The 141,464-nt window shown below is 48.9% G+C and overlaps 4 protein-coding genes across 4 annotated transcripts in view; all 4 read right to left on the bottom strand.

The window, feature by feature from the left end:
• Positions 1–14,652: 14,652 nt before the first annotated feature.
• Positions 14,653–37,408, bottom strand: LOC309603549 (E3 ubiquitin-protein ligase RBBP6-like; the record flags this gene model as incomplete). Its single annotated transcript, XM_082338369.1, has 18 exons — positions 14,653–16,216; positions 17,304–19,037; positions 19,736–19,837; positions 20,198–20,560; positions 21,763–21,820; positions 21,914–21,992; positions 22,073–22,169; positions 23,896–24,161; positions 24,609–24,712; positions 26,057–26,229; positions 27,143–27,282; positions 28,066–28,162; positions 28,279–28,367; positions 30,705–30,749; positions 32,204–32,240; positions 32,905–32,943; positions 34,629–34,728; positions 37,243–37,408. The coding sequence occupies 18 exons, from the start codon at positions 37,406–37,408 to the stop codon at positions 14,653–14,655; spliced, it is 5,253 nt and encodes a 1,750-aa protein (XP_082194495.1).
• Positions 37,409–52,558: 15,150 nt separating this feature from the next.
• On the bottom strand, positions 52,559–75,307 carry LOC309603550 (E3 ubiquitin-protein ligase RBBP6-like; the record flags this gene model as incomplete). The annotated part of the gene is made up of 18 exons (XM_082338370.1): positions 52,559–54,122; positions 55,210–56,943; positions 57,642–57,743; positions 58,104–58,466; positions 59,669–59,726; positions 59,820–59,898; positions 59,979–60,075; positions 61,802–62,067; positions 62,515–62,618; positions 63,963–64,135; positions 65,049–65,188; positions 65,972–66,068; positions 66,185–66,273; positions 68,611–68,655; positions 70,104–70,140; positions 70,805–70,843; positions 72,529–72,628; positions 75,142–75,307. The coding sequence occupies 18 exons, from the start codon at positions 75,305–75,307 to the stop codon at positions 52,559–52,561; spliced, it is 5,253 nt and encodes a 1,750-aa protein (XP_082194496.1).
• Positions 75,308–89,823: 14,516 nt separating this feature from the next.
• Positions 89,824–112,575, bottom strand: LOC309603548 (E3 ubiquitin-protein ligase RBBP6-like; the record flags this gene model as incomplete). The annotated part of the gene is made up of 18 exons (XM_082338368.1): positions 89,824–91,381; positions 92,462–94,195; positions 94,894–94,995; positions 95,356–95,718; positions 96,930–96,987; positions 97,081–97,159; positions 97,240–97,336; positions 99,063–99,328; positions 99,776–99,879; positions 101,223–101,395; positions 102,307–102,446; positions 103,230–103,326; positions 103,443–103,531; positions 105,876–105,920; positions 107,369–107,405; positions 108,070–108,108; positions 109,794–109,893; positions 112,410–112,575. 18 exons carry the CDS (start codon positions 112,573–112,575, stop codon positions 89,824–89,826), a joined length of 5,247 nt encoding a protein of 1,748 aa, XP_082194494.1.
• A 28,845-nt stretch (positions 112,576–141,420) lies between these two features.
• Positions 141,421–141,464, bottom strand: part of LOC309603551 (olfactory receptor 14C36-like) — a gene marked incomplete at both ends in the record, with an annotated part of 960 nt that continues 916 nt past the window's right edge. Inside the window, one exon of the mRNA XM_082338371.1 lies at positions 141,421–141,464. This exon is cut by the window's right edge and continues 916 nt beyond it. Within this exon, the coding sequence (XP_082194497.1) occupies positions 141,421–141,464 (44 nt within the window).

Genomic DNA, 141,464 nt, shown 5'->3' on the forward strand with positions numbered 1-141,464 from the left:
TGTCCTGCCCCACTTTGGGCCTGCGGTGTCCCCCTGTCACCCCCTGGGCCTTCACCACCCAGCGTCACCTCCCGCCAGCCCCTGGCCTGTGGTGCCTCTCCCAACAGCCCTGGGCCTGCGGTGTCCCTCCTGTCACCCCCAGGCTGTCACCACCCGCTGTCCCCTCCTGTCAGCAGCCAGCCAGGGCAAGACAGCTGGGGGGAGATGCAGCGGCCTTTGCCGGCTGGCGCTCGGCTGCCCGCGCCGCAGGGCCAGCGAAGGGAGGGGACATCTCAGGGTGTCGGAGTGTATTTGGGTGCATTTATGGGAAGTTCAGTCAAAGAAGCCCACGACCATTTCTATTTCTTGCCATCAACCAAGGTACTTCCCCACTGTGGCACATCCACGGTTGCCTGAACTCTGGGGAGGAGGACTAAAAAGCAAAGAAGGAACCATGAGCGATAGGAGCTGTCCCAGGACAATATTTCTTGCTTTCTCAGTCCTCACCGCTGCTGCTGCAACAGCCCTAGCGCATGACATCATGCCTTGCCTTACCAGGTCTCGTTCTGCTGACTAATATGCTACAGCTTGCAGACGGTTCTGGCCCAACTGGCTATTCCTTTCTCTTCATGTAAATATAATATAAAAGACCTGTTAGAGTCTGGCGGGGCTAACGAGGGAGCTTCCACCACGGCTTGGTTTAGATCTCTAAATGCCTTTTGGTTTTCTGGAGTCAGGAAACCCTTTTGATTTCAGTGCTGTCCTCTATAGCCAAGGGATGCTTAGTTTTGCTACTTGTGTCTCTTTGTTTTTCCTGTCACTAGTGATTTGGAAGCCTAGGCTTTAATATGGTAGCCTTGCTTATAAGCCTGGGGTGGAATATGGATTATACGCATTCATTCCATAATTGGGCCATCGCCACACTCCAAACGACAGCAGCAGAGGCAAATAAGCCCGACTGTTGGATAGGCACTAAAAGCCTATCCTCTACCCCAAATCTACTCTCCTGGGTACCCGTCCCATTGAATTCTCAGTGGTACAAGGACAGGCCCCTACGTTACGAATTTTCACTGAAGAAAGGAAGCACAGCACCCTTCCGCCAAGAAGGGTTTGTCACCGGTCTGAAAGGAGACCCCTGGGTATGCTTGGAGAGCAAACCTATGGACAAGCTTACTCACTCTGTAGGGGCTGGGAACTGGGAATGCCAATAAGCCGTAAAATTCATAGAATGGAGGGACATGGACAATTCAGATCTTATGACCATACAGACAAAAAGGGGAGGCTTATGCCTGGACTGTTCCGTAGATCTGTTCCTAGGCCTAAAGGGAATTGGTATCACTCCACAAATCCTTCCAAAACCTTGTTGTATACCACATCCACCGAGCATGGGAGGCAGATTCTCCAGAAGCCCTTACATAAAACCTATTGCAATAAGCCTTCACGCTGCAGATTTCTTCCTGGATGGAGCTTATCAGGCCCTGCAGACTCCAAGACAATGTGGATATTTGCAGATAGATTAACTCGCTATTCTGCAGGAAGCCATAACCAGATTGAAGATAATCAATCACCATCGAGCTCCTGGGGGATATCAAGAACACTTGTCAGGCAGCAGCTGCATCCTCTTGCGCAGGCTTTGAACTAGCCCTGGCGAAAAAGCTGACCAGCAGACTGGGGTACGTAAGAAAAAGCTCCTATGTAAAGATGGCTTCGAAGGATGCGCAAGAGAGCTTGACTGGCAGTGACCTCGCCTATACAAGTGGGTCTATTGTTAGAAGAAACCAGACAGAAACCAGCTGAAAGCAGCAAAGTTGCAACAAAATATGCAAACTCAGCTAATAAATGTGCATTAAGCGAGCTTGCACGGGGTTTGTGCGTACAAATCCTCAAAAGTGAATGGTAACAGGCGATCTCACGGCCAAAGCCAACAGGTTTTTTAGACTGTAAAAAAGCACATGTGAGTAGCCTTAAGATTGCCTGTAAGGAATCAAGAATTGTACCACGGGGTCCTTCTCAGGCTCCCAGCCAAGAGGCACCTTTATGGCCGGCAATAAAAAGGGGTTTCAGCTAGAGTGCACCTCTGCTGCCTTCTTTCCTGTACCCATGCGAGAACTAGAAGAGAAGTGCAAGCAAATCCATTTCAGTAAAAGTTCAGGCCAACATTTAAACAGCCCAAACTCTCAGTACTTACACTGACCCTTACTTAGAGATTTATTTTATCTTCCTTTGGTATGGAACTAAGCACATTCCCTCCTACCCACAGTCTTTCCTCCAAGCCTCACAGCTCTCCTACATAAGAAACGTAAAGCTACATAAGCGACAAAAGACAAAAAACCTGCTTTGGTGAACACCAAAACACCCATGACTTGCTCAAACTCTTCATCGCCCCACCTGAGAGTCAAGGGACAGGATCTCCTAAAGGCTCTTTCGCAGGCACTGCCCTGAAACCCCCTCGCTGCTTCTCTGCTAGTGCACAGCGATCAGGAAGAGTTTCATTTTTAACTCTCTGTAGACAATTTCTGAAATTAGACAAGTAATTGTTAACGAGGATAAGCCCTTTGCCTTGCATCTGGCAACCAACGCGGATGCGGACCCAGCAGCACAGACCACTGCCACGCACAAACCACCACCCCACGCCCAGGGAAAGCACGACCCGTCAGAGGTGGTACCCGATCCCGCTCCTCACATCAGGTCTCTGTATGAGCAGGTTAGTTCTTTTAGTCAGACACAGAAATCAGAAGTGATTTCTCCTGCTGCTGCTGCCGAAGCAGACTTTTAAGTAGATATTGCCAAAGAATGCAAAAACAGCCACAAAAAGTTAAAGCAGGTACTTTCATCCTCACTAGATGCACACCATTGAAGTGTTGCTCACATTCTCTTCTCTAAAGGGTCCCCACTTCAGATGCATTTGAGTGACATTGCCATTGAGCATACTCCCCTACAAGACATTTCTCCGGACTGAAGGCTGGCAGCAGTGGACAAGGACAGTCCTTTGTGGTCACCTCACTCCGGCGTAGAAATACCTGAGACTTCCTTTAAGGACAGAAATCTGAAGAGCTACAAGCAGCTTTTTAAATCAAGCACGGCAAATAAAAAGCAAACAAACAAGCAATGACAGGTAAACGTCTGAGGCACTAAAGAGGAACAAAAGGTCTCCCGTTAAGCCCGCTGCCCCTCACAAAACAGACAAGAGGCTTAAAGAGATGCCCGCAAAGAAACCGCGGATGGAAGATAACCCTGATAACTCCAGTACAAGTGACCAACGTTGAAACAGGAGTGCTGACCCTTCTGCTCCTCCTACGAGCTCTTCACCAGCCACGTGAAGAGGCAAAACCAAGGTTGATCGACCCAGGTCTGACAAGAAATTGGCCCCCCCCAAATCCAAAATGATCAAGAAATCTATCTGAAATACAGATTCACATCCACTACCATGGATGATGAACCTCGTCCTAAGCACACGTTGTGCCTTCAGACAGGAGCTAAGGACTGCATGAAGTCACCGCCACGAGCAGATGTTCAAACCCAATGCCTCCAGAACACGCAGGCAAACACCCACCATTTTTTTCAGCAACGTTTCAAGTCACGCGATACTCAGTCCACGACTTTACAAAATGTCACAAAATGATAGCAGCCTCTCTGCAGTTTTCTTACTCAAAAGCAAAAACCAAAAAGCCACATACCCTCGGGGAAACCATTGTCCTTCCGTGTGGCTGGTGTCTTCCCATGGGTCATTTTTTCTTGCAGGTTGAATTTAGAGCTTCAATAGTATTTTTTTAAAAGCAAAATCAACAAGCAAACAAACAAAAAAACCGCTGGGCGATATTTTTCCTTCCAGCTGGGCTCTTCTCCCCCAGCCCTGGCCACCCTGCAAGGTGATGACTGTCACCAATATGAGGGCGCAGGACTGGGCCCAGGTCAGGGCTGTTGCAGGCAGCACGTGTCTTGCGGCTCCCGGGAATGCAGGTCCTGGGGAGTGCGCAAGAAATGGGGCAGCTGCCCATCACTCCTATTTTTGCTCTCTCCCCATGGCTCTCTCTCTGGCTCCCGCTCCCCCTTTTTTAATTTCTCCCTGTCTGTCTTTAGCCCGTCACCATTTTTTCCTTTCTCTTACTCCCTGTCTGTCTTGTCTAATTCCTCCCTCTCTCTCCTATAGCCTGCTGCTATTTTTTCCTTTCTCTACATCTCTCTCTCCCACTCCCTCTCCCTCTCTTCTTTCTGTCACCAGCTCCTGCTTCCTGCCCTTAATTGCTCCTCCCTGTCCTGCAGCCTGTGCCCTCTTTCCTGACTGCATCCCCTGCTCCACTGCCTCTGCTTCTCTCTGGCCTCCGTCCCGCTCCCCATCCCCTTTTGCTCTTCCTCCCTCTCCACCCTGGAGGCCATCGCTGTTCTCTCCTCCTCCGCCTCCTTCTCCCCATCCGCCTCCCTCTGTGTCTCGTCCCTCTGGATTGTGTCCCGCCCTCCCCTCGCTCTGTGTCCCACTCTCCGTCCCTGCCTCTCCCTTTCTCCCTCCCCTTCCTTTCCCCTCTCACCCTTTCCCCTCGCTCCCTCTCTCCCGCTCCCTCTCCCATTTCTCTCTCACTCCGCTCTCCTGCTGCCTTTCCTGTCCCTCTGCCCCCCTCTCCCGCTCCCTCACCCTGACTCTGTCTCTCTGTCCCTCTGTCCTCCTCCCTGCCCTTCTTCTTCTCTCCCTGGCCCTCTGTCCTGCTGCTTAGCGCTACTTTTCTTCCTGCACCCCACTCTCCCCTTCCCCTCCACCTCTTTCCCGCTCTATCCCTAGGCCAGCTCCTCACCAGGATTCTTCCTTCCTCTACTCCCTGCCCACCTCCCCCCGTTCTCGTCCCTCTGTCCGTCTCCCGTCCCTCTCCTGCCGCACCACCGCCCTGTCCCACCCCTCTCTCCCGCTCTGTCCCTCTCTCCTCCTCCTCCTCCCTCCTCCACCGGGGCTCCGGGGCCTGGGCCTGGGCCAGCGCAGCCCCGGGGAGGCGGCCATGGGGCTGCGGGGGGGTGAGGCCCAGCCGGGGCGGGGGACGGTGGCCGCGCAGGGTCAGGCAGCAGGAGGGGGCGCCCCGCGGCATGCCGGGAGCTGTAGTGCTGGGCACGGGGCTGCAGGGCGGCCATGTTGGTTCCCGGGGCATGCCGGGAGCTGTAGTGCTGGGCACGGGGCTGCCGGGCGGCCATGTTGGTTCCCGGGGCATGCCGGGAGCTGTAGTGCTGGGCATGGGGCTGCCGGGCGGCCATGTTGGTTCCCGGGGCATGCCGGGAGCTGTAGTGCTGGGCACGGGGCTGCAGGGCGGCCATGTTGGTTCCCGGGGCATGCCGGGAGCTGTAGTGCTGGGCACGGGGCTGCCGGGCGGCCATGTTGGTTCCCGGGGCATGCCGGGAGCTGTAGTGCTGGGCACGGGGCTGCCGGGCGGCCATGTCGCTCTTGCGAGGCGCCGACTCTGCTCCGGCTGCGGCCCAGCTGAGGTGAGGGCCGGGCCCTCTCGCACTGGCTCTGCCTCTGGCTCTCTGGCCTTGCTCTCCTGGCGACGTGGGCGACAAGGGGCAGGTGGACGCTTACTGGCCTTGGAGAGGGGCCGGTGCAGCTGGAGCTGAAGAGACCAGAAGAAGGTGAAGCAGCTGGAGGATGAAAGGAAGGGGATGCAGCCAGCTGCTGCCTCCAGCTGCAGCCAAGAGACAGCCAGCCTCTCCGGGTGAGGAGGGACCCCTCTGAGCAGGCCTCAGCAGACCACATTGCCCACGGGCACCGCAGGGCCTGTGGAAGTAAGGAAAATTGCAGCATGGCCCTGTAGTGTGTGCGTGTGCGTGTGCGTGTGCATGGCTGTGTACCTGGGAAGCCTCATGTTGTAAGAGCTGTAAGACACCCAGGCGTTCTCTTCCCTGGAGGACAGTCAAGTACCTGGAGCTAGAGAAGAGGAAGGGAGGCAAGGACAGACAGACAGAGAGAGAAGTGCCTGAACTCTCAAATTTGCCTGGCAGTGCAGAGAGCAGGAACTGCAGGGAGTCCTGGGCCCCTGGGGTCATGTCACCCCTCTTCTGCGTCCCGGTCCCTCCCTGCCCCCTCCCCTTTCCCTCGGTGTCATTTTTTTCGCTTCCCCCTGCCTCCCTTCATCTCTGTTATTGTGCTCTGCTCCCTGTCCCCCCATCTCTTCAAGTCTCTCTTTCTCTGCCATCCTCCTTCTCCCTTTACTTTCCTTGTCGCCCCTCTTTCCTTCTCCCCGAGCCTCTTTCTTTCGGTCTCTCTCTGTCCTGCAGGCCATCGCGGTTTTTCCCTTCTCCATCTCTTTGTCTTGATCTGCATCCCTCTCTTTTGCCCCATCATCTCTCTGGCCTGTTCCCTGTCTTTCGTCTCTTTCTGCCTGTAGCTTCTGCTCCCTGTCCTTGTCTTCCCCTCTCCCTCATTCCTTCTGCTTCTCTTTCTTTCTCTCTCTCTCTTGCTCTCTCCTGTTCACTGTCACTGTGTTTTTGCAGTCTGGATCCCACTGTCCCTCTCCTTCTTCCTGTTCATCTCCTCTCTCTGTCCCTCTCTGCTGCTCCCTGACCATCTCTCCCCACCACCCCCACCTCTCTGCAGGGCTCCTGATAACCTCCCTCTCTTTCTCCACCCCTCTGTGCTGCTCACCAGCCCTGGTTTTCTCTTTCTCTTTGCCGTTATTCTTGTCTGTCGCTCTGTCCTGCTCCCTGTCCCGTCATTTCTCACTACATCCCTCTGGCCTGCTCCCTGCCCCTGTCCCTGCCCCTGTTCTTTTCTACTTCCTCTCCGTCTTGCTGCCCACCCTAGGCTTTTTTTGCAATCTCTCTCCTGCCCCCAGCCCTTCTTTTTCTTTCTCTCTCCTGCTCCCTCTCCCTCTTTCTGCCTCCCTTCCTCTCTCCCTGCTGCTTCTTTCTCCATCTCTGTCAAGATCCCCGTCCCTTTTTTCCTCTTGCTGTCCTTCTGTCCTTTTCCTCTTGCTGCCTTTCTCTCTCTGTCCCGTTCCCTGTCCCCTCCTTTCTCACTGTATCCCCCTGTCCAGCTGGCTGCCCCTTCTGTCCACTTTCTCTCGCTCTGTTTTGTTCTCTCTCCATCTCTCTGTCCTGCTGCCCTTCGCAGGTGGTTTTTGCCTCCAGTGCTGCCCTGCCCCCTCTTCCTTTTCTCTTTCTCCGTCACTCTCTCCTGCTCCCTGTGTCTTTTTTTAAATTCTTCTCAGTCCTGCAGCCCGTCACTATTTTGTTCTTCTTCCATCCCTTTGTCCTGATCCCTGCCCCCATCCTTGTCTCTCCATCCCTTTGTTCTGCTGCCCATCTCTTTTCCCTCCTTGCTCCCTCTCTCTGTCCTGCTCCCTGCCCCTCTCATTCCCTCTCTGTTTCTCTGCCCTGCTCCCTGTCTCTCCCCCACCCTCTTTTTCTTTCCTGCTCCCTCTTCACTTTCTCTGCTCTGTCACTCTGTCCTGCTCCCTGTCGCTGTTATTTCTCACTCATCTTCCTCCTGCAGTCCAATGCTGGTTTTTTGGTCTTCATCTCTCTGTCCTGCTGCCCAACCCAGGCTTTTTTACCTCCATCTGTGCCCTGCTCTCTCTGTCTTATTTTTGCCTGTCTTTCCCTTTGTCCTGCCTCCCTCACCCTTTTTTCTCTCTCTGTATCGCCCTGTCCTTCTCCCTCTCCTTGTGTTTCTCTGACAATCTGTGTCCTGCTCCCTTTCCTTGTCTTTCTCTCTCTGTCCCATGTCCTTCTTCCCGTCTTTCTGTTCTCTCTATCCCTTTGTTCCTGCTGCTTCTTTCTCCACTTCTGTCACACTCCCTGACCTTTTTCTCCTCTCGCTCTCCCTCTGTCCTGCTTCCTATCCCCGTTTTTTCTGTCTTTAGTTCTCTGTCCTGCTGCCTGTCCCACTCTTTCTTGCTATCCACCCCTGTCCAGCTGGCTCTCCCTTTTATTTGTCCTCTCTTCCTCTTTCCTGCTTCTCAGCTCTCTTTTCCTCTTCTTCTAGCTCATTGCTGGTTTTTTTTCCCATTCTCGGTCTCTTCATCCAGATCTTACCCTCTCTTTATTTCTCAGTCTCTTTCTTCTGTTCCCTGTCCTCCTCCTTCTCCCTCCATCTCTACATCCTGCTCCCTGTCTTTCTTCATCCCCCCTTCTTTCTTCTCCTCCCTCCCGCCCGTCCCTCTGCCCTGCTCCTCAAGGCTCCTTTTTCTTCCTCCATGTCTCACCAGGGCTCCCCATCCCGATCTGTCTTCATTTCTCCACCTCTTTAGCATTTTCCCTGGGAGTTTCTTCCTCTCTCGGCTCCTCTGTCTTCTGTCTTGTTTGATTGGTCTCTTTCTAGTCCTCTGTCCTTTTCCCCATCAGCTTAAACTGAATGCGCAGGGGCGCCTGTGCTCTGCTGTTTCCTTTAGCATTGCCCTAGGGAAGATCGGTGGGTTTAGGGCTAGGGGTCATTTAGGAGCTGGTCTCCTTACGGAGACGGCAGAGCTGGGTTCTTCTCAGCGGCTGCTCTCTGCATCTTGTGGAAAGAGCAGGCTGTGGGCCTCATTTTGAAGGAAGGCTTCTTGTTCTGTGCTTATTGCTCCTCGGGAGGCTGCCCAAGAGCGGTGTTGGGGACTGGAGGGACAGATGGGACCTGCTGTGGTTCCTCGGAAATGTGAACTGAACCTGTCCTAATGTACTCGGATGAGAGCAGACTGACTTCATAGGGTTTTCTTCCCAGCTCCAGTTCCAGCCCACGTGCTCAGCACTAGTGACCAAGAGACCATGTGCTCTCTTCCAGACGGCCGTGGCTGCGGATTAGCTGAGAACATCACTACTTGGGTAACGGGGCGGTGGCCTGTGATAAGGGATATGCACTCGCATGATGGTGCTTTCATGAATGTCTTCTGATCTTGCCACTCCAAAGCCCTTCCTTTTCGTGGAGATTTTAGGAAGGCATTTCTTATTCTGGGGTTCAGACTGGAGTTGGACTTTATGTTGAACAGCCGATACAATGGACTGCATAAAAGGCGAATAAGAACCCCGCGCTTTTGTTGTTGTTTTCAAACACTGCCTGAACTTTGGTAAGCCAGAGTGGCTGAAAGTCTGTTTGTTGAGAGTAACGTATTCCCATAGCGTGCCCATCTCTGTGTGGTGAAGGTTTCCTACCTGCAGTGGGATTTTGCTGGGCTATGAGGCTGTGTTGGAGCAGCAGAGGTAAGAAGTGGTGTCTTTAAAGGTAATGAAGCTGTAGCAAAACTAGTGGGAAAAGCTAGTTTCTTGCTAGAACGCTGCCTGACAAAAATAGGAGCAAGTTAAGGCACTTGAAATTGGCTTTTTTATGCAGTCTTCGTACGGAGCTTTTGATCTTGATTGGTTTCTGGGAAGCAAGTGCTGAGTGCCTGTGCACTCCCATAAGCCATGTTGCCTCCCAAAATGGGTCCACCCTTCTCCACTCCTGCTCCTTCAACACTCGTGTAGAAGAGGGAAATGCAGCAGTGTGCAGGTTCAGTAATTCCCTGGCAACGGGTGCACGCTGGGAAGGCCTGGCGGAGGGCATGGCCCGACAGGGCTGTGAGGTTATAGAGCAGCAGCGTGGTGCGAGCGTGGGGGGCCGTGGTTCTCCCCTGCCTCCTCCTCCTCCTGGTGGCCCTGCAAGCCCAGAACACCCAGGCTGCTCACAGACGAGCGCAGGGAGCAGGTAGGCGGGCGGGGGCAGCACCCAGCCCCGAGCAGCGTGTCATGGCATCCACCGCACCTCAGCGGGGCGGCAGCGGGGCCAGGGCTGGGGCTGGCTGCAGGAGAGCAGCTGGGCTGGGCTGGGCCGGGCGAGCCAGGCAGGCACCATGGTGCGGGCAGGGGGCAGACGCCCTGCGGGGAGGCATAGAGGGGCTGCAGCTGCTTCGGGGGCATTTTCTGGGTGAGCAGGGGAGCTCAGAGCGGCGACATGGGGTAGGAAGCCCGACGCTGAGTCCCCGTGGGGCTCTCCCTGCTGCCTGGCCCCGTGCCACACTGCCCTGCCCCGGAGCAGCCTGTCCCCAGTGTGCACGTCGGGCCGGGGGTGGTGAGCGAGCAGCGCCGCAGGAGCCAGGCAGCAGCCCACGGCAGCATTTCTCCCCAGGCTGGTTGCAGCCGTGCCCAGGGCCATGACTCTGCTGCTGCCCAGCTGGATCCTGGCTTCCAGCCTCAGGGAGGTCCCGGAGCGGCACGCTCGGGAGGTGTCCGCTCGGGAAAACAGGAGCGTTTCTGCTCTCGCCCTGCTTCCCTTGAATGAACTGCAGGTCCCCAGCCCGCAGGAACACGCAGGGGTAGCGCTGGTGCAGCCTTTCCCAGGCTCTTGTCCACAAGCAGCACAGACAACCGCTTTTTCCTCCAGTTTCCTCCTTCCTCTGTGTGCATGGAAACTCCTCTGCTCTGTGCTTGATTCCAGGGGATGGCATTGGCAGTGCTCATCGAGCTTCTCAGCTGGGTCCTGGTTATGAGCCTTGGGGGGGTGGCAGAGGTAAGTTGTCCATGTCTGTCTGCTTGAGGGAACACTTCTGTTTGAATAGGTTATTCATGGGCAGCTTTACCTAAGATCCTCTTGAGGCCTTCCAGGAGCTGTTTGTGCCTTGGGGGCGTTGCACAGATGAGTCCTGAATATTTATTTCCCTGAAGAGCTGCTAGGTCTCGGCAAACAAGTCACCCGTGTTCCTTTTCAGCTGTGGAACCTACACCTCTGTCTGTGTCCCGTGTCATTACCTCACCCCCTTCCAGCCCCTGCAGGTGACTAAGGAAGCAGTAGATCACAACATGCAATGGAAACTCTCCTCACCTGTGTTCGATTACCTGTTTGGTTCCTGCAGTCCATGTTGATCACGACCCTTGGTGGAATCCTGTTCCTGGGCCTGGGGGGAATCCCAGAGGTAAGGATTCAGTCTTCCTTTGTTATTGGCGTTTTGTGTTTGTTAATCGTTGGTTTGTTATTTGTTAATATCTTGTCGTGATAGTTCAGCCTCCCAGTGGCCAGCAGGCTCTTCTCTACAAGAATTGTGAATGATCGTTTTTTCCTGTGGTGCTACCTGCTCCCACTTTTGCGTGGGCTTCCTTTTGTGTGTGTGAGAGGTCTCCTGGTAAGAGGGCCCTGAGAGGCCCTATGTTTGTCCGTCTGGTCCTTGCGGGGTGTCGCACGTGGCCTGGAGACAGTAGTTTGAAAGCCGCCGGGCCCCAGCCAAGAGGTCACCAGGCCCCTCTGCAGCTTTGGGAATCGCAGCCTGCGCCTGCGTCCCATGTTGTTGCCTGGCTCCCTTCCGGCCACTGCACGTCACCAAGGAAGAGGCAGATCACAACGTGCAACGGAAACATTTTTCATCTCAGCTTGATTACAGCTGTCCCTGTAGGCAGCGGCTACTTGAATTCCCGACTTGAGCCTGTCCGTGAGCCTCAGGGCGATCCCACAGGTGAGGCCCTTGAACGAATGAGCGTTTACATTTTAATTTTCTGTTCATGTGAAAATTAGCTTACTGCTTTCTTGGCTGCTGCTTGGGCATGCAGAAGAGCAGAGAGGGAATGGGTGCGGCTCAGTGATGTACCCCGGGGCGCTCTGCCTTGCAAAGCTGTCTTTGCCAGCTGCTCCGCCCCTGCACTGGTTCCAGTGCCCGCTGCAAAGCCAGCAGGTGCCTTGGGGTTGAGTTGAGAGCTGGCGTGAGCTCCAGGGAGTCCTTTCTCCGACAGCTCCATGCCTGGTTAGTGGCCACTGCAGGCACCCAGGAAATGTTTGCAAGATGCTCCCGAGTGGAAGGGAGAGAGGATTGCTCTCGAGTAGCCCTGTGTTTGAATTGCATTCACTGTCATTCCAATCTGAAGAAGTATATTGAAATATTTCAGGGGCGCTGCTCTGTCCTGTGCTCGTTTCCAGACGTGGCTGCAGGCAGTGGTTATCCAGCTTCCCGGCTGGGTGCCAGGGCTGACCCGCAGGCAGGTCGCGTGGGTACGTCGTGGCTTTTTACTGCCTTTGAGAGCTGCCAGCTGGAAGTCCAAAGTCAGCCAGGCGCCTCTGCAGGTGTGAGAATACAGAGCTGCGCGTGTGTGCCGTGTCATTCCGTGATCCCCTTGTATGTTCTGCTATTCAGTTATGACGGTACAGATCAGGGCATGTGATGGTAACTTCTCGTGGGTGTTTGGTTGTAGACATGGCCACAGGATGGGCTTTTCCAGCTCCTCGGATGGATCCAGGGCTGGATCCCAGCTGGCATCCCAAGGGTGAGTAGTCCGTCTTTATTGATTTTACCGAGTAAGCACTCCTTTTCAATAGTTTATTAATGTGAAATTGGCCTTCATACTTTCTGTTAACGTCCTCAAAGAGGAAAGCCTAAAGCTCACATAGGGAAGTATTCCCAAAAGATACCGGAAGGTGCAAAGGAAATCCTGAAAGACTTGGAGCAAGCAGCACCTGGTTGGTGTATTTCCCTCTGACCTTATGACTTGGGCAGCTGAGGTTTTAGATTCGTGTATGGACGTGCTGTAGCCTGCACAGCAGGAAGGGATCAATCAGAGCCTCACCGCAGTGACGCTCGATTTCACGCCTTGCGTGGGGTGGTGAGCCACAGAGATGGTCCAGCACAGCATCTGCTACCAGCTGTGGTTCAAGCTGAGTCCCAGGGGCAGCTGCTGCCCCCGTTGTACCATTACTGGTCAGAGCTGCTTTGTGCAGACGCTGGTATGCAGATGTCAGGAACCGGCGTGTGCTGAATTTGTGTTCAAGGCAGGCATGATGTCCCAAGAGATCTTGGCTGCCCTTTCCTCATGTTGGAAGTCAGGTGCAGATGCTGATTCTGCTTGTGATTGACTTTCAGCCTGCAGACTGATAGTGGTGGTAGGACGAGCGTGAGTGGTGGTGGTGCTCCTGGAGCGCGTGCGGGACTTGCGGAGGAGTGCATTGCTCATGAGCCGTGAGAGGGCCAGCACCCTGGCAGTCGCTGGAGGGGAGAGGGCCCTTGGGCAGCGGGGAGGATGGGTAGGCAGATTTGGGTGGCTGGGACCGTGTCGCGAATCCTGATTTAGGATCCTGCCAACTACGCCAGTTTGTCGCAAAAGAGTGATTTAGATCGCTTAAGGAATCACCATCAAAGGTAATAGCAAAAGTGGTTTTCATATGATGTTGTAAAACTTTGACTTAACAAAGTTCGATGGCGAGGTTCACTCTTAATTACTGCATGGAAGAATCCTACAAAGGAAAACTGAGTTACACTCGAGTTAGACTGATTCACAGAGAGACCGGGGACACAAAAGGGTAAGGAGGACCCTCCTGTAGAGTCACGAGGTTCAGAGTGGACCCCCTTGCTTTCTAAACTCCTTCCTCAGAGAGGAGACTAGGTGCAGATGGGTCCAAACCTAGTCTCAGACTTGGTCAACAGTTTGTGTCTAAAGGATTGTACATGCAAAGTTTATGTAATGTTTGATTAGCATCAATTCAGCCTGCAATTAAAGTTACCAAGACAAAATCAAAGTTACCGTACTACAAGGTTATGCACGATATCAGTCACTTACCAAAGATCTGTCGTTGGTAAAAGTGGTTGAGTCCCCACCCCTGGAGGTATTTAAAAGACGGGTAGATGTGGTGCTCAGGGCATGGTTTAGTGGTGGACTTGGCAGTGACAGGTTAATGGTTGGACTCGATGATCAGATTGAAACGAGAGGAGTTCACAGCCTGGCCATGGCTCAGGCCTTTCCCTCTTCCAGAGCCTGCCCCAAACCACGGGCAGTCTGGTCAAGGGGCTGAGCACACCCATCACGGACGGGCAGGATTTGCCTGGGCTGCAGGCCGCATCGATCCCCTTGCCAGGATCGGAGCAGCCCAGGCTTCACAGCCTGGTCCAGCCCCATTGCTCTCCTTGAGGTCTGCAGACTCTTGGTGACACCTCGGGGTCAGGGGTGGGTTGGAGCTGGACACGCAGCTTGAAGCTGGACCCCTAACTTGAAGGCACCCTTGAGTGGTTCATTCGGTTAATTCAGTCTTGGCTGGTTTAGCTCTCCGTTTCTGGTTGCATTTCAGAAAACTTGGCTGGGGTTTTCCTCTTGGAAGGAAAGTGTTTTGCATACAAATATGTAAATACCTTCCAATTCTTTTCCCCTTTGCTGGCTTTCTTCTCGGCAGCGCCTCCCCACATGGCATCCGTTCAGAAGACTGAAAGTCCTACCGCTCTTTGCAAAATTAAACCCGTGGACGTTATTTTTCATACATGTCAGCTACCAGCAAGCTTTTACTGGCGGCTTTTTTCTGTCACTAGGCTTTGCTCTGCTGATGTTCAGCTATCACTGAAAAGCTCATCACACCGGGTAGTTTACTGAAAACATTTTATTGTAATCAAGAAGTGACATAACAAGGCTGCAATGTGTTCTGCAAATCATTCTGCTGCTATTTTATAACAGATACCAGCTGCTTCTGCCAGGCAATTAAAAGAAAATTCAACTGTGAAAATTTTCAGGACAGAAAACTCCAGCCAGACTAATTAACGGTGGTTAAAAGTAAGAGGCCCCAGCAACGCCTTTCATGTTGCGTGGTCACAACTCACAATTCTGTACAAAATGTTCGCTTTTTAAAGCTCCGATGTAAAAATCAAACAATCCAGCGGCAATTTTTTAAGCGCAACACAGGGTCTTTCATGTCATCATTTGCAATGCTTGAACTCGTTCACATTTCAACAAAGTTTAATACAGATGACTTGGGAATTAAGTCTTTTTTCATTATCTGTCATTCTATGTAGGGACAGATTTCACTTTTTGGTCATCTTGCTCCTTGTCTTTGCTCTTCTTCCATTTGTTCTTCTTGTGCTTGTGTTTGTGGCTCTTTTCCAATTCCATTTCATTTCCAATGTGTTTCTTCTGCTGCTTCTGTTTCTTCTGCTTCTTGTCCTTCTTCTTCTTTTTTTTCTTGTTCTTTTTCTTGCTGTCTTGCCTCTCTCCTGAGCTGGCACTGCTCCTGTGGCCTCCAGTCTGACTCTCAGAAGGGCTTTGGCTACGGCTGCGCCTAACACTGGGACTGCTTTGCCTTTGACTTCGCCTTGCTTCAGGCCGGTCACCTGCAGCAGGTGCTGCTGTATCCTCTTTCACCTTATCAACAGCCTTTTCCTTTGGGTCGTCATGAGTTTTCCCTGCCGCTTCCTCACCTTTTGCAGATACCTTACTCTCACTTTCATTGCAGTCTGGTACAAATGCAGCCTCATCAGTGTCTCGCGTTCGATCAGAAGAGAGCGGCGAGGAGCTGCTTACCTGAGGCTTAGGCTGGGCAACACTTTTATTGTTTTGTCCAGTCACGTTCTCTTTCTCATGTTTTACATCTGGCGATTCCTCTCTCCAAGGTGCCTTATTACCACCTGGCTCTTTCTCTTCATTGCTCTTTACTTCTGGTACGTGCTTCTCTTTCTCTTCTCCTGCGTTTATATCTAGAGGTTTGGGTTCCTCCAATGTGCGCTTGGAATCGTGAGCAGCTTTGTGATCAGACTGCTGCCGCTCAGGCGGAGGGCTGCAGCTGCTCCTGTTGGCGTCTCCAGTGCACTTTTCGGACAGCTCTGCTCGTTCGTCTCTCGGCTTACTCTCCTGGACTGACGTAGATTCTCTGTTTTGAGAAGGGGACTCTCTTCCCCTTGCTAATTCACTCTTTTCATCTCTACGCTTGGAACTAGAATAATCTCTGTTGCCATCACGGTCAGAATTTTTGTCTTGCTTAGGAGTAAAGTCTTTAGCAGCGGATCCATGGCCAGTATCAGGCTTCTCTGAAAATCTGCGGTCTTTGGAAGATTGGGAAATACTTTTTCCATCTCCTTGCTCGGTTGCATGTTCTGAGGGGTCTTCTTCTTGCTGAACACTGCTCTTTCTCTTCTCAGAGGTGTCTTTGTCTGACAAAGAATGATCCCGGTCTTTGGTTTTTCCTTTTTCATTTGACATCGAACTTTTTGAACTTTTTGCGTCATGCTGGGAGCTTTCATAACTCACCTCTTTTGTAGTTTTCTGTCTTTCCTTCAAAGGCTCCGTCTCTTTCTCACTCTGTTTTACAGGGTTTGGTGGCTTAGCACTCGCATTTTGTATAACATTAGCAGGTTTTCCTACGGTTGCGGGCACCTGGGTAGATCGAATGTCTTCCTCTTCAGACTCAAAGTCATCCTTCTCCCACTTTGACTGAGGGACCTGGATCATAATAAGGATGTCTTTCTCAGGGGCTGTGATATCATTATTATACTCCTCCATGGTCTTAATGACAGTTTGTTTTGTGTCTGGCTTTTCTTCAGTCTTTCTAATGGGGCTTCCTCCAGTAGAACTAGTGCTAAGAGGGAAAAAGCTGACATTAATCATGGGTGAGATATACGCACCGCCATCTTTCGTAACAGTTTAGAAAACGGCTTGTGTTTCCATTCTAAATCTTGCGTATTTGTTCAAAAGATGTTCAATTAAGGGAACAGACGAGAGAAAGGATGAGTCCACTAGCTAAGACTACGAGCAATCAATTAATTTAGTACCTTCCTACTCTACATTTAATTAACAAAGACACGAGATTATCAGATTGGGGACTGTCTGACCTGGTAATTCCTTCATGTCCTGCTTCTACCAATGGTAGATAAATTAGCTATACATTCTTGTTTCGACATCTAAGCAAGCAATTAGGGAGAGGTATACACAACCACAGTTTTATTCTCATGTCCCAGTGTTCTTCTTCAGAAAAAATGTACGTTTTAAAAACTGTTTAGAATATCAAGACACTATCTTAAGTCTCCAGTGACGTCTTAAATGGTTTGAGTTTGCGCTGTCCGGCTTCTTTAGATGCTGAAATGTACGTAATAACAGCTTCACACTAGATTCACTCTTTCAAAGAAGTTGGCACTGAGCTGGAAGCAGTGTAGCTGTGTCAACACGGCACTGTGCTCAAAGCTCAAATCAGTACAAGATATTGGCAACCAAGCTGCTATTTCTGCAAGGTATCGTTTCATCTCATACTGACAAAAGTAGATCATTACAGCACCTTGCAATTTTTCAAAGGCAACATATTGCATGGTAGAGACATGTCTGTTATCCTTGCCTTTAGCAGTAAGCTGGATCTGAAGGAAAACCTCGAGGGGACTCCTCAGAGAGTCAACATATAATGAATAAGAAGGGGGGAAAAAAGTCCCAGAAGTAAGGGTGAAAGACGTCATCAATGAATTAACCTTATGAGCTGTCTGGGCAGTACAGACTGCTTGTTTTCTTTCACAAAATTTGATTCTGACCCAAGTACAGCTTAGCAGGAAAGATCACAGATTATTCACTCATTTAGCACAGATTTAGCTGTTCCTTTCATTAGTCACCATAAAGACTTTTACATTTGTTTGCAGGGGGGAGGGAGGAAAGAAAGAATAGGAAAAGAAAAGATGAGGTACCTGGTGCAATGTACCAGAGTTGCACTAGATCCATCAGCTGCCGTTCCTTTGCTTCTTACTTTTCCCTTTGCTTTTTCTTGCTTAACTTTGCTGCTGTTCGGCTCAGCTTTCTCACCAGGTTCTTCTGCAGGTAGCACATTTTCTCCACTCACAACCTTTTTGCCAGTTTCTTGGTTAAGTTTAATCTTTTTGGCGGGGTTGTTAAGAAAAGCAGGTTTATCCTCTTCTGGAGTTTGCTCTCCTTTTTCACCATCAGGCTCAGTCTTCCCCTTTGGTGGTCTTTTCGAGTCAGCAGCTTCTGGTTTAGAGGCCTTTAGGGAAGTCGCTTCATGTTCTTCAGCAACCTTTTCATCTACTTTTCGTTTTCTTTGTTCAGGTTTTGCATCAGAGGGGTTGCTTTTTTCAGCAGGTGTTTTTGACTTGCCCTCTTTGTTGGAGGGCTTCTCCGACTTGGTTTCTTTTCGATGGTCTTTCTTTGCCGTTTCCTCGTTGGCTGCTCTGGTTTCTGGGTGATCTTTTGTAACTTTGGGGTGAGCTTTCCGTGGGGAACCAAGAGCCTTCTCAGCCTTTTGAGAGGAAGAGGTTTTAACACTGTCTGTCTTTGGCAACTCTTCCTTCACTTTTTTCACAGCAGGTTCCATTCGAGGAGATTCTTCACGATCGCTGTCCACCTCCTCTTGGGAAGCTTTAGCTGGTTTTATTATGCTGTCGTTCTTAGGCAGAACAGCCGCTTCTGCTTTCCGCTTTGTCTTGTCAATTTTTGCTTTTGGCTTCTCCTTCTCTTTTTTCACCTTTGCAGATACTGGTTTGAAAGCAAGAGAATCTGCTTCCATAGGCTCATCTCTCACAGGGGTGGCATCGTCTCTTCTTGGGAGCATGAACAGAGAGTCCATTTTAACATCTGCTGCTGGAACTGGCTCTTTGGCTTTCCTCGCACCTTCTAACAACTCAGCTTTGGGAAAGCCTTCATTCTCATCCCCTTTTCTTCTCTTCTGGGGGTTTTTATCTTTATTTCCTTTGCCATCTCCCAGTGGATGTTCCACCTCCTTCTCTTTGGATTTTGTAGCATCTCGGATGTCATGGCTCTCTCTTCCAGAAGGTTTTTCAGGGTAATTTCCAGCTGTATTGCGATTTCTGTGGCTCTGCCCACCAGGATAATCCTCCCTACGTCCCCAAGCCTGTGGCAAATTCTCTCGTCTGGTCCCAGGCGGACCAAACCTATCTGGAGAAAAGTTGCCCCTGTTTACTGGAGGCGGAGGTTGAGGGCCAACAGCAAAGCTCTTGTGAAACTTTTTGTACCATTCTCTAGAGTTCCTTTCCCATTCTCTGTATCTTTCCTTTTCAAATGGATCTCTCAAGTCAACAGATCTGCCATAGCACGCTTTCATATCATGTGGAGGAACTTCTCTGTATCTGTTAAAATACTCCCTTCCTCCTTCCCCTCGAGGTACGGTCCGTGTAGTGGGAGAGTGGCCTCTAAACACTGGAGACCTTGATCGTGAACGGTATCTTCTTAGCCTTGAATGGTGATAACCCCGTGACCTTGACCTAGAACGATATTTATGACTCTTCCCTTTGCCTCTTCTTGAATACCGTGGGGATCGTGAGCAGGAACGAGAATGGGAACGACTAAAGGATCGAGAGTAGGAGCGAGAGCGGGAAGAACCTGATCTTGACTTGGAGTAGGTGTATGAACTTCTCGAGTAAGATGAAGCACTATAGGGAGACTTGGACCTTAAAAAAAACACAAAACACAAAAAAAGTGAAGTTAACTCAAAACAGTCGCTCTCCCCAGTTTTTTTCCTCCCACATTTGGTTTGGGTTTCTTTTCCTCTCCACAGGCTAATGCCAAAGCTTCTTTCAGCTGCTGACATACTGCTACTGCAAACTGAAGAACTTGATCGTATGTAAAAGTTTCTGCTTAGGAGACAGAACAGCTGCTGCATTGTTAGTGTACCAACATACAGGAAGGGGAAGCGTATTTCCACCCACTTCTATGACATTAACTACCATAGCTATTGATTGATCTAAGGCGGGGTATACTGGCCTCTACTGGTACATGAACGCACACATTTTTCACTACTCAACAACTACCTGCAGTGCAAATCATTTTTGTTGCAGTAAGATGCAAAAAGTGCAAGTCTTAATGGCTAGAGTGCAGTATCAAACACCAAGAAAACACGATTTAGCCTGAAGACGGCAAAGCTCCATTTTAAAATGCCAGCTGAGTCTCTTCATCTTCACTACTGGTTTGGCAATTTGTACAGGATGCAAAAGACTTGTACTGCAATCTTACACCCAGGACTATTTACTCCTGTCGCTGCTGATCCCTTGACTCATCCAATCCATCTGACGATGGAGAGGTGGAGGCGAACTCCTCCTGATTCTTCTAGACAACCCGCTTCTCCATTACGGACGTGTAAAGCAGTTACCTGGAAAACAAACGCCTACGCTCCTTTTGAATCTTTTTATATTCCATCGGTTCTTTACCAAAATCCTTTGTAAACTCATCACATTTGGACTTTTTCTTCTCCCTGTTAAAAGAAGTTTGACCTTTCTTACAAGGATAGTTTGACCTTTCTTACAAAAAGACATCAAGAAACAAACCCTGGCCGATAGGAGAAAATGTCTACGGCACGCAAATGCAAAAGGTGAACATCCTAGTTAAGCAAAGCCAGTTTAGAATGCCTAGAAGTTTCAGGGAAAGCTTTAGAATGACATTTGTCTGGGTTTACTTTTGCATGGTTTCACCTGCAATGAAAAAGAATATTGCAAAAACCACTAGGTCATCTTTGCTTATGTCAGACACACTTTAGTGTAACTGCAGTCCGATATACTATCGCAAGAGATACAAAAATGAAAACCAACGCAACTTCATTGAGCCAAATACTTACTCCTCTTTAGGTCTCTGTTGTTCTCTGTAAAACTCCTCCCTAGGTAAAGGAGGTGCTTGTGTCGTTGGGATGGTATTTGAAGGAGCCGTTGGTCCTGCTGTTGGTACCCAAGCTGGCGACCTGTTGGCAGGAGCTGGGGGATATCCTGGAGGGGGGGCAGTGCACCCAGCAGCTGGAGGCTGACCAGGGGGAAACTGAGGAGGCAACTGGGGCGGTGGTACCCGCGGTGGGAGAGGAAGGGCATGGGGTGGTGGAGGATGCAAGGGAGGTGGAGGCACAGGCACAAAGATGGCTATTGATGGTGGCAGTGCTGGGGCCTGAGTCCTTTGGGTACGTTCACTAGGCGGGCGTCCTCGATTTGAACTTCTAAAGAAACCCAAAAACATGTGTCACTGTTTGTTACACTCTGCCCCAATTTTAAAGAGGAAGGCGAAGGAAGCGGGAGCACGGTGGCGAGCACTTCTTGTTCTCAACTTAAGCATTTCTCTCCCTGCTGTCTGTTCATTAGAGACTGCCCTCATTTCTTGATCCTCAGACTCGCCTTCCACATCCCCAGCCCCAGCGGTTCCCTCAGTCTTCTCTCCTTATACTCAGCTTTGCGCCTGTGGATGGAGGCTGCCCGTGCTTGAAAGACACTCCCATCTCCCCTGTGCCAAGTGCCCACCGCTCCTCTGCCACTCCTTGATATGGTCAATACTTCACACTTCTGATCTTCAAAGCACTGCACAAATACTAACTCATCTTCTCTCAAACTTCTTTTAACTTCTTCCACATAAGCCTCCTATGTTGTTGCCTCATGAGGATGTGTTTGGCCTGGTTTTGTCCCCAAATTGTTATTTTCGGGCTTACTGAATTTGAGATTTTAGACAATCTGTGGGATGGATCCTGGGGTTTGTTTTTATTTATCTTTAGCATAGTATGAACACAATGCCCCCTTACAATCTATCTATAACAAATACGTACCAAAAGGAAGGACTAACTTGACACTGCAATAATAGAGAAAACAGACTCCTCTCTCTCTCTCCAACTGAGAGAAAGCAGCTTGGCTATTTCAGAGGACTGAATTGAAGACATTCAAAATTTTTATAAAATAACACAACACAGTGTTGACTATCCAATGCTTTGCTCAATCAGTATCAACTAAGTTGGTAAAAAAGAATGTTGGAGGCTGATTTCTATGGGGAAATCAATTTCTCCAGCCCTATTCAGCCAGTGATCAGAAGGGTGGCTTTCCACCTCACCCTTTAATGATATTTCATTTTTGTATGTAATTATGCTTTCTTCAAACAGTGTTCATTTTTCAGAGTCCTCTTCTCAATCATGTGCTGCAGTTTTCTTTTAAATACTCTTACTGCAAGCATAGATCCCCTTCGTTAAAGCCAATTCAAACGAAGCCATTTAAAAACGAATTACCACTTGTATTCTCCACAACTATCTGTGCACACTTATTTCATTCTAAATCAGCTTTAAGTTATTACATTATTATTTACTGTATAAGCTACGTGTTATGGTCTCGTTTAACAGGTTACAAGTAGGAATATATTGAATTTCTGTAGCATACTTACAGCTCCCAGCCTGGTCTGCCAGCTGCTGAGCGAACTGCGCTGGCTCTCCTGGGATGGCCTTTTGGCGTGGAGAGAGGAAAAAGAAAAAAATCCCATTCAGTTGATCTGAAGATAAGTTTTGAAAAGAACTTCTCAAGTTATAGTTGCTTACCAGTTGTGTGTATTGAGTGTCCTTGGGGGCCCAGAAGACTTGGTAACGCTGGTTGTCTTACTACAGGAACCCGACAGCCCTTGTGAATAAATGCAAACAGTTGGAAAAGAAGCTCTGCTAAAATACAAGCAGCACTGCATATGTTGAAATAAAATTTACCTTCTCTTCCACCAAACTGCCGATTGACTGAAAGGAAGATTTAGAAAGCCCAGCAGCACTCACCAGCGCAGCAGGAGGCAGAACAGTACCGGCATCACTACAAAAAAACCCAAATTTTTATTATTCAAACAGTGTTTTGAAGTGCTACTTGAAATACAAAGTCCCAAGTGAGAAAAGGCTGACTATAGTAAATGGGGAAAAAAATGAAAAAATAATCTTCTCCAGATGTACAAATGGGAAGTTGGCCGATTCCAAATGAAGCACTGACGAGAAGTCTGTTTGGACTAGTGGCATTTAACGAGAAATAGAACAGAATAGACTAGACTATTTCAGTTGGAAGGGACCCACAACGATCATCTGCTCTGACTGCCTGACCAATTCAGGGCTGACCAAGTTAAAGCATGGGATTAAGGGCACTGTCCAAATCCCTCTCCAACACTGACAGGCTTGGGGCATCGACCACCTCTCCAGGAAGCCCGTTCCAGGGTTTGAACAACCTCTCGGTAAAGAAATGCTTCCTCATGTCCAGTCTAAGCCTCCCCTGGCACAGCTTGGAACCATTCCCACGTGTCCTATCACTGCATCCCACCGAGAAGAGATCAGCACCTCCCTCTCCACGTCCCCTCCGCAGGAAGCTGCAGAGGGCAATGAGGTGGCCCCTCCGCCTCCTCTTCTCCAAACTGGACAAAGGCAGAGTCCTCAGCCGCTCCTCAGAGGACATTCCTCCCAGCCCTTTCACCAGCTCTGTTGCCCTCCTCTGGACGCACTCAAGGACCTTCACCTCCTTCTTCAATTGTGGGGCCCAGAACTGCACACCGTGTTCAAGGGGAGGCCGCAGCAACGCTGAATACAGCAGGATAATGACCTCTTTTCACTGGCTGCTTCCCCTGCCTTTGATGCATCCCAGGATGCAGTTTGCCCTCTTGGCTGCCAGGGCTCACCGGAAAAATATTTTAGTAAGCTGGCTGCACATAAAAGGATTGGAGTACGTATAGCCCAGACACTGACTCTCAGTTGTGGAAGATGCAAGAACTGAAATTCTCTTGGGAAACGTTTATGTGCTGGCTCAGTGGCTGCCTTAGAGGTTCTTTTGACTTGTGACCTTTGTAGTCAACGGTACAGCTGCGCCTGACAGTCTTCTGGACAGAGTGGCTCTTTGCATTCCAGGCATAAAATCGAAAGGACAGAAGCCCTCAACAACAGTACAGATTTTCCATGTATTTTCATACCGCTTCACTGGGTTGCCAACTAGGACTTTGTTGGTAAATGTTTGTAAAGACTTCAAATTTACAGTGTTTCAATGTTTATTATCCAAATCTGCGTGCGGCGCTGACTACACGGCATTACTGAGAATGACTCTGACTTATAATACTGATGATAGAAATACTGTAGAAAAAAGTGATGTGAAACACCTGGTCAGTTTTACCTCTCATTGGGCTTTTTCACTTTTCAGGAAACGATTATTTCCTCAGTACTAAAGAGAAATGAATGCACTCCAGAAGCTCTGACATAACCAAATGCTTACTTTAGGAATTGCTAGCCACTTAAACTCAAAGGGCTCCTGGGGGAAAAAAGTTCCTCTTTCAGGGTCAACGCGTACTGAATGACTTGTAAGAGAAGCAAACCAAAATACTTTGGAGAAAATTCTTGCATGAGGCACGCTTCCAAATTATTAAAGTGTCCTCATTCAAAGTAAAACCCAAACCCAGAACGGCCACAGTTCTCTGGAACTGTCACTAATGCTATAGAAATCGCTAGCTGAGAAGCTCAGGAGAAACAATCTAACTTCTTTTATATTCGTGTTGATCTACAGATTTCCTTACCAAAAAGGTCCACCTGGCTTTTCAGCAGGGGCCAACGATGACAGAGCAGCAACAGAAGAAGAAGCCAGACAAGCCAGTGGACTCATGAGTGGATCCCGCTGGCTGGAAATTGTTGGCCAGAGCAGAGGCTGCAGGTTGCGGGCTGTTGTTTGCCTCAGGAGTGGTGGTGGAGGTGGTGGCGGTGGCGGCTGCTGCTGCTGTTGCTGCTGAACCTGCTTATGGAGCCCTTTTGCGTAGCCAGTCCCATTTCTGAAGTTGTTCACAGCCTAGAGGCAGGAAAGCATTTACAAAAAGTTAATACGAAACTTCAGTAGACAGACGAAGAAAAGCCTGCACGGAGTAAAACTCCTTGTGTATCCTGTAAATGCTATCAGTCCTAAAATGAATCAACATACAGATGTATGGATACATCACACTGAACACTGATATTCATGACTTGCAACTCAGAGTAGCTGTATTTAAAGTACTCCAGCGTTAGCACTGAGTTTGAAAGTGAGACAAGCCTGTTAAACAAAAGGGTGACCTGAATTTGCCAGATTGTCTCTAAAGAGTTGTAAGCTTCTGTAACAACAGATAACGTATTTGAAAAGTAAATTGAGCCTTACTCCATTTAGCCTTGCTTAAGGAGAGGTAAATGAATATCTTCTTCCCTTTCAGCTTTTGAAAAATAGACTTTTCCTTGCCAACAGTTTACGTGAAAGTCATCGTGTTACCTGGCGTAGGGACTTGTTGGCGACTAAAGCGTCAGGAGAAACGTCTGTTTGATGACATGTGGGGCATCTGTGTTCCTCAGAGTCCAGTAACGCTGTTCTAATACCTGTGAATCATCAGAATCATCAAAACAGCTTTTAGCCAAACTAAGGAGTATTTTTGGGGTCTAATCAATTCTAAACACAAGTGTGTGGTTAATGGGTGAATATGGTCTTGAATTGAGAGCACGGAGCGATCAATGTTCAACAGTGTAAAAAATTTCCAGTCTGCAGCAAATAACTATACGGTTTGATATTGCACTCATGCAACACCTGAAGATGTAGAGGAGGCTGTGCCTTGATGTTCCGACTGATCTTCTTTCCGCTGGCTAGTACAGTGAGAAGTCACTAACCTCAAGGTTAATGAAGAAAACACATTTCAACACATTAGGAGGTTTGAGTTCTGAAGGTTTTAACCAACCCTCCGGTGGAGAAGAAGGCGGATTAAATGCCTGACTATCCGTTTGTTGCAGACCACACCAAATCACCAGAGCTGGCTATATAATTTTGTATGAGAGAAAGGGCTGTGGACAAATAAATGCAGTCACTATCTAATTCTGGAATCTCCTGCACAATTACGCACTCTTCTCATACTCGTCCTTCCGTATTGTGCTGGTCTGGGCGGGGACAGAGTTAATTTTCTTCATAGTAGCTAGTGGGGGGCTATGGTTTGGATTTGTGCTGGAAACAGGGTTGGTAACACGGGGATGGTTTCCTTATGGCTGAGCAGTGCTTACACAGAGTCAAGGCCTTTTCTGCTTCTCACACCGCCCCACCAGCAAGGAGGCCGGGGGGGCAGAAGAAGTGTGAAGGAGACACAGCCGGGACAGCTGACCCCAGCTGAGCCAAGGGCTATCCCACACCGTATGGCGTCATGCGCAGCATATAGAGCTGGGGGAAGAAGAAGGAAGGGGGGGATGTTGGGAGTGATGGCGTTTGTCTTCCCAGGTAACGGTTACGCGTGATGGAGCCCTGCTGTCCTGGGGATGGCTGAACTCCTCCCTGCCCATGGGAAGGACGGAATGAATTCCTTGTGTTGCTTTGCTTGTGCGCGCGGCTTTTGCTTCACCTGTTAAACTGTCTTTATCTCAACCCACCAGCTTTCTCGCTTTTACCCTTCCGATTCTCTCCCCATCCCACTGCGGGGGAGCGAGCGAGCGGCTGGGTGGTGCTTAGTTGCCGGCTGGAGTTAAACCACGACACGCGTGTAAAGAGATTTAACGAGATACATAAAAAGGGGAAAAAGCTTTCTGCCTTTTTTTTTTCCTTTCTACAAGGAGAGTCCTTTCCTAGTCAGGCTATACTTCAGTCTTAAATCGAACTGGTGACAAAGTAATGCCGTTATCTCCTATGTCTGCTTTCAGAAGATCAGTTTGATGTTTGGGATTAACAAACCTGGGAGTAACACTTACATTCGTCACAGTAACTGTTTCTACAGCAGGGAATAACCACGGCATCAGTCACTGTATCTTTACAAAGGAGACACAGCAGCTCCTCTGGAACGGGATCATGGGAGGAGGAGGGGGAGGACGGCTCCTCGGGTAAAAAGGGTGGCTTTTCCTTCTTGCCTCTGGCATAAGCTTCCCTGGAGGGGGGGGAGGGGAGGAAAAAGAAAAAAGTGAAAGACGAGGAAAGGAAAACTTTTCCAAGCGTAGGATTTTATCAAAGGAAGACAAGAGATGGAATTCTCCTCGCTCCACACTAGCCTTCGAAGACGCAGGCATCTCGTTTAAACTGCTTTTCTATAGCCACAAGACCAGAAGAGGGAGGGGGGAACAATTTTCCTTCTGCAGAACTCTCCCATTCATTGGATCAACTAAGAAATTGGCTCCAACTACAACAATAATGTTTTGACAGCTAGAAATTGGGTGCAAGGAATCCCACCTCTCCTTTGCCAGGGGGTAAAGGTAAATTGCAGGCTCAGGATGAAGTGAGTCTCCGAGTAATTCCATTTTATAAATAAGGGCAGTCTATGTTCCAGCTTCTACAAAAGGAGATCCACGACAGAAAAGCAGAAGTGCTACCAAGTGCATTTCGTAACAGCCCCTCTTGTCAGCCCACTGCTGGATTTTCTGAGTTTAGAGCAACAGGGAAACTTCAGCCTGTTTCACACGTGAGCTTGGATAAAAGTCAGAGGGGGAGGAAATCTCAGTCCAACGGCGATGGGTTACATTTTGCAAGAAGCCTTTGAAACATAAACCAGCAGCAAAACGAGCTTTCAGAGAGAACAACTCCCACTGTCAACACTACTGAAATATTTTGCAGAAATACAGATTCTTAGCACAGCACTAGTTTAACCAGCTTCCAGGGCCATGAGCAGTAGGGCCACCCTATTTTAATCTTAGAAAGTATCACAGATTTTAAGGTTCAGATACAACGACAATGCTTCCTCCCCTGCAATTACAGAGGCTGGCCGATTTGGTCGCCTGGCCACTCAGACATTTACGCACAGTTTCTCTCATTCGCTTTTGGGTCGGTCCAATGAATTCCCTACTTACGCATTAATAGCTGGTATGGCATACTTCCCAGTGTTGGTTAGCATAGCACCCTTTGTATTGGGATCTTTCACCTCTATCAGGAAACTCCGTGGAATTCCCGTGCTCCTTTTAATTCTGGGAACAGACTCAACATTTTTGCCCTGTTAAGAGAAGAAAGGCAAACATAGCTCATCTTAAGACCCACACTTAAAATGACATGCCCATGATTATTCTAAGCAGCAAAAGCCTTTAATCCTCTCCTTTTCCTTAACAGAAGGGTTGCTTGACTAAAATACTTATTTTCCTAAATGAATATAGCCAGGGTGTTCCAAGGCTTGAGCAGTGTTTTGAACGCCGTCGACACTCTTGGGCTTAACTTCAGGTTCCTTAAGGGTGAAATATCCCTTAGCCTGCCCTCCGCTCAGAAAAGACACCAACCCGCTCCTCCTCCAAAGCGCAATTCCCAGGGCAAGCTCAGTTCAGTGCTCTGAACCAGGCACTGAGGAACTGTATATGAAGGTTCAGTTCATACCTCACGCATATACAACGGTAAATGGCATGCATACTCACCCAGAGGCTTGTGTCATTAAAACAGGCAAATATTCAGCGGGTGGGGTCAACAGAAAGGAGCTTGGGTTTATACGAAATACTAAAAACTGTGAACTGTTGTTAAAAAGAGTTAAAACCAGAAACATTTCCAATGATATTGGAATATCTAAAAATATGCATGAAAGTTCACAGAGAAAGATCTATGGACATATTGAATGTCTATGACCTGGAAAAAATAAAAGTTTACATTTACAACTCCAGGTTTCCCTTGAATTTTGAAGGGCTTCACCCCCAGAGAAACAATTCCAAAGATGAGCAGTCATGTAGTTGTTAGGTAACTGCCAAGGTAAAAAAATGAACCCCCAAGTAACACCAGAAGTCCCCCTCAATCTTACCCCATTTGTTGGGCAGTTCTTTATATAGTGGCCAGGTTGTCCGCAACAGAAGCAGGTATATGATGGTGGAAGCAGACCCAAGGGTTTCTTCATGTAACTAAAAGGTTTTTGGGAAAAAGAAAAAGCTATGCGTGCGTCTCTCTTGTTAAAACAAACATCTCTACGATTTTTCCATCATCTTCAAAGAACAGATTGGACGTTATCAACACTTACTTGATTGGATGATACTCATGGCAGGACTGTGTCATCATAGCCTTGATTTTATCTTCTTCAGAAGCATTGGCCTCAGCCAGATTGGCAGTCTGTTCAACAGGCAATACACACATTAGAAACACATTTCAGCCCACACGGCCAAAGACACCACCACTCCCCCGATCCTGCAAAGAGCAGCACAACGCGGGCTGAGGTTGCATGAAAACAGCCGCTGACAGAAAACAGAGCCGTGCTGAAGATGCGCTGGGGAGTCCTTAGGCCACTGCAGGGGGTTTATGGGCCTGGGAACCTACTTGAAAAGAGCCTTCTTGGGCACTCCAAACCTTGGGCTCTCTTTGTACCTCACACAAAGACTCCTGTAACCAATCCAATGTGCTTCCAAGTGGACTGAAGCTCTGTGTAGGAAAAATTATACTATCCAGCACTTTTAAACGGATTTTTAAGCCCCAGACTATTTGAAGCAGAAGATAGCCCCTGGACATTTAATTGAAAAAGATGCAGGCAAGTACCATTATTTACATTTCGCAGCAGTAAAAGGACACACAAGAGTCGGGGAAGTGGGTCTTGCTGGCTGAAATTCAGCTTCAGACACAGAAGCATTAAAAGGAATCAAGCTTTTTATAATCCCTCAGCAAGACAAAAGATTCTTGTCAGTGGACCACGATGTGCTGTAGGCAGTCCCAGCTGCACGTTCCCCCCCGCTACCCTCTTCATATTCAGCGATTTAACTGCAGCAAGCAAAACCTGCCGGTTTTTCCAGTTTACTGTGTCCTTTTAACATACAAATCGTAATAGAAACCTTATCCAGAATTACTGAAGGTAGCTGATTTTTCTTTTAAGTCGTGTTTGTTCCAATGTTTTTATTACACACCAGCCCAGATACAAGCAGGGCCTGAGGGAGTGACTGTAAATGATCTGGACCTTCAGGCACTGATCATGCAGGTCAACCACTCCTGCTTTTGTTTTTAGATGCATTCACTCCCAAAAGCAACCAACCAGGTTCAACATTCTCTGAAATGGTTGTTTCATATACACAGTTTTTTCTCCACAGTCACATAATGCAGATCGACATCTATGAAATCATTAATGTTTATAGAAAACTTTACAGATACTTGACTCGTTTGTTTGAACCCAAACGGTTTACAAAACACACCCAAAACCCACAAAACCTTACTAGGAATAGACCAAAATTCAAACATAGCGTTTCATACATAGGAATAATAAAACAGAAACCTGCTAACACATTGCCTCCATGCTAAGCCAGTCTGCACTGAAGAGGTCAGAGCAAGTAACAGTTTTGAGCTGCTTTATGCTATGTTCCTGTATTTTTCTGAAATACTTAAATTTTCTCAAAAGCTTCAATGTGTGCCCTACTTGGACAGGTTTTCACATTTCAGAGTAAAACTTCACAGGAGTTTACAGAACCAAGGACACGTTCAGAGACAGCACCAATGGAGACCAATTTCTTTTGGTGGCTGCCTTCCAAACAAATTTATGTTTCCTTCCCCCCAGTGTACACAATTTAATTTCTGCAGGAAGAGAGGGAAGAAGTTACCCGTGGGGAGAGATTTCTCTTTCTCGGCAATGAACTCCAGCCTTTATTTTCAGAAGAAAGAACCAGCTCCTCTGCATTAAGCCCTGCCTTCTCTAATCTTTGTAACTTTGCAGACTAGGAATTCAGTTGGCTAGCACTACGCCTGTCACAAAGGGCCATCACTAGTGCTTTCCCCGACAAAGTGACACCTGGCTGAGCAAAACCAGCAAGCAGCTCCATAGCAAAACAGGGCATTACAACCGTTTCAGAAGGGCACATCTGCTAAAATGCCACACATGCGCATCGGCATGTTCCTCTCGACAGTTAGGTACACTGACACAATTTACACAGTCTGCATTCAAACAAATTAGATCGTGGTGTCCACTGTAGATACGCTACAATTGATGAAATTGTGCAGCATCCGCAGAATGCATCTAGAACTATAAGGACTAGAAATTCAAAAATAGCCATGCAATTGTCCGTGTTCCAGAAGCGCTTCTATTTTGGCTGTTGCAAACCCCCTTGAAATGGCCATAACTTACAGCCAATTAAATTCTTCTGTAAAAAGTGTGTTAGTTTCCAACGCAAAATTAACAAAACATAGGAAAAACGGTAAACGGCTTCCGAAGTGCTGCTGCTTTGTGTCTTGCAGATGAGTAATACTGCAACATTATGTTGAGGCTGAGTTCCCATACTGGTAACTCCTCTTTACAGGATAGTACCAAAATATACACACGTTTTAAAGTTAAAATAAAAACTTTAAATTGCTAAGAATTAAATTAAAGTTGTGTTCACATTACAACAGTCATCCAGCTACAGATCACGGTATAGGACTTAAAAATATGAAGCTAACACAGTTTTTTTAAAGTATTTGACAAGAATACGTACATACCTTAGCAAGCTGGCCCAGAGAAATAGATGCAGAAGAGTCATCAATCTGTTCACAAAAAATGAAACACAGATTCAAGTTCTACAATCAAAACACAGCAATAGTTAACCTCTGCTGTAGCCTGAGAGCCTGCGCTATGTCCTCTGAGTGTCACTCAAAGAGGCATTTCTAACCTAGTGCAATCTGTATCTGCTCAAAACAAAGTCCAAGCCTATGACAGCTTAAGAGTGCCTATGTGGTTCATGAGAAGAAACTAAAAGAACCAAACCCGCTTGCGATCAACTCACTGCTCCAGAATATCGCAGAGAAGGACCCCTGTCCAATGTTCACAACTGCTTAAAAGCTGAAAGGGTAAGGAAGCTGTCAATTTTCAGCTCAAAAGGACTTAAAAAAATACTTGAGTTTGTTTGAGAAGGAAGCATCACGACAGGAGACTTCTTTTCAGTGTAGTTTGTAAATTAAGCAGTTAACGTCTCATCATTTAGAAATGCACACGGTTTGGGTTTATGAACGCAGTACAGTTGCCCGTCAAAATAAAGCACAGGCGTATATGCCCTGAAACATGAACTCTGCCCCTCCTGTCCACCAGTTTAAGAATATTCACCGTCCCCCACCAAACCCAAATAAGAACACCAATCCATCACCAACACATCAGCCATACAAGTAACCACCACTTTGTCTAGACAAAAATCAACTGCTCAAATTATTGAAATAAAGGTGACCGAGAGTTTGGCCAAACTAAAAATTCAGCCAGGAAGGACCACAGTTGTGCCTGACGGTGCTAAAACAACGGCCATGACTCTCTGCATTTCTGCAGCCTCGAAGGACAAACACCAACTAGAGATCCTTGCTGTTACTGAAATAGTAATCGAAGTCAAAAAGGATCCACTTTCCTGCTTTGGGCGTAGTAACATTAGGGCAAGAGCGCAAATGTGGAAGTGGAGAATGATAGCTAACACAAGACAAGACAACGAAGAAATATTCAAAGTGTAAGCTTTTGTGCATGCTTTTTAAAAAACTCTTAACTCATTTCAATTTTGCTGCTTTACTCTTCAACAACAATTGGCAAGCTTTCCAGTGCTTTATTCCTGAAAGAAACAAAAAGCACACGACAAGCTGTACAAACATACATCTTGCCAGCTCTAGGCAGCCAGATGGAGAACACGGCACCACGTTCAGCTGTGCAAACCCTGAACCTACATGATCTAAAACCGATCACGCGTCCTCTGTACAACACAAAGTCATTCAGGACATGTTCTAGCAGACTCAGTACGAAATACAACGCATTACTGGGCACAAATACCAACGTTCACATCAGAGCTGTGCAAATAATGGCATTACTCAGTTTTTACTATGCCCAATCAAAGACATTGTATTTACAACCTATGCTATGTTGTACTGGAAAAGATATTAAGTTCATGTTTGGAAAACTACTACAAAGCTGCATTGTTTAGAATTAAGGGCAGTGTGTAGAAAAAAGTGTGAGATTGTGTTTTACATACTGCTCTTGATGTGCCACTCGCTGGCTCAGTTCGACTTCTTCTAGAAGAAGAAATAAAGGTGATCAGAACTTCAAATAAAGCACTTGTACCCAACGTAAAGTAGTGAAAACCGATTATAAAACCTGAATATCAAAACATTATGTCCCGATAGTCTCGTACATGTGGAAATTTATTCATATACACAAACTGTTCTCCCTTGGTACATGCAGTGCAACTAAAAAAAAATCCCCAAATCACGTTTCTACTTTGTCACAAATTACTCTAAGGCTTACAGCTATAGAACACAGCAGTGCAAGAGCAAGCCCTCAGGTATTTTGTCTCTGCTATGGAAATATCAAAAATACAAAGTCTGTACTACAGGTCTGTGTTCTTCCATAATCAGCCACCAAAACACGAAGGTCACTTTAGCCAATGTGGGTGCCCCCAGCGTTACAAATAGGCACCAGATACAGCACTTTAGTTTCTAAGAAAGAACAGGGACAGTCTAGACACTTTGAAGTGCAAGTGCACTTATGTTAAAAAAATCAGCCGTCGGACAAAGAAATACCAAACCCGTCAGCAGCAGAGTCTTTAGAACAGGGTTGCTTTGTGGAAGCCCAAGCCCTGTGCTCAGGTATCTGCCATATTTAGCTATGAAAGTGCCAAAATATTAAATGTGTTACGTATGCTATATTGACTCAAAATAGTAATAGAAAGGTCACCTGAAAGCAGTTCCTGGGGCTTTGTGCGATTTAGGAGTCCTGCGACAAAAGAGAAAGGTCTTGATTGCCAGAATTTGCATTAAGATAATCTTGACAATGTTACAATAGTTTAGGAAATATTTATTACATTTGAACACTCGCTGAGATTCCACACACTCATTGATCTGTACCTGCATGCTACTCATCATGGATCAGACATGCAACCGCTGATAGCGTTAGCAAACAATTCATACATCCTCCAAAGTGTGCCATGAGCAGAGGCAATTCAAAGGCTGCAGTGGAATTTAGGTACAAATAGAGAGAGTGCCATTCTTTCCTCATCCCCACATGCAGGCATTTATTTGGTCTTTGATGCTAGCAGCATCTCTCCTCTCCTTTCAGGGCAGCATTACAATACCAGGAGAGGGTGCCATCCAACCCGAAACGGAGGATGCATTGACAAGACGGCGCTAAGCATACGCGTTGAAATTAACCCCCAACACAAGGCCCTGTTTATAAGCACAACGCTGTGGCGTCCAGAATTACCAGGCAGCGCCTGAAAGCACTGTAACAACCACGGCAGTAATACGCCCAAAGTTTACATGCAGAGCCACATTAATTCAGGGGTTTTTGCTTGCAAAGGCTTCCTGGGTCCCAGGATGCTCCTGTACTGTTGGTTCAAGACACGCTGTAACTCATCAGTTTATTTACTGAGAACCAACATTAGAAAGACGTGGCAGAACCCCAAGCTAATAATATCAACTAATTGTGGTGGAGAGGTGTATCTTTAAGTAGGCTGGCAAACAGGACCCTCCAAACAATGCCAGTGGAGCTAATATAGAACTGGACTGCATGAATACATAAATGACAGCAATAATCCTGTAGTCGGGATTGCATTTGAAGGGCTGTCATTTTAATCAATATGCCCGGTTCTCTGTCCTCCGTGAATCTTAGGAATACAGAACTAAAACCTGGGGCACCGGTATCACCTCAGGGTAAAAACAGACTTAGAAGGATAACTAGTAACATTTGGTACCGTGCTAAACGGCTTACTGAGTTTCAAGTTTGGAAAGGATTAACCATTCCTTCATCGTACTTGCACAAAAGGCAATATACTTTAGGATATTGTTGTTTTTCTCTTGCCTGAAACGGACATTGTCTTTAGGAAACTACTAAGAATCACTTCTGAATGGAACTTCTTGTTTGCATGGTTCGCCAGCCGGCAACTCTTGGTCTGTCCTCTAGAGCTAGCGTGCAAAAGCCCCAGATTTGGGGGGTAAGAAGAGCTGCCATATCCCTCCCCCTCCCTCCCCCAAATGCAAGGAAGAGTCAAACCCCGAGAAGCAGACTCTTCGGAGATGGGAACAAATTACAAGTTTACACTACAATGCCTATCTGTCTGTACTATAAAAGCCATCAAAGCAAACACATATAATAAGGAATCTCTCCACGTAGAGGAAACAGGATCCACAACTTGGCTCTCAGAAGAATCAACCCCAAGAACAAACCCAATGAAACCATCTTAAAAGTTACCACTGTTGGAGGTTGAACCCCATGGCCCAGCAGGTCTGAAAAGGTAAGTCTGCTTTGGGACAGATACATTAAAATTTACCCCATTACAACAAAAACTAACAGCAGCTTTCACAAGAAAGATCCAATCGGAATGCCTCTGTAAACTAAGAGCAATAAAAAAGTTAACACACTGAAACCCCCAACAAAGAATGCAATGCTTTACGGATACTTACATCACGTAGGGTTTGCTGGCAGCTTTAACTCCTGCAACAGGGATTCTTCGAACGATGACCGAGGAGTTCTTAGGAATGAGGGCGTTATCATCGGTGTATTCTGCAAACAACACAAATACAGACAAAAACATTAGTCGCTTCCTAAGAATGTGTATTAATAGCTAATTACACAGCACTTCAGAGAACCCCCTCACAGATGTCAAAGCAAAATTTGATGTGTAACATCACGCTTTTATCATCTCAACACACTAACAGTACAGTTCAAGAAATCTTCAGGTCTGATAATCAAACACAAGCAGCACCATCTTGTTCTTTTTTTTAAAATAGTTGGAATGCCAACAGCAAAATGGTCCCAAGGGTCACTAAAGGAGGCTCTGCTAATGCATGAGGTTCTTTCCTGACCTAGCTGAAGTGGCTTTTGCTGCTGTTGGGCTCCAAACCCAGGAGGTCTTTGAAGAAAAACAAACAGCAGCAAAGTCTCACCTGCATAAACCAGATTCTGAAGCCTGACCAGCTTGCCCTGCAGCAAAACAGGCACTGCGCTAAAGCCTGGAAACTCTGCGCCATTGCTTCAGTAGCCGTTCACTAAAAACGCTTCAGCTACGCTGCTGGTGCTCAGGACGGACAGAACACGGAAGAGAGCCTGCCCTCGCTGCCTGTTTCTTGGAGCTTCATCCATCAACAGCCACACTTCTCAGCTGCTCGTTACACTGAAATGGAAACGGGGCTGGCAGTTCTAGAATTTGGATCACAGAAATGTTGGGCGGTTTTTGAGCTTGCTTTCACAAGCAGGGCAGAATGGGCTCCAACGCGGTATCTCCCCTCTTCAGCTGCTCATCTCGTTTGAACGAACCAAAGGAACGTGAATACTTTCCATTCACTTTTTGCAGAGCAGAGAGACTCAAAGGAAATTCCTTAGGAAGGCAGCCTCGGAAAGCCTCTCGAAAACAGCGTGTGCCTGAAGCTACCCATGCTCTGCCTTGGCTCACACCATGTCAGTCTGCTGAAGAGGAGGAAAGCCGCCTGACCTTTACACAAGGCCCCAACAAAAAACCACCTGCCTGAGACACTTGGACTGAGACAGCTTAAAATGCAAAGATCTCTCCATGAGAATGGTTTTGATATTGCACTTCCACAAGCTGGATATGACTAAATATGTTAAAGCACTCTCAGCAGCCATTCCCTGTAATCTGCCTACAGTTTTCAATATCAAAAGCCCTTACCTTCACAGACTAAATCAGAACGATGGTCTGAAAACCAAAGATGCTGCATACCCAGCCAAGCTCTGTCAGGGTGGTTTTGCTCAGTGATCACATACAAAATAGCAATATTTCACAATTTACGCTCCATTTTTCAGTGTCTTAGTCCTAGAAAGGACTACCATTGACAAAACCAGAAGCTTTTCCAGAAGGCCCATATCCTGAAACCAACCCCTAGAGCTCTTCTCAAAAGGAAAATCTAACCATTGCACAGCCCCCTGTCAAGAAAGGCCTGCCCTGGGACGTTTTGATGGAGCAGGAGCTCCGACAGTACTGAGGCCCAGACAAAGAACGGGGAGCTCATGCCAGCTGCACTTCTCGAAGCCCCAAGCTTCAAGGTTTTGAGCTGCTGAACGAAGCCGTGCAGAATATTCTTCCTGCTCCAGATCACAAACCACCGGATTTCGATTTCAGAGATACGCGATAAGCAACAGTGGCTCCACAAAAAGGCAGGGGTTTGCTACGCCTGTGCCCAACTGAGGATTGCGGGGGTTCTGCAGAAGATTGCAAGCGGCAGCACCTCTCCTAGAAAGAGACTGTATATATGAGGACAGCAACCAATGCTTTGATTCACAAATCATGCAAGCCTGCAGCGGTCAATTTGAACACGCACAGCGGGTGTACGACGCAGAAAGAGGAATAAGACCTCTTTTAGTGTCTTGTGACAATTCATTGACCGTTAGAGGAGAAGCATTGACATCTGCCTTCTGAAGCGACTATCCTTGCATGTATCTGGAGAGAGACAGGTACGTGCTTGTTTTCAATCCACTTGTTAAGTGCACGCTGAAGAGAGCTCCAGCCATCTAATGACAGACTGCTATAAAAATGAATTCACCTTCCAAGTCAATCAGTCCACATTTAAATGGATCACCTGAGGAGTGACAATAGCTTGGTGAAGTAACGGCTTTATTTGTGTAGGACACTCATCATGGCCCATATTGGTATTTGGTGCTTGAAGGATCCTACTGGCTCAGCCAGCAGTCAGAGAATTTGTGGAAGAGTGTTTGCATACAGCAGAGGACATTGCTGAGCTCGTTGTGGGAAGGGACCTGGGGCCAGTTGGCTTTCATACATTTATTTTTCCTTTGCCTCAATTAATTGAATGCATTTTGGTGAGGAAATGTTGTTAAAGGTGAAGTCAAACCATGTAGACTAAAAAGTTAATTATTTTTTTTTTTTTTTAATCGGAAAGGACTAAAGCTAAAAAACGTGTCTAAAACACAGCCCTGAAGGTAGCTGTCAGGACAGCGACGACAAAACAACAGCTCTGTCGGGCCCCCAGCACAAGTCACAGCTACCGACTGTGGCCGAATCCCGTTATCGCGTCCCACCCCGTGCCCACCACCCCCACCCACCTTCTTGGGTCTGGGCGTTGGAGATCTGCAGGTCACAGTTGGCCGCCTTCAGCTTCTCGCGGCCCATGATCTGGCGCTTCAGGTCGCACAGGGAGATGTGGAGCCCATTGAAGGTGACTGTATCGTAGTTCAGCTTGGAAAAGAACTTATAGTGGATGCACGACATGGTCGGTGCCTGCTCCGCGACGACGTCTACCGCAGCAGACGGCGTCGCAGCCTCCGCGCCAGGACAGGGCCTGCGGCAGCTCGGGGAAGGGCCCACGGAGGGGGCCAGGCAAGCAGCACGGGCTGGGCTCAAGGCCGCTCAGAGGCCACAGCGCTCCACCACGGCCAGGCCCCCTGGCCTCAGGCAGACTCGGCTGATGGAGGCCGAGTGGTGGACTCCATCCCGGCGGTGCTGCAAGGCCCCGGCCCTCGCCCCTGCAACGCCCCTGCCCACAGCCCTCAGCGATGGAGCTGGGCCGCGGCGGCAGCTCCTGCCCGCTCCTCCTCGCAGTCCAAGCGGGCGAGTGGACGACGGGGAGAGGCCCCCACGGCCCCGGCTCAGCCTCCGCTCCCTCTCCGCACGCAGCGCACCTCGGCCCAACCGCTCACTATGGCAACTCGGGTGCCCCTGCCCCAACGTTCCGCCGAGGGGTTTCCCGGCCAACAACCGCAGGGGCTGCCGTCAGCGTGTCACCGCGCACACATAATGGCGCACGCACAACGGCACACCGCACCCACCGCCCTGCGCCTCACGTGGCCGCTGGTGTCCCTGCTGTCCCCCCAGCCTGTCACCGCCCGCTGTCCTGCCCCACTTTGGGCCTGCGGTGTCCCCCTGTCACCCCCTGGGCCTTCACCACCCAGCGTCACCTCCCGCCAGCCCCTGGCCTGTGGTGCCTCTCCCAACAGCCCTGGGCCTGCGGTGTCCCTCCTGTCACCCCCAGGCTGTCACCACCCGCTGTCCCCTCCTGTCAGCAGCCAGCCAGGGCAAGACAGCCGGGGGGAGATGCAGCGGCCTTTGCCGGCTGGCGCTCGGCTGCCCGCGCCGCAGGGCCAGTGAAGGGAGGGGACATCTCAGGGTGTCGGAGTGTATTTGGGTGCATTTATGGGAAGTTCAGTCAAAGAAGCCCACGACCATTTCTATTTCTTGCCATCAACCAAGGTACTTCCCCACTGTGGCACATCCACGGTTGCCTGAACTCTGGGGAGGAGGACTAAAAAGCAAAGAAGGAACCATGAGCGATAGGAGCTGCCCCAGGACAATATTTCTTGCTTTCTCAGTCCTCACCGCTGCTGCTGCAACAGCCCTAGCGCATGACATCATGCCTTGCCTTACCAGGTCTCGTTCTGCTGACTAATATGCTACAGCTTGCAGACGGTTCTGGCCCAACTGGCTATTCCTTTCTCTTCATGTAAATATAATATAAAAGACCTGTTAGAGTCTGGCGGGGCTAACGAGGGAGCTTCCACCACGGCTTGGTTTAGATCTCTAAATGCCTTTTGGTTTTCTGGAGTCAGGAAACCCTTTTGATTTCAGTGCTGTCCTCTATAGCCAAGGGATGCTTAGTTTTGCTACTTGTGTCTCTTTGTTTTTCCTGTCACTAGTGATTTGGAAGCCTAGGCTTTAATATGGTAGCCTTGCTTATAAGCCTGGGGTGGAATATGGATTATACGCATTCATTCCATAATTGGGCCATCGCCACACTCCAAACGACAGCAGCAGAGGCAAATAAGCCCGACTGTTGGATAGGCACTAAAAGCCTATCCTCTACCCCAAATCTACTCTCCTGGGTACCCGTCCCATTGAATTCTCAGTGGTACAAGGACAGGCCCCTACGTTACGAATTTTCACTGAAGAAAGGAAGCACAGCACCCTTCCGCCAAGAAGGGTTTGTCACCGGTCTGAAAGGAGACCCCTGGGTATGCTTGGAGAGCAAACCTATGGACAAGCTTACTCACTCTGTAGGGGCTGGGAACTGGGAATGCCAATAAGCCGTAAAATTCATAGAATGGAGGGACATGGACAATTCAGATCTTATGACCATACAGACAAAAAGGGGAGGCTTATGCCTGGACTGTTCCGTAGATCTGTTCCTAGGCCTAAAGGGAATTGGTATCACTCCACAAATCCTTCCAAAACCTTGTTGTATACCACATCCACCGAGCATGGGAGGCAGATTCTCCAGAAGCCCTTACATAAAACCTATTGCAATAAGCCTTCACGCTGCAGATTTCTTCCTGGATGGAGCTTATCAGGCCCTGCAGACTCCAAGACAATGTGGATATTTGCAGATAGATTAACTCGCTATTCTGCAGGAAGCCATAACCAGATTGAAGATAATCAATCACCATCGAGCTCCTGGGGGATATCAAGAACACTTGTCAGGCAGCAGCTGCATCCTCTTGCGCAGGCTTTGAACTAGCCCTGGCGAAAAAGCTGACCAGCAGACTGGGGTACGTAAGAAAAAGCTCCTATGTAAAGATGGCTTCGAAGGATGCGCAAGAGAGCTTGACTGGCAGTGACCTCGCCTATACAAGTGGGTCTATTGTTAGAAGAAACCAGACAGAAACCAGCTGAAAGCAGCAAAGTTGCAACAAAATATGCAAACTCAGCTAATAAATGTGCATTAAGCGAGCTTGCACGGGGTTTGTGCGTACAAATCCTCAAAAGTGAATGGTAACAGGCGATCTCACGGCCAAAGCCAACAGGTTTTTTAGACTGTAAAAAAGCACATGTGAGTAGCCTTAAGATTGCCTGTAAGGAATCAAGAATTGTACCACGGGGTCCTTCTCAGGCTCCCAGCCAAGAGGCACCTTTATGGCCGGCAATAAAAAGGGGTTTCAGCTAGAGTGCACCTCTGCTGCCTTCTTTCCTGTACCCATGCGAGAACTAGAAGAGAAGTGCAAGCAAATCCATTTCAGTAAAAGTTCAGGCCAACATTTAAACAGCCCAAACTCTCAGTACTTACACTGACCCTTACTTAGAGATTTATTTTATCTTCCTTTGGTATGGAACTAAGCACATTCCCTCCTACCCACAGTCTTTCCTCCAAGCCTCACAGCTCTCCTACATAAGAAACGTAAAGCTACATAAGCGACAAAAGACAAAAAACCTGCTTTGGTGAACACCAAAACACCCATGACTTGCTCAAACTCTTCATCGCCCCACCTGAGAGTCAAGGGACAGGATCTCCTAAAGGCTCTTTCGCAGGCACTGCCCTGAAACCCCCTCGCTGCTTCTCTGCTAGTGCACAGCGATCAGGAAGAGTTTCATTTTTAACTCTCTGTAGACAATTTCTGAAATTAGACAAGTAATTGTTAACGAGGATAAGCCCTTTGCCTTGCATCTGGCAACCAACGCGGATGCGGACCCAGCAGCACAGACCACTGCCACGCACAAACCACCACCCCACGCCCAGGGAAAGCACGACCCGTCAGAGGTGGTACCCGATCCCGCTCCTCACATCAGGTCTCTGTATGAGCAGGTTAGTTCTTTTAGTCAGACACAGAAATCAGAAGTGATTTCTCCTGCTGCTGCTGCCGAAGCAGACTTTTAAGTAGATATTGCCAAAGAATGCAAAAACAGCCACAAAAAGTTAAAGCAGGTACTTTCATCCTCACTAGATGCACACCATTGAAGTGTTGCTCACATTCTCTTCTCTAAAGGGTCCCCACTTCAGATGCATTTGAGTGACATTGCCATTGAGCATACTCCCCTACAAGACATTTCTCCGGACTGAAGGCTGGCAGCAGTGGACAAGGACAGTCCTTTGTGGTCACCTCACTCCGGCGTAGAAATACCTGAGACTTCCTTTAAGGACAGAAATCTGAAGAGCTACAAGCAGCTTTTTAAATCAAGCACGGCAAATAAAAAGCAAACAAACAAGCAATGACAGGTAAACGTCTGAGGCACTAAAGAGGAACAAAAGGTCTCCCGTTAAGCCCGCTGCCCCTCACAAAACAGACAAGAGGCTTAAAGAGATGCCCGCAAAGAAACCGCGGATGGAAGATAACCCTGATAACTCCAGTACAAGTGACCAACGTTGAAACAGGAGTGCTGACCCTTCTGCTCCTCCTACGAGCTCTTCACCAGCCACGTGAAGAGGCAAAACCAAGGTTGATCGACCCAGGTCTGACAAGAAATTGGCCCCCCCCAAATCCAAAATGATCAAGAAATCTATCTGAAATACAGATTCACATCCACTACCATGGATGATGAACCTCGTCCTAAGCACACGTTGTGCCTTCAGACAGGAGCTAAGGACTGCATGAAGTCACCGCCACGAGCAGATGTTCAAACCCAATGCCTCCAGAACACGCAGGCAAACACCCACCATTTTTTTCAGCAACGTTTCAAGTCACGCGATACTCAGTCCACGACTTTACAAAATGTCACAAAATGATAGCAGCCTCTCTGCAGTTTTCTTACTCAAAAGCAAAAACCAAAAAGCCACATACCCTCGGGGAAACCATTGTCCTTCCGTGTGGCTGGTGTCTTCCCATGGGTCATTTTTTCTTGCAGGTTGAATTTAGAGCTTCAATAGTATTTTTTTAAAAGCAAAATCAACAAGCAAACAAACAAAAAAACCGCTGGGCGATATTTTTCCTTCCAGCTGGGCTCTTCTCCCCCAGCCCTGGCCACCCTGCAAGGTGATGACTGTCACCAATATGAGGGCGCAGGACTGGGCCCAGGTCAGGGCTGTTGCAGGCAGCACGTGTCTTGCGGCTCCCGGGAATGCAGGTCCTGGGGAGTGCGCAAGAAATGGGGCAGCTGCCCATCACTCCTATTTTTGCTCTCTCCCCATGGCTCTCTCTCTGGCTCCCGCTCCCCCTTTTTTAATTTCTCCCTGTCTGTCTTTAGCCCGTCACCATTTTTTCCTTTCTCTTACTCCCTGTCTGTCTTGTCTAATTCCTCCCTCTCTCTCCTATAGCCTGCTGCTATTTTTTCCTTTCTCTACATCTCTCTCTCCCACTCCCTCTCCCTCTCTTCTTTCTGTCACCAGCTCCTGCTTCCTGCCCTTAATTGCTCCTCCCTGTCCTGCAGCCTGTGCCCTCTTTCCTGACTGCATCCCCTGCTCCACTGCCTCTGCTTCTCTCTGGCCTCCGTCCCGCTCCCCATCCCCTTTTGCTCTTCCTCCCTCTCCACCCTGGAGGCCATCGCTGTTCTCTCCTCCTCCGCCTCCTTCTCCCCATCCGCCTCCCTCTGTGTCTCGTCCCTCTGGATTGTGTCCCGCCCTCCCCTCGCTCTGTGTCCCACTCTCCGTCCCTGCCTCTCCCTTTCTCCCTCCCCTTCCTTTCCCCTCTCACCCTTTCCCCTCGCTCCCTCTCTCCCGCTCCCTCTCCCATTTCTCTCTCACTCCGCTCTCCTGCTGCCTTTCCTGTCCCTCTGCCCCCCTCTCCCGCTCCCTCACCCTGACTCTGTCTCTCTGTCCCTCTGTCCTCCTCCCTGCCCTGCTGCTTCTCTCCCTGGCCCTCTGTCCTGCTGCTTAGCGCTACTTTTCTTCCTGCACCCCACTCTCCCCTTCCCCTCCACCTCTTTCCCGCTCTATCCCTAGGCCAGCTCCTCACCAGGATTCTTCCTTCCTCTACTCCCTGCCCACCTCCCCCCGTTCTCGTCCCTCTGTCCGTCTCCCGTCCCTCTCCTGCCGCACCACCGCCCTGTCCCACCCCTCTCTCCCGCTCTGTCCCTCTCTCCTCCTCCTCCTCCCTCCTCCACCGGGGCTCCGGGGCCTGGGCCTGGGCCAGCGCAGCCCCGGGGAGGCGGCCATGGGGCTGCGGGGGGGTGAGGCCCAGCCGGGGCGGGGGACGGTGGCCGCGCAGGGTCAGGCAGCAGGAGGGGGCGCCCCGCGGCATGCCGGGAGCTGTAGTGCTGGGCACGGGGCTGCAGGGCGGCCATGTTGGTTCCCGGGGCATGCCGGGAGCTGTAGTGCTGGGCACGGGGCTGCCGGGTGGCCATGTTGGTTCCCGGGGCATGCCGGGAGCTGTAGTGCTGGGCACGGGGCTGCCGGGCGGCCATGTTGGTTCCCGGGGCATGCCGGGAGCTGTAGTGCTGGGCACGGGGCTGCCGGGCGGCCATGTCGCTCTTGCGAGGCGCCGACTCTGCTCCGGCTGCGGCCCAGCTGAGGTGAGGGCCGGGCCCTCTCGCACTGGCTCTGCCTCTGGCTCTCTGGCCTTGCTCTCCTGGCGACGTGGGCGACAAGGGGCAGGTGGACGCTTACTGGCCTTGGAGAGGGGCCGGTGCAGCTGGAGCTGAAGAGACCAGAAGAAGGTGAAGCAGCTGGAGGATGAAAGGAAGGGGATGCAGCCAGCTGCTGCCTCCAGCTGCAGCCAAGAGACAGCCAGCCTCTCCGGGTGAGGAGGGACCCCTCTGAGCAGGCCTCAGCAGACCACATTGCCCACGGGCACCGCAGGGCCTGTGGAAGTAAGGAAAATTGCAGCATGGCCCTGTAGTGTGTGCGTGTGCGTGTGCGTGTGCATGGCTGTGTACCTGGGAAGCCTCATGTTGTAAGAGCTGTAAGACACCCAGGCGTTCTCTTCCCTGGAGGACAGTCAAGTACCTGGAGCTAGAGAAGAGGAAGGGAGGCAAGGACAGACAGACAGAGAGAGAAGTGCCTGAACTCTCAAATTTGCCTGGCAGTGCAGAGAGCAGGAACTGCAGGGAGTCCTGGGCCCCTGGGGTCATGTCACCCCTCTTCTGCGTCCCGGTCCCTCCCTGCCCCCTCCCCTTTCCCTCGGTGTCATTTTTTTCGCTTCCCCCTGCCTCCCTTCATCTCTGTTATTGTGCTCTGCTCCCTGTCCCCCCATCTCTTCAAGTCTCTCTTTCTCTGCCATCCTCCTTCTCCCTTTACTTTCCTTGTCGCCCCTCTTTCCTTCTCCCCGAGCCTCTTTCTTTCGGTCTCTCTCTGTCCTGCAGGCCATCGCGGTTTTTCCCTTCTCCATCTCTTTGTCTTGATCTGCATCCCTCTCTTTTGCCCCATCATCTCTCTGGCCTGTTCCCTGTCTTTCGTCTCTTTCTGCCTGTAGCTTCTGCTCCCTGTCCTTGTCTTCCCCTCTCCCTCATTCCTTCTGCTTCTCTTTCTTTCTCTCTCTCTCTTGCTCTCTCCTGTTCACTGTCACTGTGTTTTTGCAGTCTGGATCCCACTGTCCCTCTCCTTCTTCCTGTTCATCTCCTCTCTCTGTCCCTCTCTGCTGCTCCCTGACCATCTCTCCCCACCACCCCCACCTCTCTGCAGGGCTCCTGATAACCTCCCTCTCTTTCTCCACCCCTCTGTGCTGCTCACCAGCCCTGGTTTTCTCTTTCTCTTTGCCGTTATTCTTGTCTGTCGCTCTGTCCTGCTCCCTGTCCCGTCATTTCTCACTACATCCCTCTGGCCTGCTCCCTGCCCCTGTCCCTGCCCCTGTTCTTTTCTACTTCCTCTCCGTCTTGCTGCCCACCCTAGGCTTTTTTTGCAATCTCTCTCCTGCCCCCAGCCCTTCTTTTTCTTTCTCTCTCCTGCTCCCTCTCCCTCTTTCTGCCTCCCTTCCTCTCTCCCTGCTGCTTCTTTCTCCATCTCTGTCAAGATCCCCGTCCCTTTTTTCCTCTTGCTGTCCTTCTGTCCTTTTCCTCTTGCTGCCTTTCTCTCTCTGTCCCGTTCCCTGTCCCCTCCTTTCTCACTGTATCCCCCTGTCCAGCTGGCTGCCCCTTCTGTCCACTTTCTCTCGCTCTGTTTTGTTCTCTCTCCATCTCTCTGTCCTGCTGCCCTTCGCAGGTGGTTTTTGCCTCCAGTGCTGCCCTGCCCCCTCTTCCTTTTCTCTTTCTCCGTCACTGTCTCCTGCTCCCTGTGTCTTTTTTTAAATTCTTCTCAGTCCTGCAGCCCGTCACTATTTTGTTCTTCTTCCATCCCTTTGTCCTGATCCCTGCCCCCATCCTTGTCTCTCCATCCCTTTGTTCTGCTGCCCATCTCTTTTCCCTCCTTGCTCCCTCTCTCTGTCCTGCTCCCTGCCCCTCTCATTCCCTCTCTGTTTCTCTGCCCTGCTCCCTGTCTCTCCCCCACCCTCTTTTTCTTTCCTGCTCCCTCTTCACTTTCTCTGCTCTGTCACTCTGTCCTGCTCCCTGTCGCTGTTATTTCTCACTCATCTTCCTCCTGCAGTCCAATGCTGGTTTTTTGGTCTTCATCTCTCTGTCCTGCTGCCCAACCCAGGCTTTTTTACCTCCATCTGTGCCCTGCTCTCTCTGTCTTATTTTTGCCTGTCTTTCCCTTTGTCCTGCCTCCCTCACCCTTTTTTCTCTCTCTGTATCGCCCTGTCCTTCTCCCTCTCCTTGTGTTTCTCTGACAATCTGTGTCCTGCTCCCTTTCCTTGTCTTTCTCTCTCTGTCCCATGTCCTTCTTCCCGTCTTTCTGTTCTCTCTATCCCTTTGTTCCTGCTGCTTCTTTCTCCACTTCTGTCACACTCCCTGACCTTTTTCTCCTCTCGCTCTCCCTCTGTCCTGCTTCCTATCCCCGTTTTTTCTGTCTTTAGTTCTCTGTCCTGCTGCCTGTCCCACTCTTTCTTGCTATCCACCCCTGTCCAGCTGGCTCTCCCTTTTATTTGTCCTCTCTTCCTCTTTCCTGCTTCTCAGCTCTCTTTTCCTCTTCTTCTAGCTCATTGCTGGTTTTTTTTCCCATTCTCGGTCTCTTCATCCAGATCTTACCCTCTCTTTATTTCTCAGTCTCTTTCTTCTGTTCCCTGTCCTCCTCCTTCTCCCTCCATCTCTACATCCTGCTCCCTGTCTTTCTTCATCCCCCCTTCTTTCTTCTCCTCCCTCCCGCCCGTCCCTCTGCCCTGCTCCTCAAGGCTCCTTTTTCTTCCTCCATGTCTCACCAGGGCTCCCCATCCCGATCTGTCTTCATTTCTCCACCTCTTTAGCATTTTCCCTGGGAGTTTCTTCCTCTCTCGGCTCCTCTGTCTTCTGTCTTGTTTGATTGGTCTCTTTCTAGTCCTCTGTCCTTTTCCCCATCAGCTTAAACTGAATGCGCAGGGGCGCCTGTGCTCTGCTGTTTCCTTTAGCATTGCCCTAGGGAAGATCGGTGGGTTTAGGGCTAGGGGTCATTTAGGAGCTGGTCTCCTTACGGAGACGGCAGAGCTGGGTTCTTCTCAGCGGCTGCTCTCTGCATCTTGTGGAAAGAGCAGGCTGTGGGCCTCATTTTGAAGGAAGGCTTCTTGTTCTGTGCTTATTGCTCCTCGGGAGGCTGCCCAAGAGCGGTGTTGGGGACTGGAGGGACAGATGGGACCTGCTGTGGTTCCTCGGAAATGTGAACTGAACCTGTCCTAATGTACTCGGATGAGAGCAGACTGACTTCATAGGGTTTTCTTCCCAGCTCCAGTTCCAGCCCACGTGCTCAGCACTAGTGACCAAGAGACCATGTGCTCTCTTCCAGACGGCCGTGGCTGCGGATTAGCTGAGAACATCACTACTTGGGTAACGGGGCGGTGGCCTGTGATAAGGGATATGCACTCGCATGATGGTGCTTTCATGAATGTCTTCTGATCTTGCCACTCCAAAGCCCTTCCTTTTCGTGGAGATTTTAGGAAGGCATTTCTTATTCTGGGGTTCAGACTGGAGTTGGACTTTATGTTGAACAGCCGATACAATGGACTGCATAAAAGGCGAATAAGAACCCCGCGCTTTTGTTGTTGTTTTCAAACACTGCCTGAACTTTGGTAAGCCAGAGTGGCTGAAAGTCTGTTTGTTGAGAGTAACGTATTCCCATAGCGTGCCCATCTCTGTGTGGTGAAGGTTTCCTACCTGCAGTGGGATTTTGCTGGGCTATGAGGCTGTGTTGGAGCAGCAGAGGTAAGAAGTGGTGTCTTTAAAGGTAATGAAGCTGTAGCAAAACTAGTGGGAAAAGCTAGTTTCTTGCTAGAACGCTGCCTGACAAAAATAGGAGCAAGTTAAGGCACTTGAAATTGGCTTTTTTATGCAGTCTTCGTACGGAGCTTTTGATCTTGATTGGTTTCTGGGAAGCAAGTGCTGAGTGCCTGTGCACTCCCATAAGCCATGTTGCCTCCCAAAATGGGTCCACCCTTCTCCACTCCTGCTCCTTCAACACTCGTGTAGAAGAGGGAAATGCAGCAGTGTGCAGGTTCAGTAATTCCCTGGCAACGGGTGCACGCTGGGAAGGCCTGGCGGAGGGCATGGCCCGACAGGGCTGTGAGGTTATAGAGCAGCAGCGTGGTGCGAGCGTGGGGGGCCGTGGTTCTCCCCTGCCTCCTCCTCCTCCTGGTGGCCCTGCAAGCCCAGAACACCCAGGCTGCTCACAGACGAGCGCAGGGAGCAGGTAGGCGGGCGGGGGCAGCACCCAGCCCCGAGCAGCGTGTCATGGCATCCACCGCACCTCAGCGGGGCGGCAGCGGGGCCAGGGCTGGGGCTGGCTGCAGGAGAGCAGCTGGGCTGGGCTGGGCCGGGCGAGCCAGGCAGGCACCATGGTGCGGGCAGGGGGCAGACGCCCTGCGGGGAGGCATAGAGGGGCTGCAGCTGCTTCGGGGGCATTTTCTGGGTGAGCAGGGGAGCTCAGAGCGGCGACATGGGGTAGGAAGCCCGACGCTGAGTCCCCGTGGGGCTCTCCCTGCTGCCTGGCCCCGTGCCACACTGCCCTGCCCCGGAGCAGCCTGTCCCCAGTGTGCACGTCGGGCCGGGGGTGGTGAGCGAGCAGCGCCGCAGGAGCCAGGCAGCAGCCCACGGCAGCATTTCTCCCCAGGCTGGTTGCAGCCGTGCCCAGGGCCATGACTCTGCTGCTGCCCAGCTGGATCCTGGCTTCCAGCCTCAGGGAGGTCCCGGAGCGGCACGCTCGGGAGGTGTCCGCTCGGGAAAACAGGAGCGTTTCTGCTCTCGCCCTGCTTCCCTTGAATGAACTGCAGGTCCCCAGCCCGCAGGAACACGCAGGGGTAGCGCTGGTGCAGCCTTTCCCAGGCTCTTGTCCACAAGCAGCACAGACAACCGCTTTTTCCTCCAGTTTCCTCCTTCCTCTGTGTGCATGGAAACTCCTCTGCTCTGTGCTTGATTCCAGGGGATGGCATTGGCAGTGCTCATCGAGCTTCTCAGCTGGGTCCTGGTTATGAGCCTTGGGGGGGTGGCAGAGGTAAGTTGTCCATGTCTGTCTGCTTGAGGGAACACTTCTGTTTGAATAGGTTATTCATGGGCAGCTTTACCTAAGATCCTCTTGAGGCCTTCCAGGAGCTGTTTGTGCCTTGGGGGCGTTGCACAGATGAGTCCTGAATATTTATTTCCCTGAAGAGCTGCTAGGTCTCGGCAAACAAGTCACCCGTGTTCCTTTTCAGCTGTGGAACCTACACCTCTGTCTGTGTCCCGTGTCATTACCTCACCCCCTTCCAGCCCCTGCAGGTGACTAAGGAAGCAGTAGATCACAACATGCAATGGAAACTCTCCTCACCTGTGTTCGATTACCTGTTTGGTTCCTGCAGTCCATGTTGATCACGACCCTTGGTGGAATCCTGTTCCTGGGCCTGGGGGGAATCCCAGAGGTAAGGATTCAGTCTTCCTTTGTTATTGGCGTTTTGTGTTTGTTAATCGTTGGTTTGTTATTTGTTAATATCTTGTCGTGATAGTTCAGCCTCCCAGTGGCCAGCAGGCTCTTCTCTACAAGAATTGTGAATGATCGTTTTTTCCTGTGGTGCTACCTGCTCCCACTTTTGCGTGGGCTTCCTTTTGTGTGTGTGAGAGGTCTCCTGGTAAGAGGGCCCTGAGAGGCCCTATGTTTGTCCATCTGGTCCTTGCGGGGTGTCGCACGTGGCCTGGAGACAGTAGTTTGAAAGCCGCCGGGCCCCAGCCAAGAGGTCACCAGGCCCCTCTGCAGCTTTGGGAATCGCAGCCTGCGCCTGCGTCCCATGTTGTTGCCTGGCTCCCTTCCGGCCACTGCACGTCACCAAGGAAGAGGCAGATCACAACGTGCAACGGAAACATTTTTCATCTCAGCTTGATTACAGCTGTCCCTGTAGGCAGCGGCTACTTGAATTCCCGACTTGAGCCTGTCCGTGAGCCTCAGGGCGATCCCACAGGTGAGGCCCTTGAACGAATGAGCGTTTACATTTTAATTTTCTGTTCATGTGAAAATTAGCTTACTGCTTTCTTGGCTGCTGCTTGGGCATGCAGAAGAGCAGAGAGGGAATGGGTGCGGCTCAGTGATGTACCCCGGGGCGCTCTGCCTTGCAAAGCTGTCTTTGCCAGCTGCTCCGCCCCTGCACTGGTTCCAGTGCCCGCTGCAAAGCCAGCAGGTGCCTTGGGGTTGAGTTGAGAGCTGGCGTGAGCTCCAGGGAGTCCTTTCTCCGACAGCTCCATGCCTGGTTAGTGGCCACTGCAGGCACCCAGGAAATGTTTGCAAGATGCTCCCGAGTGGAAGGGAGAGAGGATTGCTCTCGAGTAGCCCTGTGTTTGAATTGCATTCACTGTCATTCCAATCTGAAGAAGTATATTGAAATATTTCAGGGGCGCTGCTCTGTCCTGTGCTCGTTTCCAGACGTGGCTGCAGGCAGTGGTTATCCAGCTTCCCGGCTGGGTGCCAGGGCTGACCCGCAGGCAGGTCGCGTGGGTACGTCGTGGCTTTTTACTGCCTTTGAGAGCTGCCAGCTGGAAGTCCAAAGTCAGCCAGGCGCCTCTGCAGGTGTGAGAATACAGAGCTGCGCGTGTGTGCCGTGTCATTCCGTGATCCCCTTGTATGTTCTGCTATTCAGTTATGACGGTACAGATCAGGGCATGTGATGGTAACTTCTCGTGGGTGTTTGGTTGTAGACATGGCCACAGGATGGGCTTTTCCAGCTCCTCGGATGGATCCAGGGCTGGATCCCAGCTGGCATCCCAAGGGTGAGTAGTCCGTCTTTATTGATTTTACCGAGTAAGCACTCCTTTTCAATAGTTTATTAATGTGAAATTGGCCTTCATACTTTCTGTTAACGTCCTCAAAGAGGAAAGCCTAAAGCTCAAATAGGGAAGTATTCCCAAAAGATACCGGAAGGTGCAAAGGAAATCCTGAAAGACTTGGAGCAAGCAGCACCTGGTTGGTGTATTTCCCTCTGACCTTATGACTTGGGCAGCTGAGGTTTTAGATTCGTGTATGGACGTGCTGTAGCCTGCACAGCAGGAAGGGATCAATCAGAGCCTCACCGCAGTGACGCTCGATTTCACGCCTTGCGTGGGGTGGTGAGCCACAGAGATGGTCCAGCACAGCATCTGCTACCAGCTGTGGTTCAAGCTGAGTCCCAGGGGCAGCTGCTGCCCCCGTTGTACCATTACTGGTCAGAGCTGCTTTGTGCAGACGCTGGTATGCAGGTGTCAGGAACCGGCATGTGCTGAATTTGTGTTCAAGGCAGGCATGATGTCCCAAGAGATCTTGGCTGCCCTTTCCTCATGTTGGAAGTCAGGTGCAGATGCTGATTCTGCTTGTGATTGACTTTCAGCCTGCAGACTGATAGTGGTGGTAGGACGAGCGTGAGTGGTGGTGGTGCTCCTGGAGCGCGTGCGGGACTTGCGGAGGAGCGCATTGCTCATGAGCCGTGAGAGGGCCAGCACCCTGGCAGTCGCTGGAGGGGAGAGGGCCCTTGGGCAGCGGGGAGGATGGGTAGGCAGATTTGGGTGGCTGGGACCGTGTCGCGAATCCTGATTTAGGATCCTGCCAACTACGCCAGTTTGTCGCAAAAGAGTGATTTAGATCGCTTAAGGAATCACCATCAAAGGTAATAGCAAAAGTGGTTTTCATATGATGTTGTAAAACTTTGACTTAACAAAGTTCGATGGCGAGGTTCACTCTTAATTACTGCATGGAAGAATCCTACAAAGGAAAACTGAGTTACACTCGAGTTAGACTGATTCACAGAGAGACCGGGGACACAAAAGGGTAAGGAGGACCCTCCCGTAGAGTCACGAGGTTCAGAGTGGACCCCCTTGCTTTCTAAACTCCTTCCTCAGAGAGGAGACTAGGTGCAGATGGGTCCAAACCTAGTCTCAGACTTGGTCAACAGTTTGTGTCTAAAGGATTGTACATGCCAAGTTTATGTAATGTTTGATTAGCATCAATTCAGCCTGCAATTAAAGTTACCAAGACAAAATCAAAGTTACCGTACTACAAGGTTATGCACGATATCAGTCACTTACCAAAGATCTGTCGTTGGTAAAAGTGGTTGAGTCCCCACCCCTGGAGGTATTTAAAAGACGGGTAGATGTGGTGCTCAGGGCATGGTTTAGTGGTGGACTTGGCAGTGACAGGTTAATGGTTGGACTCGATGATCAGATTGAAACGAGAGGAGTTCACAGCCTGGCCATGGCTCAGGCCTTTCCCTCTTCCAGAGCCTGCCCCAAACCACGGGCAGTCTGGTCAAGGGGCTGAGCACACCCATCACGGACGGGCAGGATTTGCCTGGGCTGCAGGCCGCATCGATCCCCTTGCCAGGATCGGAGCAGCCCAGGCTTCACAGCCTGGTCCAGCCCCGTTGCTCTCCTTGAGGTCTGCAGACTCTTGGTGACACCTCGGGGTCAGGGGTGGGTTGGAGCTGGACACGCAGCTTGAAGCTGGACCCCTAACTTGAAGGCACCCTTGAGTGGTTCATTCGGTTAATTCAGTCTTGGCTGGTTTAGCTCTCCGTTTCTGGTTGCATTTCAGAAAACTTGGCTGGGGTTTTCCTCTTGGAAGGAAAGTGTTTTGCATACAAATATGTAAATACCTTCCAATTCTTTTCCCCTTTGCTGGCTTTCTTCTCGGCAGCGCCTCCCCACATGGCATCCGTTCAGAAGACTGAAAGTCCTACCGCTCTTTGCAAAATTAAACCCGTGGACGTTATTTTTCATACATGTCAGCTACCAGCAAGCTTTTACTGGCGGCTTTTTTCTGTCACTAGGCTTTGCTCTGCTGATGTTCAGCTATCACTGAAAAGCTCATCACACCGGGTAGTTTACTGAAAACATTTTATTGTAATCAAGAAGTGACATAACAAGGCTGCAATGTGTTCTGCAAATCATTCTGCTGCTATTTTATAACTGATACCAGCTGCTTCTGCCAGGCAATTAAAAGAAAATTCAACTGTGAAAATTTTCAGGACAGAAAACTCCAGCCAGACTAATTAACGGTGGTTAAAAGTAAGAGGCCCCAGCAACGCCTTTCATGTTGCGTGGTCACAACTCACAATTCTGTACAAAATGTTCGCTTTTTAAAGCTCCGATGTAAAAATCAAACAATCCAGCGGCAATTTTTTAAGCGCAACACAGGGTCTTTCATGTCATCATTTGCAATGCTTGAACTCGTTCACATTTCAACAAAGTTTAATACAGATGACTTGGGAATTAAGTCTTTTTTCATTATCTGTCATTCTATGTAGGGACAGATTTCACTTTTTGGTCATCTTGCTCCTTGTCTTTGCTCTTCTTCCATTTGTTCTTCTTGTGCTTGTGTTTGTGGCTCTTTTCCAATTCCATTTCATTTCCAATGTGTTTCTTCTGCTGCTTCTGTTTCTTCTGCTTCTTGTCCTTCTTCTTCTTTTTTTTCTTGTTCTTTTTCTTGCTGTCTTGCCTCTCTCCTGAGCTGGCACTGCTCCTGTGGCCTCCAGTCTGACTCTCAGAAGGGCTTTGGCTACGGCTGCGCCTAACACTGGGACTGCTTTGCCTTTGACTTCGCCTTGCTTCAGGCCGGTCACCTGCAGCAGGTGCTGCTGTATCCTCTTTCACCTTATCAACAGCCTTTTCCTTTGGGTCGTCATGAGTTTTCCCTGCCGCTTCCTCACCTTTTGCAGATACCTTACTCTCACTTTCATTGCAGTCTGGTACAAATGCAGCCTCATCAGTGTCTCGCGTTCGATCAGAAGAGAGCGGCGAGGAGCTGCTTACCTGAGGCTTAGGCTGGGCAACACTTTTATTGTTTTGTCCAGTCACGTTCTCTTTCTCATGTTTTACATCTGGCGATTCCTCTCTCCAAGGTGCCTTATTACCACCTGGCTCTTTCTCTTCATTGCTCTTTACTTCTGGTACGTGCTTCTCTTTCTCTTCTCCTGCGTTTATATCTAGAGGTTTGGGTTCCTCCAATGTGCGCTTGGAATCGTGAGCAGCTTTGTGATCAGACTGCTGCCGCTCAGGCGGAGGGCTGCAGCTGCTCCTGTTGGCGTCTCCAGTGCACTTTTCGGACAGCTCTGCTCGTTCGTCTCTCGGCTTACTCTCCTGGACTGACGTAGATTCTCTGTTTTGAGAAGGGGACTCTCTTCCCCTTGCTAATTCACTCTTTTCATCTCTACGCTTGGAACTAGAATAATCTCTGTTGCCATCACGGTCAGAATTTTTGTCTTGCTTAGGAGTAAAGTCTTTAGCAGCGGATCCATGGCCAGTATCAGGCTTCTCTGAAAATCTGCGGTCTTTGGAAGATTGGGAAATACTTTTTCCATCTCCTTGCTCGGTTGCATGTTCTGAGGGGTCTTCTTCTTGCTGAACACTGCTCTTTCTCTTCTCAGAGGTGTCTTTGTCTGACAAAGAATGATCCCGGTCTTTGGTTTTTCCTTTTTCATTTGACATCGAACTTTTTGAACTTTTTGCGTCATGCTGGGAGCTTTCATAACTCACCTCTTTTGTAGTTTTCTGTCTTTCCTTCAAAGGCTCCGTCTCTTTCTCACTCTGTTTTACAGGGTTTGGTGGCTTAGCACTCGCATTTTGTATAACATTAGCAGGTTTTCCTACGGTTGCGGGCACCTGGGTAGATCGAATGTCTTCCTCTTCAGACTCAAAGTCATCCTTCTCCCACTTTGACTGAGGGACCTGGATCATAATAAGGATGTCTTTCTCAGGGGCTGTGATATCATTATTATACTCCTCCATGGTCTTAATGACAGTTTGTTTTGTGTCTGGCTTTTCTTCAGTCTTTCTAATGGGGCTTCCTCCAGTAGAACTAGTGCTAAGAGGGAAAAAGCTGACATTAATCATGGGTGAGATATACGCACCGCCATCTTTCGTAACAGTTTAGAAAACGGCTTGTGTTTCCATTCTAAATCTTGCGTATTTGTTCAAAAGATGTTCAATTAAGGGAACAGACGAGAGAAAGGATGAGTCCACTAGCTAAGACTACGAGCAATCAATTAATTTAGTACCTTCCTACTCTACATTTAATTAACAAAGACACGAGATTATCAGATTGGGGACTGTCTGACCTGGTAATTCCTTCATGTCCTGCTTCTACCAATGGTAGATAAATTAGCTATACATTCTTGTTTCGACATCTAAGCAAGCAATTAGGGAGAGGTATACACAACCACAGTTTTATTCTCATGTCCCAGTGTTCTTCTTCAGAAAAAATGTACGTTTTAAAAACTGTTTAGAATATCAAGACACTATCTTAAGTCTCCAGTGATGTCTTAAATGGTTTGAGTTTGCGCTGTCCTGCTTCTTTAGATGCTGAAATGTACGTAATAACAGCTTCACACTAGATTCACTCTTTCAAAGAAGTTGGCACTGAGCTGGAAGCAGTGTAGCTGTGTCAACACGGCACTGTGCTCAAAGCTCAAATCAGTACAAGATATTGGCAACCAAGCTGCTATTTCTGCAAGGTATCGTTTCATCTCATACTGACAAAAGTAGATCATTACAGCACCTTGCAATTTTTCAAAGGCAACATATTGCATGGTAGAGACATGTCTGTTATCCTTGCCTTTAGCAGTAAGCTGGATCTGAAGGAAAACCTCGAGGGGACTCCTCAGAGAGTCAACATATAATGAATAAGAAGGGGGGAAAAAAGTCCCAGAAGTAAGGGTGAAAGACGTCATCAATGAATTAACCTTATGAGCTGTCTGGGCAGTACAGACTGCTTGTTTTCTTTCACAAAATTTGATTCTGACCCAAGTACAGCTTAGCAGGAAAGATCACAGATTATTCACTCATTTAGCACAGATTTAGCTGTTCCTTTCATTAGTCACCATAAAGACTTTTACATTTGTTTGCAGGGGGGAGGGAGGAAAGAAAGAATAGGAAAAGAAAAGATGAGGTACCTGGTGCAATGTACCAGAGTTGCACTAGATCCATCAGCTGCCGTTCCTTTGCTTCTTACTTTTCCCTTTGCTTTTTCTTGCTTAACTTTGCTGCTGTTCGGCTCAGCTTTCTCACCAGGTTCTTCTGCAGGTAGCACATTTTCTCCACTCACAACCTTTTTGCCAGTTTCTTGGTTAAGTTTAATCTTTTTGGCGGGGTTGTTAAGAAAAGCAGGTTTATCCTCTTCTGGAGTTTGCTCTCCTTTTTCACCATCAGGCTCAGTCTTCCCCTTTGGTGGTCTTTTCGAGTCAGCAGCTTCTGGTTTAGAGGCCTTTAGGGAAGTCGCTTCATGTTCTTCAGCAACCTTTTCATCTACTTTTCGTTTTCTTTGTTCAGGTTTTGCATCAGAGGGGTTGCTTTTTTCAGCAGGTGTTTTTGACTTGCCCTCTTTGTTGGAGGGCTTCTCCGACTTGGTTTCTTTTCGATGGTCTTTCTTTGCCGTTTCCTCGTTGGCTGCTCTGGTTTCTGGGTGATCTTTTGTAACTTTGGGGTGAGCTTTCCGTGGGGAACCAAGAGCCTTCTCAGCCTTTTGAGAGGAAGAGGTTTTAACACTGTCTGTCTTTGGCAACTCTTCCTTCACTTTTTTCACAGCAGGTTCCATTCGAGGAGATTCTTCACGATCGCTGTCCACCTCCTCTTGGGAAGCTTTAGCTGGTTTTATTATGCTGTCGTTCTTAGGCAGAACAGCCGCTTCTGCTTTCCGCTTTGTCTTGTCAATTTTTGCTTTTGGCTTCTCCTTCTCTTTTTTCACCTTTGCAGATACTGGTTTGAAAGCAAGAGAATCTGCTTCCATAGGCTCATCTCTCACAGGGGTGGCATCGTCTCTTCTTGGGAGCATGAACAGAGAGTCCATTTTAACATCTGCTGCTGGAACTGGCTCTTTGGCTTTCCTCGCACCTTCTAACAACTCAGCTTTGGGAAAGCCTTCATTCTCATCCCCTTTTCTTCTCTTCTGGGGGTTTTTATCTTTATTTCCTTTGCCATCTCCCAGTGGATGTTCCACCTCCTTCTCTTTGGATTTTGTAGCATCTCGGATGTCATGGCTCTCTCTTCCAGAAGGTTTTTCAGGGTAATTTCCAGCTGTATTACGATTTCTGTGGCTCTGCCCACCAGGATAATCCTCCCTACGTCCCCAAGCCTGTGGCAAATTCTCTCGTCTGGTCCCAGGCGGACCAAACCTATCTGGAGAAAAGTTGCCCCTGTTTACTGGAGGCGGAGGTTGAGGGCCAACAGCAAAGCTCTTGTGAAACTTTTTGTACCATTCTCTAGAGTTCCTTTCCCATTCTCTGTATCTTTCCTTTTCAAATGGATCTCTCAAGTCAACAGATCTGCCATAGCACGCTTTCATATCATGTGGAGGAACTTCTCTGTATCTGTTAAAATACTCCCTTCCTCCTTCCCCTCGAGGTACGGTCCGTGTAGTGGGAGAGTGGCCTCTAAACACTGGAGACCTTGATCGTGAACGGTATCTTCTTAGCCTTGAATGGTGATAACCCCGTGACCTTGACCTAGAACGATATTTATGACTCTTCCCTTTGCCTCTTCTTGAATACCGTGGGGATCGTGAGCAGGAACGAGAATGGGAACGACTAAAGGATCGAGAGTAGGAGCGAGAGCGGGAAGAACCTGATCTTGACTTGGAGTAGGTGTATGAACTTCTCGAGTAAGATGAAGCACTATAGGGAGACTTGGACCTTAAAAAAAACACAAAACACAAAAAAAGTGAAGTTAACTCAAAACAGTCGCTCTCCCCAGTTTTTTTCCTCCCACATTTGGTTTGGGTTTCTTTTCCTCTCCACAGGCTAATGCCAAAGCTTCTTTCAGCTGCTGACATACTGCTACTGCAAACTGAAGAACTTGATCGTATGTAAAAGTTTCTGCTTAGGAGACAGAACAGCTGCTGCATTGTTAGTGTACCAACATACAGGAAGGGGAAGCGTATTTCCACCCACTTCTATGACATTAACTACCATAGCTATTGATTGATCTAAGGCGGGGTATACTGGCCTCTACTGGTACATGAACGCACACATTTTTCACTACTCAACAACTACCTGCAGTGCAAATCATTTTTGTTGCAGTAAGATGCAAAAAGTGCAAGTCTTAATGGCTAGAGTGCAGTATCAAACACCAAGAAAACACGATTTAGCCTGAAGACGGCAAAGCTCCATTTTAAAATGCCAGCTGAGTCTCTTCATCTTCACTACTGGTTTGGCAATTTGTACAGGATGCAAAAGACTTGTACTGCAATCTTACACCCAGGACTATTTACTCCTGTCGCTGCTGATCCCTTGACTCATCCAATCCATCTGACGATGGAGAGGTGGAGGCGAACTCCTCCTGATTCTTCTAGACAACCCGCTTCTCCATTACGGACGTGTAAAGCAGTTACCTGGAAAACAAACGCCTACGCTCCTTTTGAATCTTTTTATATTCCATCGGTTCTTTACCAAAATCCTTTGTAAACTCATCACATTTGGACTTTTTCTTCTCCCTGTTAAAAGAAGTTTGACCTTTCTTACAAGGATAGTTTGACCTTTCTTACAAAAAGACATCAAGAAACAAACCCTGGCCGATAGGAGAAAATGTCTACGGCACGCAAATGCAAAAGGTGAACATCCTAGTTAAGCAAAGCCAGTTTAGAATGCCTAGAAGTTTCAGGGAAAGCTTTAGAATGACATTTGTCTGGGTTTACTTTTGCATGGTTTCACCTGCAATGAAAAAGAATATTGCAAAAACCACTAGGTCATCTTTGCTTATGTCAGACGCACTTTAGTGTAACTGCAGTCCGATATACTATCGCAAGAGATACAAAAATGAAAACCAACGCAACTTCATTGAGCCAAATACTTACTCCTCTTTAGGTCTCTGTTGTTCTCTGTAAAACTCCTCCCTAGGTAAAGGAGGTGCTTGTGTCGTTGGGATGGTATTTGAAGGAGCCGTTGGTCCTGCTGTTGGTACCCAAGCTGGCGACCTGTTGGCAGGAGCTGGGGGATATCCTGGAGGGGGGGCAGTGCACCCAGCAGCTGGAGGCTGACCAGGGGGAAACTGAGGAGGCAACTGGGGCGGTGGTACCCGCGGTGGGAGAGGAAGGGCATGGGGTGGTGGAGGATGCAAGGGAGGTGGAGGCACAGGCACAAAGATGGCTATTGATGGTGGCAGTGCTGGGGCCTGAGTCCTTTGGGTACGTTCACTAGGCGGGCGTCCTCGATTTGAACTTCTAAAGAAACCCAAAAACATGTGTCACTGTTTGTTACACTCTGCCCCAATTTTAAAGAGGAAGGCGAAGGAAGCGGGAGCACGGTGGCGAGCACTTCTTGTTCTCAACTTAAGCATTTCTCTCCCTGCTGTCTGTTCATTAGAGACTGCCCTCATTTCTTGATCCTCAGACTCGCCTTCCACATCCCCAGCCCCAGCGGTTCCCTCAGTCTTCTCTCCTTATACTCAGCTTTGCGCCTGTGGATGGAGGCTGCCCGTGCTTGAAAGACACTCCCATCTCCCCTGTGCCAAGTGCCCACCGCTCCTCTGCCACTCCTTGATATGGTCAATACTTCACACTTCTGATCTTCAAAGCACTGCACAAATACTAACTCATCTTCTCTCAAACTTCTTTTAACTTCTTCCACATAAGCCTCCTATGTTGTTGCCTCATGAGGATGTGTTTGGCCTGGTTTTGTCCCCAAATTGTTATTTTCGGGCTTACTGAATTTGAGATTTTAGACAATCTGTGGGATGGATCCTGGGGTTTGTTTTTATTTATCTTTAGCATAGTATGAACACAATGCCCCCTTACAATCTATCTATAACAAATACGTACCAAAAGGAAGGACTAACTTGACACTGCAATAATAGAGAAAACAGACTCCTCTCTCTCTCTCCAACTGAGAGAAAGCAGCTTGGCTATTTCAGAGGACTGAATTGAAGACATTCAAAATTTTTATAAAATAACACAACACAGTGTTGACTATCCAATGCTTTGCTCAATCAGTATCAACTAAGTTGGTAAAAAAGAATGTTGGAGGCTGATTTCTATGGGGAAATCAATTTCTCCAGCCCTATTCAGCCAGTGATCAGAAGGGTGGCTTTCCACCTCACCCTTTAATGATATTTCATTTTTGTATGTAATTATGCTTTCTTCAAACAGTGTTCATTTTTCAGAGTCCTCTTCTCAATCATGTGCTGCAGTTTTCTTTTAAATACTCTTACTGCAAGCATAGATCCCCTTCGTTAAAGCCAATTCAAACGAAGCCATTTAAAAACGAATTACCACTTGTATTCTCCACAACTATCTGTGCACACTTATTTCATTCTAAATCAGCTTTAAGTTATTACATTATTATTTACTGTATAAGCTACGTGTTATGGTCTCGTTTAACAGGTTACAAGTAGGAATATATTGAATTTCTGTAGCATACTTACAGCTCCCAGCCTGGTCTGCCAGCTGCTGAGCGAACTGCGCTGGCTCTCCTGGGATGGCCTTTTGGCGTGGAGAGAGGAAAAAGAAAAAAATCCCATTCAGTTGATCTGAAGATAAGTTTTGAAAAGAACTTCTCAAGTTATAGTTGCTTACCAGTTGTGTGTATTGAGTGTCCTTGGGGGCCCAGAAGACTTGGTAACGCTGGTTGTCTTACTACAGGAACCCGACAGCCCTTGTGAATAAATGCAAACAGTTGGAAAAGAAGCTCTGCTAAAATACAAGCAGCACTGCATATGTTGAAATAAAATTTACCTTCTCTTCCACCAAACTGCCGATTGACTGAAAGGAAGATTTAGAAAGCCCAGCAGCACTCACCAGCGCAGCAGGAGGCAGAACAGTACCGGCATCACTACAAAAAAACCCAAATTTTTATTATTCAAACAGTGTTTTGAAGTGCTACTTGAAATACAAAGTCCCAAGTGAGAAAAGGCTGACTATAGTAAATGGGGAAAAAAATGAAAAAATAATCTTCTCCAGATGTACAAATGGGAAGTTGGCCGATTCCAAATGAAGCACTGACGAGAAGTCTGTTTGGACTAGTGGCATTTAACGAGAAATAGAACAGAATAGACTAGACTATTTCAGTTGGAAGGGACCCACAACGATCATCTGCTCTGACTGCCTGACCAATTCAGGGCTGACCAAGTTAAAGCATGGGATTAAGGGCACTGTCCAAATCCCTCTCCAACACTGACAGGCTTGGGGCATCGACCACCTCTCCAGGAAGCCCGTTCCAGGGTTTGAACAACCTCTCGGTAAAGAAATGCTTCCTCATGTCCAGTCTAAGCCTCCCCTGGCACAGCTTGGAACCATTCCCACGTGTCCTATCACTGCATCCCACCGAGAAGAGATCAGCACCTCCCTCTCCACGTCCCCTCCGCAGGAAGCTGCAGAGGGCAATGAGGTGGCCCCTCCGCCTCCTCTTCTCCAAACTGGACAAAGGCAGAGTCCTCAGCCGCTCCTCAGAGGACATTCCTCCCAGCCCTTTCACCAGCTCTGTTGCCCTCCTCTCGACGCACTCAAGGACCTTCACCTCCTTCTTCAATTGTGGGGCCCAGAACTGCACACCGTGTTCAAGGGGAGGCCGCAGCAACGCTGAATACAGCAGGATAATGACCTCTTTTCACTGGCTGCTTCCCCTGCCTTTGATGCATCCCAGGATGCAGTTTGCCCTCTTGGCTGCCAGGGCTCACCGGAAAAATATTTTAGTAAGCTGGCTGCACATAAAAGGATTGGAGTACGTATAGCCCAGACACTGACTCTCAGTTGTGGAAGATGCAAGAACTGAAATTCTCTTGGGAAACGTTTATGTGCTGGCTCAGTGGCTGCCTTAGAGGTTCTTTTGACTTGTGACCTTTGTAGTCAACGGTACAGCTGCGCCTGACAGTCTTCTGGACAGAGTGGCTCTTTGCATTCCAGGCATAAAATCGAAAGGACAGAAGCCCTCAACAACAGTACAGATTTTCCATGTATTTTCATACCGCTTCACTGGGTTGCCAACTAGGACTTTGTTGGTAAATGTTTGTAAAGACTTCAAATTTACAGTGTTTCAATGTTTATTATCCAAATCTGCGTGCGGCGCTGACTACACGGCATTACTGAGAATGACTCTGACTTATAATACTGATGATAGAAATACTGTAGAAAAAAGTGATGTGAAACACCTGGTCAGTTTTACCTCTCATTGGGCTTTTTCACTTTTCAGGAAACGATTATTTCCTCAGTACTAAAGAGAAATGAATGCACTCCAGAAGCTCTGACATAACCAAATGCTTACTTTAGGAATTGCTAGCCGCTTAAACTCAAAGAGCTCCTGGGGGAAAAAAGTTCCTCTTTCAGGGTCAACGCGTACTGAATGACTTGTAAGAGAAGCAAACCAAAATACTTTGGAGAAAATTCTTGCATGAGGCACGCTTCCAAATTATTAAAGTGTCCTCATTCAAAGTAAAACCCAAACCCAGAACGGCCACAGTTCTCTGGAACTGTCACTAATGCTATAGAAATCGCTAGCTGAGAAGCTCAGGAGAAACAATCTAACTTCTTTTATATTCGTGTTGATCTACAGATTTCCTTACCAAAAAGGTCCACCTGGCTTTTCAGCAGGGGCCAACGATGACAGAGCAGCAACAGAAGAAGAAGCCAGACAAGCCAGTGGACTCATGAGTGGATCCCGCTGGCTGGAAATTGTTGGCCAGAGCAGAGGCTGCAGGTTGCGGGCTGTTGTTTGCCTCAGGAGTGGTGGTGGAGGTGGTGGCGGTGGCGGCTGCTGCTGCTGTTGCTGCTGAACCTGCTTATGGAGCCCTTTTGCGTAGCCAGTCCCATTTCTGAAGTTGTTCACAGCCTAGAGGCAGGAAAGCATTTACAAAAAGTTAATACGAAACTTCAGTAGACAGACGAAGAAAAGCCTGCACGGAGTAAAACTCCTTGTGTATCCTGTAAATGCTATCAGTCCTAAAATGAATCAACATACAGATGTATGGATACATCACACTGAACACTGATATTCATGACTTGCAACTCAGAGTAGCTGTATTTAAAGTACTCCAGCGTTAGCACTGAGTTTGAAAGTGAGACAAGCCTGTTAAACAAAAGGGTGACCTGAATTTGCCAGATTGTCTCTAAAGAGTTGTAAGCTTCTGTAACAACAGATAACGTATTTGAAAAGTAAATTGAGCCTTACTCCATTTAGCCTTGCTTAAGGAGAGGTAAATGAATATCTTCTTCCCTTTCAGCTTTTGAAAAATAGACTTTTCCTTGCCAACAGTTTACGTGAAAGTCATCGTGTTACCTGGCGTAGGGACTTGTTGGCGACTAAAGCGTCAGGAGAAACGTCTGTTTGATGACATGTGGGGCATCTGTGTTCCTCAGAGTCCAGTAACGCTGTTCTAATACCTGTGAATCATCAGAATCATCAAAACAGCTTTTAGCCAAACTAAGGAGTATTTTTGGGGTCTAATCAATTCTAAACACAAGTGTGTGGTTAATGGGTGAATATGGTCTTGAATTGAGAGCACGGAGCGATCAATGTTCAACAGTGTAAAAAATTTCCAGTCTGCAGCAAATAACTATACGGTTTGATATTGCACTCATGCAACACCTGAAGATGTAGAGGAGGCTGTGCCTTGATGTTCCGACTGATCTTCTTTCCGCTGGCTAGTACAGTGAGAAGTCACTAACCTCAAGGTTAATGAAGAAAACACATTTCAACACATTAGGAGGTTTGAGTTCTGAAGGTTTTAACCAACCCTCCGGTGGAGAAGAAGGCGGATTAAATGCCTGACTATCCGTTTGTTGCAGACCACACCAAATCACCAGAGCTGGCTATATAATTTTGTATGAGAGAAAGGGCTGTGGACAAATAAATGCAGTCACTATCTAATTCTGGAATCTCCTGCACAATTACGCACTCTTCTCATACTCGTCCTTCCGTATTGTGCTGGTCTGGGCGGGGACAGAGTTAATTTTCTTCATAGTAGCTAGTGGGGGGCTATGGTTTGGATTTGTGCTGGAAACAGGGTTGGTAACACGGGGATGGTTTCCTTATGGCTGAGCAGTGCTTACACAGAGTCAAGGCCTTTTCTGCTTCTCACACCGCCCCACCAGCAAGGAGGCCGGGGGGGCAGAAGAAGTGTGAAGGAGACACAGCCGGGACAGCTGACCCCAGCTGAGCCAAGGGCTATCCCACACCGTATGGCGTCATGCGCAGCATATAGAGCTGGGGGAAGAAGAAGGAAGGGGGGGATGTTGGGAGTGATGGCGTTTGTCTTCCCAGGTAACGGTTACGCGTGATGGAGCCCTGCTGTCCTGGGGATGGCTGAACTCCTCCCTGCCCATGGGAAGGACGGAATGAATTCCTTGTGTTGCTTTGCTTGTGCGCGCGGCTTTTGCTTCACCTGTTAAACTGTCTTTATCTCAACCCACCAGCTTTCTCGCTTTTACCCTTCCGATTCTCTCCCCATCCCACTGCGGGGGAGCGAGCGAGCGGCTGGGTGGTGCTTAGTTGCCGGCTGGAGTTAAACCACGACACGCGTGTAAAGAGATTTAACGAGATACATAAAAAGGGGAAAAAGCTTTCTGCCTTTTTTTTTTCCTTTCTACAAGGAGAGTCCTTTCCTAGTCAGGCTATACTTCAGTCTTAAATCGAACTGGTGACAAAGTAATGCCGTTATCTCCTATGTCTGCTTTCAGAAGATCAGTTTGATGTTTGGGATTAACAAACCTGGGAGTAACACTTACATTCGTCACAGTAACTGTTTCTACAGCAGGGAATAACCACGGCATCAGTCACTGTATCTTTACAAAGGAGACACAGCAGCTCCTCTGGAACGGGATCATGGGAGGAGGAGGGGGAGGACGGCTCCTCGGGTAAAAAGGGTGGCTTTTCCTTCTTGCCTCTGGCATAAGCTTCCCTGGAGGGGGGGGAGGGGAGGAAAAAGAAAAAAGTGAAAGACGAGGAAAGGAAAACTTTTCCAAGCGTAGGATTTTATCAAAGGAAGACAAGAGATGGAATTCTCCTCGCTCCACACTAGCCTTCGAAGACGCAGGCATCTCGTTTAAACTGCTTTTCTATAGCCACAAGACCAGAAGAGGGAGGGGGGAACAATTTTCCTTCTGCAGAACTCTCCCATTCATTGGATCAACTAAGAAATTGGCTCCAACTACAACAATAATGTTTTGACAGCTAGAAATTGGGTGCAAGGAATCCCACCTCTCCTTTGCCAGGGGGTAAAGGTAAATTGCAGGCTCAGGATGAAGTGAGTCTCCGAGTAATTCCATTTTATAAATAAGGGCAGTCTATGTTCCAGCTTCTACAAAAGGAGATCCACGACAGAAAAGCAGAAGTGCTACCAAGTGCATTTCGTAACAGCCCCTCTTGTCAGCCCACTGCTGGATTTTCTGAGTTTAGAGCAACAGGGAAACTTCAGCCTGTTTCACACGTGAGCTTGGATAAAAGTCAGAGGGGGAGGAAATCTCAGTCCAACGGCAATGGGTTACATTTTGCAAGAAGCCTTTGAAACATAAACCAGCAGCAAAACGAGCTTTCAGAGAGAACAACTCCCACTGTCAACACTACTGAAATATTTTGCAGAAATACAGATTCTTAGCACAGCACTAGTTTAACCAGCTTCCAGGGCCATGAGCAGTAGGGCCACCCTATTTTAATCTTAGAAAGTATCACAGATTTTAAGGTTCAGATACAACGACAATGCTTCCTCCCCTGCAATTACAGAGGCTGGCCGATTTGGTCGCCTGGCCACTCAGACATTTACGCACAGTTTCTCTCATTCGCTTTTGGGTCGGTCCAATGAATTCCCTACTTACGCATTAATAGCTGGTATGGCATACTTCCCAGTGTTGGTTAGCATAGCACCCTTTGTATTGGGATCTTTCACCTCTATCAGGAAACTCCGTGGAATTCCCGTGCTCCTTTTAATTCTGGGAACAGACTCAACATTTTTGCCCTGTTAAGAGAAGAAAGGCAAACATAGCTCATCTTAAGACCCACACTTAAAATGACATGCCCATGATTATTCTAAGCAGCAAAAGCCTTTAATCCTCTCCTTTTCCTTAACAGAAGGGTTGCTTGACTAAAATACTTATTTTCCTAAATGAATATAGCCAGGGTGTTCCAAGGCTTGAGCAGTGTTTTGAACGCCGTCGACACTCTTGGGCTTAACTTCAGGTTCCTTAAGGGTGAAATATCCCTTAGCCTGCCCTCCGCTCAGAAAAGACACCAACCCGCTCCTCCTCCAAAGCGCAATTCCCAGGGCAAGCTCAGTTCAGTGCTCTGAACCAGGCACTGAGGAACTGTATATGAAGGTTCAGTTCATACCTCACGCATATACAACGGTAAATGGCATGCATACTCACCCAGAGGCTTGTGTCATTAAAACAGGCAAATATTCAGCGGGTGGGGTCAACAGAAAGGAGCTTGGGTTTATACGAAATACTAAAAACTGTGAACTGTTGTTAAAAAGAGTTAAAACCAGAAACATTTCCAATGATATTGGAATATCTAAAAATATGCATGAAAGTTCACAGAGAAAGATCTATGGACATATTGAATGTCTATGACCTGGAAAAAATAAAAGTTTACATTTACAACTCCAGGTTTCCCTTGAATTTTGAAGGGCTTCACCCCCAGAGAAACAATTCCAAAGATGAGCAGTCATGTAGTTGTTAGGTAACTGCCAAGGTAAAAAAATGAACCCCCAAGTAACACCAGAAGTCCCCCTCAATCTTACCCCATTTGTTGGGCAGTTCTTTATATAGTGGCCAGGTTGTCCGCAACGGAAGCAGGTATATGATGGTGGAAGCAGACCCAAGGGTTTCTTCATGTAACTAAAAGGTTTTTGGGAAAAAGAAAAAGCTATGCGTGCGTCTCTCTTGTTAAAACAAACATCTCTACGATTTTTCCATCATCTTCAAAGAACAGATTGGACGTTATCAACACTTACTTGATTGGATGATACTCATGGCAGGACTGTGTCATCATAGCCTTGATTTTATCTTCTTCAGAAGCATTGGCCTCAGCCAGATTGGCAGTCTGTTCAACAGGCAATACACACATTAGAAACACATTTCAGCCCACACGGCCAAAGACACCACCACTCCCCCGATCCTGCAAAGAGCAGCACAACGCGGGCTGAGGTTGCATGAAAACAGCCGCTGACAGAAAACAGAGCCGTGCTGAAGATGCGCTGCGGAGTCCTTAGGCCACTGCAGGGGGTTTATGGGCCTGGGAACCTACTTGAAAAGAGCCTTCTTGGGCACTCCAAACCTTGGGCTCTCTTTGTACCTCACACAAAGACTCCTGTAACCAATCCAATGTGCTTCCAAGTGGACTGAAGCTCTGTGTAGGAAAAATTATACTATCCAGCACTTTTAAACGGATTTTTAAGCCCCAGACTATTTGAAGCAGAAGATAGCCCCTGGACATTTAATTGAAAAAGATGCAGGCAAGTACCATTATTTACATTTCGCAGCAGTAAAAGGACACACAAGAGTCGGGGAAGTGGGTCTTGCTGGCTGAAATTCAGCTTCAGACACAGAAGCATTAAAAGGAATCAAGCTTTTTATAATCCCTCAGCAAGACAAAAGATTCTTGTCAGTGGACCACGATGTGCTGTAGGCAGTCCCAGCTGCACGTTCCCCCCCGCTACCCTCTTCATATTCAGCGATTTAACTGCAGCAAGCAAAACCTGCCGGTTTTTCCAGTTTACTGTGTCCTTTTAACATACAAATCGTAATAGAAACCTTATCCAGAATTACTGAAGGTAGCTGATTTTTCTTTTAAGTCGTGTTTGTTCCAATGTTTTTATTACACACCAGCCCAGATACAAGCAGGGCCTGAGGGAGTGACTGTAAATGATCTGGACCTTCAGGCACTGATCATGCAGGTCAACCACTCCTGCTTTTGTTTTTAGATGCATTCACTCCCAAAAGCAACCAACCAGGTTCAACATTCTCTGAAATGGTTGTTTCATATACACAGTTTTTTCTCCACAGTCACATAATGCAGATCGACATCTATGAAATCATTAATGTTTATAGAAAACTTTACAGATACTTGACTCGTTTGTTTGAACCCAAACGGTTTACAAAACACACCCAAAACCCACAAAACCTTACTAGGAATAGACCAAAATTCAAACATAGCGTTTCATACATAGGAATAATAAAACAGAAACCTGCTAACACATTGCCTCCATGCTAAGCCAGTCTGCACTGAAGAGGTCAGAGCAAGTAACAGTTTTGAGCTGCTTTATGCTATGTTCCTGTATTTTTCTGAAATACTTAAATTTTCTCAAAAGCTTCAATGTGTGCCCTACTTGGACAGGTTTTCACATTTCAGAGTAAAACTTCACAGGAGTTTACAGAACCAAGGACACGTTCAGAGACAGCACCAATGGAGACCAATTTCTTTTGGTGGCTGCCTTCCAAACAAATTTATGTTTCCTTCCCCCCAGTGTACACAATTTAATTTCTGCAGGAAGAGAGGGAAGAAGTTACCCGTGGGGAGAGATTTCTCTTTCTCGGCAATGAACTCCAGCCTTTATTTTCAGAAGAAAGAACCAGCTCCTCTGCATTAAGCCCTGCCTTCTCTAATCTTTGTAACTTTGCAGACTAGGAATTCAGTTGGCTAGCACTACGCCTGTCACAAAGGGCCATCACTAGTGCTTTCCCCGACAAAGTGACACCTGGCTGAGCAAAACCAGCAAGCAGCTCCATAGCAAAACAGGGCATTACAACCGTTTCAGAAGGGCACATCTGCTAAAATGCCACACATGCGCATCGGCATGTTCCTCTCGACAGTTAGGTACACTGACACAATTTACACAGTCTGCATTCAAACAAATTAGATCGTGGTGTCCACTGTAGATACGCTACAATTGATGAAATTGTGCAGCATCCGCAGAATGCATCTAGAACTATAAGGACTAGAAATTCAAAAATAGCCATGCAATTGTCCGTGTTCCAGAAGCGCTTCTATTTTGGCTGTTGCAAACCCCCTTGAAATGGCCATAACTTACAGCCAATTAAATTCTTCTGTAAAAAGTGTGTTAGTTTCCAACGCAAAATTAACAAAACATAGGAAAAACGGTAAACGGCTTCCGAAGTGCTGCTGCTTTGTGTCTTGCAGATGAGTAATACTGCAACATTATGTTGAGGCTGAGTTCCCATACTGGTAACTCCTCTTTACAGGATAGTACCAAAATATACACACGTTTTAAAGTTAAAATAAAAACTTTAAATTGCTAAGAATTAAATTAAAGTTGTGTTCACATTACAACAGTCATCCAGCTACAGATCACGGTATAGGACTTAAAAATATGAAGCTAACACAGTTTTTTTAAAGTATTTGACAAGAATACGTACATACCTTAGCAAGCTGGCCCAGAGAAATAGATGCAGAAGAGTCATCAATCTGTTCACAAAAAATGAAACACAGATTCAAGTTCTACAATCAAAACACAGCAATAGTTAACCTCTGCTGTAGCCTGAGAGCCTGCGCTATGTCCTCTGAGTGTCACTCAAAGAGGCATTTCTAACCTAGTGCAATCTGTATCTGCTCAAAACAAAGTCCAAGCCTATGACAGCTTAAGAGTGCCTATGTGGTTCATGAGAAGAAACTAAAAGAACCAAACCCGCTTGCGATCAACTCACTGCTCCAGAATATCGCAGAGAAGGACCCCTGTCCAATGTTCACAACTGCTTAAAAGCTGAAAGGGTAAGGAAGCTGTCAATTTTCAGCTCAAAAGGACTTAAAAAAATACTTGACTTTGTTTGAGAAGGAAGCATCACGACAGGAGACTTCTTTTCAGTGTAGTTTGTAAATTAAGCAGTTAACGTCTCATCATTTAGAAATGCACACGGTTTGGGTTTATGAACACAGTACAGTTGCCCGTCAAAATAAAGCACAGGCGTATATGCCCTGAAACATGAACTCTGCCCCTCCTGTCCACCAGTCTAAGAATATTCACCGTCCCCCACCAAACCCAAATAAGAACACCAATCCAAAACATCAGCCATACAAGTAACCACCACTTTGTCTAGACAAAAATCAACTGCTCAAATTATTGAAATAAAGGTGACCGAGAGCTTGGCCAAACTAAAAATTCAGCCAGGAAGGATCACAGTTGTGCCTGACGGTGCTAAAACAACGGCCATGACTCTCTGCATTTGTGCAGCCTCGAAGGACAAACACCAACTAGAGATCCTTGCTGTTACTGAAATAGTAATCGAAGTCAAAAAGGATCCACTTTCCTGCTTTGGGCGTAGTAACATTAGGGCAAGAGCGCAAATGTGGAAGTGGAGAATGATAGCTAACACAAGAGAAGACAATGAAGAAATATTCAAAGTGTAAGCTTTTGTGCATGCTTTTTAAAAAACTCTTAACTCATTTCAATTTTGCTGCTTTACTCTTCAACAACAATTGGCAAGCTTTCCAGTGCTTTATTCCTGAAAGAAACAAAAAGCACACGACAAGCTGTACAAACATACATCTTGCCAGCTCTAGGCAGCCAGATGGAGAACACGGCACCACGTTCAGCTGTGCAAACCCTGAACCTACATGATCTAAAACCGATCACGCGTCCTCTGTACAACACAAAGTCATTCAGGAAATGTTCTAGCAGACTCAGTACGAAATACAACGCATTACTGGGCACAAATACCAACGTTCACATCAGAGCTGTGCAAATAATGGCATTACTCAGTTTTTACTATGCCCAATCAAAGACATTGTATTTACAACCTATGCTATGTTGTACTGGAAAAGATATTAAGTTCATGTTTGGAAAACTACTACAAAGCTGCATTGTTTAGAATTAAGGGCAGTGTGTAGAAAAAAGTGTGAGATTGTGTTTTACATACTGCTCTTGATGTGCCACTCGCTGGCTCAGTTCGACTTCTTCTAGAAGAAGAAATAAAGGTGATCAGAACTTCAAATAAAGCACTTGTACCCAACGTAAAGTAGTGAAAACCGATTATAAAACCTGAATATCAAAACATTATGTCCCGATAGTCTCGTACATGTGGAAATTTATTCATATACACAAACTGTTCTCCCTTGGTACATGCAGTGCAACTAAAAAAAAATCCCCAAATCACGTTTCTACTTTGTCACAAATTACTCTAAGGCTTACAGCTATAGAACACAGCAGTGCAAGAGCAAGCCCTCAGGTATTTTGTCTCTGCTATGGAAATATCAAAAATACAAAGTCTGTACTACAGGTCTGTGTTCTTCCATAATCAGCCACCAAAACACGAAGGTCACTTTAGCCAATGTGGGTGCCCCCAGCGTTACAAATAGGCACCAGATACAGCACTTTAGTTTCTAAGAAAGAACAGGGACAGTCTAGACACTTTGAAGTGCAAGTGCACTTATGTTAAAAAAATCAGCCGTCGGACAAAGAAATACCAAACCCGTCAGCAGCAGAGTCTTTAGAACAGGGTTGCTTTGTGGAAGCCCAAGCCCTGTGCTCAGGTATCTGCCATATTTAGCTATGAAAGTGCCAAAATATTAAATGTGTTACGTATGCTATATTGACTCAAAATAGTAATAGAAAGGTCACCTGAAAGCAGTTCCTGGGGCTTTGTGCGATTTAGGAGTCCTGCGACAAAAGAGAAAGGTCTTGATTGCCAGAATTTGCATTAAGATAATCTTGACAATGTTACAATAGTTTAGGAAATATTTATTACATTTGAACACTCGCTGAGATTCCACACACTCATTGATCTGTACCTGCATGCTACTCATCATGGATCAGACATGCAACCGCTGATAGCGTTAGCAAACAATTCATACATCCTCCAAAGTGTGCCATGAGCAGAGGCAATTCAAAGGCTGCAGTGGAATTTAGGTACAAATAGAGAGAGTGCCATTCTTTCCTCATCCCCACATGCAGGCATTTATTTGGTCTTTGATGCTAGCAGCATCTCTCCTCTCCTTTCAGGGCAGCATTACAATACCAGGAGAGGGTGCCATCCAACCCGAAACGGAGGATGCATTGACAAGACGGCGCTAAGCATACGCATTGAAATTAACCCCCAACACAAGGCCCTGTTTATAAGCACAACGCTGTGGCGTCCAGAATTACCAGGCAGCGCCTGAAAGCACTGTAACAACCACGGCAGTAATACGCCCGAAGTTTACATGCAGAGCCACATTAATTCAGGGGTTTTTGCTTGCAAAGGCTTCCTGGGTCCCAGGATGCTCCTGTACTGTTGGTTCAAGACACGCTGTAACTCATCAGTTTATTTACTGAGAACCAACATTAGAAAGACGTGGCAGAACCCCAAGCTAATAATATCAACTAATTGTGGTGGAGAGGCGTATCTTTAAGTAGGCTGGCAAACAGGACCCTCCAAACAATGCCAGTGGAGCTAATATAGAACTGGACTGCATGAATACATAAATGACAGCAATAATCCTGTAGTCGGGATTGCATTTGAAGGGCTGTCATTTTAATCAATATGCCCGGTTCTCTGTCCTCCGTAAATCTTAGGAATACAGAACTAAAACCTGGGGCACCGGTATCACCTTAGGGTAAAAACAGACTTAGAAGGATAACTAGTAACATTTGGTACCGTGCTAAACGGCTTACTGAGTTTCAAGTTTGGAAAGGATTACCAATTCTGTCATCGTACTCGCACAAAAGGCAATACACTTTAGGATATTGTTGTTTTTCTCTTGCCTGAAACGGACATTGTCTTTAGGAAACTACTAAGAATCACTTCTGAATGGAACTTCTTGTTTGCATGGTTCGCCAGCTGGCAACCCTTGGTCTGTCCTCTAGAGCTAGCGTGCAAAAGCCCCAGATTTGGGGGGTAAGAAGAGCTGCCATATCCCTCCCCCCCCCCCCCCCAAATGCAAGGAAGAGTCAAACCCCGAGAAGCAGACTCTTCGGAGATGGGAACAAATTACAAGTTTACACTACAATGCCTATCTGTCTGTACTATAAAAGCCATCAAAGCAAACACATAGAATAAGGAATCTCTCCATGTAGAGGAAACAGGATCCACAACTTGGCTCTCAGAAGAATCAACCCCAAGAACAAACCCAATGAAACCATCTTAAAAGTTACCACTGTTGGAGGTTGAACCCCGTGGCCCAGCAGGTCTGAAAAGGTAAGTCTGCTTTGGGACAGATACATTAAAATTTACCCCATTACAACAAAAACTAACAGCAGCTTTCACAAGAAAGATCCAATCGGAATGCCTCTGTAAACTACGAGCAATAAAAAAGTTAACACACTGAAACCCCCAACAAAGAATGCAATGCTTTACAGATACTTACATCACGCATGGTTTGCTGGCAGCTTTAACTCCTGCAACAGGGATTCTTCGAACGATGACCGAGGAGTTCTTAGGAATGAGGGCGTTATCATCGGTGTATTCTGCAAACAACACAAATACAGACAAAAACATTAGTCACTTCCTAAGAATGTGTATTAATAGCTAATTACACAGCACTTCAGAGAATCCCCTCACAGATGTCAAAGCAAAATTTGATGTGTAACATCGCGCTTTTATCATCTCAACACACTAACAGTACAGTTCAAGAAATCTTCAGGTCTGATAATCAAACACAAGCAGCACCATCTTGTTCATTTTTTTAAAATAGTTGGAATGCCAACAGCAAAATGGTCCCAAGGGTCACTAAAGGAGGCTCTGCTAATGCATGAGGTTCTTTCCTGACCTAGCTGAAGTGGCTTTTGCTTCTGTTGGGCTCCAAACCCAGGAGGTCTTTGAAGAAAAACAAACAGCAGCAAAGTCTCACCTGCATAAACCAGATTCTGAAGCCTGACCAGCTTGCCCTGCAGCAAAACAGGCACTGCGCTAAAGCCTGGAAACTCTGCGCCATTGCTTCAGTAGCCGTTCACTAAAAACGCTTCAGCTATGCTGCTGGTGCTCAGGACGGACAGAACACGGAAGAGAGCCTGCCCTCGCTGCCTGTTTCTTGGAGCTTCATCCATCAACAGCCACACTTCTCAGCTGCTCGTTACACTGAAATGGAAACGGGGCTGGCAGTTCTAGAATTTGGATCACAGAAATGTTGGGCGGGTTTTGAGCTTGCTTTCACAAGCAGGGCAGAATGGGCTCCAACGCGGTATCTCCCCTCTTCAGCTACTCATCTCGTTTGAATGAACCAAAGGAACGTGAATACTTTCCATTCACTTTTTGCAGAGCAGAGAGACTCAAAGGAAATTCCTTAGGAAGGCAGCCTCGGAAAGCCTCTCGAAAACAGCGTGTGCCTGAAGCTACCCATGCTCTGCCTTGGCTCACACCATGTCAGTCTGCTGAAGAGGAGGAAAGCCGCCTGACCTTTACACAAGGCCCCAACAAAAAACCACCTGCCTGAGACACTTGGACTGAGACAGCTTAAAATGCAAAGATCTCTCCATGAGAATGGTTTTGATATTGCACTTCCACAAGCTGGATATGACTAAATATGTTAAAGCACTCTCAGCAGCCATTCCCTGTAATCTGCCTACAGTTTGCAATATCAAAAGCCCTTACCTTCGCAGACCAGATCAGAACCACGGTCTGAAACCCAAAGATGCTGCATACCCAGCCAAGCTCTGTCAGGGTGGTTTTGCTCAGTGATCACATACAAAATAGGAATATTTCACAATTTACGCTCCATTTTTCAGTGTCTTAGTCCTAGAAAGGACTACCATTGACAAAACCAGAAGCTTTTCCAGAAGGCCCATATCCTGAAACCAACCCCTAGAGCTCTTCTCAAAAGGAAAATCTAACCATTGCACAGCCCCCTGTCAAGAAAGGCCTGCCCTGGGACATTTTGATGGAGCAGGAGCTCCGACAGTACTGAGGCCCAGACAAAGAACGGGGAGCTCATGCCAGCTGCACTTCTCGAAGCCCCAAGCTTCAAGGTTTTGAGCTGCTGAACGAAGCCGTGCAGAATATTCTTCCTGCTCCAGATCACAAACCACCGGGTTTTGATTTCAGAGATACGCGATAAGCAACAGTGGCTCCACAAAAAGGCAGGGGTTTGCTACGCCTGTGCCCAACTGAGGATTGCGGGGGTTCTGCAGAAGATTGCAAGCGGCAGCACCTCTCCTAGAAAGAGACTGTATATATGAGGACAGCAACCAATGCTTTGATTCACAAATCATGCAAGCCTGCAGCGGTCAATTTGAACACGCACAACGGGTGTACGACGCAGAAAGAGGAATAAGACCTCTTTTAGTGTCTTGTGACAATTCATTGACCGTTAGAGGAGAAGCATTGACATCTGCCTTCTGAAGCGACTATCCGTGCATGTATCTGGAGAGAGACAGGTACGTGCTTGTTTTCAATCCACTTGTTAAGTGCACACTGAAGAGAGCTCCAGCCATCTAATGACAGACTGCTATAAAAATGAATTCACCTTCCAAGTCAATCAGTCCACATTTAAATGGATCACCTGAGGAGTGACAATAGCTTGGTGAAGTAAAGGCTTTATTTGTGTAGGACACTTATCATGGCCCATATTGGTATTTGGTGCTTGAAGGATCCTACTGGCTCAGCCAGCAGTCAGAGAATTTGTGGAAGAGTGTTTGCATACAGCAGAGGACATTGCTGAGCTCGTTGTGGGAAGGGACCTGGGGCCAGTTGGCTTTCATACATTTATTTTTCCTTTGCCTCAATTAATTGAATGCATTTTGGTGAGGAAATTTTGTTACAGGTGAAGTCAAACCATGTAGACTAAAAAGTTAATTTTTTTTTTTTTTTTAATCGGAAAGGACTAAAGCTAAAAACACGTGTCTAAAACACAGCCCTGAAGGTAGCTGTCAGGACAGCGACGACAAAACAACAGCTCTGTCGGGCCCCCAGCACAAGTCACAGCTACCGACTGTGGCCGAATCCCGTTATCGCGTCCCACCCCGTGCCCACCACCCCCACCCACCTTCTTGGGTCTGGGCGTTGGAGATCTGCAGGTCGCAGTTGGCCGCCTTCAGCTTCTCGCGGCCCATGATCTGGCGCTTCAGGTCGCACAGGGAGATGTGGAGCCCATTGAAGGTGACTGTATCGTAGTTCAGCTTGGAAAAGAACTTATAGTGGATGCACGACATGGTCGGTGCCTGCTCCGCGACGACGTCTACCGCAGCAGACGGCGTCGCAGCCTCCGCGCCAGGACAGGGCCTGCGGCAGCTCGGGGAAGGGCCCACGGAGGGGGCCAGGCAAGCAGCACGGGCTGGGCTCAAGGCCGCTCAGAGGCCACAGCGCTCCACCACGGCCAGGCCCCCTGGCCTCAGGCAGACTCGGCTGATGGAGGCCGAGTGGTGGACTCCATCCCGGCGGTGCTGCAAGGCCCCGGCCCTCGCCCCTGCAACGCCCCTGCCCACAGCCCTCGGTGATGGAGCTGGGCTGCGGCGGCGGCTCCCGCCCGCTCCTCCTCGCAGTCCAAGCAGGCGAGTGGACGACGGGGAGAGGCCCCCACGGCCCCGGCTCAGCCTCCGCTCCCTCTCCGCACGCAGCGCACCTCGGCCCAACCGCTCACTATGGCAACTCGGGTGCCCCTGCCCCAACGTTCCGCCGAGGGGTTTCCCGGCCAACAACCGCAGGGGCTGCCGTCAGCGTGTCACCGCGCACACATAATGGCGCACGCACAACGGCACACTGCACCCACCTCCCCGCGCCTCACGTGGCCGCTGGTGTCCCTGCTGTCCCCCCGGCCTGTCACCGCCCGCTGTCCTGCCCCGCTTTGGGCCTGCGGTGTCCCCCTGTCACCTCCCGGGCCTTCACCACCCAGCGTCACCTCCCGCCAGCCCCTGGCCTGTGGTGCCTCTCCCAACAGCCCTGGGCCTGCGGTGTCCCTCCTGTCACCCCCAGGCTGTCACCACCCACTGTCCCCTCCTGTCAGCAGCCAGCCAGGGCAAGACAGCCGGGGGGAGATGCAGCGGCCTTTGCCGGCTGGCGCTCGGCTGCCCGCGCCGCAGGGCCAGCGAAGGGAGGGGACATCTCAGGGTGTCGGAGGGTATTTGGGTGCATTTATGGGAAGTTCAGTCAAAGAAGCCCACGACCATTTCTATTTCTTGCCACCAACCAAGGTACTTCCCCACTGTGGCACGTCCACGGTTGCCTGAACTCTGGGGAGGAGGACTAAAAAGCAAAGAAGGAACCATGAGCGATAGGAGCTGCCCCAGGACAATACTTCTTGCTTTCTCAGTCCTCGCCGCTGCTGCTGCAACAGCCCTAGCGCATGACATCATGCCTTGCCTTACCAGGTCTCGTTCTGCTGACTAATATGCTACAGCTTGCAGACGGTTCTGGCCCAACTGGCTATTCCTTTCTCTTCATGTAAATATAATATAAAAGACCTGTTAGAGTCTGGCGGGGCTAACGAGGGAGCTTCCACCACGGCTTGGTTTAGATCTCTAAATGCCTTTTGGGTTTCTGGAGTCAGGAAGCCCTTCTGATTTCAGTGCTGTCCTCTATAGCCAAGGGATGCTTAGTTTTGCTACTTGTGTCTCTTTGTTTTTCCTGTCACCAGTGATTTGGAAGCCTAGGCTTTAATATGGTAGCCTTGCTTATAAGCCTGGGGTGGAATATGGATTATACGCATTCATTCCATAATTGGGCCATCGCCACACTCCAAACGACAGCAGCAGAGGCAAATAAGCCCGACTGTTGCATAGGCACTAAAAGCCTATCCTCTACCCCAAATCTACTCTCCTGGGTACCCGTCCCATTGAATTCTCAGTGGTACAAGGACAGGCCCCTACGTTACGAATTTTCACTGAAGAAAGGAAGCACAGCACCCTTCCGCCAAGAAGGGTTTGTCACCGGTCTGAAAGGAGACCCCTGGGTATGCTTGGAGAGCAAACCTATGGACAAGCTTACTCACTCTGTAGGGGCTGGGAACTGGGAATGCCAATAAGCCTTTAAAATTCATAGAATGGAGGGACATGGACAATTCAGATCTTATGACCATACAGACAAAAAGGGGAGGCTTATGCCTGGAGTGTTCCGTAGATCTGTTCCTAGGCCTAAAGGGAATTGGTATCACTCCACAAATCCTTCCAAAACCTTGTTCTATACCACATCCACCGAGCATGGGAGGCAGATTCTCCAGAAGCCCTTACATAAAACCTATTGCAATAAGCCATCACGCTGCAGATTTCTTCCTGGATGGAGCTTATCAGGCCCTGCAGACTCCAAGACAATGTGGATATTCGCAGATAGGTTAACTCGCTATTCTGCAGGAAGCCATAACCAGATTGAAGATAATCAATCACCATCGAGCTCTTGGGGGATATCAAGAACACTTGTCAGGCAGCAGCTGCATCCTCTTGCGCAGGCTTTGAACTGGACCTGGCGAAAAAACTGACCAGCAGACTGGGGTACGTAAGAAAAAGCTCCTATGTAAAGATGGCTTCGAAGGATGCGCAAGAGAGCTTGACTGGCAGTGACCTCGCCTATACAAGTGGGTCTATTGTTAGAAGAAACCAGACAGAAACCAGCTGAAAGCAGCAAAGTTGCAACAAAATAGTGCAAACTCAGCCAATAAATGTGCATTAAGCGAGCTTGCACGGGGTTTGTGCGTACAAATCCTCAAAAGTGAATGGTAACAGGCGATCTCACGGCCAAAGCCAACAGGTTTTTTAGACTGTAAAAAAGCACATGTGAGTAGCCTTAAGATTGCGTATAAGGAATCAAGAATTGTACCACGGGGTCCTTCTCAGGCTCCCAGCCAAGAGGCACCTTTATGGCCGGCGATAAAAAGGGGTTTCAGCTAGAGTGCACCTCTGCTGCCTTCTTTCCTGTACCCATGCGAGAACTAGAAGAGAAGTGCAAGCAAATCCATTTCAGTAAAAGTTCAGGCCAACATTTAAACAGCCCAAACTCTCAGTACTTACACTGACCCTTACTTAGAGATTTATTTTATCTTCCTTTGGTATGGAACTAAGCACATTCCCTCCTACCCACAGTCTTTCCTCCCAGCCTCACAGCTCTCCTACATAAGAAACGTAAAGCTACATAAGCGACAAAAGACAAAAAACCTGCTTTGGTGAACACCAAAACACCCATGACTTGCTCAAACTCTTCATCGCCCCACCTGAGAGTCAAGGGACAGGATCTCCTAAAGGCTCTTTCGCAGGCACTGCCCTGAAACCCCCTCGCTGCTTCTCTACTAGTGCACAGCGATCAGGAAGAGTTTCATTTTTAACTCTCTGTAGACAATTTCTGAAATTAGACAAGTAATTGTTAACGAGGATAAGCCCTTTGCCTTGCATCTGGCAACCAACGCGGATGCGGACCCAGCAGCACAGACCACTGCCACACACAAACCACCACCCCACGCCCAGGGAAAGCACGACCTGTCAGAGGTGGTACCCGATCCCGCTCCTCACATCAGCTCTCTGTATGAGCAGGTTAGTTCTTTTAGTCAGACACAGAAATCAGAAGTGATTTCTCCTGCTGCTGCTGCCGAAGCAGACTTTTAAGTAGATATTGCCAAAGAATGCACAAACAGCCACAAAAAGTTAAAGCAGGTACTTTCATCCCAGGTCTGACAAGAAATTGCCCCCGCCCCCCCAATCCAAAATGGTCAAGAAATCTATCTGAAATACAGATTCACGTCCACTATCATGGATGATGAACCTTGTCCTAAGCACACGTTGTGCCTTCAGACAGGAGCTAAGGACTGCATGAAGTCACCGCCACGAGCAGATGTTCAAACCCGATGCCTCCAGAACACGCAGGCAAACACCCACCATTTTTTTCAGCAATGTTTCAAGTCACGCGATACTCAGTCCATGACTTCACAAAATGTCACTAAACTTAACGATAGCAGCCTCTCTGCAGGTTTCTTACTCAAAGGCAAAAACCAAAAAGCCACATACCCTCGGGGAAACCCTTGTCCTTCCGTGTGGCTGGTGTCTTCCCATGGGTCATTTTTTCTTGCAGGTTGAATTTAGAGCTTCAATAGTATTTTTTTAAAAGCAAAATCAACAAGCAAACAAACAAAAAAACAGCTGGGAGATATTTTTCCTTCCAGCTGGGCTCTTTTCCCCCAGCCCTGGCCACCCTGCAAGGTGATGATTGTCACCAATATGAGGGCGCAGGACTGGGCCCAGGTCAGGGCTGTTGCAGGCAGCACGTGTCTTGCGGCTCCCGGGAATGCAGGTCCTGGGGAGTGCGCAAGAAATGGGGCAGCTGCCCATCACTCCTATTTTTGCTCTCTCCTCATGGCTCTCTCTCTGGCTCCCGCTCCCCCTTTTTTAATTCCTCCCTGTCTGTCTTTAGCCCGTCACCATTTTTTCCTTTCTCTGACTCCCTGTCTGTCTCGTCTAATTCCTCCCTCTCTCTCCTATAGCCTGCTGCTATTTTTTCCTTTCTCTACATCTCTCTCTCCCACGCCCTCTCCCTCTCTTCTTTCTGTCACCGGCTCCTGCTTCCTGCCCTTAATTGCTCCTCCCTGTCCTGCAGCCTGTGCCCTCTTTCCTGACTGCATCCCCTGCTCCACTGCCTCTGCTTCTCTCTGGCCTCCGTCCCGCTCCCCATCCCCTTTTGTTCTTCCTCCCTCTCCACCCTGGAGGCCATCGCTGTTCTCTCCTCCTCCGCCTCCTTCTCCCCATCCGCCTCCCTCTGTGTCTCGTCCCTCTGGATTGTGTCCCGCCCTCCCCTCGCTCTGTGTCCCGCTCTCCGTCCCTGCCTCTCCCTTTCCCCCTCCCCTTCCTTTCCCCTCTCACCCTTTCCCCTCGCTCCGTCTCTCCCGCTCCCTCTCCCATTTCTCTCTCACTCCGCTCTCCTGCTGCCTTTCCTGTCTCTCTGCCCCCCTCACCCTGCCTCTGTCTCTCTGTCCCTCTGTCCTCCTCCCTGCCCTTCTTCTTCTCTCCCTGGCCCTCTGTCCTGCTGCTTAGCGCTACTTTTCTTCCTGCACCCCACTCTCCCCTTCCCCTCCACCTCTTTCCCGCTCTATCCCTGGGCCAGCTCCTCACCAGGATTCTTCCTTCCTCCACTCCCTGCCCACCTCCCCCCGTTCTCGTCCCTCTGTCCGTCTCCCGTCCCTCTCCTGCCGCCCCACCGCCCTGTCCTACCCCTCTCTCCTGCTCTGTCCCTCTCTCCTCCTCCTCCTCCCTCCTCCACCGGGGCTCCGGGGCCTGGGCCTGGGCCAGCGCAGCCCCGGGGAGGCGGCCATGGGGCTGCGGGGGGGTGAGGCCCAGCCGGGGCGGGGGACGGTGGCCGCGCAGGGTCAGGCAGCAGGAGGGGGCGCCCCGCGGCATGCCGGGAGCTGTAGTGCTGGGCACGGGGCTGCAGGGCGGCCATGTTGGTTCCCGGGGCATGCCGGGAGCTGTAGTGCTGGGCACGGGGCTGCCGGGCGGCCATGTCGCTCTTGCGAGGCGCTGACTCTGCTCCGGCTGCGGCCCAGCTGAGGTGAGGGCCGGGCCCTCTCGCACTGGCTCTGCCTCTGGCTCTCTGGCCTTGCTCTCCTGGCGACGTGGGCGACAAGGGGCAGGTGGACGCTTACTGGCCTTGGAGAGGGGCCGGTGCAGCTGGAGCTGAAGAGACCAGAAGAAGGTGAAGCAGCTGGAGGATGAAAGGAAGGGGATGCAGCCAGCTGCTGCCTCCAGCTGCAGCCAAGAGACAGCCAGCCTCTCCGGGTGAGGAGGGACCCCTCTGAGCAGGCCTCAGCAGACCACATTGCCCACGGGCACCGCAGGGCCTGTGGAAGTAAGGAAAATTGCAGCATGGCCCTGTAGTGTGTGCGTGTGCGTGTGCGCGTGCATGGCTGTGTACCTGGGAAGCCTCATGTTGTAAGAGCTGTAAGACACCCAGGTGTTCTCTTCCCTGGAGGACAGTCAGGTACCTGGAGCTAGAGAAGAGGAAGGGAGGCAAGGACAGACAGAGAGAGAGAGAAGTGCCTGAACTCGCAAATTTGCCTGGCAGTGCAGAGAGCAGGAACTGCAGGGAGTCCTGGGCCCCTGGGGTCATGTCACCCCTCTTCTGCGTCCCGGTCCCTCCCTGCCCCCTCCCCTTTCCCTCGGTGTCATTTTTTTCGCTTCCCCCTGCCTCCCTTCATCTCTGTTATTGTGCTCTGCTCCCTGTCCCCCCATCTCTTCAAGTCTCTCTTTCTCTGCCATCCTCCTTCTCCCTTTACTTTCCTTGTCGCCCCTCTTTCCTTCTCCCCGAGCCTCTTTCTTTCGGTCTCTGTCCTGCAGGCCATCGCGGTTTTTCCCTTCTCCATCTCTTTGTCTTGATATGCATCCCTCTCTTTTGCCCCATCATCTCTCTGGCCTGTTCCCTGTCTTTCGTCTCTTTCTGCCTGTAGCTTCTGCTCCCTGTCCTTGTCTTCCCCTCTCCCTCATTCCTTCTGCTTCTCTTTCTCTCTCTCTCTCTCTCTTGCTCTCTCCTGTTCACTGTCACTGTGTTTTTGCAGTCTGGATCCCACTGTCCCTCTCCTTCTTCCTGTTCATCTCCTCTCTCTGTCCCTCTCTGCTGCTCCCTGACCATCTCTCCCCACCACCCCCACCTCTCTGCAGGGCTCCTGATAACCTCCCTCTCTTTCTCCATCCCTCTGTGCTGCTCACCAGCCCTGGTTTTCTCTTTCTCTTTGCCGTTATTCTTGTCTGTCGCTCTGTCCTGCTCCCTGTCCCGTCATTTCTCACTACCTCCCTCTGGCCTGCTCCCTGCCCCTATCCCTGCCCCTGTTCTTTTCTACTTCCTCTCCGTCTTGCTGCCCACCCTAGGCTTTTTTTGCAATCTCTCTCCTGCCCCCAGCCCTTCTTTTTCTTTCTCTCTCCTGCTCCCTCTCCCTCTTTCTGCCTCCCTTCCTCTCTCCCTGCTGCTTCTTTCTCCATCTCTGTCAAGATCCCCGTCCCTTTTATCCTCTTGCTGTCCTTCTTTTCCTCTTGCTGCCTTTCTCTCTCTGTCCCGTTCCCTGTCCCCTCCTTTCTCACTGTATCCCCCTGTCCAGCTGGCTGCCCCTTCTGTCCACTTTCTCTCGCTCTGTTTTTTTCTCTCTCCATCTCTCTGTCCTGCTGCCCATCACAGGTGGTTTTTGCCTCCAGTGCTGCCCTGCCCCCTCTTCCTTTTCTCTTTCTCCGTCACTCTCTCCTGCTCCCTGTGTCTTTTTTTAAATTCTTCTCAGTCCTGCAGCCCGTCACTATTTTGTTCTTCTTCCATCCCTTTGTCCTGATCCCTGCCCCCATCCTTGTCTCTCCATCCCTTTGTTCTGCTGCCCATCTCTTCCCTCCTTGCTCCATCTCCCTGTCCTGCTCCCTGCCCCTCTCATTCCCTCTCTGTTTCTCTGCCCTGCTCCCTGTCTCTCCCCCACCCTCTTTTTTCTTTCCTGCTCCCCCTTCACTTTCTCCGCTCTGTCACTCTGTCCTGCTCCCTGTCGCTGTCATTTCTCACTCTTCTCCTGCAGTCCAATGCTGGTTTTTTGGTCTTCATCTCTCTGTCCTGCTGCCCAACCCAGGCTTTTTTACCTCCATCTGTGCCCTGCTCTCTCTGTCTTATTTTTGCCTGTCTTTCCCTTTGTCCTGCCTCCCTCACCCTTTTTTCTCTCTCTGTATTGCCCTGTCCTTCTCCCTCTCCTTGTGTTTCTCTGACAATCCGTGTCCTGCTCCCTTTCCTTGTCTTTCTCTCTCTGTCCCATGTCCTTCTTCCCGTCTTTCTGTTCTCTCTATTCCTTTGTTCCTGCTGCTTCTTTCTCCACTTCTGTCACACTCCCTGACCTTTTCCTCCTCTCGCTCTCCCTCTGTCCTGCTTCCTATCCCCGTTTTTTCTGTCTTTAGTTCTCTGTCCCGCTGCCTGTCCCACTCTTTCTTGCTATCCACCCCTGTCCAGCTGGCTCTCCCTTTTATTTGTCCTCTCTTCCTCTTTCCTGCTTCTCAGCTCTCTTTTCCTCTTCTTCTAGCTCATTGCTGTTTTTTTTCCCGTTCTCGGTCTCTTCATCCAGATCTTACCCTCTCTTTATTTCTCAGTCTCTTTCTTCTGTTCCCTGTCCTCCTCCTTCTCCCTCCATCTCTACATCCTGCTCCCTGTCTTTCTTCATCCCCCCTTCTTTCTTCTCCTCCCTCCCGCCCGTCCCTCTGCCCTGCTCCTCAAGGCTCCTTTTTCTTCCTCCATGTCTCACCAGGGCTCCCCATCCCGATCTGTCTTCATTTCTCCACCTCGTTAGCATTTTCCCTGGGAGTTTCTTCCTCTCTCGGCTCCTCTGTCTTCTCTCTTGTTTGACTGGTCTCTTTCTAGTTCTCTGTCCTTCTCCCCATCAGCTTAAACTGAATGCGCAGGGGCGCCTGTGCTCTGCTGTTTCCTTTAGCATTGCCCTAGGGAAGATCGGTGGGTTTAGGGCTAGGGGTCATTTAGGAGCTGGTCTCCTTACGGAGACGGCAGAGCTGGGTTCTTCTCAGCAGCTGCTCTCTGCATCTTGTGGAAAGAGCAGGCTGTGGGCCTCATTTTGAAGGAAGGTTTCTTGTTCTGTGCTTATTGCTCCTCGGGAGGCTGCCCAAGAGCGGTGTTGGGGACTGGAGGGACAGATGGGACCTGCTGTGGTTCCTCAGAAATGTGAACTGAACCTGTCCTAATGTACTCGGATGAGAGCAGACTGACTTCATAGGGTTTTCTTCCCAGCTCCAGTTCCAGCCCACGTGCTCAGCACTAGTGACCAAGAGACCATGTGCTCTCTTCCAGACGGCCGTGGCTGCGGATTAGCTGAGAACATCACTTACTTGGGTAACGGGGCGGTGGCCTGTGATAAGGGATATGCACTCGCATGATGGTGCTTTCATGAATGTCTTCTGATCTTGCCACTCCAAAGCCCTTCCTTTTCGTGGAGATTTTAGGAAGGCATTTCTTATTCTGGGGTTCAGACTGGAGTTGGACTTTATGTTGAACAGCCGATACAATGGACTGCATAAAAGGCGAATAAGAACCCCGCGCTTTTGTTGTTGTTTTCAAACACTGCCTGAACTTTGGTAAGCCAGAGTGGCTGAAAGTCTGTCTTTTGAGAGTAACGTATTCCCATAGCGTGCCCATCTCTGTGTGGTGAAGGTTTCCTACCTGCAGTGGGATTTTGCTGGGCTATGAGGCTGTATTGGAGCAGCAGAGGTAAGAAGTAGTGTCTTTAAAGGTAATGAAGCTGTAGCAAAACTCGTGGGAAAAGCTAGTTTCTTGCTAGAACGCTGCCTGACAAAAATAGGAGCAAGTTAAGGCACTTGAAATTGGCTTTTTTATGCAGTCTTTGTACAGAGCTTTTGATCTTGATTGGTTTCTGGGAAGCAAGTGCTGAGTGCCTGTGCACTCCCGTAAGCCATGTGGCCTCCCAAAATGGGTCCACCCTTCTCCACTCCTGCTCCTTCCACACTCGTGTAGAAGAGGGAAATGCAGCAGTGTGCAGGTTCAGTAATTCCCTGGCAACGGGTGCACACTGGGGAGGCCTGGCGGAGGGCATGGCCCGATGGGGCTGTGAGGTTATAGAGCAGCAGCGTGGTGCGAGCGTGGGGGGCCGTGGTTCTCCCCTGCCTCCTCCTCCTCCTGGTGGCCCTGCAAGCCCAGAACACCCAGGCTGCTCACAGACGAGCGCAGGGAGCAGGTAGGCGGGCGGGGGCAGCACCCAGCCCCGAGCAGTGAGCAGCGTGTCATGGCATCCACCGCACCTCAGCGGGGCGGCAGCGGGGCCAGGGCTGGGGCTGGCTGCAGGAGAGCAGCTGGGCTGGGCTGGGCCGGGCGAGCCAGGCAGGCACCATGGTGCGGGCAGGGGGCAGGCGCCCTGCGGGGAGGCGTAGAGGGGCTGCAGCTGCTTCGGGGGCATTTTCTGGGTGAGCAGGGGAGCTCAGAGCGGCGACATGGGGTAGGAAGCCCGGCGCTGAGTCCCCGTGGGGCTCTCCCTGCTGCCTGGCCCCGTGCCACACTGCCCTGCCCCGGAGCAGCCTGTCCCCAGTGTGCACGTCGGGCCGGGGGTGGTGAGCGAGCAGCGCCGCAGGAGCCAGGCAGCAGCCCACGGCAGCATTTCTCCCCAGGCTGGTTGCAGCCGTGCCCAGGGCCATGACTCTGCTGCTGCCCAGCTGGATCCTGGCTTCCAGCCTCAGGGAGGTCCCGGAGCGGCACGCTCAGGAGGTGTCCGCTCGGGAAAACAGGAGCGTTTCTGCTCTCGCCCTGCTTCCCTTGAATGAACTGCAGGTCCCCAGCCCGCATGAACACGCAGGGGTAGCGCTGGTGCAGCCTTTCCCAGGCTCTTGTCCACAAGCAGCACAGACAATCGCTTTTTCCTCCAGTTTCCTCCTTCCTCTGTGTGCGTGGAAACTCCTCTGCTCTGTGCTTGATTCCAGGGGATGGCATTGGCAGTGCTCATCGAGCTTCTCAGCTGGGTCCTGGTTATGAGCCTTGGGGGGGTGGCAGAGGTAAGTTGTCCATGTCTGTCTGCTTGAGGGAACACTTCTGTTTGAATAGGTTATTCATGGGCAGCTTTACCTAAGATCCTCTTGAGGCCTTCCAGGAGCTGTTTGTGCCTCGGGGGCGTTGCACAGATGAGTCCTGAATATTTATTTCCCTGAAGAGCTGCTAGGTCTCGGCAAACAAGTCACCCGTGTTCCTTTTCAGCTGTGGAACCTACACCTCTGTCTGTGTCCCGTGTCATTACCTCACCCCCTTCCAGTCCCTGCAGGTGACTAAGGAAGCAGTAGATCACAACATGCAATGGAAACTCTCCTCACCTGTGTTCGATTACCTGTTTGGTTCCTGCAGTCCATGTTGATCACGACCCTTGGTGGAATCCTGTTCCTGGGCCTGGGGGGAATCCCAGAGGTAAGGATTCAGTCTTCCTTTGTTATTGGCGTTTTGTGTTTGTTAATCGTTGGTTTGTTATTTGTTAATATCTTGTCGTGATAGTTCAGCCTCCCAGTGGCCAGCAGGCTCTTCTCTACAAGAATTGTGAATGATCGTTTTTTCCTGTGGTGCTACCTGCTCCCACTTTTGCGTGGGCTTCCTTTTGTGTGTGTGAGAGGTCTCCTGGTAAGAGGGCCCTGAGAGGCCCTATGTTTGTCCGTCTGGTCCTTGCGGGGTGTCGCACGTGGCCTGGAGACAGTAGTTTGAAAGCCGCCGGGCCCCAGCCAAGAGGTCACCAGGCCCCTCTGCAGCTTTGGGAATCTCAGCCTGCGCCTGCGTCCCATGTTGTTGCCTGGCTCCCTTCCGGCCACTGCACGTCACCAAGGAAGAGGCAGATCACAACGTGCAACGGAAACATTTTTCATCTCAGCTTGATTACAGCTGTCCCTGTAGGCAGCGGCTACTTGAATTCCCGACTTGAGCCTGTCCGTGAGCCTCAGGGCGATCCCACAGGTGAGGCCCTTGAACGAATGAGCGTTTACATTTTAATTTTCTGTTCATGTGAAAATTAGCTTACTGCTTTCTTGGCTGCTGCTTGGGCATGCAGAAGAGCAGAGAGGGAATGGGTGCGGCTCAGTGATGTACCCCGGGGCGCTCTGCCTTGCAAAGCTGTCTTTGCCAGCTGCTCCGCCCCTGCACTGGTTCCAGTGCCCGCTGCAAAGCCAGCAGGCACCTTGGGGTTGAGTTGAGAGCTGGCGTGAGCTCCAGGGAGTCCTTTCTCCGACAGCTCCATGCCTGGTTAGTGGCCACTGCAGGCACCCAGGAAATGTTTGCAAGATGCTCCCGAGTGGAAGGGAGAGAGGATTGCTCTCGAGTAGCCCTGTGTTTGAATTGCATTCACTGTCATTCCGATCTGAAGAAGTATATTGAAATATTTCAGGGGCGCTGCTCTGTCCTGTGCTCGTTTCCAGACGTGGCTGCAGGCAGTGGTTGTCCAGCTTCCCGGCTGGGTGCCAGGGCTGACCCGCAGGCAGGTCGCGTGGGTACGTCGTGGCTTTTTACTGCCTTTGAGAGCTGCCAGCTGGAAGTCCAAAGTCAGCCAGGCGCCTCTGCAGGTGTGAGAATACAGAGCTGCGCGTGTGTGCCGTGTCATTCCGTGATCCCCTTGTATGTTCTGCTATTCAGTTATGACGGTACAGATCAGGGCATGTGATGGTAACTTCTCGTGGGTGTTTGGTTGTAGACATGGCCACAGGATGGGCTTTTCCAGCTCCTCGGATGGATCCAGGGCTGGATCCCAGCTGGCATCCCAAGGGTGAGTAGTCCGTCTTTATTGATTTTACCGAGTAAGCACTCCTTTTCAATAGTTTATTAATGTGAAATTGGCCTTCATACTTTCTGTTAACGTCCTCAAAGAGGAAAGCCTAAAGCTCACATAGGGAAGTATTCCCAAAAGATACCGGAAGGTGCAAAGGAAATCCTGAAAGACTTGGAGCAAGCAGCACCTGGTTGGTGTATTTCCCTCTGACCTTATGACTTGGGCAGCTGAGGTTTTAGATTCGTGTATGGACGTGCTGTAGCCTGCACAGCAGGAAGGGATCAATCAGAGCCTCACCGCAGTGACGCTCGATTTCACGCCTTGCGTGGGGTGGTGAGCCACAGAGATGGTCCAGCACAGCATCTGCTACCAGCTGTGGTTCAAGCTGAGTCCCAGGGGCAGCTGCTGCCCCCGTTGTACCATTACTGGTCAGAGCTGCTTTGTGCAGACGCTGGTATGCAGGTGTCAGGAACCGGCGTGTGCTGAATTTGTGTTCAAGGCAGGCATGATGTCCCAAGAGATCCTGGCTGCCCTTTCCTCATGTTGGAAGTCAGGTGCGGATGCTGATTCTGCTTGTGATTGACTTTCAGCCTGCAGACTGATAGCGGTGGTAGGACGAGCGTGAGTGGTGGTGGTGCTCCTGGAGCGCGTGCGGGACTTGCGGAGGAGCGCATTGCTCATGAGCCGTGAGAGGGCCAGCACCCTGGCAGTCGCTGGAGGGGAGAGGGCCCTTGGGCAGCGGGGAGGATGGGTAGGCAGATTTGGGTGGCTGGGACCGTGTCGCGAATCCTGATTTAGGATCCTGCCAACTACGCCAGTTTGTCGCAAAAGAGTGATTTAGATCGCTTAAGGAATCACCATCAAAGGTAATAGCAAAAGTGGTTTTCATATGATGTTGTAAAACTTTGACTTAACAAAGTTCGATGGCGAGGTTCACTCTATTAATTACTGCATGGAAGAATCCTACAAAGGAAAACTGAGTTACACTCGAGTTAGACTGATTCACAGAGAGACCGGGGACACAAAAGGGTAAGGAGGACCCTCCTGTAGAGTCACGAGGTTCAGAGTGGACCCCCTTGCTTTCTAAACTCCTTCCTCAGAGAGGAGACTAGGTGCAGATGGGTCCAAACCTAGTCTCAGACTTGGTCAACAGTTTGTGTCTAAAGGATTGTACATGCAAAGTTTATGTAATGTTTGATTAGCATCAATTCAGCCTGCAATTAAAGTTACCAAGACAAAATCAAAGTTACCGTACTACAAGGTTATGCACGATATCAGTCACTTACCAAAGATCTGTCGTTGGTAAAAGTGGTTGAGTCTCCATCCCTGGCGGTATTTAAAAGACGGGTAGACGTGGTGCTCGAGGGCATGGTTTAGTGGTGGACTTGGCAGTGACAGGTTAATGGTTGGACTCGATGATCAGATTGAAACGAGAGGAGTTCACAGCCTGGCCATGGCTCAGGCCCTTCCCTCTTCCAGAGCCTGCCCCAAACCACCGCCAGTCTGGTCAAGGGGCTGAGCACACCCATCACGGACGGGCAGGATTTGCCTGGGCTGCAGGCCGCATCGATCCCCTTGCCAGGATCGGAGCAGCCCAGGCTTCACAGCCTGGTCCAGCCCCGTTGCTCTCCTTGAGGTCTGCAGACTCTTGGTGACACCTCGGGGTCAGGGGTGGGTCAGAGCTGGACACCCAGCTCGAAGCTGGACCCCTAACTTGAAGGCACCCTTGAGTGGTTCATTCGGTTAATTCAGTCTTGGCTGGTTTAGCTCTCCGTTTCTGGCTGCATTTCAGAAAACTTGGCTGGGGTTTTCCTCTTGGAAGGAAAGTGTTTTGCATACAAATATGTAAATACCTTCCAATTCTTTTCCCCTTTGCTGGCTTACCTCTCGGCAGCGCCTCCCCACATGGCATCCGTTCAGAAGACTGAAAGTCCTACCGCTCTTTGCAAAATTAAACCCGTGGATGTTATTTTTCATACATGTCAGCTACCAGCAAGCTTTTACTGGCGGCTTTTTTCTGTCACTAGGCTTTGCTTTGCTGATGTTCAGCTATCACTGAAAAGCTCATCACACCGGGTAGTTTACTGAAAACGTTTTATTGTAATCAAGAAGTGACATAACAAGGCTGCAATGTATTCTGCAAATCATTCTGCTGATATTTTATAACTGATACCAGCTGCTTCTGCCAGGCAATTAAAAGAAAATTCAACTGTGAAAATTTTCAGGACAGAAAACTCCAGCCAGACTAATTAACGGTGGTTAAAAATAAGAGGCCCCAGCAACGCCTTTCATGTTACGTGGTCACAACTCACAATTCTGTACAAAATGTTCGCTTTTTAAAGCTCCGATGTAAAAATCAAACAATCCAGCGGCAATTTTTTAAGTGCAACGCAGGGTCTTTCATGTCATCATTTGCAATGCTTGAACTCGTTCACATTTCAACAAAGTTTAATACAGATGACTTGGGATTTAAGTCTTTTTTCATTATCTGTCATTCTATGTAGGGACAGATTTCACTTTTTGGTCATCTTGCTCCTTGTCTTTGCTCTTCTTCCATTTGTTCTTGTGTTTGTGTTTGTGGCTCTTTTCCAATTCCATTTCATTTCCAATGTGTTTCTTCTGCTGCTTCTGTTTCTTCTGCTTCTTGTCCTTCTTCTTCTTTTTTTTCTTGTTCTTTTTCTTGCTGTCTTGCCTCTCTCCTGAGCTGGCACTGCTCCTGTGGCCTCCAGTCTGACTCTCAGAAGGGCTTTGGCTACGGCTGCGCCTAACACTGGGACTGCTTTGCCTTTGACTTCGCCTTGCTTCAGGCCGGTCACCTGCAGCAGGTGCTGCTGTATCCTCTTTCACCTTATCAACAGCCTTTTCCTTTGGGTCGTCATGAGTTTTCCCTGCCGCTTCCTCACCTTTTGCAGATACCTTACTCTCACTTTCATTGCAGTCTGGTACAAATGCAGCCTCATCAGTGTCTCGCGTTCGATCAGAAGTGAGCAGCGAGGAGCTGCTTACCTGAGGCTTAGGCTGGGCAACACTTTTATTGTTTTGTCCAGTCACGTTCTCTTTCTCATGTTTTACATCTGGCGATTCCTCTCTCCAAGGTGCTTTATTACCACCTGGCTCTTTCTCTTCATTGCTCTTTACTTCTGGTACGTGCTTCTCTTTCTCTTCTCCTGCGTTTATATCTAGAGGTTTGGGTTCCTCCAATGTGCGCTTGGAATCGTGAGCAGCTTTGTGATCAGACTGCTGCCGCTCAGGCGGAGGGCTGCAGCTGCTCCTGTTGGCGTCTCCAGTGCACTTTTCGGACAGCTCTGCTCGTTTGTCTCTCGGCTTACTCTCCTGGACTGACATAGATTCTCTGTTTTGAGAAGGAGACTCTCTTCCCCTTGCTAATTCACTCTTTTCATCTCTACGCTTGGAACTAGAATAATCTCTGTTGCCATCACGGTCAGAATTTTTGTCTTGCTTAGGAGTAGTGTCTTTAGCAGCGGATCCATGGCCAGTATCAGGCTTCTCTGAAAATCTGCGGTCTTTGGAAGATTGGGAAATACTTTTTCCATCTCCTTGCTCGGTTGCACGTTCTGAGGGGTCGTTTTCTTGCTGAACACTGCTCTTTCTCTTCTCAGAGGTGTCTTTGTCTGACAAAGAATGATCCCGGTCTTTGGTTTTTCCTTTTTCATTTGACATCGAACTTTTTGAACTTTTTGCGTCATGCTGGGAGCTTTCATAACTCACCTCTTTTGTAGTTTTCTGTCTTTCCTTCAAAGGCTCCGTCTCTTTCTCACTCTGTTTTACAGGGTTTGGTGGCTTAGCACTCGCATTTTGTATAACATTAGCAGGTTTTCCTACGGTTGCGGGCACCTGGGTAGATCGAATGTCTTCCTCTTCAGACTCAAAGTCATCCTCCCACTTTGACTGAGGGACCTGGATCATAATAAGGATGTCTTTCTCAGGGGCTGTGATATCATTATTATACTCCTCCATGGTCTTAATGACAGTTTGTTTTGTGTCTGGCTTTTCTTCAGTCTTTCTAATGGGGCTTCCTCCAGTAGAACTAGTGCTAAGAGGGAAAAAGCTGACATTAATCATGGGTGAGATATACGCACCGCCATCTTTCGTAACAGTTTAGAAAACGGCTTGTGTTTCCATTCTAAATCTTGCGTATTTGTTCAAAAGATGTTCAATTAAGGGAACAGACGAGAGAAAGGATGAGTCCACTAGCTAAGACTACGAGCAATCAATTAATTTAGTACCTTCCTACTCTACATTTAATTAACAAAGACACGAGATTATCAGATTGGGGACTGTCTGACCTGGTAATTCCTTCATGTCCTGCTTCTACCAATGGTAGATAAATTAGCTATACATTCTTGTTTCGACATCTAAGCAAGCAATTAGGGAGAGGTATACACAACCACAGTTTTATTCCCATGTCCCAGTGTTCTTCTTCAGAAAAAATGTACGTTTTAAAAACTGTTTAGAATATCAAGACACTATCTTAAGTCTCCAGTGACGTCTTAAATGGTTTGAGTTTGCGCTGTCCGGCTTCTTTAGATGCTGAAATGTACGTAATAACAGCTTCACACTAGATTCACTCTTTCAAAGAAGTTGGCACTGAGCTGGAAGCAGTGTAGCTGTGTCAACACGGCACTGTGCTCAAAGCTCAAATCAGTACAAGATATTGGCAACCAAGCTGCTATTTCTGCAAGGTATCGTTTCATTTCACACTGACAAAAGTAGATCATTACAGCACCTTGCAATTTTTCAAAGGCAACATATTGCATGGTAGAGACATGTCTGTTATCCTTGCCTTTAGCTGGATCTGAAGGAAGACCTCGAGGGGACTCCTCAGAGAGTCAACATATAATGAATAAGAAGGGGGGAAAAAAGTCCCAGAAGTAAGGGTGAAAGACGTCATCAATGAATTAACCTTATGAGCTGTCTGGGCAGTACAGACTGCTTGTTTTCTTTCACAAAATTTGATTCTGACCCAAGTACAGCTTAGCAGGAAAGATCACAGATTATTCACTCATTTAGCACAGATTTAGCTGTTCCTTTCGTTAGTCACTATAAAGACTTTTACATTTGTTTGCGGGGGGGAGGGAGGAAAGAAAGAATAGGAAAAGAAAAGATGAGGTACCTGGTGCAATGTACCAGAGTTGCACTAGATCCATCAGCTGCCGTTCCTTTGCTTCTTACTTTTCCCTTTGCTTTTTCTTGCTTAACTTTGCTGCTGTTTGGCTCAGGTTTCTCACCAGGTTCTTCTGCAGGTAGCACATTTTCTCCACTCACAACCTTTTTGCCAGTTTCTTGGTTAAGTTTAATCTTTTTGGCGGGGTTGTTAAGAAAAGCAGGTTTATCCTCTTCTGGAGTTTGCTCTCCTTTTTCACCATCAGGCTCAGTCTTCCCCTTTGGTGGTCTTTTCGAGTCAGCAGCTTCTGGTTTAGAGGCCTTTAGGGAAGTCGCTTCATGTTCTTCAGCAACCTTTTCATCTACTTTTCGTTTTCTTTGTTCAGGTTTTGCATCAGAGGGGTTGCTTTTTTCAGCAGGTGTTTTTGACTTGCCCTCTTTGTTGGAGGGCTTCTCTGACTTCGTTTCTTTTCGATGGTCTTTCTTTGCCGTTTCCTCGTTGGCTGCTCTGGTTTCTGGGTGATCTTTTGTAACTTTGGGGTGAGCTTTCCGTGGGGAACCAAGAGCCTTCTCAGCCTTTTGAGAGGAAGAGGTTTTAACACTGTCTGTCTTTGGCAACTCCTCCTTCACTTTTTTCACAGCAGGTTCCATTCGAGGAGATTCTTCACGATCGGTGTCCACCTCCTCTTGGGAAGCTTTAGCTGGTTTTATTATGCTGTCGTTCTTAGGCAGAACAGCCGCTTCTGCTTTCCGCTTTGTCTTGTCAATTTTTGCTTTTGGCTTCTCCTTCTCTTTTTTCGCCTTTGCAGATACCGGTTTGAAAGCAAGAGAATCTGCTTCCATAGGCTCATCTCTCACAGGGGTGGCATCGTCTCTTCTTGGGAGCATGAACAGAGAGTCCATTTTAACATCTGCTGCTGGAACTGGCTCTTTGGCTTTCCTCGCACCTTCTAACAACTCAGCTTTGGGAAAGCCTTCATTCTCATCCCCTTTTCTTCTCTTCTGGGGGTTTTTATCTTTATTTCCTTTGCCATCTCCCAGTGGATGTTCCACCTCCTTCTCTTTGGATTTTGTAGCATCTCGGATGTCATGGCGCTCTCTTCCAGAAGGTTTTTCAGGGTAATTTCCAGCTGTATTACGATTTCTGTGGCTCTGCCCACCAGGATAATCCTCCCTACGTCCCCAAGCCTGTGGCAAATTCTCTCGTCTGGTCCCAGGCGGACCAAACCTATCTGGAGAAAAGTTGCCCCTGTTTACTGGAGGCGGAGGTTGAGGGCCAACAGCAAAGCTCTTGTGAAACTTTTTGTACCATTCTCTAGAGTTCCTTTCCCATTCTCTGTATCTTTCCTTTTCAAATGGATCTCTCAAGTCAACAGATCTGCCATAGCACGCTTTCATATCATGTGGAGGAACTTCTCTGTATCTGTTAAAATACTCCCTTCCTCCTTCCCCTCGAGGTACGGTCCGTGTAGTGGGAGAGTGGCCTCTAAACACTGGAGACCTTGATCGTGAACGGTATCTTCTTAGCCTTGAATGGTGATAACCCCGTGACCTTGACCTAGAACGATATTTATGACTCTTCCCTTTGCCTCTTCTTGAATACCGTGGGGATCGTGAGCAGGAACGAGAATGGGAACGACTAAAGGATCGAGAGTAGGAGCGAGAGCGGGAAGAACCTGATCTTGACTTGGAGTAGGTGTATGAACTTCTCGAGTAAGATGAAGCACTATAGGGAGACTTGGACCTTAAAAAAAACACAAAACACAAAAAAAGCGAAGTTAACTCAAAACAGTCGCTCTCCCCAGTTTTTTTCCTCCCACATTTGGTTTGGGTTTCTTTTCCTCTCCACAGGCTAATGCCAAAGCTTCTTTCAGCTGCTGACATACTGCTACTGCAAACTGAAGAACTTGATCGTATGTAAAAGTTTCTGCTTAGGAGACAGAACAGCTGCTGCATTGTTAGTGTACCAACATACAGGAAGGGGAAGCGTATTTCCACCCACTTCTATGACATTAACTACCATAGCTATTGATTGATCTAAGGCGGGGTATACTGGCCTCTACTGGTACATGAACGCACACATTTTTCACTACTCAACAACTACCTGCAGTGCAAATCATTTTTGTTGCAGTAAGATGCAAAAGGTGCAAGTCTTAATGGCTAGAGTGCAGTATCAAACACCAAGAAAACACGATTTAGCCTGAAGACGGCAAAGCTCCATTTTAAAATGCCAGCTGAGTCTCTTCATCTTCACTACTGGTTTGGCAATTTGTACAGGATGCAAAAGACTTGTACTGCAATCTTACACCCAGGACTATTTACTCCTGTCGCTGCTGATTCCTTGACTCATCAAATCCATCTGACGATGGAGAGGTGGAGGAAAACTCCTCCTGATTCTTCTAGACAACCCGCTTCTCCATTACGGACGTGTAAAGCGGTTACCTGGAAAACAAACGCCTACGCTCCTTTTGAATCTTTTTATATTCCATCAGTTCTTTACCAAAATCCTTTGTAAGCTCATCACATTTGGACTTTTTCTTCCCCCTGTTAAAAGAAGTTTGACCTTTCTTACAAGGATAGTTTGACCTTTCTTACAAAAAGACATCAAGAAACAAACCCTGGCCGATAGGAGAAAATGTCTACTGCATGCAAATGCAAAAGGTGAACATCCTAGTTAAGCAAAGCCAGTTTAGAATGCCTAGAAGTTTCAGGGAAAGCTTTAGAATGACATTTGTCTGGGTTTACTTTTGCATGGTTTCACCTGCAATGAAAAAGAATATTGCAAAAACCACTAGGTCATCTTTGCTTATGTCAGACGCACTTTAGTGTAACTGCAGTCCGATATACTATCGCAAGAGATACAAAAATGAAAACCAACGCAACTTCATTGAGCCAAATACTTACTCCTCTTTAGGTCTCTGTTGTTCTCTGTAAAACTCCTCCCTAGGTAAAGGAGGTGCTTGTGTCGTTGGGATGGTATTTGAAGGAGCCGTTGGTCCTGCTGTTGGTACCCAAGCTGGCGACCTGTTGGCAGGAGCTGGGGGATATCCTGGAGGGGGGGCAGTGCACCCAGCAGCTGGAGGCTGACCAGGGGGAAACTGAGGAGGCAACTGGGGCGGTGGTACCCGCGGTGGGAGAGGAAGGGCATGGGGTGGTGGAGGATGCAAGGGAGGTGGAGGCACAGGCACAAAGATGGCTATTGATGGTGGCAGTGCTGGGGCCTGAGTCCTTTGGGTACGTTCACTAGGCGGGCGTCCTCGATTTGAACTTCTAAAGAAACCCAAAAACATGTGTCACTGTTTGTTACACTCTGCCCCAATTTTAAAGAGGAAGGCGAAGGAAGCGGGAGCACGGTGGCGAGCACTTCTTGTTCTCAACTTAAGCATTTCTCTCCCTGCTGTCTGTTCATTAGAGACTGCCCTCATTTCTTGATCCTCAGACTCGCCTTCCACATCCCCAGCCCCAGCGGTTCCCTCAGTCTTCTCTCCTTATACTCAGCTTTGCGCCTGTGGATGGAGGCTGCCCGTGCTTGAAAGACACTCCCATCTCCCCTGTGCCAAGTGCCCACCGCTCCTCTGCCACTCCTTGATATGGTCAATACTTCACACTTCTGATCTTCAAAGCACTGCACAAATACTAACTCATCTTCTCTCAAACTTCTTTTAACTTCTTCCACATAAGCCTCCTATGTTGTTGCCTCATGAGGATGTGTTTGGCCTGGTTTTGTCCCCAAATTGTTATTTTCGGGCTTACTGAATTTGAGATTTTAGACAATCTGTGGGATGGATCCTGGGGTTTGTTTTTATTTATCTTTAGCATAGTATGAACACAATGCCCCCTTACAATCTATCTATAACAAATATGTACCAAAAGGAAGGACTAACTTGACACTGCAATAATAGAGAAAACAGACTCCTCTCTCTCTCTCCAACTGAGAGAAAGCAGCTTGGCTATTTCAGAGGACTGAATTGAAGACATTCAAAATTTTTATAAAATAACACAACACAGTGTTGACTATCCAATGCTTTGCTCAATCAGTATCAACTAAGTTGGTAAAAAAGAATGTTGGAGGCTGATTTCTATGGGGAAATCAATTTCTCCAGCCCTATTCAGCCAGTGATCAGAAGGGTGGCTTTCCACCTCACCCTTTAATGATATTTCATTTTTGTATGTAATTATGCTTTCTTCAAACAGTGTTCATTTTTCAGAGTCCTCTTCTCAATCATGTGCTGCAGTTTTCTTTTAAATACTCTTACTGCAAGCATAGATCCCCTTCGTTAAAGCCAATTCAAACGAAGCCATTTAAAAACGAATTACCACTTGTATTCTCCACAACTATCTGTGCACACTTATTTCATTCTAAATCAGTTTCATTCTAAATCAGTTATTACATTATTATTTACTGTATAAGCTACGTGTTATGGTCTCGTTTAACAGGTTACAAGTAGGAATATATTGAATTTCTGTAGCATACTTACAGCTCCCAGCCTGGTCTGCCAGCTGCTGAGCGAACTGCGCTGGCTCTCCTGGGATGGCCTTTTGGCGTGGAGAGAGGAAAAAGAAAAAAATCCCATTCAGTTGATCTGAAGATAAGTTTTGAAAAGAACTTCTCAAGTTATAGTTGCTTACCAGTTGTGTGTATTGAGTGTCCTTGGGGGCCCAGAAGACTTGGTAACGCTGGTTGTCTTACTACAGGAACCCGACAGCCCTTGTGAATAAATGCAAACAGTTGGAAAAGAAGCTCTGCTAAAATACAAGCAGCACTGCATATGTTGAAATAAAATTTACCTTCTCTTCCACCAAACTGCCGATTGACTGAAAGGAAGATTTAGAAAGCCCAGCAGCACTCACCAGCGCAGCAGGAGGCAGAACAGTACCGGCATCACTACAAAAAAACCCAAATTTTTATTATTCAAACAGTGTTTTGAAGTGCTACTTGAAATACAAAGTCCCAAGTGAGAAAAGGCTGACTATAGTAAATGGGGAAAAAAATGAAAAAATAATCTTCTCCAGATGTACAAATGGGAAGTTGGCCGATTCCAAATGAAGCACTGACGAGAAGTCTGTTTGGACTAGTGGCATTTAACGAGAAATAGAACAGAATAGACTAGACTATTTCAGTTGGAAGGGACCCACAACGATCATCTGCTCTGACTGCCTGACCAATTCAGGGCTGACCAAGTTAAAGCATGGGATTAAGGGCACTGTCCAAATCCCTCTCCAACACTGACAGGCTTGGGGCATCGACCACCTCTCCAGGAAGCCCGTTCCAGGGTTTGAACAACCTCTCGGTAAAGAAATGCTTCCTCATGTCCAGTCTAAGCCTCCCCTGGCACAGCTTGGAACCATTCCCACGTGTCCTATCACTGCATCCCACCGAGAAGAGATCAGCACCTCCCTCTCCACGTCCCCTCCGCAGGAAGCTGCAGAGGGCAATGAGGTGGCCCCTCCGCCTCCTCTTCTCCAAACTGGACAAAGGCAGAGTCCTCAGCCGCTCCTCAGAGGACATTCCTCCCAGCCCTTTCACCAGCTCTGTTGCCCTCCTCTCGACGCACTCAAGGACCTTCACCTCCTTCTTCAATTGTGGGGCCCAGAACTGCACACCGTGTTCAAGGGGAGGCCGCAGCAACGCTGAATACAGCAGGATAATGACCTCTTTTCACTGGCTGCTTCCCCTGCCTTTGATGCATCCCAGGATGCAGTTTGCCCTCTTGGCTGCCAGGGCTCACCGGAAAAATATTTTAGTAAGCTGGCTGCACATAAAAGGATTGGAGTACGTATAGCCCAGACACTGACTCTCAGTTGTGGAAGATGCAAGAACTGAAATTCTCTTGGGAAACGTTTATGTGCTGGCTCAGTGGCTGCCTTAGAGGTTCTTTTGACTTGTGACCTTTGTAGTCAACGGTACAGCTGCGCCTGACAGTCTTCTGGACAGAGTGGCTCTTTGCATTCCAGGCATAAAATCGAAAGGACAGAAGCCCTCAACAACAGTACAGATTTTCCATGTATTTTCATACCGCTTCACTGGGTTGCCAACTAGGACTTTGTTGGTAAATGTTTGTAAAGACTTCAAATTTACAGTGTTTCAATGTTTATTATCCAAATCTGCGTGCGGCGCTGACTACACGGCATTACTGAGAATGACTCTGACTTATAATACTGATGATAGAAATACTGTAGAAAAAAGTGATGTGAAACACCTGGTCAGTTTTACCTCTCATTGGGCTTTTTCACTTTTCAGGAAACGATTATTTCCTCAGTACTAAAGAGAAATGAATGCACTCCAGAAGCTCTGACATAACCAAATGCTTACTTTAGGAATTGCTAGCCGCTTAAACTCAAAGAGCTCCTGGGGGAAAAAAGTTCCTCTTTCAGGGTCAACGCGTACTGAATGACTTGTAAGAGAAGCAAACCAAAATACTTTGGAGAAAATTCTTGCATGAGGCACGCTTCCAAATTATTAAAGTGTCCTCATTCAAAGTAAAACCCAAACCCAGAACGGCCACAGTTCTCTGGAACTGTCACTAATGCTATAGAAATCGCTAGCTGAGAAGCTCAGGAGAAACAATCTAACTTCTTTTATATTCGTGTTGATCTACAGATTTCCTTACCAAAAAGGTCCACCTGGCTTTTCAGCAGGGGCCAACGATGACAGAGCAGCAACAGAAGAAGAAGCCAGACAAGCCAGTGGACTCATGAGTGGATCCCGCTGGCTGGAAATTGTTGGCCAGAGCAGAGGCTGCAGGTTGCGGGCTGTTGTTTGCCTCAGGAGTGGTGGTGGAGGTGGTGGCGGTGGCGGCTGCTGCTGCTGTTGCTGCTGAACCTGCTTATGGAGCCCTTTTGCGTAGCCAGTCCCATTTCTGAAGTTGTTCACAGCCTAGAGGCAGGAAAGCATTTACAAAAAGTTAATACGAAACTTCAGTAGACAGACGAAGAAAAGCCTGCACGGAGTAAAACTCCTTGTGTATCCTGTAAATGCTATCAGTCCTAAAATGAATCAACATACAGATGTATGGATACATCACACTGAACACTGATATTCATGACTTGCAACTCAGAGTAGCTGTATTTAAAGTACTCCAGCGTTAGCACTGAGTTTGAAAGTGAGACAAGCCTGTTAAACAAAAGGGTGACCTGAATTTGCCAGATTGTCTCTAAAGAGTTGTAAGCTTCTGTAACAACAGATAACGTATTTGAAAAGTAAATTGAGCCTTACTCCATTTAGCCTTGCTTAAGGAGAGGTAAATGAATATCTTCTTCCCTTTCAGCTTTTGAAAAATAGACTTTTCCTTGCCAACAGTTTACGTGAAAGTCATCGTGTTACCTGGCGTAGGGACTTGTTGGCGACTAAAGCGTCAGGAGAAACGTCTGTTTGATGACATGTGGGGCATCTGTGTTCCTCAGAGTCCAGTAACGCTGTTCTAATACCTGTGAATCATCAGAATCATCAAAACAGCTTTTAGCCAAACTAAGGAGTATTTTTGGGGTCTAATCAATTCTAAACACAAGTGTGTGGTTAATGGGTGAATATGGTCTTGAATTGAGAGCACGGAGCGATCAATGTTCAACAGTGTAAAAAATTTCCAGTCTGCAGCAAATAACTATACGGTTTGATATTGCACTCATGCAACACCTGAAGATGTAGAGGAGGCTGTGCCTTGATGTTCCGACTGATCTTCTTTCCGCTGGCTAGTACAGTGAGAAGTCACTAACCTCAAGGTTAATGAAGAAAACACATTTCAACACATTAGGAGGTTTGAGTTCTGAAGGTTTTAACCAACCCTCCGGTGGAGAAGAAGGCGGATTAAATGCCTGACTATCCGTTTGTTGCAGACCACACCAAATCACCAGAGCTGGCTATATAATTTTGTATGAGAGAAAGGGCTGTGGACAAATAAATGCAGTCACTATCTAATTCTGGAATCTCCTGCACAATTACGCACTCTTCTCATACTCGTCCTTCCGTATTGTGCTGGTCTGGGCGGGGACAGAGTTAATTTTCTTCATAGTAGCTAGTGGGGGGCTATGGTTTGGATTTGTGCTGGAAACAGGGTTGGTAACACGGGGATGGTTTCCTTATGGCTGAGCAGTGCTTACACAGAGTCAAGGCCTTTTCTGCTTCTCACACCGCCCCACCAGCAAGGAGGCCGGGGGGGCAGAAGAAGTGTGAAGGAGACACAGCCGGGACAGCTGACCCCAGCTGAGCCAAGGGCTATCCCACACCGTATGGCGTCATGCGCAGCATATAGAGCTGGGGGAAGAAGAAGGAAGGGGGGGATGTTGGGAGTGATGGCGTTTGTCTTCCCAGGTAACGGTTACGCGTGATGGAGCCCTGCTGTCCTGGGGATGGCTGAACTCCTCCCTGCCCATGGGAAGGAGGGAATGAATTCCTTGTGTTGCTTTGCTTGTGCGCGCGGCTTTTGCTTTACCTGTTAAACTGTCTTTATCTCAACCCACCAGCTTTCTCGCTTTTACCCTTCCGATTCCCTCCCCATCCCACTGCGGGGGAGCGAGTGAGCGGCTGGGTGGTGCTTAGTTGCCGGCTGGAGTTAAACCACGACACGCGTGTAAAGAGATTTAATGAGATACATAAAAAGGGGAAAAAGCTTTCTGCCTTTTTTTTTCCTTTCTACAAGGAGAGTCCTTTCCTAGTCAGGCTATACTTCAGTCTTAAATCGAACTGGTGACAAAGTAATGCCGTTATCTCCTATGTCTGCTTTCAGAAGATCAGTTTGATGTTGGGGATTAACAAACCTGGGAGTAACACTTACATTCGTCACAGTAACTGTTTCTACAGCAGGGAATAACCACGGCATCAGTCATTGTATCTTTACAAAGGAGACACAGCAGCTCCTCTGGAATGGGATCATGGGAGGAGGAGGGGGAGGACGGCTCCTCGGGTAAAAAGGGTGGCTTTTCCTTCTTGCCTCTGGCATAAGCTTCCCTGGAGGGGGGGGTGGAGGAAAAAGAAAAAAGTGAAAGACGAGGAAAGGAAAACTTTTCCAAGCGTAGGATTTTATCAAAGGAAGACAAGAGATGGAATTCTCCTCGCTCCACACTAGCCTTCGAAGACGCAGGCATCTCGTTTAAACTGCTTTTCTATAGCCACAAGACCAGAAGAGGGAGGGGGGAACAATTTTCCTTCTGCAGAACTCTCCCATTCATTGGATCAACTAAGAAATTGGCTCCGACTACAACAATAATGTTTTGACAGCTAGAAATTGGGTGCAAGGAATCCCACCTCTCCTTTGCCAGGGGGTAAAGGTAAATTGCAGGCTCAGGATGAAGTGAGTCTCCGAGTAATTCCATTTTATAAATAAGGGCAGTCTATGTTCCAGCTTCTACAAAAGGAGATCCACGACAGAAAAGCAGAAGTGCTACCAAGTGCATTTCGTAACAGCCCCTCTTGTCAGCCCACGGCTGGATTTTCTGAGTTTAGAGCAACAGGGAAACTTCAGCCTGTTTCACACGTGAGCTTGGATAAAAGTCAGAGGGGGAGGAAATCTCAGTCCAACGGCGATGGGTTACATTTTGCAAGAAGCCTTTGAAACATAAACCAGCAGCAAAACGAGCTTTCAGAGAGAACAACTCCCACTGTCAACACTACTGAAATATTTTGCAGAAATACAGATTCTTAGCACAGCACTAGTTTAACCAGCTTCCAGGGCCATGAGCAGTAGGGCCACCCTATTTTAATCTTAGAAAGTATCACAGATTTTAAGGTTCAGATACAACGACAATGCTTCCTCCCCCGCAATTACAGAGGCTGGCCGATTTGGTCGCCTGGCCACTCAGACATTTACGCACAGTTTCTCTCGTTCGCTTTTGGGTCGGTCCAATGAATTCCCTACTTACGCATTAATAGCTGGTATGGCATACTTCCCAGTGTTGGTTAGCATAGCACCCTTTGTATTGGGATCTTTCACCTCTATCAGGAAACTCCGTGGAATTCCCGTGCTCCTTTTAATTCTGGGAACAGACTCAACATTTTTGCCCTGTTAAGAGAAGAAAGGCAAACATAGCTCATCTTAAGACCCACACTTAAAATGACATGCCCATGATTATTCTAAGCAGCAAAAGCCTTTAATCCTCTCCTTTTCCTTAACAGAAGGGTTGCTTGACTAAAATACTTATTTTCCTAAATGAATATAGCCAGGGTGTTCCAAGGCTTGAGCAGTGTTTTGAATGCCGTCGACACTCTTGGGCTTAACTTCAGGTTCCTTAAGGGTGAAATATCCCTTAGCCTGCCCTCCACTCAGAAAAGACACCAACCCGCTCCTCCTCCAAAGCGCAATTCCCAGGGCAAGCTCAGTTCAGTGCTCTGAACCAGGCACTGAGGAACTGTATATGAAGGTTCAGTTCATACCTCACGCATATACAACGGTAAATGGCATGCATACTCACCCAGAGGCTTGTGTCATTAAAACAGGCAAATATTCAGCGGGTGGGGTCAACAGAAAGGAGCTTGGGTTTATACGAAATACTAAAAACTGTGAACTGTTGTTAAAAAGAGTTAAAACCAGAAACATTTCCAATGATATTGGAATATCTAAAAATATGCATGAAAGTTCACAGAGAAAGATCTATGGACATATTGAATGTCTATGACCTGGAAAAAATAAAAGTTTACATTTACAACTCCAGGTTTCCCTTGAATTTTGAAGGGCTTCACCCCCAGAGAAACAATTCCAAAGATGAGCAGTCATGTAGTTGTTAGGTAACTGCCAAGGTAAAAAAATGAACCCCCAAGTAACACCAGAAGTCCCCCTCAATCTTACCCCATTTGTTGGGCAGTTCTTTATATAGTGGCCAGGTTGTCCGCAACGGAAGCAGGTATATGATGGTGGAAGCAGACCCAAGGGTTTCTTCGTGTAACTAAAAGGTTTTTGGGAAAAAGAAAAAGCTATGCGTGCGTCTCTCTTGTTAAAACAAACATCTCTACGATTTTTCCATCATCTTCAAAGAACAGATTGGACGTTATCAACACTTACTTGATTGGATGATACTCATGGCAGGACTGTGTCATCATAGCCTTGATTTTATCTTCTTCAGAAGCATTGGCCTCAGCCAGATTGGCAGTCTGTTCAACAGGCAATACACACATTAGAAACACGTTTCAGCCCACACGGCCAAAGACACCACCACTCCCCCGATCCTGCAAAGAGCAGCACAACGCGGGCTGAGGTTGCATGAAAACAGCCGCTGACAGAAAACAGAGCCGTGCTGAAGATGCGCTGGGGAGTCCTTAGGCCACTGCAGGGGGTTTATGGGCCTGGGAACCTACTTGAAAAGAGCCTTCTTGGGCACTCCAAACCTTGGGCTCTCTTTGTACCTCACACAAAGACTCCTGTAACCAATCCAATGTGCTTCCAAGTGGACTGAAGCTCTGTGTAGGAAAAATCATACTATCCAGCACTTTTAAACGGATTTTTAAGCCCCAGACTATTTGAAGCAGAAGATAGCCACTGGACGTTTAATTGAGAAAGATGCAGGCAAGTACCATTATTTACATTTCGCAGCAGTAAAAGGACACACAAGAGTCGGGGAAGTTGGTTTTACTGGCTGAAATTCAGCTTCAGACACAGAAGCATTAAAAGGAATCAAGCTTTTGATAATCCCTCAGCAAGACAAAAGATTCTTGTCAGTGGAAATTTGACCACGATGTGCTGTAGGCAGTCCCAGCTGCACGTTCCCCCCCGCTACCCTCTTCATATTCAGCGATTTAACTGCAGCAAGCAAAACCTGCCGGTTTTTCCAGTTGACTGTGTCCTTTTAACATACAAATCGTAATAGAAACCTTATCCAGAATTACTGAAGGTAGCTGATTTTTCTTTTAAGTCGTGTTTGTTCCAATGTTTTTATTACACACCAGCCCAGATACAAGCAGGGCCTGAGGGAGTGACTGTAAATGATCTGGGCCTTCAGGCACTGATCATGCAGGTCAACCACTCCTGCTTTTGTTTTTAGATGCATTCACTCCCAAAAGCAACCAACCAGGTTCAACATTCTCTTAAATGTTTGTTTCATATACACAGTTTTTTCTCCACAGTCACATAATGCAGATCGACATCTATGAAATCATTAATGTTTATAGAAAACTTTACAGATACTTGACTCGTTTGTTTGAACCCAAACGGTTTACAAAACACACCCAAAACCCACAAAACCTTACTAGGAATAGACCAAAATTCAAACATAGCGTTTCATACATAGGAATAATAAAACAGAAACCTGCTAACACATTGCCTCCATGCTAAGCCAGTCTGCACTGAAGAGGTCAGAGCAAGTAACAGTTTTGAGCTGCTTTATGCTATGTTCCTGTATTTTTCTGAAATACTTAAATTTTCTCAAAAGCTTCAATGTGTGCCCTACTTGGACAGGTTTTCACATTTCAGAGTAAAACTTCACAGGAGTTTACAGAACCAAGGACACGTTCAGAGACAGCACCAATGGAGACCAATTTCTTTTGGTGGCTGCCTTCCAAACAAATTTATGTTTCCTTCCCCCCAGTGTACACAATTTAATTTCTGCAGGAAGAGAGGGAAGAAGTTACCCGTGGGGAGAGATTTCTCTTTCTCGGCAATGAACTCCAGCCTTTATTTTCAGAAGAAAGAACCAGCTCCTCTGCATTAAGCCCTGCCTTCTCTAATCTTTGTAACTTTGCAGACTAGGAATTCAATTGGCTAGCACTACGCCTGTCACAAAGGGCCATCACTAGTGCTTTCCCCGACAAAGTGACACCTGGCTGAGCAAAACCAGCAAGCAGCTCCATAGCAAAACAGGGCGTTACAACCGTTTCAGAAGGGCACATCTGCTAAAATGCCACACATGCGCATCGGCATGTTCCTCTCGACAGTTAGGTACACTGACACAATTTACACAGTCTGCATTCAAACAAATTAGATCGTGGTGTCCACTGTAGATACGCTACAATTGATGAAATTGTGCAGCATCCACAGAATGCATCTAGAACTATAAGGACTAGAAATTCAAAAATAGCCATGCAATTGTCCGTGTTCCAGAAGCGCTTCTATTTTGGCTGTTGCAAACCCCCTTGAAATGGCCATAACTTACAGCCAATTAAATTCTTCTGTAAAAAGTGTGTTAGTTTCCAACGCAAAATTAACAAAACATAGGAAAAACGGTAAACGGCTTCCAAAGTGCTGCTGCTTTGTGTCTTGCAGATGAGTAATACTGCAACATTATGTTGAGGCTGAGTTCCCATACTGGTAACTCCTCTTTACAGGATAGTACCAAAATATACACACGTTTTAAAGTTAAAATAAAAACTTTAAATTGCTAAGAATTAAATTAAAGTTGTGTTCACATTACAACAGTCATCCAGCTACAGATCACGGTATAGGAGTTAAAAATATGAAGCTAACACAGTTTTTTTAAAGTATTTGACAAGAATATGTACATACCTTAGCAAGCTGGCCCAGAGAAATAGATGCAGAAGAGTCATCAATCTGTTCACAAAAAATGAAACACAGATTCAAGTTCTACAATCAAAACACAGCAATAGTTAACCTCTGCTGTAGCCTGAGAGCCTGCGCTATGTCCTCTGAGTGTCACTCAAAGAGGCATTTCTAACCTAGTGCAATCTGTATCTGCTCAAAACAAAGTCCAAGCCTATGACAGCTTAAGAGTGCCTATGTGGTTCATGAGAAGAAACTAAAAGAACCAAACCCGCTTGCGATCAACTCACTGCTCCAGAATATCGCAGAGAAGGACCCCTGTCCAATGTTCACAACTGCTTAAAAGCTGAAAGGGTAAGGAAGCTGTCAATTTTCAGCTCAAAAGGACTTAAAAAAATACTTGACTTTGTTTGAGAAGGAAGCATCACGACAGGAGACTTCTTTTCAGTGTAGTTTGTAAATTAAGCAGTTAACGTCTCATCATTTAGAAATGCACACGGTTTGGGTTTATGAACACAGTACAGTTGCCCATCAAAATAAAGCACAGGCGTATATGCCCTGAAACATGAACTCTGCCCCTCCTGTCCACCAGTTTAAGAATATTCACCGTCCCCCACCAAACCCAAATAAGAACACCAATCCAAAACATCAGCCATACAAGTAACCACCACTTTGTCTAGACAAAAATCAACTGCTCAAATTATTGAAATAAAGGTGACCGAGAGCTTGGCCAAACTAAAAATTCAGCCAGGAAGGATCACAGTTGTGCCTGACGGTGCTAAAACAACGGCCATGACTCTCTGCATTTGTGCAGCCTCGAAGGACAAACACCAACTAGAGATCCTTGCCGTTACTGAAATAGTAATCGAAGTCAAAAAGGATCCACTTTCCTGCTTTGGGCGTAGTAACATTAGGGCAAGAGCGCAAATGTGGAAGTGGAGAATGATAGCTAACACAAGAGAAGACAATGAAGAAATATTCAAAGTGTAAGCTTTTGTGCATGCTTTTTAAAAAACTCTTAACTCATTTCAATTTTGCTGCTTTACTCTTCAACAACAATTGGCAAGCTTTCCAGTGCTTTATTCCTGAAAGAAACAAAAAGCACACGACAAGCTGTACAAACATACATCTTGCCAGCTCTAGGCAGCCAGATGGAGAACACGGCACCACGTTCAGCTGTGCAAACCCTGAACCTACATGATCTAAAACCGATCACGCGTCCTCTGTACAACACAAAGTCATTCAGGAAATGTTCTAGCAGACTCAGTACGAAATACAACGCATTACTGGGCACAAATACCAACGTTCACATCAGAGCTGTGCAAATAATGGCATTACTCAGTTTTTACTATGCCCAATCAAAGACATTGTATTTACAACCTATGCTATGTTGTACTGGAAAAGATATTAAGTTAATGTTTGGAAAACTACTACAAAGCTGCATTGTTTAGAATTAAGGGCAGTGTGTAGAAAAAAGTGTGAGATTGTGTTTTACATACTGCTCTTGATGTGCCACTCGCTGGCTCAGTTCGACTTCTTCTAGAAGAAGAAATAAAGGTGATCAGAACTTCAAATAAAGCACTTGTACCCAACGTAAAGTAGTGAAAACCGATTATAAAACCTGAATATCAAAACATTATGTCCCGATAGTCTCGTACATGTGGAAATTTATTCATATACACAAACTGTTCTCCCTTGGTACATGCAGTGCAACTAAAAAAAAATCCCCAAATCACGTTTCTACTTTGTCACAAATTACTCTAAGGCTTACAGCTATAGAACACAGCAGTGCAAGAGCAAGCCCTCAGGTATTTTGTCTCTGCTATGGAAGTATCAAAAATACAAAGTCTGTACTACAGGTCTGTGTTCTTCCATAACCAGCCATCAAAACACGAAGGTCACTTTAGCCAATGTGGGTGCCCCCAGCGTTACAAATAGGCACCAGATACAGCACTTTAGTTTCTAAGAAAGAACAGGGACAGTCTAGACACTTTGAAGTGCAAGTGCACTTATGTTAAAAAAATCAGCCGTCGGACAAAGAAATACCAAACCCGTCAGCAGCAGAGTCTTTAGAACAGGGTTTCTTTGTGGAAGCCCAAGCCCTGTGCTCAGGTATCTGCCATATTTAGCTATGAAAGTGCCAAAATATTAAATGTGTTACGTATGCTATATTGACTCAAAATAGTAATAGAAAGGTCACCTGAAAGCAGTTCCTGGGGCTTTGTGCGATTTAGGAGTCCTGCGACAAAAGAAAAAGGTCTTGATTGCCAGAATTTGCATTAAGATAATCTTGAAAATGTTACAATAGTTTAGGAAATATTTATTACATTTGAACACTCGCTGAGATTCCACACACTCATTGATCTGTACCTGCATGCTACTCATCATGGATCAGACATGCAACCGCTGATAGCGTTAGCAAACAATTCATACATCCTCCAAAGTGTGCCATGAGCAGAGGCAATTCAAAGGCTGCAGTGGAATTTAGGTACAAATAGAGAGGGCCATTCTTTCCTCATCCCCACATGCAGGCATTTATTTGGTCTTTGATGCTAGCAGCATCTCTCCTCTCCTTTCAGGGCAGCATTACAATACCAGGAGAGGGTGCCATCCAACCCGAAACGGAGGATGCATTGACAAGACGGCGCTAAGCATACGCATTGAAATTAACCCCCAACACAAGGCCCTGTTTATAAGCACAACGCTGTGGCGTCCAGAATTACCAGGCAGCGCCTGAAAGCACTGTAACAACCACGGCAGTAATACGCCCGAAGTTTACATGCAGAGCCACATTAATTCAGGGGTTTTTGCTTGCAAAGGCTTCCTGGGTCCCAGGATGCTCCTGTACTGTTGGTTCAAGACACGCTGTAACTCATCAGTTTATTTACTGAGAACCAACATTAGAAAGACGTGGCAGAACCCCAAGCTAATAATATCAACTAATTGTGGTGGAGAGGCGTATCTTTAAGTAGGCTGGCAAACAGGACCCTCCAAACAATGCCAGTGGAGCTAATATAGAACTGGACTGCATGAATACATAAATGACAGCAATAATCCTGTAGTCGGGATTGCATTTGAAGGGCTGTCATTTTAATCAATATGCCCGGTTCTCTGTCCTCCGTAAATCTTAGGAATACAGAACTAAAACCTGGGGCACCGGTATCACCTTAGGGTAAAAACAGACTTAGAAGGATAACTAGTAACATTTGGTACCGTGCTAAACGGCTTACTGAGTTTCAAGTTTGGAAAGGATTACCAATTCTGTCATCGTACTCGCACAAAAGGCAATACACTTTAGGATATTGTTGTTTTTCTCTTGCCTGAAACGGACATTGTCTTTAGGAAACTACTAAGAATCACTTCTGAATGGAACTTCTTGTTTGCATGGTTCGCCAGCTGGCAACCCTTGGTCTGTCCTCTAGAGCTAGCGTGCAAAAGCCCCAGATTTGGGGGGTAAGAAGAGCTGCCATATCCCTCCCCCCCCCCCCCCCCCAAATGCAAGGAAGAGTCAAACCCCAAGAAGCAGACTCTTCGGAGATGGGAACAAATTACAAGTTTACACTACAATGCCTATCTGTCTGTACTATAAAAGCCATCAAAGCAAACACATAGAATAAGGAATCTCTCCATGTAGAGGAAACAGGATCCACAACTTGGCTCTCAGAAGAATCAACCCCAAGAACAAACCCAATGAAACCATCTTAAAAGTTACCACTGTTGGAGGTTGAACCCCGTGGCCCAGCAGGTCTGAAAAGGTAAGTCTGCTTTGGGACAGATACATTAAAATTTACCCCATTACAACAAAAACTAACAGCAGCTTTCACAAGAAAGATCCAATCGGAATGCCTCTGTAAACTACGAGCAATAAAAAAGTTAACACACTGAAACCCCCAACAAAGAATGCAATGCTTTACGGATACTTACATCACGCATGGTTTGCTGGCAGCTTTAACTCCTGCAACAGGGATTCTTCGAACGATGACCGAGGAGTTCTTAGGAATGAGGGCGTTATCATCGGTATATTCTGCAAACAACATAAATACAGACAAAAACATTAGTCACTTCCTAAGAATGTGTATTAATAGCTAATTACACAGCACTTCAGAGAATCCCCTCACAGATGTCAAAGCAAAATTTGATGTGTAACATCGCGCTTTTATCATCTCAACACACTAACAGTACAGTTCAAGAAATCTTCAGGTCTGATAATCAAACACAAGCAGCACCATCTTGTTCATTTTTTTAAAATAGTTGGAATGCCAACAGCAAAATGGTCCCAAGGGTCACTAAAGGAGGCTCTGCTAATGCATGAGGTTCTTTCCTGACCTAGCTGAAGTGGCTTTTGCTTCTGTTGGGCTCCAAACCCAGGAGGTCTTTGAAGAAAAACAAACAGCAGCAAAGTCTCACCTGCATAAACCAGATTCTGAAGCCTGACCAGCTTGCCCTGCAGCAAAACAGGCACTGCGCTAAAGCCTGGAAACTCTGCGCCATTGCTTCAGTAGCCGTTCACTAAAAACGCTTCAGCTACGCTGCTGGTGCTCAGGACGGACAGAACACGGAAGAGAGCCTGCCCTCGCTGCCTGTTTCTTGGAGCTTCATCCATCAACAGCCACACTTCTCAGCTGCTCGTTACACTGAAATGGAAACGGGGCTGGCAGTTCTAGAATTTGGATCACAGAAATGTTGGGCGGTTTTTGAGCTTGCTTTCACAAGCAGGGCAGAATGGGCTCCAACGCGGTATCTCCCCTCTTCAGCTGCTCATCTCGTTTGAACGAACCAAAGGAACGTGAATACTTTCCATTCACTTTTTGCAGAGCAGAGAGACTCAAAGGAAATTCCTTAGGAAGGCAGCCTCGGAAAGCCTCTCGAAAACAGCGTGTGCCTGAAGCTACCCATGCTCTGCCTTGGCTCACACCATGTCAGTCTGCTGAAGAGGAGGAAAGCCGCCTGACCTTTACACAAGGCCCCAACAAAAAACCACCTGCCTGAGACACTTGGACTGAGACAGCTTAAAATGCAAAGATCTCTCCATGAGAATGGTTTTGATATTGCACTTCCACAAGCTGGATATGACTAAATATGTTAAAGCACTCTCAGCAGCCATTCCCTGTAATCTGCCTACAGTTTGCAATATCAAAAGCCCTTACCTTCGCAGACCAGATCAGAACCACGGTCTGAAACCCAAAGATGCTGCATACCCAGCCAAGCTCTGTCAGGGTGGTTTTGCTCAGTGATCACATACAAAATAGGAATATTTCACAATTTACGCTCCATTTTTCAGTGTCTTAGTCCTAGAAAGGACTACCATTGACAAAACCAGAAGCTTTTCCAGAAGTCCCATATCCTGAAACCAACCCCTAGAGCTCTTCTCAAAAGGAAAATCTAACCATTGCACAGCCCCCTGTCAAGAAAGGCCTGCCCTGGGACATTTTGATGGAGCAGGAGCTCCGACAGTACTGAGGCCCAGACAAAGAACGGGGAGCTCATGCCAGCTGCACTTCTCGAAGCCCCAAGCTTCAAGGTTTTGAGCTGCTGAACGAAGCCGTGCAGAATATTCTTCCTGCTCCAGATCACAAACCACCGGGTTTTGATTTCAGAGATACGCGATAAGCAACAGTGGCTCCACAAAAAGGCAGGGGTTTGCTACGCCTGTGCCCAACTGAGGATTGCGGGGGTTCTGCAGAAGATTGCAAGCGGCAGCACCTCTCCTAGAAAGAGACTGTATATATGAGGACAGCAACCAATGCTTTGATTCACAAATCATGCAAGCCTGCAGCGGTCAATTTGAACACGCACAACGGGTGTACGACGCAGAAAGAGGAATAAGACCTCTTTTAGTGTCTTGTGACAATTCATTGACCGTTAGAGGAGAAGCATTGACATCTGCCTTCTGAAGCGACTATCCGTGCATGTATCTGGAGAGAGACAGGTACGTGCTTGTTTTCAATCCACTTGTTAAGTGCACACTGAAGAGAGCTCCAGCCATCTAATGACAGACTGCTATAAAAATGAATTCACCTTCCAAGTCAATCAGTCCACATTTAAATGGATCACCTGAGGAGTGACAATAGCTTGGTGAAGTAAAGGCTTTATTTGTGTAGGACACTTATCATGGCCCATATTGGTATTTGGTGCTTGAAGGATCCTACTGGCTCAGCCAGCAGTCAGAGAATTTGTGGAAGAGTGTTTGCATACAGCAGAGGACATTGCTGAGCTCGTTGTGGGAAGGGACCTGGGGCCAGTTGGCTTTCATACATTTATTTTTCCTTTGCCTCAATTAATTGAATGCATTTTGGTGAGGAAATTTTGTTAAAGGTGAAGTCAAACCATGTAGACTAAAAAGTTAATTTTTTTTTTTTTTTTTTTAATCGGAAAGGACTAAAGCTAAAAACACGTGTCTAAAACACAGCCCTGAAGGTAGCTGTCAGGACAGCGACGACAAAACAACAGCTCTGTCGGGCCCCCAGCACAAGTCACAGCTACCGACTGTGGCCGAATCCCGTTATCGCGTCCCACCCCGTGCCCACCACCCCCACCCACCTTCTTGGGTCTGGGCGTTGGAGATCTGCAGGTCGCAGTTGGCCGCCTTCAGCTTCTCGCGGCCCATGATCTGGCGCTTCAGGTCGCACAGGGAGATGTGGAGCCCATTGAAGGTGACTGTATCGTAGTTCAGCTTGGAAAAGAACTTATAGTGGATGCACGACATGGTCGGTGCCTGCTCCGCGACGACGTCTACCGCAGCAGACGGCGTCGCAGCCTCCGCGCCAGGACAGGGCCTGCGGCAGCTCGGGGAAGGGCCCACGGAGGGGGCCAGGCAAGCAGCACGGGCTGGGCTCAAGGCCGCTCAGAGGCCACAGCGCTCCACCACGGCCAGGCCCCCTGGCCTCAGGCAGACTCGGCTGATGGAGGCCGAGTGGTGGACTCCATCCCGGCGGTGCTGCAAGGCCCCGGCCCTCGCCCCTGCAACGCCCCTGCCCACAGCCCTCGGTGATGGAGCTGGGCTGCGGCGGCGGCTCCCGCCCGCTCCTCCTCGCAGTCCAAGCAGGCGAGTGGACGACGGGGAGAGGCCCCCACGGCCCCGGCTCAGCCTCCGCTCCCTCTCCGCACGCAGCGCACCTCGGCCCAACCGCTCACTATGGCAACTCGGGTGCCCCTGCCCCAACGTTCCGCCGAGGGGTTTCCCGGCCAACAACCGCAGGGGCTGCCGTCAGCGTGTCACCGCACACACATAATGGCGCACGCACAACGGCACACTGCACCCACCTCCCCGCGCCTCACGTGGCCGCTGGTGTCCCTGCTGTCCCCCCGGCCTGTCACCGCCCGCTGTCCTGCCCCGCTTTGGGCCTGCGGTGTCCCCCTGTCACCTCCCGGGCCTTCACCACCCAGCGTCACCTCCCGCCAGCCCCTGGCCTGTGGTGCCTCTCCCAACAGCCCTGGGCCTGCGGTGTCCCTCCTGTCACCCCCAGGCTGTCACCACCCGCTGTCCCCTCCTGTCAGCAGCCAGCCAGGGCAAGACAGCCGGGGGGAGATGCAGCGGCCTTTGCCGGCTGGCGCTCGGCTGCCCGCGCCGCAGGGCCGGCGAAGGGAGGGGACATCTCAGGGTGTCGGAGGGTATTTGGGTGCATTTATGGGAAGTTCAGTCAAAGAAGCCCACGACCATTTCTATTTCTTGCCACCAACCAAGGTACTTCCCCACTGTGGCACGTCCACGGTTGCCTGAACTCTGGGGAGGAGGACTAAAAAGCAAAGAAGGAACCATGAGCGATAGGAGCTGCCCCAGGACAATACTTCTTGCTTTCTCAGTCCTCGCCGCTGCTGCTGCAACAGCCCTAGCGCATGACATCATGCCTTGCCTTACCAGGTCTCGTTCTGCTGACTAATATGCTACAGCTTGCAGACGGTTCTGGCCCAACTGGCTATTCCTTTCTCTTCATGTAAATATAATATAAAAGACCTGTTAGAGTCTGGCGGGGCTAACGAGGGAGCTTCCACCACGGCTTGGTTTAGATCTCTAAATGCCTTTTGGGTTTCTGGAGTCAGGAAGCCCTTCTGATTTCAGTGCTGTCCTCTATAGCCAAGGGATGCTTAGTTTTGCTACTTGTGTCTCTTTGTTTTTCCTGTCACCAGTGATTTGGAAGCCTAGGCTTTAATATGGTAGCCTTGCTTATAAGCCTGGGGTGGAATATGGATTATACGCATTCATTCCATAATTGGGCCATCGCCACACTCCAAACGACAGCAGCAGAGGCAAATAAGCCCGACTGTTGCATAGGCACTAAAAGCCTATCCTCTACCCCAAATCTACTCTCCTGGGTACCCGTCCCATTGAATTCTCAGTGGTACAAGGACAGGCCCCTACGTTACGAATTTTCACTGAAGAAAGGAAGCACAGCACCCTTCCGCCAAGAAGGGTTTGTCACCGGTCTGAAAGGAGACCCCTGGGTATGCTTGGAGAGCAAACCTATGGACAAGCTTACTCACTCTGTAGGGGCTGGGAACTGGGAATGCCAATAAGCCTTTAAAATTCATAGAATGGAGGGACATGGACAATTCAGATCTTATGACCATACAGACAAAAAGGGGAGGCTTATGCCTGGACTGTTCCATAGATCTGTTCCTAGGCCTAAAGGGAATTGGTATCACTCCACAAATCCTTCCAAAACCTTGTTCTATACCACATCCACCGAGCATGGGAGGCAGATTCTCCAGAAGCCCTTACATAAAACCTATTGCAATAAGCCATCACGCTGCAGATTTCTTCCTGGATGGAGCTTATCAGGCCCTGCAGACTCCAAGACAATGTGGATATTCGCAGATAGGTTAACTCGCTATTCTGCAGGAAGCCATAACCAGATTGAAGATAATCAATCACCATCGAGCTCTTGGGGGATATCAAGAACACTTGTCAGGCAGCAGCTGCATCCTCTTGCGCAGGCTTTGAACTGGACCTGGCGAAAAAACTGACCAGCAGACTGGGGTACGTAAGAAAAAGCTCCTATGTAAAGATGGCTTCGAAGGATGCGCAAGAGAGCTTGACTGGCAGTGACCTCGCCTATACAAGTGGGTCTATTGTTAGAAGAAACCAGACAGAAACCAGCTGAAAGCAGCAAAGTTGCAACAAAATAGTGCAAACTCAGCCAATAAATGTGCATTAAGCGAGCTTGCACGGGGTTTGTGCGTACAAATCCTCAAAAGTGAATGGTAACAGGCGATCTCACGGCCAAAGCCAACAGGTTTTTTAGACTGTAAAAAAGCACATGTGAGTAGCCTTAAGATTGCCTGTAAGGAATCAAGAATTGTACCACGGGGTCCTTCTCAGGCTCCCAGCCAAGAGGCACCTTTATGGCCGGCGATAAAAAGGGGTTTCAGCTAGAGTGCACCTCTGCTGCCTTCTTTCCTGTACCCACGCGAGAACTGGAAGAGAAGTGCAAGCAAATCCATTTCAGTAAAAGTTCAGGCCAACATTTAAACAGCCCAAACTCTCAGTACTTACACTGACCCTTACTTAGAGATTTATTTTATCTTCCTTTGGTATGGAACTAAGCACATTCCCTCCTACCCACAGTCTTTCCTCCCAGCCTCACAGCTCTCCTACATAAGAAACGTAAAGCTACATAAGCGACAAAAGACAAAAAACCTGCTTTGGTGAACACCAAAACACCCATGACTTGCTCAAACTCTTCATCGCCCCACCTGAGAGTCAAGGGACAGGATCTCCTAAAGGCTCTTTTGCAGGCACTGCCCTGAAACCCCCTCGTTGCTTCTCTGCTAGTGCACAGCGATCAGGAAGAGTTTCATTTTTAACTCTCTGTAGACAATTTCTGAAATTAGACAAGTAATTGTTAACGAGGATAAGCCCTTTGCCTTGCATCTGGCAACCAACGCGGATGCGGACCCAGCAGCACAGACCACTGCCACGCACAAACCACCACCCCACGCCCAGGGAAAGCACGACCCGTCAGAGGTGGTACCCGATCCCGCTCCTCACATCAGCTCTCTGTATGAGCAGGTTAGTTCTTTTAGTCAGACACAGAAATCAGAAGTGATTTCTCCTGCTGCTGCTGCCGAAGCAGACTTTTAAGTAGATATTGCCAAAGAATGCACAAACAGCCACAAAAAGTTAAAGCAGGTACTTTCATCCCAGGTCTGACAAGAAATTGCCCCCGCCCCCCCAATCCAAAATGGTCAAGAAATCTATCTGAAATACAGATTCACGTCCACTATCATGGATGATGAACCTTGTCCTAAGCACACGTTGTGCCTTCAGACAGGAGCTAAGGACTGCATGAAGTCACCGCCACGAGCAGATGTTCAAACCCGATGCCTCCAGAACATGCAGGCAAACACCCACCATTTTTTTCAGCAATGTTTCAAGTCACGCGATACTCAGTCCATGACTTCACAAAATGTCACTAAACTTAACGATAGCAGCCTCTCTGCAGGTTTCTTACTCAAAGGCAAAAACCAAAAAGCCACATACCCTCGGGGAAACCCTTGTCCTTCCGTGTGGCTGGTGTCTTCCCATGGGTCATTTTTTCTTGCAGGTTGAATTTAGAGCTTCAATAGTATTTTTTTAAAAGCAAAATCAACAAGCAAACAAACAAAAAAACAGCTGGGAGATATTTTTCCTTCCAGCTGGGCTCTTTTCCCCCAGCCCTGGCCACCCTGCAAGGTGATGATTGTCACCAATATGAGGGCGCAGGACTGGGCCCAGGTCAGGGCTGTTGCAGGCAGCACGTGTCTTGCGGCTCCCGGGAATGCAGGTCCTGGGGAGTGCGCAAGAAATGGGGCAGCTGCCCATCACTCCTATTTTTGCTCTCTCCTCATGGCTCTCTCTCTGGCTCCCGCTCCCCCTTTTTTAATTCCTCCCTGTCTGTCTTTAGCCCGTCACCATTTTTTCCTTTCTCTGACTCCCTGTCTGTCTCGTCTAATTCCTCCCTCTCTCTCCTATAGCCTGCTGCTATTTTTTCCTTTCTCTACATCTCTCTCTCCCACGCCCTCTCCCTCTCTTCTTTCTGTCACCGGCTCCTGCTTCCCGCCCTTAATTGTTCCTCCCTGTCCTGCAGCCTGTGCCCTCTTTCCTGACTGCATCCCCTGCTCCACTGCCTCTGCTTCTCTCTGGCCTCCGTCCCGCTCCCCATCCCCTTTTGTTCTTCCTCCCTCTCCACCCTGGAGGCCATCGCTGTTCTCTCCTCCTCCGCCTCCTTCTCCCCATCCGCCTCCCTCTGTGTCTCGTCCCTCTGGATTGTGTCCCGCCCTCCCCTCGCTCTGTGTCCCGCTCTCCGTCCCTGCCTCTCCCTTTCCCCCTCCCCTTCCTTTCCCCTCTCACCCTTTCCCCTCGCTCCCTCTCTCCCGCTCCCTCTCCCATTTCTCTCTCACTCCGCTCTCCTGCTGCCTTTCCTGTCTCTCTGCCCCCCTCACCCTGCCTCTGTCTCTCTGTCCCTCTGTCCTCCTCCCTGCCCTTCTTCTTCTCTCCCTGGCCCTCTGTCCTGCTGCTTAGCGCTACTTTTCTTCCTGCACCCCACTCTCCCCTTCCCCTCCACCTCTTTCCCGCTCTATCCCTGGGCCAGCTCCTCACCAGGATTCTTCCTTCCTCCACTCCCTGCCCACCTCCCCCCGTTCTCGTCCCTCTGTCCGTCTCCCGTCCCTCTCCTGCCGCCCCACCGCCCTGTCCCACCCCTCTCTCCTGCTCTGTCCCTCTCTCCTCCTCCTCCTCCCTCCTCCACCGGGGCTCCGGGGCCTGGGCCTGGGCCAGCGCAGCCCCGGGGAGGCGGCCATGGGGCTGCGGGGGGGTGAGGCCCAGCCGGGGCGGGGGACGGTGGCCGCGCAGGGTCAGGCAGCAGGAGGGGGCGCCCCGCGGCATGCCGGGAGCTGTAGTGCTGGGCACGGGGCTGCAGGGCGGCCATGTTGGTTCCCGGGGCATGCCGGGAGCTGTAGTGCTGGGCACGGGGCTGCCGGGCGGCCATGTTGGTTCCCGGGGCATGCCGGGAGCTGTAGTGCTGGGCACGGGGCTGCCGGGCGGCCATGTCGCTCTTGCGAGGCGCCGACTCTGCTCCGGCTGCGGCCCAGCTGAGGTGAGGGCCGGGCCCTCTCGCACTGGCTCTGCCTCTGGCTCTCTGGCCTTGCTCTCCTGGCGACGTGGGCGACAAGGGGCAGGTGGACGCTTACTGGCCTTGGAGAGGGGCCGGTGCAGCTGGAGCTGAAGAGACCAGAAGAAGGTGAAGCAGCTGGAGGATGAAAGGAAGGGGATGCAGCCAGCTGCTGCCTCCAGCTGCAGCCAAGAGACAGCCAGCCTCTCCGGGTGAGGAGGGACCCCTCTGAGCAGGCCTCAGCAGACCACATTGCCCACGGGCACCGCAGGGCCTGTGGAAGTAAGGAAAATTGCAGCATGGCCCTGTAGTGTGTGCGTGTGCGTGTGCGCGTGCATGGCTGTGTACCTGGGAAGCCTCATGTTGTAAGAGCTGTAAGACACCCAGGTGTTCTCTTCCCTGGAGGACAGTCAGGTACCTGGAGCTAGAGAAGAGGAAGGGAGGCAAGGACAGACAGAGAGAGAGAGAAGTGCCTGAACTCGCAAATTTGCCTGGCAGTGCAGAGAGCAGGAACTGCAGGGAGTCCTGGGCCCCTGGGGTCATGTCACCCCTCTTCTGCGTCCCAGTCCCTCCCTGCCCCCTCCCCTTTCCCTCGGTGTCATTTTTTTCGCTTCCCCCTGCCTCCCTTCATCTCTGTTATTGTGCTCTGCTCCCTGTCCCCCCATCTCTTCAAGTCTCTCTTTCTCTGCCATCCTCCTTCTCCCTTTACTTTCCTTGTCGCCCCTCTTTCCTTCTCCCCGAGCCTCTTTCTTTCGGTCTCTCTCTGTCCTGCAGGCCATCGCGGTTTTTCCCTTCTCCATTTCTTTGTCTCGAACTGCATCCCTCTCTTTTGCCCCATCATCTCTCTGGCCTGTTCCCTGTCTTTCGTCTCTTTCTGCCTGTAGCTTCTGCTCCCTGTCCTTGTCTTCCCCTCTCCCTCATTCCTTCTGCTTCTCTTTCTCTCTCTCTCTCTCTCTCTTGCTCTCTCCTGTTCACTGTCACTGTGTTTTTACAGTCTGGATCCCACTGTCCCTCTCCTTCTTCCTGTTCATCTCCTCTCTCTGTCCCTCTCTGCTGCTCCCTGACCATCTCTCCCCACCACCCCCACCTCTCTGCAGGGCTCCTGATAACCTCCCTCTCTTTCTCCACCCCTCTGTGCTGCTCACCAGCCCTGGTTTTCTCTTTCTCTTTGCCGTTATTCTTGTCTGTCGCTCTCTCCTGCTCCCTGTCCCGTCATTTCTCACTACCTCCCTCTGGCCTGCTCCCTGCCCCTATCCCTGCCCCTGTTCTTTTCTACTTCCTCTCCGTCTTGCTGCCCACCCTAGGCTTTTTTTGCAATCTCTCTCCTGCCCCCAGCCCTTCTTTTTCTTTCTCTCTCCTGCTCCCTCTCCCTCTTTCTGCCTCCCTTCCTCTCTCCCTGCTGCTTCTTTCTCCATCTCTGTCAAGATCCCCGTCCCTTTTTTCCTCTTGCTGTCCTTCTCTCCTTTTCCTCTTGCTGCCTTTCTCTCTCTGTCCCGTTCCCTGTCCCCTCCTTTCTCACTGTATCCCCCTGTCCAGCTGGCTGCCCCTTCTGTCCACTTTCTCTCGCTCTGTTTTTTTCTCTCTCCATCTCTCTGTCCTGCTGCCCATCACAGGTGGTTTTTGCCTCCAGTGCTGCCCTGCCCCCTCTTCCTTTTCTCTTTCTCCGTCACTCTCTCCTGCTCCCTGTGTCTTTTTTTAAATTCTTCTCAGTCCTGCAGCCTGTCACTATTTTGTTCTTCTTCCATCCCTTTGTCCTGATCCCTGCCCCCATCCTTGTCTCTCCATCCCTTTGTTCTGCTGCCCGTCTCTTTTCCCTCCTTGCTCCATCTCCCTGTCCTGCTCCCTGCCCCTCTCATTCCCTCTCTGTTTCTCTGCCCTGCTCCCTGTCTCTCCCCCACCCTCTTTTTCTTTCCTGCTCCCTCTTCACTTTCTCCGCTCTGTCACTCTGTCCTGCTCCCTGTTGCTGTCATTTCTCACTCATCTTTCTCCTGCACTCCAGTGCTGGTTTTTTGGTCTTCATCTCTCTGCCCTGCTCCCCAACCCAGGCTTTTTTACCTCCGTCTGTGCCCTGCTCTCTCTGTCTTATTTTTGCCTGTCTTTCCCTTTGTCCTGCCTCCCTCACCCTTTTTTCTCTCTCTGTATCGCCCTGTCCTTCTCCCTCTCCTTGTGTTTCTCTGACAATCCGTGTCCTGCTCCCTTTCCTTGTCTTTCTATCCCACGTCCTTCTTCCTGTCTTTCTGTTCTCTCTATCCCTTTGTTCCTGCTGCTTCATTCTCCACTTCTGTTACGATCCCTGCCCCTTTTTCTCCTCTCGCTCTCCCTCTGTCCTGCTTCCTATCCCCGTTTTTTCTGTCTTTAGTTCTCTGTCCCGCTGCCTGTCCCACTCTTTCTTGCTATCCACCCCTGTCCAGCTGGCTCTCCCTTTTATTTGTCCTCTCTTCCTCTTTCCTGCTTCTCAGCTCTCTTTTCCTCTTCTTCTAGCTCACTGCTGGTTTTTTTCCCGTTCTCGGTCTCTTCATCCAGATCTTACCCTCTCTTTATTTCTCAGTCTCTTTCTTCTGTTCCCTGTCCTCCTCCTTCTCCCTCCATCTCTACATCCTGCTCCCTGTCTTTCTTCATCTCCCCTTCTTTCTTCTCCTCCCTCCCGCCCGTCCCTCTGCCCTGCTCCTCAAGGCTCCTTTTTCTTCCTCCATGTCTCACCAGGGCTCCCCATCCCGATCTGTCTTCATTTCTCCACCTCTTTAGCATTTTCCCTGGGAGTTTCTTCCTCTCTCGGCTCCTCTGTCTTCTGTCTTGTTTGACTGGTCTCTTTCTAGTCCTCTGTCCTTCTCCCCATCAGCTTAAACTGAATGCGCAGGGGCGCCTGTGCTCTGCTGTTTCCTTTAGCATTGCCCTAGGGAAGATCGGTGGGTTTAGGGCTAGGGGTCATTTAGGAGCTGGTCTCCTTACGGAGACGGCAGAGCTGGGTTCTTCTCAGCGGCTGCTCTCTGCATCTTGTGGAAAGAGCAGGCTGTGGGCCTCATTTTGAAGGAAGGTTTCTTGTTCTGTGCTTATTGCTCCTCGGGAGGCTGCCCAAGAGCGGTGTTGGGGTCTGGAGGGACAGATGGGACCTGCTGTGGTTCCTCGGAAATGTGAACTGAACCTGTCCTAATGTACTCGGATGAGAGCAGACTGACTTCATAGGGTTTTCTTCCCAGCTCCAGTTCCAGCCCACGTGCTCAGCACTAGTGACCAAGAGACCATGTGCTCTCTTCCAGACGGCCGTGGCTGCGGATTAGCTGAGAACATCACTTACTTGGGTAACGGGGCGGTGGCCTGTGATAAGGGATATGCACTCGCATGATGGTGCTTTCATGAATGTCTTCTGATCTTGCCACTCCAAAGCCCTTCCTTTTCGTGGAGATTTTAGGAAGGCATTTCTTATTCTGGGGTTCAGACTGGAGTTGGACTTTATGTTGAACAGCCAATACAATGGACTGCATAAAATGCGAATAAGAACCCCGCACTTTTGTTGTTGTTTTCAAACACTGCCTGAACTTTGGTAAGCCAGAGTGGCTGAAAGTCTGTTTGTTGAGAGTAACGTATTCCCATAGCGTGCCCATCTCTGTGTGGTGAAGGTTTCCTACCTGCAGTGGGATTTTGCTGGGCTATGAGGCTGTGTTGGAGCAGCAGAGGTAAGAAGTGGTGTCTTTAAAGGTAATGAAGCTGTAGCAAAACTAGTGGGAAAAGCTAGTTTCTTGCTAGAACGCTGCCTGACAAAAATAGGAGCAAGTCAAGGCACTTGAAATTGGCTTTTTTATGCAGTCTTCGTACGGAGCTTTTGATCTTGATTGGTTTCTGGGAAGCAAGTGCTGAGTGCCTGTGCACTCCCATAAGCCATGTTGCCTCCCAAAATGGGTCCACCCTTCTCCACTCCTGCTCCTTCCACACTCGTGTAGAAGAGGGAAATGCAGCAGTGTGCAGGTTCAGTAATTCCCTGGCAACGGGTGCGCGCTGGGGAGGCCTGGCGGAGGGCATGGCCCGACGGGGCTGTGAGGTTACAGAGCAGCAGCGTGGTGCGATCGTGGGGGGCCGTGGTTCTCCCCTGCATCCTCCTCCTCCTCCTGGTGGCCCTGCAAGCCCAGGACACCCAGGCTGCTCATAGACGAGCGCAGGGAGCAGGTAGGCGGGCGGGGGCAGCACCCAGCCCCGAGCAGCGTGTCATGGCATCCACCGCACCTCAGCGGGGCGGCAGCGGGGCCAGGGCTGGGGCTGGCTGCAGGAGAGCAGCTGGGCTGGGCTGGACCGGGCGAGCCAGGCAGGCACCATGGTGCGGGCAGGGGGCAGACGCCCTGCGGGGAGGCGTAGAGGGGCTGCAGCTGCTTCGGGGGCATTTTCTGGGTGAGCAGGGGAGCTCAGAGCGGCGACACGGGGTAAGAAACTGTGGTAATTAAACACGGACTCCGCATATGAGTTTAGGCAGTAAGACAAGCGAAGACGACGACGACAACGACAAGGGCAATGGCAATGGCGATGATAATAACACTTTATTTTTACAAACTATCCCTTTTATAATATGATCTAGTGTTCATGAACAAGCAAAACCCATTTCATAGGCTACTGTCTTTTGTCCACGTGTCTCTTCAGCGTTACTTATTGGTTCTTCAAGCTGGTGCACGCGAATTCCTCTTTCAGGGATGTATCCAATCTCATCCTTATTTTTCTGCCTCTAAGTTTCACAAACTTGTTTGTAACAAGCCTCAAGGCCACAGCTGCATTCCTGTGAACCTGTTTGTAACATGCCTCAAGGGCACAGCTGTATTCCTGTGAACCTGTTTGTAATAAGCCTCAAGGGCACAGCTGCATATCGCCAAAGTAAAACACAATCTCGTTTATTCCTACAAATCCCCCTTTTTGTTTTTCTACCACAAAAGCTTGTTTAATCATATTCTATAGCATTTTCTGTACCCAAGACACTAGACAAGAAACTACCATTATTATAGTGCAAAATATTAGTAACAAGAAAAAACCTATTTTGATTAGAGACATTATCCACCCGCCAATTCCCCAACTTGTTAGTAAGTGATACAGCCAACCAAAACCATCACTGACTTGTAATTTGCTAACTTCAAATCTTTGATTGCTTTATGGATTAATTTGGAGTTATCTAATAAGTCATTCCCCATCAGTCTTCTCGGAGTTCAGTGTCTTCTGCTGTTCGTTCTTGTTATCCGATGCAAGATCCGGTCTTATGCACTTTGCAGGTACCCACTTAGGTCCTACATCTGTTGAGGCACAAGCATACCCTCGACCCCAAGTTAGTAGCTGATATGGCCCTTCCCAACACCCAGTATTTAAATTTTTCATCATTACCATCGCCTTCTCCTGTGATATATGTGCCATTCCCGACTCCATAGCTTTAAAATGTTTGACTATGGGTGTGACATCTTCATGTTGAAAAGGCAGTGATAAATGGTTTAGTACATATATAGCTTTTCCTAATCTGTTTTGGGGAGATTCCTGAACTTCCCCCTCTTTTTGTTTTTGCAATAGAGTTTTTAAGGTTCTGTGTGCACGTTCTATAGTAGCTTGCCCTGTGGGGGAATGGGGTATCCCTGTCTTATGAGTGATACCCCATGTGTGGAAAAATTTTTGTGTCACGTGGCTGACATATGCAGGGCCATTATCTGTTTTTATTTCTTTTGGAATACCAAGCGCTGCAAAGGCAGCTCGGAAATGGCTTTGTACGTGCCGGCTAGTTTCACCTGTCATTGCAGTGGCCCAGATTGCATGGGAGTAGGTATCTATGGAAACGTGAACATATCTCTGCCGACCAAAGTCCGGTACATGAGTCACGTCAGTTTGCCAGAGCTGAAGGGAAGAGAGTCCCCTAGGGTTTGTCGCAAACAATGGGCGGGATGGTTGTTGTTGACAGTCTGGACATGTTTGCACAACGAGTTTTGCATCCCCCATAGAGATTGCAAATTGTTTCACAAGAGCTTTGGCAGATTGGTGGAAAAATTGATGCGATAATTGAGCTTGAGAAAGTGTGTTTGGTACTGGGGTATGTAATGCAATGTTCGTTAGGTAATCGGCTCGTGCATTTCCTTCTGTAAAGAACCCGGCTAAGTTTGTATGGCTTCTAATGTGGATTACACAATAGGGATATTTTCGTTGTTCTATTAAGAATAATAGCTCCTTAAACTTCAAAAACAAGGCTTCTTTCAGTATATGTTTTAGTTGTGCCCTTTCAATGCGTTGCACAGTTCCTACAGCATATAGTGAGTCTGATACAATATTTAATGGAGTTAGAGGCCATTCTCTAAAAGCTGTGGTAATGGCGTGCAACTTGACTAATTGAGGTGAACCCTCAATTTGTTCTATTTTGTGTTGCCGTTGACCTTCTTTTTGCCATGTGATGACTGCTTTTCCTGTTTTCCCTGAGCCATCGGTGAACACTGTTTGACCCTTAACCAGTTGCCACTGGTATAGTGGCACCTCTTCAATTTTCACATTTTTGTAAAAGGTGAACATTTTTGGGGGGGGGGGGTGATGAGTATCAGTTCTTCCACTAAACCCTGCTAAGGCCATTTGAAGTTCTAGACTATTTTGTAAGCACCAATCTAAGTAGTCCTTTACGACAGGAAGGACAATGAGATGAGGCTCTTCTCCAGCCATTTCTACAATTTGTTCTCTGCCCTTTTTTATCAAGGCGGCGAACATTTCAGTACGAGTAGCCAGGGTTTTCGCAGGCTGATGTGGCAAAAACACCCATTCCAACATTATGAGAGGGTCTACTCCTTTGTTCTCCCATTGCCCAATGATTGCTAGAGGCTGTTGGTTTTGGTTGCAGATATATAATTGTATGGGTAAATTTTCAAGTCGTCGGTGACATTGTTGCAGTGAGAGTTTTTCATTTATGATTCTCAGTGCGTTTTTTGCTTCGGTTGTCCATTGGTGTGGTGCGTTAATATCGGTATCTCCTTTAAGTAGCTCAAATAAGGGTGTTAATGTGTAGTTATCAATACCACACTGCGCTCTAATCCAATTTATGTTTCCCAATAGTTTTTGTACATCATTCAAGGTTTTTATGTCTGCTGAAATGATCACATTTTGAGGTTGGATACTTTGTTGTAAGATTTTCCACCCAAGATATTTCCATGGTGCTTCCATTTGAATTTTTTCTGGTGCGATTTGCAGTCCTTTGCTTTGCAATGCATATTTTAAAACGGGTAGTGCTTCACGCACCATGGTGTTCGTGGGGCCTGCTAGTAAAATGTCATCCATATAGTGATAGATATACATTTCCGGGAATTTTAGTCGCACAGGACGTATGGCTTTAGCCACATATGTTTGACAGATCGTTGGAGAAGTCTTCATTCCTTGAGGCAGGACAGTCCAGAGGTATCTATCCATTGGCTCGCCTCAGTTAATTTTTGGTACCGAAAATGCAAAACGCGGTGCATCCGTAGGATGTAAGGGGATAGTAAAGAAGCAGCCTTTTAAGTCTACTATGATTATGTCCCAATTTCGGGGTATCATTGTTGGAGAGGGCAAGCCGGGTTGGAGCGCTCCCATTTCTTCCATAGCTTCGTTTATTTGTCTCAAGTCATGTAGCAGTCGCCATTTTCCACTCTTCTTTTTTATAACAAATACAGGAGAATTCCAGGGGCTGGTTGTAGGAGTGATATGTCCTTGTTGAAGTTCTCCTTTGACCAGTTCTTGAAGGGCAGCGACCTTTTCTTTGGGGAGCGGCCATTGATCTATCCAAATGGGTGTTTCTTTTTTCCAAATAAGTTTCATTGTCGGTCGCTCATCAATGGCCGCTACTGAAAATTTTCAGGACAATTTAAGGTGAAGCTGCAGTGGGACATTACGTCTCGCCCCAACAGGCTCATGGACAAATTTGTCACATATGACCATACAGTAAATGTAGACCCTTCTTGGGTATTGATATTGAACAGGTGGGTACTTTGAAAGGTTTGAGAAAGGCCGCCGACTCCAATCAAGCCCTCTGTGGGGGTGGCTATTAAATCTTTTGATTGAAGAGACAGAAAATGAGAGATAATAACAGGAATATTATTTTCAGACATATTCAGGTAGTTTAACACATACACGGCTTTACTTAGTCTGCTGGAGTGGCTCCTGGCATTCCCCCTTTTTGTTTTTGCAGGTTCAATTGTTTGTTGCAGGATTTTCCAGCCCAGATATTTCCAAGGCTCAGGTTTTTGCACTTTTTCAGGGGCTATTTCAAGTCCATATCTGTTTAGAGCTCGTCGCATCTCTTTTTCTTAGTTGTGGGCAATCACTTTTAAAATGTCCACTTTTAGCACAGGAGAAACATGATTTCTGTACTTTCATTGCGGTGGCAAAAGCTGTAGCTAATGTTTCCATATTATGGAACATTGACTCCACCTTTTGGGTAGCTTCTATCATATCCATTAAGGAGGGATTTTTTAGAGGCAAAAGCACTTTTTTTACAGTCCATATTTGCATTTTCAAAGGCTAATTTTAAGAGTAGGACCTCCCTTGCTTCTGCATTTTTGACTTGTTTTTCCAAAGCCTCTTTAAGACGATCTAAGAATGAGATATATCCCTCTCCTCTCCCTTGCTTTATTAATGTAAATGATTTTGTCGCTCTTCTGACATCCGGCACTTTTAGTAATGCCTGTAAAGCAAGGTCTCTGCCTTGTGCTAATATCTCTGGTCGTAATCGTGCCTGTAACGTTGGATGATTTAACGGCGGATCCCCCATAAGCTGTGGGAGTCCTGCCCCTTGTAAAGGGTCGCCTTGTTGTCGCTGCATATTGATAATTGTGGCGTTTCGGCAGGCGGTACGCCAGGTGCTTTCAAAGATCACCTTTTGCGTTGGGGTCAATATAAGATTAGTAAGCATGCATATATCAAATGGTACTATTTCATTTGTAAATATTCCCCGTAGCAGGGATTGTGTAAAAGGAGAACCCAGTCCATGCGCGGCAACTGTTTGTCGTAGATCTTTTAAAACATTATAGCCAAAAGGTTCATGCTCATTGGGGACATTTGCGTTGCTGCATATGACAGGACACGCTATCGCTGAACAAAAAGCTGTATCTCCCGCTTGCAATGCTTGGTGTCTAATCTTTTGCCACCTTGTAGCAGGGGCTGACGCCCCCCATTCCTTGGGCGGCAGTCGATTATGGGTTTGTGGAGTATCGGTATCAGGAGCGGTAGAGAAGAGCGGTAAGAATGCCGACGCAGCAGGGGCCGGGGGCAGGTGGGCGGGGAAGTGGAGGGGTACTGACTGCAGAGATCGAAAGGTTTAGCAGAGGTGTTGAAGCTATAGGAGCAGGTGAAGGAGAAAATGGTGCGGAGGGTAGCGGCGGCGCGGGGCGGGGGCGGCTGCTGTTATCTTGTACCGGCACCGGAAACGCGAACCCCGCAGTTTCTCCATCTTTCAACGCTTCCCTACGGAGCTGTTCCCACCAATCCCGGGGGTCGAAGGCTCGCTCAGGCTGTGGTACAGCCTGCGGCACGGGCGGCTGCATTGGACACGGGGGACAGTACGGAGTGGATTTCATTGGAATGGAACTTGGGGGAGGTGGTCTGAGTCCTGTTCCCTTGTTTGTTTCAACCAAGTTCCCATTCTTTTCATTTTCCCCCGAGTCTATAAGAGCTTCCTTATCTTGGGGCTTACTTTCACCCAGTTCATTATTCCTTATCTGCGCCGCTTGAGCAACTACGTTTTGTACCTTTTTTTTTCTTTTTATTTTTCTTTTTGTTTTCTTTTTCTTTTTTCTTTTTCTTTTTTTTTCTTTTTATTTTCCTTTTTTTTTCTTTTCTTTTTCTTTTTTCTTTTTTTTTCCAGCTTGCCACTAGCACAAGGTCTCAGTCACTAATCGCCAAGCAGTCATGACTTCGGTGGCGGTAGTGTCCCCTCTGGATGCCGCCTCCGAAATCATCTGCCCTCCTGTTCCCAAGCTTTCACATCAAATACTGCAGAGACTGTAGAAGGAGTCCCTTGCTTTTGTAAGAACTTCAGTAATAATTTTATTTTATATGCGTCATACTTCACTCCTCGTTTTGCTAATAGCTGCATTAAAAGTTTAACTATAGCTGCTTCTTCAGCTGATATGTTGGCTCCTATGATTACTGCCAAGCTGCTCACCTATTTCTTAAGGTGATGTCCCGGGATTAAAGCCGCGGTCCTGCCGTCAGCTTGAGTCGTTCAGCTGGGGTTCCCTCCGGACGCTACTTGCAGCGCTGCCTCCTCCGGATCACGTTGGGGTCACCATTTGAAGGGAATGAGACACGGACTCCGCATATGAGTTCAGGCGAAGACAAGCGAAGACCCTTTATTTTTACAATCTATCCCTTTTATAATATGATCTAGCGTTCACGAGCAAGCAAAACCCATTTCATTGGCTATTGTCTTTCGTCCACGCGTCTCTTCAGCGTTACTTATTGGTTCTTCAAGCTGGTGCACACGAATTCCTCTTTCAGGGATGTATCCAATCTCATCCTTATTTTTCTGCCTCTAAGTTTCACAAACTTGTTTGTAACAAGCCTCAAGGCCACAGCTGCATTCCTGCGAACCTGTAACAAGCCTCAAGGGCACAGCTGCATCTCGTCAAAGTAAAACACAATCTCACTTATTCCTACAGAAGCCCCTGCCCAGGCCATGTCAGTGGTGCCAGGCTGGGAGCGCTCTCCCCTCCAGGCTGTCCCCAGGGCAGTGTGGGGGTCCTTTCTATCCCCATGAGCTGTGCAAGGCTGGTTGTGTGCAGTTCTGGCCCTGCTGGGTCATTTGCCATCCCACCGCACAAGGCACTTTTTCCCACCGCAGCGGCCACCTGCCCCCTGCCCACACACACCTGCACACTGTGCCCAGCCCTGCACAGGGCACCCTCTCTTCCCCAGCCCAGCACCCCCTGGACAGCCCCGTGTACCCAGGCCTGCAGCTTCCCATGCAAACCGCCTGCCCCGGCACCATCCATACCCACCCCCACCCCCAGGGCTTTCCATGTTCCCACCAAGATGATTCCGATGATGCCCCAACCCACATCCCCTCCTTGCCCCTGGTGTCAGCCCGGCCTCTGCACTGGGCCTGGCCCCCCAGGAAGGATGTCTCTCTACGCAGATGCCCCTGTCCCCTTCTCTCTGCGGGGCACAAACTGCCCTCATGGGGTCAGGGCTCCCCTGGAACAAGGGGGCAGTCAGCAGCACACAAACCCTCCGGGGTACCCCAGAGGCTGGCAGTGCCATGTGCATCTCTGGGTGCTGCCGTCACCAGCTAGGCCACCACCGCCTCCAGAGGCACAGTGCTGGGCAACAGGGGGTCCCAAAAGGGTACCCCAGGACAGGCTGTCTATGAATCCAGCCAGGCACAGGCTACCTTCAACACCGGAGCCCTGGAAAAGGAGGTACTCTCCCACCCAGACAGGCAGGCACAGGGTCCATGGACTTGAGCACCTTCTGACCCTCATCTCAGTAGCACCTGCAAAGCAACCCCATTCCCAGACAGATCCCGATGACCATGCGGGTACCCGCTGGCCCTGGGCTGTGGGACAATGGAACTGGCACTTACCTCTGCACAGCTGTACCCAGAGGAGCAGCCACAGCATCTGAGGGGACAGGAGTCCCCCTGTGCCCATCCGGAGCCTCCTGCCCTGCCAGCACATCCCTGCCGCGCCACACTCCCTGCCACAGCTCCTGGGGACTCATGGGGACAGTCATAACGGGAGGGCAATATATCTCTGCAGATCCCAGCCCAGCTACAGGAGGAGCCAATCAAAGCAGCAGGACCTTTTTAGACATTATCGGGAGCTATCTCCCCTCTGACACAGCCCAGCCCTCCAATGAACTTCTCCAGTGCCATTCATGACCATATATGAGAGACGGCTCTGCTGCAGGTGTCACGTCACTGTGGTGGGGGGCTGTCACAGGACAGGGCTGGTGGTGGTGATGGGAAATGGGTTTTTTGAACCCTGCTGTGTCAACCAGGAGCACTGAGCATCTCCTATGCCAGGCACATCCAAGAGCCCAAGGTGAGAGTGTCCAGCCATGCCCGTGCCATGGGAACCACAGGGCTGGGACTGCACCGGAGGCTGTGTCAGGAAGGGAAAGAAAGAGCCCCTGACCCTGCTACAGACCCCGCTGTGCTGGGAGCAGCAGCTGGGAAAGGGCCTTAGCTCAGGCCAGAGCCCCATCCCAGGACTGCTGGCTCACCCATCCTTCCCTGGAGAGCCCCTTGGAAGGTCCCTCATGTCCCTGCCCTGGCAGCAGACCCACAGCCCAGAGGCTCAGACATGTCCCTGACTCTCAGCCTGTCACCAAGGGGCCGTTATTCCCCACAGGCGGATCAGGAGCTCCAGCCTGCAGGTGCACAAACCACAGCCCACGTGGCCTTGCAGCGCTCCCTGCGCTCCCCGCACAGCGCCCAGGCAGGAAGTCTGTGGTTTCCTCCTGGCACCGTGCCCAGGCACATCCCTGCGGTGCCCCCGAGCCACCCCCACCCCGACTGCTCCAGCCAGGGCTGCAGGGGCTGCTCCTTCGGCCTTGCAGACATGGGGCCTGGCAGCTCCCGTCCCCCGTGATGCCCTTGGGATGGCACACGGCTGCTCTGCACCAAGCCCCACAGCCATGGGGTGCCATTGGTGATGTGACCACTGCCACCCTCCTACCGCCACCTCTGTGCGCTCATGGGTTATACTGACGGTGACCTCACACCCTCCTACTGCCAACGCTGCGTGCGCATGAGTTACACCATCACACGTGTGTGTGGTCTATGGACTTCTGCTGATGATGGTTCTTCCAAAAAGTCATATTTGGGCGTGGTCTAAATATTATTTTGGTGACATCAGAAGCACCTACACGAGCTATGTGCCAGCTCCTGGCCTATCAGCTACTCAGCCACAGATGATGTCATAGCATCTACCTCTGATATTGGCCTGCTCCTGGCCTATCGGCCACTCAGGCACCAATGACCTCAAAACCACCTACAGAAACTGTGGGCCTGCTCCTGCCCTATCAGCTATTCAGGCACCCATGACCTCACAAGAACATGTACACCTGTCTGCCATATACTCGCTGTTGGGGTACTCAGCCTCCGGTGACCTCACAAGGACCTATAAGGGCCATGCACCTGGTCCTGGCCTATCAGCTATTCAGATAAGAGTGACATCACAAGTACATACCCAAGCCATGTGTCTCCCTCTTGCCTATCAGCTACTCAGGCACCAGTGTCCTGACCACTACATATCCACCTACTTGCTATCCACTTGCCTATGCGATACAAAGGCACAAGTGACCTCACAACCTCCAACACAAGCCACGTGCATGCTTTTGGCCTATCAGCTACTCAGGCATCAGTAATCTCACAACCACTTACACAAGCCACGTGCCAGCTCTCAGCCTATCATCTACTCAAGCACATACCAACCTATTTGCTATGTGCTGACATGGCGGGGTGACCTCATGTGGCAGCCCCCACCCTGTCACTTGCTCACTCCCCATCAACGGGATGGAGGAGGGAACTGGAAGAGAAAAGCGAGAAAACAAATCTCATGGGTCGAGATAAAGACAGTTTAATAAGTGGAGGAGTAAGCACTCACAGCAGGAGATCGATGCCCAGCCAGTATCTGAGCAAAGGATACTTTGAAGAATACACCCTCCTCCCCAGTTTTATTGCTGACCATGACATCGTATGGCGTGCAAAATCGACTTGGTCAGTTGGGGTCAGCTATCCTGGTTTTGTCCCCTCCCAGCCTCTTGCCACAGCCAGCCTCCTCGCTGTTGAGAGAAACAGAGAAGGCCTTGATGCTGTGCAAGCACTGCTCAGCAATAGCTACAATGTCTGTGTGCTATCAAAGCTGTTTTGGCTACCAAGGCAAAGCACAGCACCACAGGGGCTGCTAAGAAGAAAATTAACTTCATCCCAGCTGGACCCAGTACAATCTCCACCCCTTATTCCATACTGTGTGCATCCCGCTCAGGTCCTACAGTGTTCAATACATTTACATCTTCCACCACCACTCCCTTCCCCATCCTTTGAGATGACATAGACACAGCATACTGGGTTTGGCTGGTCTGGCTCAGGTGGACCTGGACAAGTCCCAGCACACTCCTGACTTCTCCCCTCACTCAGTCAGCCAGAGCTTTTTTGAAGCATTCAATCAGATTATCAACCTCAGGACAAGGAATCACATGTATCACCAGCCCACACCCCACACTGGTCTTACAGGTAGCTGTCAGATCCCCCACAACCCTGGGGAAAGGGAGTTCCCCACCAGCACCCTTCCCCTCTCTTTGGCACCTCAAAATCCAGTTTGCTGTTCATGGGCTCATTGGCTAGTTCCTCTCGCTCACATGGTCTTTTCTCAGATCCTCTGTGGGTCTTTTCCATATGGTCCCCATGCACATATTCTTCTGAAGTTGGCATTTTGTCCTGTTTTTTTTTTTTTTAAGGTTCGCAGACAGCATTGCCTGTGTCTTGCAGCAGAGAGAAAATCTGAGAGTCCTCCCCAGTTCACCCTGCATAGCCATCCTGCTGGGCCGGGCTGGGATGTGGGGTCCTCCTAGGCCAGTTCACAGGACTGAGCTCTTCTTTGTATGCTGACAGGATTTGGGCCAAGGGCCCCTTGGTGGCCTCCTGGGAGGGGGCCATAGCCCTCGGGCATGTTCCAGCTTGTCTGTGTCCTCCGCAACCTCTTGACATTCCCCCCAGCCCAGACATGTCTGGGCTGCTTCTGCAGCCTGGTAAAGTGGGGGACCTCGACCCACCCTTGTACTTTGCTTTCTATTCACATTTAAACTCTGATTATTCCTTCCAGTAGCTCTTATTAAAGAAGGTTTTATCCATTTTATACCTATGTTGTAATGGCTATATAGATTCAATTTCTCTGCCTTTATAAATGTTTACATATATCTATATATAAATGCATACACATGTATATGTGTATAGAAGTATATGTATTTGAAATACTGTCTCTAATCATAAATAAATAAAAATATAGTTATACTTATTTGTCCACTCAGTTTTAGATATCTTTCTCAAAATGTATCTATTGTACATCAATCTGCATATTTTTCTATCCCAGGACTTCCTTGTCCAAAGGAGGCAGGCAGCCAATCAAAGGGCTGCATGGGAAAACATGGGTCTGACAGTGTCAAAGAAATGGCTGTCCTTTGAACAAAATCCTCCTTTGAACCGCGGTCAGAGAACGGGCCACTGCGGTGTCAGAGCTTCAGTGTCTGTGCCTGACGTGAGAACTTTCCCACCTCCCTGTGCTTCCAGGCTGCACAACCCTTCTCCAAAAATCCACTGCAGGACCCTCCTGGGTCTCGTGGGAAAATGTGCACGACTGTGCTGAGGATCCCCTGGGAGCAGGGACAGCACAAAGCCTTTTTCCGCATGCCTCCTCCCCTGGCCATGGTCTCCCTCTTTATCAGCACCTGAAGCCCCCCTCCATCTCCTCCCCATCCCTGGGTCTGGTGATGGCAGCTCTGTACTCAGTGGTGCCTCCAGCAGTGATCCCCTCATCTACAGCATGAGGAACCATGAGCTCAAGGGTGGAATTAGGATTACATGAAAGTTTCTGCAATAGTGATCAACTCTCCATCTCTCTCCACAAATGACTCCCAGGATATCCCATCCAAAACTGTTGCTTTGGTGTATTATCATTATTGTTACCAATACCATTATCATTTAACTTTACCATTATTGTTACTTGTGGTTATAATGTTCCTAGAGAAATGGTTGGATTTGTCTCGCTTCTCCAGAGGCATGAACCTGCTCTGTCTCACCTGGAGCCTGGGTAAGAGTGGGTCTAACACCGGGGCGGAGCTGACTGCCCCATAGCCCCTCTGTAATAAAACGGGATCTCCCCCGTGCAGTGGGGAGATGAGCAGCAGTCATCCCCATCCAGCTGGAGCTGCCCCACACCCTGAGCAGCAAGGCCAGTGTGGAGTCGCCCTGTGACCCCAGGCACCACAGCCAAATCACCCTGCAGAGCAGCATCGCCAGCTCGGGGCCCTGCAGGGGTGGTGGGGAGGGGGCGAGGAACGGCCAGGTAGATGGGAGGAGGGTTAGGGAGAGATCAGAGCAGAGATGACCTGGGCTGGAAATTGCCTCAGAGACAAAAACAGCAGCGTTTGCCTAATCCAAGACAATGCCCAGGGTGTGGGTCCCCTAAAGCATGGTCATGGTGCAGAGCCAGAAGTCCTTGCTGTCCGGGAGCTCCACCAGGCCTGGGAAGCGGATGAAGAAGGACTGGTGCTCACAACTGCGCATCCCTTTGTGCCATCGCTCCTCCTCAAGGGTGGCATCGAAAGGGAGGCTGGGACCCTGCGTCAGGGCTTGCATGAAGGAAGCATGACTCAACCCAGAGTTCCCCTCAGTCCCTAGCCAGGCAGGGCTGTCACCCCAGTCAGTGCAATTGCTCCAGGCACCCAAGAGACATGCGGGGTTTGGAGATGCAGGCCAGCCAGGATTGACCCCAGCACTCCCAGTAGCCTCTCTGCAGCCAGAGCAGCTCTCCACAGCTGGGAAGAGATGCGCTGCTGCTTTCTCCATGGTCAGGGCTCTTTGGGGGCTGTAGCCACTGGCACTGCCTGCTGGGAAGCCCAGACCTAGTTCTGAGCCCCGGTGCCCTGCACCACAGCTCTTAGTACCTCCCCTCCCATGCCACCATCCTCTCTCAGAAGCACCACCAAGTGCATTACTCCCTTGGCAGGTATGCAGAGGAGCTGCTGGAGGTCTTCTCTGCTCCCCCATGCTGCCCCCAGCTCTGCCTCAGTGTCAGCCCACAGGCACTGCCACATTCCCTCTCTGTTAGGTGCTGGGTGTCTCCACATGCCTTCCTCTGAGCCCATGCAGTGATCCCCAGGGTGTCTCTCTCCTTGGAACTGTCCACCAATGCCTGGTGGTGCAGTCGCAGGGGATCCCGGTGTTGCCACACTTGGAGAGAAGGTTGTGATTGTCCTTGGTCAGAGTAGGCATAAGGATCTGTCTAGCAGTCAGGAGGGAAAGAGGAGGGCAAGACACAACGAGGACAAAAAGCAGGAGGGGGATTTTCAAATGAGGTTTAAGGAAAAAAACCCCACACCTTTATAGTTGCTTAGTGTTGGGTCTGGGGCCCAGAGATTTCCAAAACTCAAGTGGAGAAAACACTGACCAGCCTGATCTAAGGGACAAGCTCTCCCTGCTCAGAGCAGATTGTGGCACTAGAGACCTCCATTGGTTCCTTCTGACTCTTCTTCACGGTATCTGTGGAGATTGCCTGGTCTAGTCTAGACTAGGGCACCTACTGGGGTTGCCCAATACAGGGTGCAGCTGGGTTTGGAATATCTCCATGGATGGAGACTCCACAACCTCTCTGGACAATCTGTTCCAGTGATCCACCACCCTCACAGGAGAAGTGTTTTCTTGTGTTGAGATGGAAGCTCCTGTGCTTCTGTTTCTACCCATTGTCTGTCACTGGGCACCACGGAGAAAAGTCTGGCTCCCTCTTCTTCATGCCCTCCCATCAGGTGTTGATACACATTGATAAGATCCCCATGAGCCTTCCCTTCTCCAGGCTAAAAAGTCCCAGCTCTCTCAGCTTCTCCTCCTGAAGGATGCTTGTGTGCCTTCATCATCTTTGTGGCCCTTTGCTGGACTCGCTCCAGTAAGTCGATATCTCTCTTGTACTGGGCAGCCCAGCACTGGAGGTAGTGCTCCAGATGTGGCCTCACCAGCGCTGGCTAGAGGGGCAGGATCACCTCTCTTGACCTGCTGGCAAACCTCTCCTGAATGCGGCCCAGGAGGCTGTCGGCCTGCTTTGCCACACAGCCACACTGCTGGCTCGTGGTCAGCTTGCTGTCCACCAGGACCCCCAGATCCTTCTCTAGAAACCTGCTTTCCAGCCAGCCATCCCCCAGCCTGCCCTGGTCCATGGGGTCCTTCCTGCCCAGGGGCAGGACTCTGTGTTTCCCTTTGTTGAACTTCATGAGGTTCCTCTCTGCCCAGTTCTCCAGCCTGCCCAGGTCCTTCTGAGCAGCAGTGCAACCAGCCGGTGTATCAGCCACTCCTCCCAATTTTAGATCATCCACAAACTTGCTCAGGATGCCCTTGGTCCCATCCTCCAGGACTGTAATGAAAGGCTGAACAAAATGGGACCCAGTATCAACCCTTGGGCTACCCCACTGGTGATTATCCTCCAGCTGGACTTTGTGCCACTGGACACAGCCCTCTGGGACTCAGTCAGTTTTCAGTCCCTCTCATTTTCCACTTAGCCAGTCCATACTTGCTCAGCTTGTCTATAGGGGTGGAATGGGAGACAGGCTGACAGCTCCCTGCATCCTCTTTCTTGCTCTGCTTCAAGATAAGGTTTACATTTGCTGTCTTCCTGTCCTCAGGAACCTCACCAAATCCTCTTGACCTTTCAAACCTGATTTCAAGTGGCCTTACAAGGACATCAGCCATCTTCCTCAGCACTCATGAGTGCATCCCCTCAGGTCCCAAGGACTTATGCATGTGCGGTTTGTTTCAATGTTCCCTAAGCTGAGACTCCTGCACCAAGGGTAAGTCTTCCTTGCTCCTTGCCTCTGGTCTTCGGATCCTGGGATTCCTGAAGGTTGGTCTTACCAGTAAACACAGAGAGGAAGAAGGTGTGGAGTACCTTGGCCTCTTCTGTGTTCTCTATCACAGGGGTCCCACACCATCTAGCAGCAGGCCCACATTTTCCCGAGCCTTCCTTTTTCTGCTGGCATTGTTGTTAAATCCTTTCTTGATGCCCTTCATGTCCAGATGGAATCACCAGATTGAGATCGAGATGGGCTTTGGCTTTCCTAACACCCTCTCTGAATGCTCGGGAGGTTCTTGGTGCCCTCCAGAAACCTCCTGAGTGTCTTGTGCCCTGCTGTGCTGCCCCTCCGGCAGATGTCCAGCTGGGTAATCTCTGCCACGAGGACCAGGGCCTGCAAATGAGAAGCTGCTTCTACTTGTCGGAAGAAGGCCTCATCTGTTGCTTCTTCCTAATACAGTTGGTCCACAGTAGGCACCAACTACAACGTTACCCATGGTAATGTTGCTCTGCCCACTAATCCTGATCCGTCGGCTGTCATCTGGCTCCTCACCTGTCACTAGCAGAGCTCCATGCTTTCCTTCTGCTCGCCCACAGACAGGGCACCTTCCCCTCCTCACTGACCTGCCCCATCCTTCCTAAAGAGGCAGCTTCCATCCATGGCCACGCTCCAGTGGTGTGAACTATCTGACCATGTCTCTGATACCCAAGTGAGATTACAGCTCAAGAACTGCCCACAGACTCCTAATTCCTCCTGTTTGCTCCCCAAGCCATCTGCATTCCTGTGCAGGCCCATCAGAGGTGTGCCCAGCCATGCTGATTCCCTGCTGAGATTGAGGGCTTCTTGACAGGTGCCCACAAACAGCCATGGTTGTACCCTTTGCTTCACCTCCAACTTTCTGATTCCCTGTTTCCCTTCTCCCAGGTTCTTCCCTTTGGTCATCCTCAATCCCTCTCATTCAAGAAGCCCACGTCTGATTTCCCTTTACCCGCTGGCCCTGGCTTTGCTTGCCTGTTGCCCTCCGTTGGTGTTTCTGGGCTGGCAGCATTGGGAATTCCTACCTTGGTCAGCAAGGCCGTTAAACTACTACCTCCTTTTATTATCCATCATGGCCTTCAATTCCTCATGCTGTCATCTTGTTAGAGGCACCACAGGACAGGGTGAGCCACCTGCACGCACACATGAACAGCTGACACAAGGATGATTCAGTTCATGGGGACCCTGGGAAACTCTGGGATTTGGCCAACAGAAAGCTCATCAAGTTTGACAAGGAGAAGTGGCCAGTCCTGCATCAGGGGCAGAATAACCGCATGTATCAGGGCAAGCTTGGAGCTGACCAGCTGAGGAGTGACCCTGCGGAGAAGGCCGTGGTCGCTACAAGGGATGCAATAGGAGCCAGTGGAGCATGCTGGCCATGAATAAGGCCAGCTGCACACGGGGCTGAATTAGAAGGAATGTGACCACCCAGACAAGGGGAGTTACCTTGACTCAGCGCTGTTGTGGCCACATCTGAAATAATCTGTCCTGGTGTGGGGCTCCATGTTCTGCAGGAGTGGGGAGGAACTGGAGAAGGTCCAGAGGTGGCCTGCCAAGCTGGGCTGAAGGGCCTGAATCACATGGCTTGTGTGGAGAAACTGAGGGACCTGGGCTGCTTTGGCCTCATGGCATAGAGGCCAAGGGCAAGGTTGTAGTAGCCTGCAGTCACTTGAGAGGTGGTTTCAGGGAGGATGAAGATTTCCTTTGTAGAGCAAACAGCATGAGGAAGGAAAAGCTTTGGAGCCTGAGCCTGGGCATGAGGAAGATGAAATGTCACTTGAAGGGTAGTGGCGTGGTGCAACCGGTCACTGGTGGTGGTGGTGTTTGTCTGTGATCAGCCCATGGCTTTCTGTTTCAGAGAGAGATATTGGTACAGGCAGGGACATGGGAGGATGAGAGCAAGGTGGGGAAGTGGATCATGTGTCTACAGCCTGCAGGGAAACAGGCAAAGGCGTGGGACACTGTAGGACATCCTGGAGTGGAGATGGCCAACGACGACAGCCATACAAGAACTGCTTTTGACAGAGAGATAGGAAGGGATAGATATAAATGCCATGAAGGAGCTGATGAAAGAGTTCATTTGACTTCTGAAAGATGGGGTGAGTTTCTAAGTCCCTGAAGCTCAAAGCAGCGACGAGATAATTGGGAGGTATCTGAATGAACAAAAAGCAGGGGGAGAGGGGAGCCTGGAGAGCAATGGGAAGGGCAAATGTCCCGCTACCTCTGCTGAGAAGGTGCCCTTAGACATGGTCATTTAATCAAGAGAGGTGGGAAGACCTGAAAGATAAGGGAGACTGAATACACAGCATAATAGAATAGATAGAGCAGCCATAATGCAAGTACAGGAGATCAATATTTTTTCTCCTATGATTAATGCAATCCCTGCAAACTCCCATTCTGGCATGATGGGAAAACCCTGCCATTATATTAAAAGTATTCAATTGTTTCAGCTGGTGAAAATGGGCTCCTATTTTTTTCTCAGTGTTGCAGATTTGTTCACCTTTCCAGGCAGACCTTGTTTGCCTGACCATAAAACATCCAGGGCGGTTTTTAGAGGCCTCCGTGTACCTGAGGTGTTTGCCTGGGGCTGGCAGCTCTCAGGCAGGACGTGTGGGAGAGCAGAGCCCCTTGGGATCTGCAGGCAGAGGCTGGGCAGGGGGTTCCCAGGGCATCTGTACTGGCAGGAGGTGTCTGTGTCCCTGTAGCTGAAGGCATTTGTATCCTACATCCAACCACAGTAGAATTTAAAAGCTGAAAAGTGTTTTTAAACATTTTCTTTGCTTTGCATCTTTGTGTTTAATTCTTTCTTTTATGTTTACTCACATTTTCTAAACATTTTTCTTTTCGGACTAGCAGCATTTAAAAAAAAGGTCATTTTGTGTCTTGCCCAGAGCCCTGTGCTCCCAAGACAGTTCCTGCCCAGGACTGTCAGCGATACCCCTCAGTCTTTGCCGAGAGAGAGTCACACTGGGGTATCGACCTCTTTTCGCTGGCTGAGATGTTAGCTTAGGTGGTCACATACAGCACAGGAAGATTCCTGCCCCATAAACATTTGCTCTGTGGTTATCAGAGAAAGGGCCTGACACCATAGGATCAGTTCAAGTTGGAGGGGACCTCGGGACTTCTGCAGTCCAAACTGCCAGAAAAAAAACGGTCAGACCAGGTTGTTCATGGCTTGATCCAGTCTGAGTCTGGAAACCTCCAAGGACGGAGTCTGCACAGCATCTCTGGGTGACCTGCTCCAACACTTGGATCAGCTCACACTGAAACAGACTTTCCTTATCTGCAGGCTTAATCTCTCCTCTTTCACCTTCCACCCCCTGTCTTTTGTCCTCCCACCATGCCCCATGGTGAAAAGCCTGTCTCTCTATTCTCCATCAAGTCCTTGTAGGTACTGGCAGGCCACAGTGAGGTCCTCTCAGCCTTCATTTCTCCAGGCTGGACTAGCTCATCTCCCTCAGCCTGTCCTCAGGGGAAAGGTGCTCCAGTCCCTGACCATCTTGGAGGTCCTTTGCTTCAAGCAGAGGGATTCAAGCACTGAGCCCAGCAGGAGGCTGGAAATGGCCAAACAGGACAATTCACCCATAAACTTGGGGTGTGCTGCCAGTGCTGGAAATGGCCAGGGAGAAAGGCTGGGGGGTTACAAATGCCCTGGGGCACCTGCCCCAACTCTCCATGGCACCAAAGGCACAGAGCAGCCTCCTCTCTCCTGCGTCTGCAAGTCTCAGCTCCCTTCCATGAGCCCTGGCTCTGCAGCACCAGCCCCTGGTGTGAGTCCTCACCCTGCAAGGTCGGACAGCTCAGCTAACTTCAGTGCGTTCCTCTCCTGAGCACTTCCCAGCCCAGCCCAGTCCCTCTCTGGCTCTCCCCATCACTTCCCGCCCCCTACCCATCTCCCCCCTGTCCAGCCCAGAAAAGCAGCCCATTCTGGGCTGACCCCATGGCAGTTCCCATTGATGGGTACTGCAGAGCTCTGCACACTCAACCCCACAGCCCCAGCCCCTCTGAAGGTCACAGTAGCTCCTGGGAGGCAGAGAGGTGTCTCAGCCTCCCCATCAGTCCCAGGGCTGAGGGGCAGCCATGGCATGAGGAGATGGAAGCCAGTGTCTGCTTCTGTCTCCAAGACATCCTTATTGTCCACTGCCAGCAAGTCCCTCTGTGCCAGCCCCTCTCCCAGGAAAAGACTCCTGGCCCAGGGGATCCTCAGGCTGCTCTGGCTGCCCAAGCAATAGAAAAGCCTGCCCGAGCTGGTGCATTCAGAAATAGATTTCTCTTTGTCATTTATAACCCCCTGCAAGCACAGAGGTGCTTCTTTGCTCTTCTCCAGGCATGTCCCTGCCCCCAGAGAGCCTTTCACCAGGGAAGTTTGTCTGTCCTGGCCTGACCTGCCGCTCCTACCCCCTCCGTGTGCTCTCCACAGGGCCCCAGGCTGTTGGTACTGCTCTGCAGAGCGACCGGGCCGTGGTGCCTGAAAGCCATGGGGTGATGTCCCAGGCAGATCCCTGTCGATCATTCACCATCTCCGGGGGAACTGGGCACCCACAGGTGAAGGCTCAGCCCAGGCCCATTCTCTAACACATTGCCCCATGCCCTCCTCCCCTCATCCCATGGAGAAGCCAAGCAAAGCAGCATGGCATTGTGGGGGCAATTTGTTCAGCCTGACCTCAGCTTTGGCAGAAGAGCCCAACCTCCAGACACCAGCATTGAGGAAATCCCCTTTTATTCCAGAGATGCGACATGGGAGGCGAGCTGTACCATTGTGCCGGCCACATGTGAACAGGCCTCTGGGTCAGACAGGCTGGGTTCAGGCCTCTGGTGGAGTGGAGTGGATGCAGGCATGGACAGACACAGTTATCACAGATCAATTGCCCAAAACACAGCAGGTTCTGGAGATGAATTTGAAATCACTTCTGAAGAGACACGGGCAGGTTAATGCTGCTGAAAACAG

Source organism: Platalea leucorodia, assembly GCF_965183815.1.
Source record: "Platalea leucorodia genome assembly, contig: HAP1_HAP1_SCAFFOLD_125, whole genome shotgun sequence".
Lineage (NCBI taxonomy): Eukaryota > Metazoa > Chordata > Aves > Pelecaniformes > Threskiornithidae > Platalea > Platalea leucorodia.